Source organism: Cervus elaphus, chromosome 5 (genome assembly GCF_910594005.1).
Source record: "Cervus elaphus chromosome 5, mCerEla1.1, whole genome shotgun sequence".
In the NCBI taxonomy this organism is placed as follows: Eukaryota; Metazoa; Chordata; class Mammalia; order Artiodactyla; family Cervidae; genus Cervus; species Cervus elaphus.
This window is the reverse complement of record NC_057819.1, coordinates 85,732,842-85,838,095: the sequence shown is the minus strand read 5'-3', so window position 1 is coordinate 85,838,095 and position 105,254 is coordinate 85,732,842. Positions and strand designations below refer to the sequence as shown.

Here is a 105,254-nt window from a genome sequence, read left to right as displayed (position 1 = left end):
AGGAGCTACCTTTTCAGCCTCACCGTCAATCCTGCACCAAGTTCTGTGCTATTCCAGCACTGCATGCTCTTCGGGGCCTCTCTGCCTGGCGCGCCCTGCTGTCCTCTTTTTCTGGCCGGAAATTCCTACCCATTTTCCAGACCCAACCCAAAAGGTAATTCACACTCCAGGAAGGATGCCCCCAATCCACCCACCTTCCCGCTCTCGGGCAAGAAACTCTGAGACACAATCATTCCTCATCAAAGGAAGGGGGAAGAACTGAAAGACACTTCTGCAGCCAAGATTTTTTAATGCAATTTTTCTTTTTTTAAGGATCACAGTGAAACCCACTTGGGAGGCAGGCCCTGGTATTCTGCTGCCATAGTCAGTGGAGTGAGGACCCCACCAGGGGTGGAGAAGCCGCAGTGGCGCTGGAGAACTGAGCCAGAGCAAAGAAGGGGGGGCGGGGGGGAGAGAAGGAAGCCTGGAGCCCTGATCAGCATTCAGATGGAAGGTGAGGGCTTCCCTCCGCCGCCTCATCCTCAAGGGATGGTGGAAGTGGGGGTTCAGGAAGATAAGGGAAAGCCCCACTTTTGGCCACAGTCCCTTCCCCAGGCCAAAGGGAAGAAGGCAAGGGCAGCAGACAAAGGCCAGGGAGCCCAAGAAGGGGACCAAGAAAGAAGGAGCAGGTAAAACAATCAGGGGATACCACCTCCTCTCCCCCGACCCATTCATGGTGGAAACAAGTTGACATATAAAAACCTCAAGTTTTCTAGCCCCTGGTGGGGGTGGGGAAAGGAAGTGGAATCCAGGGGTTCAGAAATCAACACCCCCAGTCCAGGGGCAGTTGCCCAGCTGTGAGGGGGTGCAGGGAGGAGCTCCCCACAGGGCACTAGGTCACTTGCTCCGTGGGCCTCATCTGGATGTCTCCGATCTGCAGAAGGCACAAGGCTTGAGGAAGCGGGCACGCTCTCCCCACCCTCTTAAGGCCTCCCCTCTCCGCCGCTGGGCTGGCTGGGCTCCTCCAGGGGACAGACAGCCAAGGCCAGACTCACCTGGACATGTGGGGGCATGCTGAGGACATAGATGACGGCCTCGGCCACGTCCTCAGGTTTGAGACACTGGGAGCACCGGGGGAAAGGGGTGAGGTGAGGACAGAATGGATCCAAGGTCCTCCCCCTACCAGGGAGGTCCTCCCCCCACCAGGGAGGTCCTCTCCAGCATCCACGTTCCCCCACCCCACCCTCCAGGAGAGGCGACGGGCTGGCTGGAAGGGCGAGGTCTGAAGGCCAGGGCTCCTCTGCCTTCATTTAGGCAGTGGGTGGCTTCACTGGGCCCCACCTTCATGTGTTCATAGGTGGCGGCTGCCTTCTCGGGGTCCTTGTCGTGGAGTTTGAAGGCGAACTGTGTCTCCACCACTCCTGGAGAAATGCACTGTGCCAACAGAGACAGCCTGCTCAGGAGCTGAGCCCCGGCCAGAGGTCGGGCCCGGGGCGGGGGGCTGGGAGGGAAAGGACGGAAGCCACAGGGCCCCAGCCTCACAGGGACAGCCGCCCGAGGTCCAGCAGCCACCTCCGCCCTCCAAAGCTGCCACTGGGGGGTCATCAGAATGATTCCTACCAGCTACAGAGCCGTTACTAAAAGCCAGGTCAGCTTTACAAAGTGGCTTCCCTTAAACCTTCATAACCTGCTAGGTGTTCTCATCTCCATTTTACAGCTGGAAAGACTGAGGCGTGGAGAGGCTGAGCGAGCCACCCAAGCTCGGGCAGCCTTCCCGGGGAGAGCCCCAGTCCTGCTTTCCGGCCATGGCCTCCCACGGTCCCTTGTGCTCCCTCAGCCTCGCCCCTCTGCCCTGGCCCCCTCCTCCTAGGATCAAGTCAGCCCCTCTCCCGCCTCAAAGGCAGAGACACGCGGGGACTGCGCCCAGGACGGACGCCGGGCTCTCAGCGGCACACCGGGCCGCAAGTGTGTGCGGCGGGGAGGGGCCGGGGTCAGGGTGCCCCTCACCGTGGCTCGAATGTGGCTCTGGGCCTCCCGGAGCTCTTGCCTCAGCCCCTCCGTCAGCGCGGTGACGGCGTACTTGGTAGCGCTGTAGAAATGGGTCTCGGCCAGGGGTGGCACCCGGTGGCCACTCATGCTGGGCGGAGGGAGGGAAGGGGAAGGAGAGCGTGACGCCGGGCCCACTGCCCCCGCCGCGCATCCGGCTCATCCACATCAGTGGCTCCTCCGGGCCCCCTCCTCCTCCAAGGCCTCCCTCCATGGACCCCGGGATTCCCTCTTCAGTCCACGCAGGCGGTCAAAGCGCTCTGCCTTTCACCCGTGTGGTTCACTGAGAGGATCCTCATGAGAGTCTAGGGCACGGAGGCCGTGTCTCCGCGGGCGCCCCCGTGACAGACTGTAGACCCTGAGCCACATGGTGAGGTTCCTGCTGCAGCCTGAGGAACAGAGAACCCCAGTCCTGGGAGGGCCCCCAGGCCTCAGCCGCCAAGGGGCCGAGCTACCCCTTCCAGCCAACGAGGGGCTGGCGTTTGCACTCTTCTTCCCCCGCTGGAGGAGGGCATGGCAGCGCACTCCAGTTTTCTTGCTTGGAGAATCCCATGGACAGAGGAGCCTGGCAGGCTATAGTCCATGGGGTCGCGAAGAGTCAGACATGACTGAGCAACTAAACAACCACAATAACATTCTTCCCTGCTGCCCCAGTTGTGCCATCTGGGTGTTAACTGGGGGTGAAATCCCTATTCTACCACCCCGGGGACATTGAGGTCCAAAGAGGTCAAACGAGCCGCGGCAGGTCACTCCACTGGGAGGGTGGGGGCGGCCTGAGCCCCAGCCCCCGCCGCCTCACCTGTTGATGTTGATGATGTGTCCGTCATCCACCTTCCGCTCCCTCATGGACTGGAAGGCTTCCCGCGTGCAGATGCTGAGGGCCAGCACGTTCACCTGCGGGCCGGGGTGGGAGACAATGCGCATCTGCATCTCTGGGCCCGTCTGAGCAGGTGATGGAGCCCAGAGCACCCCGGGGTGGGGGGCACCCCAAACAGGGGCTGGGTCCTACCCGAGACCAAGGACAGGACAGGGCCGCGGGCCTCACGTGCCCTCCCCGTCCAGCCACCAGCCCCGGCGGACAGCAGAGGCGGCTCCCCTCGCTGGGTGATGCCCTCAAGTTCCTCAAGTGTATTCGGGAACAGACACCACCCCTCCCCAGAACCCACCCAGGACCCAGGAGCGCTCCCTGTCTTGGCTGTCTCCTCTGCCTCAGGGAATTCACCCCCTTTTCTTCCCCAAATGCCCTGCTCTTCTCTGGGACAGTCACTGGCTCTCCTCGCTCCGAAACAGCCTAAAATCCTTCCTTTAAAAATCTCTCTCCTCGGGACCGCACTCAGCCTTTCACCCCGCTGCTCTCTATGCCTTTCCCGTCCCTCCCTCTAGACTAGAGTGGACGAGAGAAGGCTGGCCCTCCGTCCTTCCACGCTGTCCTCCAACCTCCATCCCATTTACAAGACTGGGGGTGCGGTCACGTGTCACTGCGTGGCAAGGGGCCTCCCAAGGGCATGAGGGCTTCCTGCCTTCCGTGGACCCCGCCCACTCCTGCTCCTCCGGCAGAGGTGACCCCTGGACCCCAGCCTGCGGGGAATAGACGCCCAACGGAAGTGTCTCTGCTCTAAAGCGCCCGCCCAGCCCCACCGCTTAGGCTCGCCCAGGAGGACAAGCAGAGATAAAACTTTCAGCGGGCCTTCACTCTCTCCTCTGCGGAAGAGAGGAGACCAGCTGGGAGGTCAGATGTTTCTCTTTATCAGGTGTCAGCGCCAGGCATTGGGACAGAACACTCCTGGAGTGAAGCTGGCCCGGCGTTCACCGCAGGACACAGGCGGTTTCCAGCCCTGCTTTTGGTCCTCTTAACAATGTGGGTTTGTGGGGCAGAGAACTCAGCTTCTGGGGACGGAGGGATGAAGGAGGAGAAACTAGGAGAAACAGATTGCCTTGGGCCAGGGGAGCGAATCTCCTAGATCTGGGGGTCAAAGGTTCCCTCTGTGATCACTGACGTGGTTCTCTTGGGAGATGCCTCATAAGACAATCCTAAGAGAATGACATAATGTTCCAGCTGAAATGGGTCTTAGGGATTTCATATACGTGCCTCGCTTTACAGTCAGCCAAGCTGAGGTCTAGGTTTAGAGACGCCCTGACTGCAGGTGAGGTCCACAACTTGGATCTCCCAGAAGGTTCTCTGAGAGCAAGGGCAGGGCTGCATATCCCTGTTCAATGTTTCAACGTTCATTGCTCATTTCTGGGCCCAAGCACCTGTCAGGTGCTATTGTGAGCACATATGAAAAGCTCTTGGGGGGAGATAGAAACATTCCATTTACACACTGCTTTCCACTTCTCAGAATTAGTTTCACACCCTGAAGGTACTGCCCCATATTACAATCTAGAGGTTGAAAACCCATGCCCTGAAGGCTGTGCTTGGTCTACACGTGGTTTTAAAACATTCTAAAATTAATTTCCAATCTGTATTAGAAGGTTTCATTCATTTAAAAAATATCTATGGAGTGTCTGCAGGCTGAGGCTATGACAGAATAAAATAGACAAAAGTCCTTGCATTCCTGGAGCTGAGGTTTTGGTGAATGGGGTGGGTGGGGGTCTCCTTGGAAATCAATGCCCCCCGCTGCTCTCAGAGAAGTCCCACGATCTGGCCACACCGGCCCGCGCTTGCTCAGAATGCAGGAGGGGCCCCTCCATGGCCAAGTGCTTCCCCACGTGGTAGGAACCCGCCCACTCTTTGGGTTCCTACCTGGCCTCAGGGGACACTGGAATTTGTGATCCCAGACATTGAAGGCCTAGGTGCAGTTCATCCCAATTAACATGTGAGAAGACTGAAGCTCAGAGAGGGTGACACCAGCCTGAAGCCACATGGTTACTGAGGGGCTGAATGAGACATTATCTTCATCATCTCCTGCCTCTGGGGTCCTTTTCTTCCCATAATACCATGTCCCAAGCACAAAACTGACACCTGGGGACATCTGACCGAAGGCAGTTTCCTTTCCTACCAATTTCCCTTCCAACAGAAGGAAACCAGCTTATAAACACTGCCCCCAGGGGCTCAGAGGAAAGAAGAATGGAAAAGATTTGGCCATTCCTCCACTCCCTCTCCCTCTGGGGAGGAGAAGCAGGGGAGACTCAAAGTGCTCCAGGCAGAAACCTGAAGCCTCCTCTCCCTAGAAGTCTATTTTCCTGCTTTCCTCCTGGCCATAGATGTCTGTCTTCCTGCTTTCCTCCTGGCAGCTGTGACCTGCGTCCCCCCCTACAGACCCCCGCCCCCCGCCCTTACGTTGAACATTTCCTTCCAGCCGCTGGTGCTGCCTGAGAGCAGGGTGTCGGGCCGGGCCAGGCCGGCGTTGTTGATGCAGATGTCCACGCCGCTGTGCTGAGAGCGGACCGCCGAGAACATGGAGAGGATGTCCTCCTCATTCGACAGGTCACATCTGTAGGGGATCAAAGTCCCGGGGTAGCCTGCACTCTTACATTCGGCAGCCAGCTCCTATGAAACCCAACAGGGGTCTAACTGGGATGAGCTGCTCACTCCACACACAACCCACCCCGCGCCCTCAGACCCCACCTCCCGCCGCTGTCACTGCTCACAGAGCCCGCGCCTCTGGTGGCCACCTGGGCCCGTCCCCACAGCCTGACCTCTTGGGTCAAAGTCCAGAGGTGAGAGCAGTCCTGAGCGAGGGTGGGGGAGGCTGAGATCATCAGTGGAGGAACCTCCCAAATAAACTCCAGTCTTCTGTTCAAGAAGGGAGAAGTTTCTGGGGCTCTGGGGTGAGGTGGGGGGTCAGAGAAGGGGCCTGGGGATCCCGGGAATGGAGCGATGTCTCTTTTCTGACTCTTTCCCATCAGGAACACACCTCTGCTCACAGCCACACTCCATCCCATGTCTCTTCCACCAGCGCCGAGTCACCAGGACCTCGATTCGCTTCTCTCCCATCACTCTCCCAACCCCTCTCAGGAGGGCTTATATCTAAATGACCGCTGTCCCTCCACAAGCTGCAGCCAGCTGGCTCAGAACCCTCACACAGACTTCTCACTTTTCAGTTGAGCTCAATGGCCGGTTTCCCCTCGCCCTGCCTATAGAAATGGTCAGAAAGTCCCATGGGGCACCACCCTCCACCCCAGTTTCTCTGGAGACTGTGAGCCAAGTCAGGTAGCAGGTGACACTGGGCACCCCCTGGGCACTGCCAGGGCCCTCAAGACACTAAGGATCCCTGAGAGAGGAAGGCCACTGAGAGATGGCTGAGGTGAGCGGCCATTCAGAAGCAGGAAGAAAACCAGCTGTGGTCGCTTTGGAGGCCAGTGACCGGGCACCTGAGCCTCCTCAAGGTGACTATGGACATGTATGGGTGGGCCAGGGGTGCCAGGGCCAGCTTGGTCTCCTGCCCTGGAATGCCGTCCTACACCCAAACCAAGCCAGGAATAAAGGACTCGGTCAGGTGACCTAGGAAATTCTTTTCTGCTTTAACTTTCCATGAGTTTAAGCAGTACAGTCCTCTGGGACTCAGAAGTCTCCCTTCCCCCAATTTCACCTACTCAACGACCCCCTCGGGAAACAGGGCTTCTCATTGTAGGATGTCGGAAATCAAATTTTGTTTGAGTATCAGTGAATGAATCCATCAACCAATCAAGAAAAGCAGATGGCAGGCAAAACAGCCTGGAATTCTTCCCTCTCCTGGCACACAACTTCTCCATTCCTCCTCCAGACTCAAAGCCCTGCAGCAAAGCCACAATGGAGAGACTGATAATACATGTCTCTGTCGCTGTCTTCTCGTTGCCCTACCTGTCCGCATCTAGCCTCAAAAAGGACCTGAAATCCTGTCAGTCCCCTCACAGCTGAGCCATTCCCCCTCATTAAAGGAGTCCTCCTGGGGGGCGAGTGATCAGTCGGGGGCTCTCCTCGGGGTTCAGGGACCCTTTTCTTGGCTGGTTTGCGGTGGGGGTGGGAGTAGGAAGAGAAGGCAAGAGTGGCTTTAGAATCAGAGAATCACGTGGCCTAATCCCTGGTCTGATCCTCTAGGCTCCGGAGTGGAGGCGGGCCCTGAGCACCTCAGAATAGGAGAAAGGGAGGGGCAGTGCGGGCCAAAGGTATAGCCAGGTGACCTTGGAACCATCTAGGAGCCATAAAGCGTACCTTTGGTCGGCAGCAGGGGAGGGGACAGGCCTCCCTCCAGTACACCTTCCTGCTCAGCCCCACCCAAGGCCTCCTCGCCCTCTCCCTGCCCCAGGGACTTTGAGCATGGGTGGAGGTCAAGCTCAGAACCAGCCTAAACCCTGAGGGGGGTCCTGCCCGGGGTAAATCCAAAGTGCTCCTATGATGGAAACTGCTCATCCTTCTTCCCTGCTCCAACACAGCCAACTTCATTTCCTTTTTCTCTGAGCTCTTAGTGCTCACAACCCTTGGGGCTCCCAACCCACATTAAGAGGAAAACCAGGGGGTTCAGTTCCACATTGCTTTGTCCCCCAGAGCGCACAGGTTCAATGCCCTAGTTTACCTGCTCATTCCCACCTGTGACAGTGAAACTGAAAAAAAGGTCTACTTTATATATACATCCCAATTGTCCCTCATGTCCATCGAGGAGGGGTTAACCCTCACCTTCAGGGGAAGGTGGAGCTGAGCCTCTTCAGAAAAGCTCCACTCCCACTCCAACCCCACTCTCAGTCCTGGGTGAAAAATGAGCAGGATCAAGTCCTCTAGCTCCTGCTCGCTTTGACTATGTGGGCTAGGTCTGGGAACCAGAGGAAGCAATCCAGTTGCCAGCTTAGCCACTGAGGCCAGAAAGCTTTCTTCCCTTCTCCCTGGCTTCTCCTTTTCTCAGCCAACCTGAGCAGGCAGGTAGGGAAGCAAGAGAAAAGATGCCAGGGAGTCAGAGAATTGGTATACTAGAGCAGAGGCTGTCAGGAAAAAAGCTCCCTAACGGACAAGACTTTAAAAAAGCAAAGATAGAGTCCTGCCCTGAGGGATCCAAAAGCCTCCTCCACCAACTAGGCGTCCACCTCTCTGGCCCCTGAGCCCGCTGCAAGTGGCCCTGGGGTGGCGGGCAAGAGGGCAGCGTGACACCTTGGCTCCGACCGCTCCCCATCCCCCACCTGGACCCAAGCCCGGCGGAAACGACGCCACCCGGAGCCACTCGCTCCCCAGCAGGGCCTTACCTCGATGTTGCCCACGGTGCGGGCACAACCCACCACCTTCAGACCCTGCTGGACCAGGGCCCGGGCCACGGCCGCGCCGATGCCCCCCGAGGCTCCCGTCACCAGTGCCAGCCGGTCACGCCACCGCTCCATGCCGGCTCTGGCCAGGGTCCCGAGTCGCCCGCCCACCTCGCTCTGGGAGCAGAGCACTTGGATCGCCGAGCTCCGCCCTGGGTCGTAGGGGGCCGGCCGCTCTCTTGTCACCCCCGCGGCGCCCGCCGTCGACCTGCCCGCGTCAGAGGTACGCCAGGACCTGACTCCACTCTGGCCGGCCTCCGCCCCCTGCTCCACCCTCCGCTCCTCGGCGATCGGCCACATCCCGGCTAGAGGACGAGGCGGGTCGGCGGCCCCGCCCCGCCCCTGCCGCGCGGGCACGGCCCCGCCCCATCCGGCCCTCGCCCGGTCCCCGACCCCGCCCCCTCCCCTCCAGCACGACCCCGCCCCTTCCGGCCCTCGCCTGGTCCCCGCCCCGCCCCTTCCGGCCCTCGCCCTGTCCCCGCCCAGAGCAAACCGCTTCTCGCGGAACTGGGCGGAAAGATCCCGGGAGTTAGTAGTTCTGTTTCCTCCTGTGAGCTCTTAGCCTTGGAGAACGAGGCGCGGCGCGGGCTTGCACCAGGCCTGAGGACGCGCGTACTCGCCTCTTGCTCTGTCCGCCTTGCCTATCCTGACCCAAAGGCCAGGAAGAGAAATTACGGGGCACTTAAGGTGACGCTACTGCCTTCCTCAACCAGCCGGTGGCTGATGGGAACGGTTCAGCTCAGAAGGTTGAGCGTCTCAGCGGTCAACGCTGGGTGACCTTGGGACGGGCTTTCAACCCTGCCTGATCGCTTGGCGTTTCTAACCTTGGAGAACTCATGGTTAAAAATGCAAACACTCCCAAGTACACGTGTATTGGGGTGGAGGGGATTGTATCCCTAATGACCTACAATCTACAACTTCGCTAAGCCCCCCTACTCCCACTGGAGCAAATATACCACGGTGTATGCGAAATATTAAAGCAATAGCTAACATTTATTGAGCGCTTACTGTGGCGGGCATAGTAAAATATATTTTAAGCACCTCAAATATATTAATGTGCACAAGAGCCCTATGAGATAGAACCTATTAACACTGTCATTTTATAGGATATACCGAGACAGATGAGGAGCCTGGCTTGGATGGCAAGCAGTACAGTATTAGGCCAGGGTATGTGTTCTGAAACAGCCTTCACTGTGTCCTCCCTTGTCTCTCCTTAGGTTGTTGGTTCTGCTCAAAGTAGCAGTCACTTTGCTGACCACTAAAGATATTCCATCAAAACACTGAATACTGCCTCACTTCTGCATTCTTTATATAGCCAGCCTTTCAAAGAGCAAACATCTCTGCTGGAATCCCACCACTGAACCAATGGAATAAGCCATGAATGTGGCTGGTGTATTCACTCAGCAAGCACTCCCGTGTTTGGCTCCAAGGGCAAAGATTAAAACAAAACCAGCCCTTGCTTAATTTAGGAATCTCAGGAGAAAACTTCGCTGCAACAGGTGGTGGAAAGAGGATTGGGCTCAGAGCCAAGGGCTGTGGGAGAACTCTTAGTCATTTTTTTATGGATTCCAGGATGAAAGCAAACAAGGGTCAGAAAGGAATTACTCATTTTATCTCTGCCCCAGTCCCCGTACAACACTTTGATTTGAAAAGACAACTCAGGGGGTGGCTCAAAAAAATATCAACTACAAAAGTTAAAATCTCACTAAGCTTCTGCTGTTGCCCACTTGAAATCTGATTAGAAATCTGATTAAGTGGTAGAAAATCCACAAGGTTCATTCCACCCCCACTGCAGAGAGGTACTGACCATCCCACCATTTGTCTGCTGCCCACCAAGTATTATCTGCATGTAGACACAAAGCTCTAAGCACATGATTTTACTGAACTATTGACTCAACCATTTAAATGGCAGCCAAATGCTACTCCCAGGGGTATCTCACCTTCAGTACTCACAGACAGCTTGTGAAAACAGTTAAGTGTAAAGCCAGAGTGACTTTATTGTTGGAAACCAGATAAGGAACAGACACACAGACCACAGTGTGGTCAGCTCTCAGTGTAGCCTTCTGCTCCCAGTTCCCTACGCGCTGAGTAACTACTGACCAGGCAACCCCTGGTTGAAATTCTGCCAAGTTTTGCTTTCACTCTTCTAGTTCAATCTGAACCTCTGAATTTAAGGTGCTTTGTTAATGTTATCAGGGAGCATTATAAATAACAGCAGTTAAAAATCTCACAAGGAAATAGGATGCTAGTCAGTATTTAAAGGTATCACAGCAAATTTATTCTTTCAGAACAAAAGACTGGAATCTGCTTTTCTCAGCTGTCAACTCTGACGAAGGGAAGAATTTTTGTCTTCAACAACCTGTATCTCTCTCCTCATTTGCTCTTCATCCTAACATCATCACTGGTCAAGTAACAAGACCACAGGTGGCTAATTAAAATACTGCCACACATTAAGTAGAAACATGTACACCAAATTTTACTATGCGTATTAATAAATATTCTTTATTTTAAATTTTGCACATTGCGCTTTAACATTACATCCAAACATTTCGCAAGTGGATGTCTACTTTGTAAAACCATATATTCAGCTCATTGTCATTTCTGTACAGAAGTATAAGTACAACATTACTTTTTGCCACTAAGTTGCTTTTTAGTAAGTCTCACAGAAAGAGAAACATTTAATGAAAAGAGATGGCTTAAATCATATGGCAGGCCTGCGCAGCCACACAACTAAAGACACAAGCCTGAAGAAAGAACAAACTAATGAGGTTACCTCCACCGTCTCCCAAAACAAGAAAGAATCACATTGATTTAAGATAAAATTTTGCCATAAGTCACTAAAATTAAAGAGTTTTTTTGAAAGAGAAGGCGCAGTAGTCATCTTGAGTGTTTCATTGAAAGACAGAGCTATTTTATTTATTTAATTTGCTCCAGCCGTTGTCAACCAGCCACTACAAATGGGCCTCTTGTGATCATTTAAGCGGCAGTATTTATTAAATTTCTCCTTCAGATGCTGTCGGTATTGTTCTCTATTGCTGTAGAAAGACTGGTTATTAGCCATAAATGACTGTATTTCATCTTGTGAGATAAAGATTTCCTCATCTGAAGTACATTCAGACTCATCCTGCAAATTAAAGCAGTAGTTAAGATTATGACTTAAATGAAGAATGCAAAATGCTATGCTAATAGAAGACAGCTAAAAATTAAAGCAGGCTAGTTTTTAGTTTTAATTCAGTCACATAAAGCCTTTAAATAGAATGTTTACAGGATAAGCAAAATGTCATTCTGTCTTGGAAAGTACTAAGTAAGAATAAAATGCAACTCAACTTGATTTAAAACTCGATCTATAATTTGTCCTAGAAGCCTACAAGCAGACTACTAACATACCTTAGCCTTTTAAAGTGATTAGAGATGGTTATAAATAACTACCGAATTTTAAATAATCTGACTTTTCTCGGCTGGCTCTATGTTGAAACATTTATCTCCACAAGTTAGGTAAAATATAACCTTTTAAAAACTTATGAATGTACAGTATCACCAATAAACTTTACAACCATATAAAAAAGAAAAAAGCTAGTATTCTAAAGGATTTGTTTCCCTTGGAATCCTATAATGACTACAGAAAAGATGCCACCCTTTTCTTTCCTTGCCCCCCCTCCAAGTTCCACACGAACTATGCCCCAGGTTGCTTGGTATAATTCATCTAAAGTATAAAGACTGCAAATCAATTATACAAGATGCCCCAAGTTCAGTTATGCTTTTATCCTACATGACATGAAGGTTACATGAAGGAAGTAACCCAGAAAATGGGCTCTAGTTCAGATTCTATATACTTTCCTGGTCTGGAAGGTTAGCTACCATTAATTACCACTCAGAAAGGCGGCTTGCTTATAATAACCCCCACCAAGGAGTCAGACTCTTGGACTTGATGCTAACTCTCTGTGCCTCTCCCAACTAGTCTCTTCTACCTTTGAGACAAAGGAGGACAGGAAATGTGCTCCAGAACAGTTACATGGTGGAAGAGCAGGAATGCAGTCACCGAAAAATAATGAAATACTGCCCAAAAGCCTCCTCCCATTCCCAATGTTAAACCCTCAAATACTGTCTCCTCCCACATCTACCCCATGAGTAATCAGTTATCCACAAAAAGATATCATGGCTTACTTACAAGGAGTTCAACTAAACTCTTGGCACCTTTTCCAGAATCAGGACCAAACGATGTTTCTGTAGGTTCTGCAAACTGTGGTACATTTTTCCTATGCTCAAACCAAGGCAGTGGCTGCCCACCCTTTTCAGAGCTGCAACAGCTTTCAGGATGTGCATCTTTGGTCTTGTCACGGTGAAACACTGTGTGCACGGTATTTCCTGAGGTCTCTCGATTACCTGGATCTGTGATACAGCTTCCAAGCTTTTGGATCTGAAACCACAGCAAAAGTGTCTCTCAGGTAAAAAGGTATCTCTCAGGTAAGTATCTCTCAGGTAAGTATCTCTCAGGTAAAAAGGTGATAGTTTAGTTGCCAAGTCGTGTCTGACTCTTTGCGCCCCCATGGACTGTAGCCCGCCAGGCTAGCTCTGTCCGTGGGATTTCCCAGACAAGAATACTGGAGCGGGCTGCCATTTCCTTCTCCAGGGGAATCTTCCTAACGAAGGGATCGAACCCGAGTCTCTTGTTTGGCAGGCAGGTTCTTTACCACTGAGCCTAGGAAGCCCCAAGAGGCAGAGCATAATAGCAATGATTACTGTTTAAAGAAAAATAAATGCCCTGAGAGTATGTTAAGGTTTTACCAGGAACAGCAGCAGCAGCTGGCAGTTACTCGGCACTCACTGCGCAGCAAACACTCTGCTTCCAGGTGGCTCAGTGGTAAATAATCTGCCAGCCAACACAAGAAACACGGGAGCAAAGGGTTCGATCCTTCCGTGAGGAAGAGCCCCTGGAGTAGAAAATGCCAACCCACTCCAGTACTCTTGCTTGGGAAATTCCATTAACAGAGGAGCCTGGTGGGCTATAGTCCAGAGGGGTCACAAAAAGTCAGACACAACTGAGCACGCACACACAAACACTACGCTAACCCATCAATATAATCTCATTTCATCTTCACAGAATCTGATCTGACAGGGACTATTATCTCCACTTTACAGCAGGGAAAACAGATCAAGCAAACTGCTCAAGATTACAGAGATAACAGATTAAAAACTATTGTGAAAAAGTGAACTGGATTTATGTCTCACACGCACTGTTGGACAAATGACCACACATCAGACAAACATGCCTATAAAAATCACAAGATGAGCAACCAATAGAACTGCATAGGTGTTCATTCTAAAAAAAAAAAAAAAAAAAGCCTAGTGACTAAGGTGTGTAGTAACTAAGCCACTCCAAGGAAAAGAGCAAAGGTTTAAGTATGACACTTTATGACACTTACATGTTCATCACATTTCAACATCTTGCTTTTCTTTTTCTTCTTTTTATTTTTTCCTTTGGTGGTGTTCTCTTCAGAATTTGCCCAACATTCAACACAACTATCGCCATCATCCTCTTTGTCTTCACAGTGATGAACACAGGAGTCATCACCTGCAGAAATCAGTAATTTCTTATTTATGTGCTTAACTCAGCCATGTAGCAGAAATAATTGGGAAGCTTAATCTGAACCTACCGTGTTCGTCATGATTACAAATGCCTTCAGTGCAGGCAACATCTGAACCCTCCCGAGAGCCTGTTTCACTCCCTTCCATGCTAGATGAATATCCACAATCACTACCATTACAGTGTGGCGATAAGCCTGAGAACAAATCAAGTGAGTTACTATTAACATGCCAATGAATATATTGAGACAAAGGATAACCCAAATGGGGACTACATAAAAATTTCAAAACCGATGGCTTACTGAAAGTAAAAAGTACATTAAACAATGAAAATATGACTGGAGACTTATGGTTTTTTATTTTATTATTGTTTAACAAACCAAACACTGTAAGTGTTTATATGATATTCTTGGGTCTATAAAGCAGTTCCTAACCTCTAGGTTACAGGCTCTCTGAAAGCTCTTATACTTAAAAGAAAGAAAGAATAAACTTAAGAGTTTATATTTTTTAAACTATTTACTTACCTTTCTTTATTTTAGGGGACCCCAAAAGATTGCCACTGCTAGGACAGGTACAGGATGTACTTTCATTGGTAACAATTACTTCTACACAACTATTACCATCTTCAGTGCTGCCACAGGCTTTGCAGCTGTTTTCTATGAAGTCTGTTTCCTTTAGGGATCAATATTAAGAGATAGTAAAAATCTTTACCTCCATAATGGCTATATTTTAATTTCCTCAACATTAACTAATTAGATAACGATAAAAATTAAAGAAAAAAAAACTATTTTCATGAAGATCATTAATTCATTTAAAAACCAGGAATCAACTATAACCAAGTCAAGACCTTAATGGTATCAGGAAAGTCTAGGACAACTGTTCTCAAAAGTGTGGTCTGCTGGCTCCAGGGGCTCCCTAGGTCAAAACCACTTTCATCCTAGCACTAAGATGTGATTTGCCTTTTTCACTGTCTTGACACTTACACTGATGGTATAAAAGCAGTGGTGGGAAAAGCTGCTGGTGCTTTAGCACAAACCAAGACAGAAGCAACCAAAGTGTGTACCAACAGTCTCTGTATTCTTCACTTGTCAAGCATTCTCATCGGAAATAAACAGAGATAAAAGGATATTTCACTTATAAATGTCTTTCATGCAGCACTAAAAATATTCATTTTATTAAATACCAACTCATGAAGTAGAGGTCTCTTTATTAGTCTGTGAGAAATGAGAAGAATGCTTAAAGCATTTTTGATGGATACCAATGTATGACTGTCTCAAGGAGAAGTACTTGTGCAATAGTTTGAGTTGCAAACTCAAACGAGCTAGTTCTAAACTAGCTAGAACACCAACTTCACTTAAAAGAGAGGATAAGAGACAAACTATGGTTATTCGGACTTGAATATTTAAGATATTTTCTCAAAAATAAATGAAATCAGTCCAGCTCTTAAAAGAAAAAAACAGACAGTATTTGTTGTCACTAATAAAATTTAAACTTTCAAACTATAATTAGAACTTTGAAAACTTGTATATACAAGCACAATGAGATTGAAGCTTAAGACCTTTCTAATGGGATGAACAGTGGTTTTAACATGACTGTCTGATACTATGTAATGAAATGTCAATATCTGGGGAGATGTGCATAACTCAGTGAACCATTATGTTTTCAAATGACCAGTGCATAATGTTACAGAATAATGCATGGATAAAATCTATTCAAAGTGCTGATGGATTTTAATTTAAAAGTATGAAAGGTCACTTTAAGGTGTCAGGTTCCACACTATAAAAAATCTTGATGAAATTACCACCTGTCAAGTTACAATGCCAAAGAAGAATACCTACAACTATCTAAAAAAGGTTTATATTAAAATATTCCTCTCCCCTTTTCCTACTATATGAGTGAAGTCAGACTTTATTCATATGCTTTAACCAAGCAACATATGCAAACAGACTGAATGCAGAAGCAGATAATGAGAATCTATCTGATTCCTTTCAAGCCAAATATTAAAGAGATTTGTAAAAATATAAAATAAAGCCACCCTTCTCAAATTTTCCTAGAAAGCAATTCTTTTTCAAAATATGTTATTCATGTTAATATTTAATAGGCTTATTATTTTTAAAAGAATTAACAAATAACTTTAAATTTCTCCACTTTAATTTCTAATACAATAAATGCTGATAAGTATAATTCACATAAACAAAAGCTCACGGGGCACCCTAATTTTTAAGAATGCAGAGACCCTGAGACCAAAAGTTGAGAACTGCTCTAGGTCATGCATGGAGATAACTTTTCACATTTGGGCTTTGATCTAACAGAATACTAAGGTCAGGTAGTAAGATACTACTAATTATCAAACATTGCCTTTATAAAATAAATGACATTAAAGAGGTTATTATACAGACTACAGTAAGAAAAAAAGCCAACGTACAAGCCAGAGGAACTCATGTTCTGAGAAAGCACAGTGAAAGTGCTGAAATCTAGAAAAAAAGCCATATATTGTCAAGTCAATATTAAAAAATACTACCTTCTCTTGGCTTACTTCCTTTTCATCTGCTGTTTGTAAGGGAGTAGGGATATCACATACACATTTGTTTTTTCGTCTATTCTTCCGTTTCTGGCGCTTCTTTTCTTGTTTGAGTTCTCTTACTCGTTCCTCTTCTGAAAATTCTTCACAAAGTTGTTCCAATCGACTAATACCCTGTACTTTTTCCACAGTCATCTATTATAAAAACAAAGCTGAGACTGAATATTGGCTCAAACTTCCCTTTACTCTCCAAGGAAATTCTCACTTGTTAATTTTAAATGATATCACACACACAGAAACTGGCATTTCATACTGCAATTTTGTCCAGCAGTCCTCAAAAAGAATTTTAAATTTTAATACCTTAAATGATGACAGTCTTAAAATACCAGGAAATGAATGTACAACTAACTGCTATGGGAAAGGGAGACTTACACATACTCCAGTTTCAATCCAGAAATATTCTAGTTTCAAATTTCAGAATTTTAACAAAGTAAACATTCATCCTATTTCTTCATACAATGAGAACACTATTTAACCTGATTAGTTTCTGAAGACATAAATATACAAAGAGAAAAGGAATGAGAAATCTTTTCGACAAGAACGAACACACATTTCAGACTCCCCAGAACAATGTTTAAAGTCCAAGGATGGACTTTTGAAAAAGTTTATAGACCTCATACCATTCTCAAAAGGGACAGGTGACCAGTTAAACAGTTATGACCATGCCCTAGAATATAACAGAATATTCACTAGCCAAAAATTTATATTCTACAGAGCATAACTGAAAAAAGACATTACTAAATCACAAGCACAAAACCCAATACCAGCATTATGAAGAGCCTTCAGTGTGCTTCTAAAAAGTAGCTTTCATATCATGGCATTCAGACAGCATTTACTTCATACTATTGGAAAGAAGCAGGCAAACTGGGACTCATTAAATGTTTCTAATTTTTATGCTTATTTTTGGGCTGCTTTTACCTTGTCAATAGTTATGTTTCATAGCAGCTTCTCATTAAATAATCATTAATTTCAGTTCTCTACTCTGAAAATGTCTAAAAATCAAGGCTGGCAGTGTGACAGGTTTAAAAAACAAAGAAAAATCCACAAACTTTGACCAGTGGATCACAGTTCTCTAAAGCAAGATGAGAGCAGTGATGAACGTTAAGATTCAGTCCACAGTTCACGACTTCCATGGTGGTCCAGTGGATAAGGATCTGCCTGCTAATGCAGTGGACAAGGGTTTGATCCCTGGTCTGGGAAGATTCCAAACGCGGCGAGGCAGATAAGCCCATGCAGCACAACTACTGAGCCCGCGCTCTAGAGACCCAGGGACCCAACTACTGACCCTGCAGGCTGCAACTCCTGAAGCTCTAGAGACCCAGAGACCCAGCTACTGACCCTGCAGGCTGCAACTCCTGAAGCTCTAGAGACCCAGAGTCCCAACTACTGACCCTGCAGGCTGCAACTCCTGAAGCCCGTGTGCTGGAGCCTGTGCTGTGCGATGAGAAGCCATCACAGTGAGAAAGCCACACACGATCAGCCCCGCTCTCCATAACTGGAGAGAAAAGCCCATGTGTAGCAAGGAGACCCGGTACAATCAACAAAAACGGAATTTTTAAAAAAAAAAGATTCCATCTAATAACTAAGCAGTCCAGACCCTGAAGCAGTCCACTGTTCTTACCTCAAAACTCTTGCGTAAAGCATCAACACCAAGATAGAAAAGCATCTGCCATGTCTGCTCTTCTGCCCGTAGCTTTTGCCAGATTCGATGCAGTCTTTCATAAAGATGAATTCCCAAGCAGGTCAGAACTTCTTCTTGAGCTATATCTATTGTCTTAGCATGCCTTTCTCTTCTCCTATAAAGGAGAATAAATCACACATGTTTCCTGCAACTCTCAAGCTGAAACAGTAAGAGATCGATAACACCTCTCTGCAGGTTCAGGTTTTAAACATAATCTGCATATCTAGTAAACAAACTAATATCAAGACGTTTATACATTCAAACATATATATAAATACACAAGCACACATGTATATTACCAATGCAAAATACACATGCAGGTAGAACTTAGTTCTAATATTGCTAAAGAGAAGGTAATTCAGGAACTGGCCTTAAAGAGATGTTTTTGGGGACACAAAGAGGTCACATATTTAAGTGTCCAGCTCATGGCAGGCATGACAGTTCACCTTACAATGATAACAAACACCTACTTGGTTTTTGTTCTTTTTGATGGGGGACGGAGAAAGACAACGCCAAAGTGATTCAATCCTGGGCAAAAGCCCTCTAGGCTAGTCTTTACTAGAAATGATAACAAACTTCAGTGATAGAAGTGGTGTTTGTATTCTAAATGCCTAGCAAAAAATACGCACTCAAATGACAACTAATACACAAAAGGGAGGGGGGAGTGGGTTTGATGTATTCTGGGAACAATTTTTCCTGACTTTTACAACAAAGCCAGAGATAAAATTTTAGGTTCCTCTGTAATTTAATAATAACATCCACAGTTCATGAATTACATTCAGTAAAGTATTTCTTAAACCCCTGTTGCAAAGATCTCATTTCCTATGCAAAAACCAACATTATAAACAAAATTTAAACATGGAAATGCATGGATGGAGGGGAGGAAAAAAATCTCTGCTAATCATTTTCAAGTGAAAATGATAAGCTATAGTAATGAAAGCCAAAAAAAGCCTTCCTACTTCAAGCAACAACGAGCAGACAGTGGATCAATACTTTCTCCCTTTTTTTACTCAACTAAATGCATATTTTAAAGAAAGCAAAATCTGTACAGGCACACTTTAATTTACACACATATGTACTGAGGCAGAAGGATAAAATGAAGCAAAGCGCTAGATAGCCCATTCTAGCAAATTACATACTCATACCCTCCTGCGAACTCTGGCTCAGCACGACCCAGAAGATGTGCAATGAAGTCCGTCTCACAGCAAACGTGAATGTGTCGCTCATGTGGACAGCACCGCAAGCCTTCATAAAGCGCAGCACAGTAGCCCTTCTCTTTGCTGCAATCAAGCTCACCAATAAGGATATTATAGGCTCGCAGGACTTTATTTTTGCAATCAGTACAAAACCTGTTAAAAAGAAAAATTTCAAAATTAACAACTGGCGGTGTAATTATTTCATGAGGTATTTAATAGTGTACTAGACAATGACACTCCCCTCCTATACAGAGCATTAAAAAAAGCCTCCACACACTGAAGTCATACACATATAAAGTAAATACACATTTAGGGATTACACAGCTATAGCTAGTTCTACACTTGCAAATGATTATTAAACTAGAGAAACACATGGGCCTAAAAGAATGAAGCAGATAAATACCTGTTAGTTCATAAAACACATGCCCAGAAGATATCAGTTACCAAGGACTACATATCTTCGCGAGCTATCTGTGCAGGTCAGACATAAAACAACAGAGGCTACCAACCAATGGCTCTAGGATCCCTCTCCTTTCAGCCTCTGAAAATAGTTGGTATCTTCAACCAGTAAACCTTGATTCAAATGTTTACATTTTAATAAATACATCACTAGCTAAGTATTCTTGGAGCAGGCAATGGCAACCCACTCCAGTACTCTTGCATGGAAAATTCCATGGATGGAGGAGCCTGGCGGGCTGCAGTCCATGAGGTCGCTAAAAGTCGGACACGACTGAGCGACGTCACTTTCACTTTTCACTTTCATGCATTGGAGAAGGAAATGGCAACCCACTCCAGTATTCTTGCCTGGAGAATCCCAGGGACAGGGAAGCCTGGTGGGCTGCCACCTATGGGGTCGCACAGAGTCGGACACGACTGAAGCGACTTAGCAGCAGCAGCTAAGTATTAATATGTAGGGTGGGGAAGGCAAGAAGAATGGGAAAGTGGTACATGTATTTTTAGTTTACTGGTTAACTTCCAAAATGTCAAATTCTTCCCTCCACCAAAAAAAAAAAAAAAGTATGTTTCTCAACACACACATAAATAATATATACAACATATATGTAGAAATGTGGTTTCAACCTAAGTGTACATAATGTGATAAAAGTGCAGAAGAGCATGTGAAGTAGGAGGACGACATTTCCTTCTAGAAACCAAACATCATTCAATCAGAAAAGAAAAAATAGAGTCTGGTCTTTCTATTTTTGAATTCCTAAAATAAGGAAAAATTCGGTCAGGTGAAAAAGCCAGGCTCACAATATTAGTAATTGACTCTCTGAGAAGGTGAGCTGTGATGGAATGAGGAAATTTTGCTTTCTGTGATTTAAACTCATTTATCCAGGTGAGCTTATCTACTCCCAGAGCGATTCCCGTCAACATGTCAACTCCACAGCTCCGCACAAGGAAGGCCAAACCCATGCTGAAAAATGCGGGACAACACCTATGTCCAAAACCAAGGGCAACATGGTTCCCTTCCTATGTTCTCTTCCATAGGTGTTAAGAAATCACCATTCACAGTCACCCAGGATGAAACTTCAGTTAATTCCAACTCCTGCTTTTAGGGGTGGAGCCAATTGGTATCAATTCTTTCTTACACTGAGGAAGGTTACTTCTTCTTGACTCCCTCTGCCCTGTTTTAAATTGCCTAGTCAATCAAAAAAAAAAAAGCTTCCTAATAGGTGTCCCTGCTTCCACTCTTACTAGAGCTAATGAATCTCTCATACCAAAATACATTTTTAAAACATCTCATTACCTCATGCTCAGCTTAAAAACCTCCCCACCATCTACAAATAAAGTTCAAACTCGTTAAGGCCTCTGGTGCGTCCTTCTCTTATCCAACCTACTATTTCCAGACTTTTCCCCAAGACTCACCTGTCCCTTCATGGTCCCTCTACACTACCCTGCCCCCATACACACACAATATATATGTACAAATGGACTACTTTCGTTTTTCTGTAACTGAAGTATAGCTGATGTACAATGTTGTGTTAGTTTCTGGTGTATACCAGTGATTCAGATACACACACAGACACACACACAGGTTTTCCATAGTCTTTTCCATAACGGTTTGTTACAGAATGCTGAATATAGTTCCTGTGCTATATATACAGTAGGATCTTGTTGTTTATCTATTTTATACACAGCAGTGTGTGTACCTGCTAATCCCAAACTCCTAATTCATCCCTCCCCTATTTCTTCCCCCTCTGGTAACCACAAGTTTGTTTTCTATGTCTGTGAGTCCGTTTCTGTTTTGTAAGTAAGTTGATTTGTATCATATTTTAGATTCCACATGTAAGTGATATCATATGGAATTTGCCTTTGTGATTTACTTCACTTAATATGATAATCTCTGGGGTTTCCCAGGTGGCTCTGTGGTGAAGAATCCACCTGCTAAATGGAGGAGACACAAGATGTGCAGGTTTGATCCCCGGGTCGGGAAGATCCCGTGGAGGAGGAAAATGGTAACCCACTTCGGTATTTTTGCCTAGAAAATTCCACGGACAGAGGAGCCTGGCAGGCTACAGTCCAGGGAGCCACAGAGAGTCAGACACAACTGAGCAACCAAGCACACAGTACGGTCATCTCCAGGCTTCAGGTCCGTCCACGCTGCTGCAAGCGGCATGGTGTCACTCTTCTTCCTGGCTGAGTAGTATTCCACTGTGTATGTGCATGGGCACACACACCATCTTAATCCATTCATCTGTCAACAAACATTTCAGTTGCTTCTATGTACAATGGACTACTTTGTACGCAGCTGAGGCATCCCTACTACAAAGTCTTTTTTTCCTTCTGCCTCCTCCCCACTCTCCCCCACATCCTTCTCCATTTGCCTAAATCATACCCATTCTTAAAAAAGCCTCTTGCAATTCCCATAACTAGAATTCAACCTTCCTGTATTCCTATTATCTCTGACTTACACTTATCATTATAGCATTTACCCTTACAATGTCATGCAATTATTTTGTTATACACATCTTTTTGACCCAATAGCAGATAACTCTGTTTCTTGAAATGAATATTTGTTAAAACAGAAGCTCTAAGCCCACTTTGTAAACAGAAGCAATCATGTTGGCAAGTAAAGTTAAATCACTATTTCACTAATGGTTAAAAAACAGACACAGGAATATACAAAAATTAACTCAAAATGTGTTAAAGACCTAAATATTAAGACCTGAAACTGTAAAACTTTGATAGGAGAGCATGTAACAGTGGACTAGGTGATGACTTCTTGCATATGGAATCAAAAGCACAAGGAACAAAAGAAAAAATAGACAAATAAGACTACATCAAACTTAAGAACTTCTGTGCAGTAAACAATAGAGTGAAGGACAACCTATGGAACAGAGAAAGTATTTACAAACCATACACTGGATACAGGGTTAATGTCCACAATAAAGAACTCTCACAACTCAGTAACAGACAAAAAAAGAATATTATTAAAAAATGGACAAAGGACACGAATAGACACTCAAAGAAGACAGGCTAGTAAGTACATGATAAAATGCTCAACATCACTAATCATCAGGGAAATGCTAATCAAAACCACACAAAATCACCTCAAGCCCACTGTATGACCACTAATAAAAATTAGAAAAGAGAGATTTCCCTGGTGGCTCAGCAGCTAAGACTCTGCACTCCCAATGCAGGGGGGCCCAGGTTCAATCCCTGGTTTGGGAACTAGATTTCACATGCCACAACTAAGAGTTCACAGGCTCCAACTAAAGATCCCTAATGCTGCAAAGAAGACTGAAGATCCAAAAAAAAAAAAAAAAGACTGAAGATCCCAAGTGCATCAACTAAGACCTGGCACAACCAAATATATATATATATTTTAAATTAGAAAATAACAAGTGTTGGCAAGGATCTGGAGAAATTGGAACCCTTCCTTGCACTGTTGACAAGATTATAAAGTGGCTGCCAGCATGGCAAATAGTATAGCATTTCCTTAAAAAATTAAGAATAGAATTGTCATATAATCCAGCAATCCCAGTTCTGGGAACGTATACAAAAGAATTAAAAACGGGATCTCAAAGAGTTTTTGACACACACCCATGTTCACTACAGCATTATTCACAAAAGTCAAGACGTAGTAACAACCTAAATGTCCACTGATAGATGGACACAGTGTATACATACAATGGGACATTATTCATCCTTAAAAAGAGATAATTCTGTCGTATGTTAAAACATGGATAAACTTTGCGGACATTATGCTAAGTGAAATAAACTAAACACAAAAGACAAACATGGCATGATTCCACCTCTGTGATATAAAGTAACTGAACTAAAACAGAAAACAGAACGGTGTCTGGCAGGAGGTGCACGGAGGGGTACACGAGGAGTTTTTATTCAATGAGTGGGTTTAGCTTCAGCTATGAAGATGAAAAAATTCTAGAGATCCGGTGCATAACAGCTAGTAAATAGTTAACAGTACTGTACTATACACTTAAAAACTGTTAAGAGGGTAAACGCACGTTATGTATTTTTTATCACAATTTTTAAAAAGTCTTCCCCTTGGTGGGAGAAATGGTCTTAGATACAGAAATAAAAACACTTCCATATTTTGAGGCTATAAATGGTAAGTCTACATTTTTGAGTAAATAAATGGTTAAATATCATACAGTACCAATAATAAAACTTGAAATATTTTCCCTATATCTTACTGCTTTAAATCCTCAGTTTAATATGTTTGACTGTACATGATCGTTAAGTAGCATAAACATAAGCAAACAGTCATTTAAAATTTTATACGGAAGCTGTAAGAATGAAAGTGACTTTCCCTGCTTTCTAAAGTAACCTTGTACACAAATTTTAAAAAAAGAGTTTCTTAAGACAGAGGTTTCAGAGTTTCTAACACCTAATTTCTAATAATGCACTATTATAATACTTAACTGGCTAAATAGTGTGATAAAATCTTTATTATACACTGCTCAGAAAAATCTATTAAATAAAGTAGATGTGCCAAGAAGGTCCACTATTTAGACCTTTAGAAATCATTTTCAACTGACTGTATCTCAAAAACACAAACTGTACCTAAAACAAGAACTAGGTACACAGGAGTAACAAGGACTTGCAAATCTGGCATACAAATATTCACTGGTGTGCTTACTACGTACCAGATACTGTTCTAAGTAAGTCTTATTATGTATCATCAATCCTAACAAATTTAATCTTATAATAAGTTCTATAGGACTACTACTATTATTTTGTCTTAAAAAAGAAAAACACGGAAGCACAGAAAAGTAACCTGTACAAAGTTATACAGGAGAAGGAAATGGCAACCCACTGTAGTACTCTTGCCTAGAAAATTCCATGGACAGAGGAGCCTGCCAGACTACAGTCCAAGGGGTCGCAAAGAGTCAGACATGACTGATCAACTTCACAAAGTTATAATCAGTAGAACCCAGATTCACTGCCATCTTCCTTAACTGCTTCTAATCGTACTTCTTCCCCCTCATCCTTAATATATTTATAAAACGGACTCCACGTTTCCTATAAAATACTGCCCCCCAAACACAGGAAATATCTACAACGTTAGCTCTAATAACTAGTAATTTATCACCCAAAAAAGCTCTTTTGGATGGACCAATTCATACTGAATATAAGGATCAATTCATATTGAAAAAGAAAGGTATCTATGATGGACCTATACATTTGTATGTTTTACGTTTACAAAGTCCCCTTCCCAAACTCCAAATAACTGACATTCTCTATTCTTTCGGGTACAATCAACCAAAAAGACAAAAAACAAGAAAGCTTGTAATTGAAAAAAGAAAAAAACTTAATAAACTTAGTATGCAGATTAAGTCATTAGCTCACTGCCATATGAACACCAACCTTGATAATGCCAATTTTCATAACTTATGTGTTTTCTAGAAGTGTCCCCAAAGTAACTGTGTATATCTGTCCCAAAGTCAAAGAACACATAACCACAAACCCAACATGTGACAAATTTTTATTAAAACAGTACAACTCCCCCCAAGAACACCACCTCTAGATGGCTCCTTTACCAGTGTCCTTTCCTACTGCACTTTCCCTCCCTACAAATTTGCAAATGTTAATGACACTTAGAAAATTATTTGTAAAGTAGTATTCTAAAAAGAAAAATCTGAAGTTACTTTTATTTATTTATTTTCTTTGAAGTTACTTTTATAGTACACGAAGCATATCAATTCTATTTTTAGCTCTTGACAAAGAAAAAATAATTGAAAATATTACTAACTAAAAGCTGCTATTTTAACTTTAATTTTGAAAATAACATCATGAAACACTTCTATCAAAAACAAGGAATATGAGAATTTCCACAGTGATTAAGTACACCTTATTCAATTCACAGTTAGTCTGTGCTCCCTGAAAGGCTGGCCTGGGACCAAGAGGTAAAGCACAAAAAGGCCACCACTGAGCATCACGCCACAAAGGAACTTCCTGCCCTAACACCAAGCTCTGCCTGGGTCAGGTATTAACGGGAAGGCCAGAGTACTGTTACAGGAAGAAGGTGACTGACACCTAAAGCATCTTCCCACTACATCATGATGACCTTTGAACTTACCTGTGTTTTCGCAGATATGTTTCTAGTGTTTCTAAAAGACAACTAGAGTCAATTAAAACTACTTCATCCCTGCATTCTTGGGACATTAGTTCCCATACGTCCATCCAACAACCCCTGCAGAAAGAAACAAATCTTAGTGAGATGGAGGAATACATAACGGAAAAACATTTTAAAAAGCTGAGTAAAGGGTGCTTGATTTTACCTGGCTGTTCCCTGGAAAGGTCCATAATGGAAAATGATCCTACACTTGCTGTCCTTCCTGTGGTCTTCACTACTCCTCTTATCTGTACTTAACTTCTCTGAACTGACACTGCTACTGCTCCCTTCACTGTAGTACAGTACAGTACAAAGCTTAGTGACACTGAGATGATCTGAAGGAATAATCTCTACAGTCTAAATTAAGATCATGAACTCTTTAATACATTAAGATATATTAGTAGGGTAAGTTTGCAAATTTGTATATAATTACGTATTTACTTTAACCGTATTAAAATGTTATTTATACAAGAGCTCATATCTTTACACAAAAACGTGTGCTCAACTATTACGTTTACTTGATAATAATTTAACATTTACATTTATCAAGATAGTAACTGGTTAATATAGTAAGCATTTTATGAGCAAATCTACTTGGAATGTTAAAGTCAAAACAGCTGAAAAAATTATAAAATATTTTCACTTCTATACATGGATCAACCTACCACAAACTGAAAATTCTAACAAGTGTTGATCTACTTAATGTGATTTTATAGCTAGCCCATGGCAACAAAATTCTTATCTACCTTCACATTTACAAACAAGTAGCTGGGAAAGTCACAGATTAATCTAATTATAGTAAATAAAATTTTACATTTTTTAATAAAGATAGCATACTAAGATGAACACTTTACACAGCCTACATTAGTAGTACTACACAAGTAATTTTTAAAAAAACTTACTAAAAACTTCCCAGACTCTCCCTCCCCCACAGGTTTCAATGTGGCGCTGGTCACGCATTTTGCTTTGTTGCAGATGTGCATTCCAAGAGAAATGTGTTTCTATTTTCCATTCAGTGATAGTCTTCTTGACTTTTCATGATTCTGAATAACTGGCTCCTGCCTGTTCTTCTGCAGGTCTCACTAGTCCTAGAAATTCATTACCTGGGATGCTTGAGATGGAAACACTTCTGAATCTTTACTTAACCTACTCTTTATAGCTAAATAGCTATTTCTCAACCCCCTGCCCACCATATAAGGTCAGACATACAATTCAGATCCCTAGTCCCATCTCACAAGGGCTTAAGAAAGGGCAAACAGTCCTTGTTTTTGAAGCAAACACCTCAACTCCTGCTCTGCCTTGCATGTTACATCCTTCTACTCTTATCTTCCAAATTCCCAATTTTCTAATTATGCTTGAGTGATCCACATAACTCTCAAATTCTCAGTATTGATGAAAAGGGCTGGGGAATGACTATTCTACCATCAGAACATGAAAGCATTATTCTAAAATGATTTGAAAATTCTATAACTCAAATCAAAATTTCATCGGTAATCTCTCCAAACCAAATGTCTTTATACCACTTCTTCCTGTCAAGATCAAGCTTTCTTTCGAAAAAGGAAGTCTTTTCACTTCTTTGTTCTACTTCCATACTTTCCACTGACAGCTTAATCCATTAAAACCCTGCAATGCATGCATTTTCCTACACATTCTGATCTGGATTCTGATCCATTCAACCACAGATCTGCTCATCAAGATCACCAAATATCTATATCCAATGTTGCTATATCCAATGGACTCTGAGGTCCTTGAAAACTCAGCAACCTTCAAAACAGCTGTCCAAGTCCCTGCCCCCCAAAACACACTTTTCCCGTGGTCTCCTGCCTCTCCGGCCACCCTCTCAGGTTTCTTTAGACTTACTCTTTCCTACCATTAAACTGAAGTCCTCAGCATCCCTTTCTGTTACCCTACTGTTCCTACAGGTGATCTCATACAGCTGACCTCTGAACAACACGAGGCTGAATTGCGCAGTCAACTTACACATGGATTTTTTTCAATAGTAAATACCACAGCACTACACAGTCTGCAGTTACTGAATATGAGGGCACGAAGGAACCATGTATAATATATGAAGTTGCCAACTAGGAGCTACACTCAAATTTTCCATTGTGTGGAGGGTCTGTGCTCCTAATCCCTGTGCTGTTCAAGAGTCAGCGGTACATCCCTCATCAGCTACAGGCCTACAACCTGGGCCTCGACCTTTCTTTCAGACCACACGTTTACTCCCAGACAGTAACCTGGGTTTGCTTGCATGAATATGAGAATACTCTAAGAAAGACTGAACTGGATTGTTACTATTGGTTAGGCTAAAACCTAGTTAACTGTATTATACCTTCCCCTGAAGAAAATGAAAGGGGGGAACAACAGTGGAAAAATACAAAAAGTCATAGTAGCACAGAATGGCGGTGACCATCCAACGTGGAGGAGGAGCAGTCTTGGCTAAGCAGACTATACTCTCTGACCAGCTATCCACGTGGCATGGGAATAACTGAAACTACCTTAGGAGGTGTTGCTTAAGATCAACTAACTCCACTCACACTGACTACATAATTCGGCAAACAACCTTCCAAAATATTTGGCTTCCTATGTTGGTGGGGCTAGAGCTGAAGTTGGATGTGAAGCCTGCGGAGGTTTGTTTTTTATTTCTAAGCTGAAACAGGCAGACACAGCTATGTGTCAATTTAATCAAAGTAGATAATTGATGAAGCAAAGTCAAGGAGAACAAGAGAGCAGTGGAATCTAGAGCAAAAGTGGAAGGACTGGTCTTTGTAGGAAGGTAGCAATGAGCACAGATGTTTACGATGTGGGGTAGCTTTTTATTTTTTTTTTGGTGGGGTAGCTCTTGCTTTTCAGCTCCTCAGTGACAAACATTCATAATCAAGAAACAGAAGGCAGCCTTTGTATTGTATCATACTACTCTGGTTTTAGTCAACAGGCTATTCGGATAAAGGTTTCATTTAGTCTAATGAAAATCAGACTAAATTCTGCACTCGGAGAGTCAGGAATTCTTTAAAGATACTGGTAAATCAGGTATGTGAAATAATTATCCTTAGGTAACCATCTGAGGTTGTACAGAGCTTTACTGCACTTAGAGTTCTCACATTTAGAAATCATATGTGTGATTCTTAAGTAAATCTTGATTCTAACAAATCAATGTAAGAAGACACTTTCAGAGAGAGTTGGTGAAACATGAATATGAACTGGGTATTAGATTATTGTAGTTAAGCTTTTGTTAGGTGTTATAATGGCACTGTCATGAAAGAACATGTCACTGTATTAGAAATGAATGTAGTAGTAAAATAACATGATGTCTGGGACTTGCTTTAAAGTACTTCAGCAAAGGAAAAGGTGAACGAATGAAATAAACGTGGCAAATCCTGGTAACAATGGAGTCTGGGTAACAGGGTCCTTGTATAATTTCTCTACTTTTGTATGTGTTTGACAGTCTTCACGATGGAAGTTTTAAAAAGTTTTTGTTTCTAACTATGGGGGGAAAAAGAGATTATTAACATACCACCACCTCGTCATCCAGATCTTTTTACCAGGGAGGAAAATGTCAACAATACTAACGAGATGTTCAAAAAACTAACTTCTAAAATTAATTCAGTAGCACAGTTTTACATCATCCCATTCTCCCCAAAAGTTACTTCTTAGAAACTCCCTTCAAATTCCATGACTTCTCCTTACCACCCACCCCCAACCCCAAGCAATTTTGAAGGGGAAACTTGACTGAGCTGGAAGAAGGGGGCAGCCTTGGGCACTGTAGCACCTAACCAAGAAGAAAACTGCAAATTAGTTACATAAATTCACATTGCTTTAACTAACTCAAGGGTTTTTTTGTAAATCCTTGATAAATTATTAGGGAGACCTAAAGACAAGAAAAACAAGAAAAATAATTTATACATTATAACTGTTGCATAGGTTAAAAAATGATACCACTACTTTGAAAAAATTAATATTAGCTACATAAATTTACACAAAGATCTCAACCTCCCTTCTCTGAAACATATTTAATACAAGGGAAAAAAATTTTTAGAAGTCAAACTTATACTGAGACCCTATATAAACCCAATGCAAAAAGAACTAGGAGACATATTTATTTTGACCAATTATATGGTGTTCTATTTTACAGTGTAAACAATTAATGAAATAAAACTAGCATTGTTTCTTCTCTTTTTACCAAACAGGACCAACATTTATAATCTTAACACTAACAAAGTATCTTGATAATCAATTCTACTTACCCCAAAGGTTTTGGTTTGTGCGTATCTAAGGAGTGCAACTGACATCTCTTGTTCTTTTTACTTTTTGGAATAGCATCTATCATGTCATTTAGTTTGGACCTAATAAGTAAATAAGTAATAAAAAATAAATAAACCATTAAAGGTCTGATTAACATTTTTTTTCTTTAGAATTTTCAAAATCTTTATGCCCTTTAGTGAGAAGTATATTTAAAGTATTACAGACATATCACTTTGAAAAATTCTCATCAAATGAACTCTAACCCAAGAGTCTATACACTTTTATTCCTACTCCATTCCCAGACTATCAGAATGTTGAAGGAGGCCTGCTCTATTCAACATACTCTTTCCCTTAGTCTGCATCCATCTCATTCATCCCTACATCTGCATTGTATCTGGTGTGCCTGGCACGCCAATATTTTATGACTTATTGCTACCTGACACTCAGCCATACTCGCCTATCCAAACAATAGATATCTAAACCCACACTACCCTTGTGAATTCCCTGGAGGTCCAGTGGTTAGGACTCTGAGCTCTCACTACCAAGAGCCCAGGTTCAATCCCTGTTCAGGGATCTAAAATCCCACAAGCTGTGCAGTATGGCCAAAAAAAAAAAAAAAAGAGGGGGGCGGAGGTTAACTAAAAATAAAATAAACAGGGGATTCCCTGGTGGCTCAATGGTAAAGAATCTGAGTGCCAATGCAGGAGACATGGGTTCAATCCCTGTTCTGCTAAGATCCAACATGCCATGCAGCAACTAAGCCCATGAGCCACAACTATTAAGCTAGTGCTCCAGAGCCCGGGAGCTGCAACTATGAAAGCCCACAAGCCCCAGAGCCCGTGCTCCACAAGAGAAACCACTGCAATGAGAAGCCTGTGCACCACAACTAGAGAACAGCCCCACTTTCTGCAACTAGAGTAAAGCTCGAGTAGTAACGAAGACCCAGCACAGCCAAAATAAAAATAATTGTTAAAAGTCCTAACTCGTTTATCTAGTAAGTTTTAAAAAATAAAATAAACATACATTATCCTTGACAAAGAGCCTTCAACAGAAATTTTATGCAAATATAGAAATATATAATTAATGCTAAACATCCAAACCCTGAATCCAACCAATAAGCAAAGCTTGTCAACTCTTCAATATACCCAGAATTAGATCATTTCTCATCACCTCCACTGTTATGACCCTTGTCCAACTCGCCTCTCTAGCTTAGTCAATTGCAACAGTTGACCTCCCAAACGGTCGCCATGCATTTACCCTTTGCCTTTACATTCTACGTTTCACTTAGCAGCTGATCTTTTCAAGACAAAAATCATGTTGTTCTATCTCTATTCAGAAATCCTTCAAAGCTTCTTTTCTCAGGCAGAATAAAAATCCATAATCTCTACCACCACCATCAGACAGCTTCTCTTTTCCTATTTACACCACTTACCCTTTAGTGAGCACATTTCACCTCATAGGTGGGTGTGTGTGCGTGTGTGTGTGTGTGTGTGTGTGTGTATATGCACATGCTGATGACACATTTATATATATCCCTTGACCAGAACTCTCTGAACTCTACTTGCACTCCCAATTGCTACCTCAAATTAACATGCCCAAAAGTCAGCTCTGCGAAACTGCTCTTCCTAGGACTTCCAAGGTGGTCTAGTGATTAAGAATCTCCCTTTCAGTTCAGGGCACTCAGGTTCCATCCCTGGTTGGGGAACTAAAATCCCACATGCCTCAGGGCAACTTAGCCCAGGCATTGCAACTACTGGATCCAGCCATGTCTCATTATCTCTGTGGCCACTATACTGGTCACCATTCTTTCTTGCATGGATTATTGAACAACCTGTTTCTCTGCCTTCCATTTACTCGTAACACAGAGGTAAAAGGAAGCATAACTCCAAGGTAGACCATGTACGCCTCTGCTCAAAACCTTCCCAAATCTTCCCGTCTCAAGAGTTAAGATAAAAGACCTCAGCATAGCACCACGTAATTAGGCCTCTCAGTGCTCCTCTGACCTCATCTTTTATTACTGTTCCTTTCATTCATCTGCCTCCAGTTACAATGGCTTCCTTGCTGTTCCTCAAACACGCTGGGGAAACTCCAACCTCTGAACCTTTAACCTACTGCCCTTTCTCTGTCTTTACCCAAATATCTACATGGCTCACTCCCTCACTTTATTCTAGCCTATATGCAATGTCATTTTATTAGAGAGGCCTTCCGTGACCACTTTCCACGTGAATTCTACCTACTCATTCTCTATCTCCCTTACTAGTTTGTCTTTGTAACAACATTCTTGACAAAGTATGTATTTGCTTACTGCCTGTCTCTCCCTTAAGAAAACAAACTTTACAGTCAGTCACTGGCACACAGAAGTTACTCGTGTTAAATCTGTACTCAAGCTTTGCCCCAATCAAATTTAGAAATAAGCTACCACTCTCACTGAGTTTAAAAATAAAGCAAACCCATTGTTTCCTAGTTGATTATACTCACCCATGTACGTAAAATAATGTATAAAGCTTCTTTGCATCAGTCATGCAGCTTCGAGTTACAGACAGGACTCCCTTGGGCCCCACCGTCAGGGGCTCAAGGGCAGGATTTCCAGACTCCACCAGCTGGGAAAAGAGGCGTTCCACACTGCGACGACAACCCACACATGGCACAAGCTGAGAAAGTGCACTCAAGACTTCACGTGATGTCACCACCATGGCAATACTTAGATCTTGTTGCTTAAGCATACTATGTCGCTGAGAAAAAAGAAAAAGAAAAATAAAGAAGAGTTCATAAGGAAGACATAACATGACTTTCACTATTCTGATTCCTTATCCTTGTGCAGTAAGTACAACCTGGGCAGGGCCTGCCATCTACCTGCAACTGAGTCAGAAAGGCAAGACGCGCTGGCCTTATCCATGCTGCACTGAGTTTACTCCACAGCCCTCACACTGCCCTCCATGAGCCCAGTTTCAGAATCTCAAGCATAAAAAACTCTGCTTACAGACTCCCCGGTGGTCCAGCAGCTAAGACCCTGAGCTCCCCAGTGCAGGGGCCATGGGTTCACCCCTGAGTTGGGGAACTAAGATCCTGCATGCTGTACAGCACAGCTAAAACAAACGCACGCTGCTTGGGATGCCAGGGCTGTGCAGTAGGTGACCAGCACAGCCAAAGAAACCCTGCACCTGGAAATCTAGTGCTTGTTCCATGTGGGTGTTCAGCGTAGTACTCTCACTTAAAACAAGAAACTTTAAAAGAAAAAAGAATAAAAACAATACAGCTTTACTATGTCTCCTTCTCAACCTTTAACAACACACTATGTTTAGCTGCATGAGTCAAGTTAGGATGGTGATCATGTAGGGCAGCAATCCTCAACCTGGAGGCGTGAGCAGGTGTGTTATGGATCAGTGGGAGAGAACAAGGCCCACCTCATCTATGGAGGAGCCTGCAGTGAGTGAGTAAAATGCTAGTGCATATGAATGTAGGGAAATGGGCAAAAACTCCAGGAAATAACTTCTACTTGGCTGGAGCTATAGTTACACTGCAAGTAATGTAGTATAGTTCACCAATAATCCAGTTTACCAAACATAAATAAATAAATAAATAAAGGTGAGAAAGTTAACTCCCAAGAAGGATATTATCATATTTACCATTAACCTTTAATTAAGTTTTCTCCAAAAGCTGAAACAATTTAGAAATAAAGTAACCATTTATCTTCCTTTATACTGATCATATATAGTATATTTACAAAGTATCACACTGTTTAAAATTTAAATAGGACTGGGAGTTTGGGATTAGTAGCAGCAAACCATTACTTTTTTTTAAGTCTTTACTGAATTTGTTACAATATTGTTTCAGTTGTTTACATTCTGGTTTTTTGGCCATGAGGCATGCCAGATCTCAGCTCCTCATCAGAGACAGATCTCATACCACACCCTCTGCATTAGAAAGTAAAGTCTTAACCACTGGACAACCAGGGAAGTCCTGCAAACTATTACATTTAAAATGCATAAACAACAAGGTACTACTGTACAGTACAGGGAACTATAACCAATCTCCTGGGATAAACCATACAGAAAAAGAATATAAAGAATATATACATGTGTATAACTAGTCACTCTGCTGTAGAGCAAAAATTAGCATGACATTGTGTATCAACTATATTTCCATAAAAAATAAAATAAAATTTAAAAAAGAATTAAATAAAAATCAGAAAATTCACAATACAAAGTTTTTTTTTTAAGAGAACAAAACAATTACAGAAGATAACAAAGTTCTCAATGAAAAGTTGTCTGTCTTATCTTTTAAAAACAGGGAAATTAAATTTAAACTAAATTTAAAATTAAACTAGTGAAACTAAAAAAAAAAATTAAATAAAATTAAACTAGTGAAACTAAAGCCTTACAGACATGTAAAATGGTAACACACCACCACCAAATCTTTCATATCACAGGGATGTACATATAACTGGAGCAGCAGTAAAAGAAAGCAACCTCACTGAATCTTAAGACCTACAGAGCCCTAGGTAAAATAAAATTACTACTTACATCTATGACTCCTTAAAACACACATACATATGTGCATGTGCTCATGCACACACACACCATTTAAAACATTAATTTTGTTTTCATTTATTTTTATTTATTTGGCTGCATAGAATCTTAGTTGTTGCATGTGGGATCTAGTTCCCTGACCAGGGATCAAACCCAGCCCCCCTATATCAGGAGTGCAGAGTCTTAGCCACTGGACCACCAGGGAATTCCCAAAACATTAATTTTAAAAACTTACCTGAATGAACTGCTTCAGTTGTGCACCATTATTTTGATGCCCATCAAGATTTAACACATTGTCAGGAAACTCCATCACCATCTTAATATGTAAAAGAATACAAATCAGTTATTTTACCTTCTTTGAACACATTGATACAGACTATTTTATAATATCCTAGGACAGAAATAGACTCCCCTAAAGCCAGATTTGCTCCCTCCCACCTCCATCAAAAAGTTTAAAAAAAAAAATCCAAATTACAGTTTCTAAAGCCAGAATGGTATAGTCATTAGAAGCAAGGGCACTGAAGTCAGGCAGACCTGAATTCAAATGCACCTCTATTATAATTTACAATTTATGTCATAATTCTGGGCAAGTTACTTAACAAGTCTGATTTTCAGCTTCCTTATTTGTAAAATGAGATTAAGTAGTAACTTTTAATATCTCTTATAGAATGGATTGTGAGGATTAACTTGTATTTAAAAATGTGTGTTGTAGTGGCTAATGAAAGCATTTAGTAAATGAAATAACCTGTTATCTTACATTAAAAATCCTGACATTTTCAGTCATTCCTCACAGCTACAGAATACAGTAAATCTTATTAAGTAAATAACTATATATACATATGACTATATATATAATGACTTCACTTTACAAATACACACACACAGATACATACTCAGAATAATATCCAACACATAGCAAATGTTTGCTCTAATCATGAACAGAAAAAAATACACTGAAATTTTTATTCAGTTCTCAAAATTCATTGACAGAGGATGAGGGATATATAAAGCTTAAGGCTGTTTTGGGATGTCAGACAATGGAAATCAGTAATCACCACGTTTCACTGATCTGTGACACCACTAATTTTAAGAAGCACCTTAGTTGGAGAAGGACCTGGCAACCCACTCCAGTATTCTTGCCTGGAGAATCCCGTGGACCGAGGAACCTGGTAGGCTACAGTCCACGGGGTCGCAAAGAGTCCACGGGGTCGCAAAGAGTCGGACATGACTTAGCGACTTCACTTTCACTTCACTTTCACTTTATGTACCACTAGGTACCACTAGGTTATGTACCACTAGGAAAGAATCACTGTAACTAGAAGATGCCACCAAATGAAAGAAGTATCCCGATTTTAGAGATGTTAAATATGAAAAAAAGTATGCCTTCAAAACAGTGAACTAAAGTAACACATTTATATCTTAACTAAAACATTGTTAAATGTATCAAACATACTGTGCTAGGACAAACTTCTATTTCCAGGTGACAAGGTCCACAAACTCCTACACACTCAAAGAGTGAAATCAAGACAAAGAGACCATTTGAGGCAAAAACAAAAAAACTAAAAAACCCACTCAGCTGAACGTGATCTTAAAAAGACTCCTCCCTTCAGCAACCAGCATCACAAAGACCTGCTTCTTTAACCAAATGACCACTCTTTCCCCTCCACATCAGAAATGAGAACCTAAACACATGCTTATTCTAACAGTAAACAGAGAACTAAACCATTAAGGCAAGTATAAACAACAGACATAAGACCTTTTCCTGATTTGTGAAGAGGGGACTACTGAATATGGGTGTTAGAAGGGCAAGTAGATGCTAAGGATGGATGCAAACACCTATTCAACAATCCAGAGGACTTGAGTTTATTTCACAGAACCAAAAGCTCCATGTACAATATGATTCAAATTTTCATGTGTATATTTTCTTACAGAAAAAGAAAACATATAATATATCAGATGTGGCTATCTCTGGGCAGTGAAAAGATAGATGACTTTCCCAAATGTATTGTAACACACATATACCACTTATTACCAGGGAAAGAGTTGGTGTTCCTTGTTTCCAATTCTATATTCATCAAGTTCAGATATACGCTCATGCTTCCATCTCAGTAGCTTTTACTATGTTGGAAGTTTCTTCTTCCATACATATAGACTACATGTCCACAGCTCACAGTTTTAGGATCAATTACCCAATTTTTAGGCTACTCAACTTGTCACCAATTTTTTGGTGTCTTATCCCCAAAGACTGATGGCAATAATAATAAAGACATTTAACGTAGCTTTATGCATACTGGCCATTGTTCTGAGCACTGCCATATATTAACTTTGCCAATAGTACAAAATAAAATTGGTTACTAGTTTTAATAATCCTGGTATTAGAAATCCTGGCCCATAAAAACTGAAAAAAGAACAGAGCAATTAACTCACTTGTTCTCTGGAATCACCACATGGTTTAAAACACGAATAAACTTAACTCATCAAGTCATAAAAAAAGGTATAGGATAAACCACGTAGCTCACCAGAACACTGCAAGTCACTCCAATCTACCATTTAAACAGCTAATATTTTGATTTACATTTTCACTTGCTTGATACATATACACATCATTTCACCACATATTAATTGCCACCATTAAAAAAAAAAAAAAACTGAGACAATTACCTATACTATTTTAAAATCAAAGTTACTCAATTTACCAAATCAATGTCTCTCCAGTTCATAGGTGAAATCCTAAATTCTGACTCTGTATATTATTTTTATTCTGATCAACTATATTTTATTGTTTTAATAATTAAAGCAGAGGTCTGAGAGCACACCTATATATTAAAATCTACCAGCTGACCTTTAAAATATGTATGTTTATAAAATTTAATAGGGGCTTCCCTGGTGGCCAGACACAACTGAGCGACTTCACTTTCCCTGGTAGCTCAGTGATAAAGAATCCGGCTGCCGATGCAGGAGACACAGGGTTCAATCCCTGATCCAGGAGGATCAAACCTCGGGGCAACAAAGCCCATGCGCCACAACTACTGACCCCATGCTCTAGAGCCTGGGAGCTGCAACTGCTGAAGACCACGCACCCTACAGCGTGCTCCATAAGAAAGAGAAGCCGCCGCAATAAGAAGCTTGCACACTACAACAAAAACTAGTTCCAGCTTGCCACAACTAGAGAAAAGCCCATGCAGCATTGAAGACCCAGCATAGCCATAAATAAATAAATAAAATTTAATGAATAATACCTAATTCTCGAATCCTTTTTAAAAAGTCAATAAAGAACAGGGTTAAAATTTTTGAAACAAAACCCTCATTTCCAACCATTTCATTTTTACCTAACTAGTACAGACAAATGTAAAGATCAAGTATATTACTGTGTCTTTCCTGTGTTTCACTGGCTTGAATAATACTAAATTTTCTCTTGTACATACACAACTGAGCTTCTGAGCATGCATGCACACACTCACACACATATTCAATACCGACCCAATTAGAAACTCCATGCTCACACTAAATAATTATTGTCCTTGCCTTTCCCTTACAACAATGGCTTTTTACTTTGCTGTTTACTGGCCAATCACTATATGCTCTTCACTGATGACACCAAAATAAGAAAAAGGGAAAAAATAAAAAGAGGAAGATCGAGGACAGAGCAACTATTTTCCCTCATTCTGTAAAATCACTTCCCTGACTTATTCTTCAGATTCTAGGTTACCCAAAGGAAGACAGTCACGTAAAGTACTTCAGGTGTGGTTTCACAGAGGAATCATTAGTGTCTGGCTTCATGATGAGGTTGCCTATCCCTAGGCTTGCCAAAAATAGAACAAGTCACTGTCCTGCAATTACTGCTTTATAAAGTTTATTGAATCCATTACCCACTTTCACTCTTAAGTACCTGTCCTGGTTTCTCCTGACCACAAATAATCTGTTCCTAGCGCATTCTCACAAGCTCTAATCCAACAATACTGTATTTATTAAAAATCCCTGTCCCTTTAGTTTTACTTTTTTACTTCTTCATCTTCACAGCCATCTGTAACATCTATCACCTTTGGTAAATTAAAAACTTCATCAAGAATTGAAAGCAGGCGAATTTCCCTGGTGGGCCAATGGTTAAGACTCTGAGCTCCCAATGCAGGGGGCACGGGTTCGATCCCTGGTCAGGAAATTAAGATCCCCCATGGCATGACACACATGGCCTAGCCTAAGATATAAAATAAATAAATAAAGATCTAAGTCTTTTTTCTTTTTTAAGCAAACAATACTAAACTTCTAACTGATGCTAAATACCTAATCCTCAAGAGGACACATTACATTTTTCACCTTTTTAAAGTCTCAAAAACCCTTATCAGAGCTTCTAGTCCATTTAGATTGGTTTGAATTAGGAGGGTAAACTGTGTTCCACATTGTAGTAACTTGACAGTAAGTATCAAGAATTTTATAGAAGATTTTTATCCTTTGATTCAGTAATTTTCCTTCGAAAAGCCAGAAAAAATTGCTAATGCAAAATTTTATGCATTATTCATATTCTTATGAATGTTATTCATAGCAAAAACTAGAACCACCTCTATGGCCAACAAAGGAGGAATGATTACATCCCGGAATGTCATACAACAAAGTATTACAAGGCCATTAACACTGCTTAAGAATAACAAGAGAAAATGTTCTCAGTGTTACATTCAGTGAGAAGCAGCAAGATATGAAGTGTTACAGAAAATGATACATCTCAACTCTAAATCTGTATGTTTCTATGATGGGAACTACACGAAATGCTGCTCTGTAATCTCAGCTATCTCTGGGAAGCAGAGTAAAGGATAATTTGGTTTGTTTTGCAACCATTTTTCAAGATTATATTATAAGGAGTATATATTCTGACTATTAATTCCTTCTAAAAATACTTTAAAAACGGTAATCCTTCAAAGAAAGTGTGTTAGCTGCTCAGTCTTGTCCGCAACCCCATGGACTGTAGCCCACCAGGTTCCTCTGTTCATAGAATTATCTAGGCAAGAATACTGGAGTGGGGTGCCATATCCTTCTCCAGGGGATCTTCCCGACCCAGGGATCGAATCTGGGTCTCCTGCATTGCAGGCAGATTCTTTACCATCTGAGCCACTAGGGAAGCCCCAATTCTTCAAAGTGAAGTCGCTCAGTCATGTCCGACTCTTTGCAACCCCATGGACTGTAGCCCACCAGGTTCCTCCGTGCATGGGATTGTCCAGGCAAGAATACTGGAGTGGGTTGCAGTTTCCTTCTCCAGGGGATCTTCCTGACCCAGGGATGAACCCAGGTCTCCCACGTTAAAGGCAGATGCTTTACTGACTGAGCCACCGGGGAATCCCAATTCTTCAAAGATGTCTTTAAAATAAAATCTGTATTCTATCCATCTGCTATTCTATAATTCTAGTAACACCGAAAAGCATTTTGGCTACACACCATACCATTTTCCTAAATATTCCACCGATTTACTTGGGATTTTTCTCAAACACACCTGTATCAGCACTGTACTCAAGTACTCAAACCCACTAAACTGCCATGAGTCTTTCAAATGTGGCTACAACATACCACATAAAAGAGGAGGCTACTTCCTCATCTACAAGCTCGTTAATTTCATTTTACAAATCCAACTTAAAATCACTAGTTTACCTCAGGCTAGAGGTATTCGCTTCTGCAAAGGATAAACATTTGTAACTGACTGTAAACACTGTAACTAGACTTAACACCTAGAAGTTAAGGAGGGTCTAAGACTTGAAATAATCACACAATGTTTCCTCAGTGGGTTACCTATGAACCCTAGGAACAAAGACCAAACCAAATCAGGGATACAATGTCATCAACTACCAATGACCCAGTGCTGAGCATAACCCTCTGCTGCAGCCTTCCTTCCTCCCTCTTCAACAGGTGTTTGCTCTACACTCTTCCTTTAAGTAGTGTCTGGTAGAACGGTTCTGAAAGAAACTTATTTTCCTAAATATGGTGGACTCTTGACAAGATTTTACACAAACCAGCATTCAGTGACCATTTGTAAGTTCCATAACAAAGCAATGAATGAAGAGTCCCACTCATTTCCTAGTGAAAAAAAACCTTCCATAGTAAAGAAAAATAAAAAATAAGATGCTACTTAAGATACTTAAATTAAGCAAGCCTAAATTTTATTTGCCTGGGTCACAAGTCCACCATACAATAAAAGCAAAACTCCACTGCCAGGTCAGTCCAATCCCAACTTCCCCAGAGAAGTAAGTGCAATAATAGTGCAGGTTACAGTACAGGTTACATCTTTTTCTAAGGAAAATTTTGGCAATTCATTCAGAAGAGAGTATAGAAACACCCAAAAGTTGCTTATTTTAAAAAACTATTTGATGGATATATCAATGCCACGTCCATATTAAAGGTGACTCTGTGAACAAAAGGAGAGACTCATAAGTGTCTTAAATTTTTGTAAATACTCAAATCTTAGGTTGATTTCCCCTGTTTCGATAGTATACACTCAATAATAACCTTATGTCCAGATTTTTTTTTTAACTTCAAAGGTTATCTAGGACAATAAACACAAAAGGTTGATACCAAACTATATGCTCTAGAAAAGTATCTGTGTTGGAGGGAGAGAGAAGAAAGAAAATTATCAATAAATGAACTCATATTAATTTTCAAATTGAGAAATCCTTCATTTAATTTGATCAGAGTGCTAATTTAAAAAAAAAAAACACTTTTAAAAATACAAGTCCATTATACTTTTAGTGCAAAAATCATGACCAAAGCATACAAGTACACTTTCTAATGAAACACAAAGTCTATGTACCTTATGTGAGCCCAAACATTCTTTTTCCATGGGAAAAAAAAAAAAATGCACTTAAGTAATTATAGATGCTTTCACTTTAAAAGTTCTAACAAATTAAGTCATTCAATAGCTCTTCTAATGCTTTTTAAAGGTACTGCAGCTCAATCAAATCTTAATTGAGACTGGCAAACAGAAAGGCATAGTGACATCTCTACAATGACTTGCATTTTACACAAAATTTGAAAAAAAGTTCAGTAGGTATTTGCAAAAAAGAAATTCAGGAACAGAACACACCAACCACCTTTGAAAAGGAAAAAAGGCAAGGGCGGTATGATGAAGACACTTAGTTACACCTTATCAAAACGCAAACGTATAATCCAAAGCTTCAGCATCATCAAAACGCACATTTCAAGATTCTCAGAAAAGGTCCATTTCATTTCTTAAGAAATTGTGACAAGCGACTGCACTCATTTCCTGTTCAGATTCAAATTTCTGCCATTTCCTTCTAAAGGAAACACTACAGCAACCCAGGGCAGAGGGTCTGTAATGCTGTACCACCATCAACTCTAAAAAGGAAAACTACTCAGAACTGGGTTTTGACATTCAAGATGAGCCATCAGCCTTTTATAATGCCCTTACACATTCAATATTGTGGCTTCCTTAGGAAAAGCTACCGGTAAATTAAAGAATCATTAATGCCAAGAAAGCCCGTTTTGAAGAGTCATGGCCTAACAATACAATCATTTCCAACAGTTTTAATGGACTAGGCATATTGAGACTGTAGCGAAATCAGATCCTTTTAGTGGGATCTTTCCTGTACAAGAGCATGTCACCCTGCCCTTCGTAATTATGCTTTATGGAGTGAGAGCTGTAGTATTAAGCTAGAAAATAACAGGTAGCAGTGCAGCTGCGACATTTCCAGATAATTAAGCCTCCCCGAGGGTAGGTGGTTTCTGTAAGCGATAGGCCCTGGACGCGAGGTCCTTCAGCCCCTCTCCGAGGAGCGTGCTTCGGGCAAAAGCACCGTCTCCGAAAGGGAAAGGGTGAAGAAGAGAGCGGCAGAGGGGTTCTCAGTGCGGGTGGAGCGCCAGCCTAGGGGCCCGCGGACGTTACCAAACGACCCACTGCAAAGGCGAGTTTGTGGGGCCTGCCGGAGAGAAGGCCTCGCCTAGGAGTTGCAACACACTCTTTTCTCCAGTGCGCAGCGCTCGGCCTGGGGGAGGGGGAGGAGGGGAAACAGCTGCCAGGGGAGCGGCGAGCCCGGCCCGGCCCGGCCCGCTCACCGTGAGGGTGTCGTCTATGTAGAGGGGAATCTGCCTCCTCTCGAAGGGGAACTCCTCCTCCCCGTCCCTGCACACTGCCACCAGTCGCGCCATCGTCCCTGACGCTGCCGTTGCCACCGTCACCACCTCCTCCCAGCTGCTGCTGCTGCTGCTGCTGCTGCTGCCGCCGCTGCCGCCGCCGCTCCTGCCGCTGCCGCTGCCGCCTCCTCCCAGCTCCTGCCTGCAACAGCCAAACCCCGCGAGCGTAAGCACCCGCCGCCGACCAGCACATTCGCCACGGGGAGGAGGCGGGGGGAGAGGGAGAGCAGCAGGAGGGGACGGGAGAGCTGGGCTGCGTTTCCCATCACCCGATTCCACACGCGCTCAGCCAATCAGCGGCGAGCAGCGCGGGGACCCGCCCCCTCGCGCCGTTCTCCCTCCCCCCCCACCCCCCCAGCCCGTCGGCCTCCACTCAGGGTCCAAAGGAGAGGCGGAAGGGACCTGGCGGACCCGGGGCTTCCCCCAGCCCGTCAGCGGAGTCCCGGCTCTAGGACGCCACCCCCAGCTTCCGCTCCTCAGCCCACTGCCCGCCGCCCGGGAGCCCTCAGCCCACCCCCCCACACAGCTGACCCCTTCTCCCCCTTTAAGGGCGCGCCCCGCCCCATCAGTCCCCTGGGCTGCAGTTGCCCAGCGCGACCCCGCCCCTGGGAGGGGTCGACCCCGCCTCAGCTCTGCGGAGTCCGCGGGGGAGGCACAGACCCTCCCCTCCTCACCCTTCTCGGAGGAGGCCTCCCGCTTCTGACCTTCACCGCTTGCGTGGTCGCCTCCCTGACCCCCCACCTCGGCTCCCCGTTACCGGCTGACGAGGCCCGCGTTGGGGCCGGCCTGGGCGGGAGCGCGGCTCAGAATGCCGTTTCCTCTCCAGGCTCAGTCAGCCGCTCGCGCCACGGGGGAGTGGGGGAGGGAGGGCGGGGGGGACGTGGGGGAGGGTGGGGCGGGGCGTGGCCGAGCGAGCCGGGCGGGGCCCCGCCTCCTCTCGCGAGACTCCAGGCGCTCTCCCGGATCGCCCCTTTCGAAACCCTGGCGGAGGGGGCGGGGTGCTACCCCGGCGGTCTCCCGACGCGTGACCTGCGCCCTCCCCGGAGTCTAGCTACTCAAATAAACCCGAAATAGGGCTGTTAGGAGGGGTGAGTAGGCCTCCTCTCTGTCTTCCGCGGTGTGGGGCCCGGGAACCGTTCTCCCGAGGGCCGAGGGGAGAAGGGAGCGGAGCCTAGGGGACTCCGCCGAGGGTCGGGGCCCAGTGAGGACTTGGGTATGGGGCGGGGGGGGCGGAGCTGAGACTTTTCCAAACCAGTGAGAGCAAAAGGTGGGAGTCGGGGGAGGGGAGACTTGCATATTGGGGCTGAGCGACGGACTAGGCTGGGTTTCCAGGCCCTTGACGCCGCTTTCCCTGACGCCCTGGTTCTTCAGAAGCTACCGGCATCACCGCTTTCCCAGACTCATATTGAGATCCCTCCGAGAGGGGCAGAAAAAACATTAAGTGCTGACAGTTTTTTGTTGTTACACTGTGAAGATAGTGGCTTGTGTACACGTCCTGGGCAGAGAAACTTCTTGGGTCCGGTTAATATTAACCTAGAGACTCAAACAGAGCAACAGTTGCCTTGGGCAAAGTGCTGGCGCTGGCCAAAGGCCCTGCCCTCTGACCCTCTTCCGAGAATCAGAGCTGCCGTCAAGACAAATTCATGCACACTCTGCGTGCCGTCGTATACTCGGTTCTTACCTTGAAGGCGTTAGAGTCCTGTTTGTAAAGCCACTATAGTTGTCAAGAAGATTTTTTTGCCTGTGAAAAGTCTTGACGATTTTAAGACTCAATCCATCGGATGCTCTTACAACTAACTAATCCTGGTGATCTGTATTTCCTGGTAGAATAGGCTAGAGCTGTGATACTGACTTTAAAAAGTATTTTGGTCATCACATTAAGTCTTAGAGATTCGCAACAAAAAAACCCATAGTGCATGCAACCCCTTAGCCATGTTGACTTATGACATTGTGTGGTCACTGTTAGGTTAGGTGACATAATAAACTGGAAGAACCATTGTTCAGTCCCAAAGGTGTGATTATCCAGTAAGTATTTATGTCCTTAGCCATGTTGGGAGAGCAGAAGAGTGTGTGGTCTTTAGCTTAAATTAAGTAGGCATATAGGCTTGCATGTAAGTTCTGACAAGTTAGACTACATAGCCAAAATACGGACAGTTTTAGAGAATTTTGTGTTCTCTGTAAAACACCCCTAAGGAAAAAAAAGAATAAGGTGGCTCCTAAAATCTGAAAGTGCTGCTATAAAGACTATCAATTAATGTAAGTAAGTAAGTAAGTAAGTGAAGTCGCTCAGTCGTGTACGACTCTTTGTGACCCCATGGACTGTAGCCCCCAGGCTCCTCGGTCCTTGGGATTTTCCAGGCATGAATACTGGAGTGGGTTGCTATTTCCTTCTCCAATCAATTAATGTACCTATGTTATACCTTTCAAACTTTGTTTGGATGATGGTTGGTAACGGACATTGAAAATACAAGTTCAATGTATAGGTGTTAATTTTAATAACTTTCATTACTGAGTACACCCTGGGTACTAGCAAAGAAAGAGTATTCACCTTGGGGGTTTAAATCTAAGTTTAAAAAAAGGCATTAAAACCCAGATATAAAACTTAAAATGAGGAGACCACAACAGTGTCTTAACATCTGAGATTACTTCCCCTGATTTGGATTTGCCTTCTAGATCCCCTGAGCACACTGTGTAGTATCTTTGGACAATGTTTCACGTACTATTTAATATGGACTTATTATAAGGCTAAAAAGTTAATTTGCTTGATAAATTGCTGTTTCTCAGGGAGGTCCCTGGGTGCTACAAATAAGACAAAATCAACATTTGAGGGGAAAATGCTTAGCAAATTACTTCACTGCAAAGCAACTTTTTAGAATTTTTAACCTTGTATCTTCATTTTAGAGCAGGCATTCATTTTTTTCACTAGTGGTCTGCAGCTATATTTAGCTGAAGCAAATATTATATTTAGTGCTACAGCAAATGTTTCATGAGTAAGGATCTGCCTTCAGAGAGCTTATCTTTGATAAAACGATTGCATTTTTAAAAGAGCCGGTTGTTGCCTTTTTAAATTTCAATACTGGCATTGTGAAGGGCAAAGCTGAAAAATTTTAAAGGCTAAGAAAAAGCAGGCAGTTAACAACAGAAGACCTTTTGCTGGTACCTCATAAGGAACTGGTGGCTCAGAGGGTAAAGCGTCTGCCTACAATGTGGGAGACCTGGGTTCGATCCCTGGGTTTGGAAGATCCCCTGGAGAAGGAAATGGCAACCCACTCCAGTACTCTTGCCTGGAAAATCCCATGGACTGAGAAGCCTGGTAGGCTACAGTCCATGGGGTCGCAAAAAGTCGGACGCGACTGAGCGACTTCACATAATGAACAGTTGGTGTGATGGAGATGTGATATCATATCACATTCTCCATAAAAATACCATTCTTTTTCTTCTTTGGCAGGTCCACGCTGTGTGAGAAGCCAGGGGCAAAACTCAGACATGATGAGATATGACTAGTCTCCAAGCTACCTGGGTTTAAAAGCAATAAAGGATACTGATTTGTTCCTTATATTCCTGTGTTCATAGAGGAATTCCTAGGGAGCAAAGTATGTTCTTATATAATTTACACAACATATTGGACAAGGTGCCCAATAAAAATAAAACATTGTCATCTACTGAACACAAAACAATACATATGTAGTAGACATCCCCAGTTTATAATAGTGTAAAATTAAAGGCATGAGAATGAGTCACTTTCTGAAGGTCACAGATAAGTCCTAGACTAGATTATATTCTCTCTTTTCTTTGCCCCTCCCTTCTCTGTCCTCAGAAATTGATAGTTGAAGATTAAAATACCTACTGTTGTTTTCACTATGATAACCTTATTGTTTTATGTGGTAGTAAAATCAACAGCAAAATCTTATTACTTAATTTACCACAGTTGTCCAGTGAACTGGGTTTTCTTTTTTGTGGCCTAACAGTGGGAAGTTCTATTGTATCTGTCAAAAATAGGGACAGATGTTCCCCACTAAAAGAACATTTTTAAAGGAGAAATAATTTCCACAAGTTAAAACAGAAGCCCCTTGAGGGCAGGGTGTTATTTTTTGTTGTTTCCCCAGCACCTGTATCTAGCACACTGGAACTCAATATTTATTTAATGATTTCTTTCTCTTCTGTAAACTAAAATCAGATTGGTTTATTTTTTATTAATTTTTTATGAATGTAATTTCATTAACTTTCTCTTCCATGACTTTCCTAATTGGAGGTGGAAAAAACATATAGTACATTTTGTTCTTAGTTATGATTCAGTATCTATAATTGGGAGACAGACTTACTGAAAGATATTTAAGACCTGGGACAAGAAGCAGCAGACCAATTAGACACATGGTCATTAAGTCACCAAATACTTTAAGTTACTATTTTAATGAAAACAATGCGGTTAGAGCCTCTCAGCCCTCCTAAAATGCTTTGAACAGGTAAATTGTAGGATATTAGTACTGTGACACAGCAGGAAAACCAGTCACCTTTCCTAGTCATGCTTAATTTACATACTATAATCTTCTTGGTTAAATTTCAAGTCTTCCTTATTAATCAGAAATAAAATCTAATCTGACTTTTGTTTTTATAGCAACATAACTACTCAATATGTTGACTTTTTTAGGGGGTAAATTTCTTTCAATAGATTACCTCCAAATATAACTAACTGTAGTTAGCAAGGACAAAATGCTACCTAAGTACTAAATTAGTCCTCATCAACTTAAGAAATTTAAACTCATTAGTACGATGGTCATGTTTGCTGTTGACCCTCTCCCTTACTAGCATCTGACCCTCTGCTCCCTAGACACACAAACACTAACTCTTCATTCCACCCATCGACTCTAGCTCAAAAGAAAAAAAATTAACCATCCGTGGGGAAAAGTTTCTTGACTCTACTGTAAAGTCAATTCTTGATTTGACACTTTGGCAACCTATATTTCATGACTTAGCACAGTTTATAACAGTTGTTTAATGTGTTTCCCCCATTAGATTGCAAGATCCAAGGTATCAGAAACCTTTTGCTTATCATCCCTAGCAGCTGCTGCTGCTAAGTTGTTTCAGTTGTGCCTGACTCTGTGCCACCCCACAGACAGCAGCCCACCAGGCTCCCCCGTCCCTGGGATTCTCCAGGCAAGAACACTGGAGTGGGTTGCCATTTCCTTCTCCAATGCAGCAAAGTGAAAAGTGAAGTCGCTCAGTCGAGTCCGACTCTTAGTGACCCCATGGGCTGCAGCCTACCAGGCTCCTCTGTCCAAGGGGTTTTCCAGGCAAGAGTACTGGAGTGGGTTGCCATTGACAGCAGAGAGCAGGCTAAAAAAAATCTCACTGCAAAACTACTGTCTCATAATTATTAAGCTTGTAAATCACAACAAATAATTCAATCTATTTTTTAGGGCATTTGGGACTTGCCTGATGGCTCAGAAAGTAAAGAATCCACCTGCAATGCAGGTGACCAGAGTTCGATCCCCGATTCAGGCAGGTCTCCTCCAGAAGGGAATGGCTACCCACTTCAGTTATTCTTGCCTGGCAAGCTCCTGGGGTCAAAAAGAGTTGGACACCTGAGCAACTAACACATTCTTCTTTGGAGCATTTAGCTGTTTTGTGATCTTTTAAGTATTTGACTTTAAACATTTGCTTTCTTACACCGAGTCTTTTTTAAAGATTAAAATTGAGCAGTACTGCTGACAATTCCACAATTGAGATATTTTAATGTAAATATTATAAAATACACACAATAGAAAATACAGAATGGTAATAGGCGATATAAGACAAAAAGTAAAAGGGGCTTTCCTGGCAGCCCAGTGATTAATAAGACTCCCCACTTCCACTGCAGGGGGACAAAGGTGATCCCTGGTGGAGGAACTAAGATCCTTCATGCTTCTCAACGTCTCCTCCCCCCAAAAAAAGATGTAAAAAATCCTCCTTCCTACCCTCCAATCTTCCAGTGTCACAATTGTAAACACAACCGCTTCTTTAAAATAACTAAAATTTATAAGTATTCTGACAAGTCACAAGGCTTTGCTTCTTCTGACTTGTTTTACATAGTGTTGACATACATTTAAAATATCAAGCATCACTACTGTTAAAGCAGGAATGAATCTTAATTTTATAATGAAAGTTAACCCTGGATTGACAGAAGCCCATTTTCTTCACATTTTATATTTATTCTTCCTCATTAACATAAAATTGCTCAAAACATATACTACCGCTATTGATCACCAAAATTTTATTGTCTTATCTTGCAAGTGTAGCACATATATAATTAAGCAGTTGGTAAACATGTAGAGATTGAGCAGGCACAAGGCCCATGGGGTACTGCTGTGTAATGTATCTACGGAAAGGTTGACTAGACCAGTTGTTACATTTGACAGCAAGAAAAAAAGTAACTGGTTTCTGTTCATTGCTGTGATTAAACAGAGAGTAGGTTCCTTTTTTTTGGCTTCAGAGACTGTGGATTCCAGATGCTTTTTATTTGCAGTGGGTGACTGGATAAGTTTCCAAGAACATGGTACTGCTGCCTCTTTAATTACAAATTTGGCAAAACTCAAAATTATATCACCCAGTAATAAACTACTAAGAAGGATCAGGCAAGAAGCAACTATCCAAATACAAAAAGCTAAATTGGCCATCCTTCGAGATGCTACTTCTACATTTACCTGAACTATGTAAAGAGAAATGAAGAGGCCAATAGCTGTCAATAGAATACAGTATGCTGCTTTTATCCAGTCTTTGATCTGTGACCTTCTCTTAAGCACATATAACCCTGTTTGAACACCAGCCATGTGTATTGCCACGTACCCCAAGGTAGAGATGATTCCTTCTCGGTTGGCATTTAATAAACCAACCCTTGTGCCACTGCCATCAGTGCCATACAAAATTAAACTTTTCAGGGGGGTAAAATCAAGGGCTAGCTGGTATAATGCAGTAATGCTGATGGCCACAATCCAGGATTTATTTAGGGGAAACATAATCAAAAGCAGTGATGTTATCAGTTTCACAACTATTAAGGTAAAGAAAAAGTTCCAGTGAACACCATACTCAGTTAAATGTTCCTGATAGTCTATGGATTTTATAGCAACTAATCGCCCCATTCCTAGGAAAACTAATGGCCAAACAGAGTACAGTGACTTTGTAAGATAACAAAGTCTGGAGCCTTTTGTATATTTTCTCCTAACCTCTGGAGAAACCATTGCAGACCCAAAAATAAAGCCCCCTACTCCATAATCCATTGCTCCTGTCCCGTAGAGCTCGGTTTTGGCATATCTTCTGGGAAACAGTGGGAAGTCCACAGCCAAAATGGCAACAGCAGTAAAGGCACTGTTAACAACACGGAAACAGGAGATGGCTGGAATGTGTTCTGATTCTAGACTGACTTTCAAGAATTTTTCACAGATTTTGTGGAAAGGCATTCTGACATAGCAAGTTCTTCTGCAGTATATTTCATAGAGCAGTCCTGCCCCAAGGATAATTGCAACAAGATACTGGAGGAGGACAAATGAAGAGAAAATGGTCAAAGTGGTGACCAGGGGAACTATTAGGAAAGCAAAGTCAACCAAGAATCGAGTCCTCGAGTTATGTGAAGAAGAGCAGAAGTGCTGTGAGACAATGATCAGGAGCCCTCTACACAGGATACAGAGTGCAGGCAGGCACAAGCCCTCGGTGATTTCCAGCACGCTTGTTCCATTCTGGTTACTGACAAAAGCTTCCTTCATCTGCTTTTGAGACATTTTTTCTCCTTCCTATGAAAACAAGAGCAAAGGGATGCATACATGAAAAGCAACCTTTCTGTGGGACTGGCGTATAGATGCACCTGCCTGGATTTTAGTTAATTCCTGAATTTCAGAGCAGAATCCAGGACTTGAGATTCCCCCTCCAAGGATTGTTGGAAGAAGCCTAATATATGAAGATAAGGATGTCCTACTAACAGAATGAAATTACTGGTTAAAAAGCTTTAGCTGGGACTTCCCTGGTGGTCCAGTGGTTGGGAGTCCACCTTAAGAGTGCAGGGGACATGGGTTCGGTCCCAGGCCCCGTAAGATTCCACATGCCACAGGGCAACTAGCCTGAGCCACAATCACTGAAGCGGGACACGTCCTGGAGCCTGTACAGAACAAAAAGAAGCCACTGCAGTGAGAAGGCTGCGTACCCACAAGTGGAGAGTAGTCCCTACTCTCTGCAAATAGAGATAGCCCTCCCACAGCAAGGAAAACCCAGAATTGCTAAAAAATAAATACAGTACACTGTCATGAAAATACTGTAATGAAAATTAGTTTACACCTAACTAATGACTTCGAGTCCACTATGAGGGGGAAGGAGAAGAGGGACGCGGAAAGAGAAGGTGCTTAAGTACATTTTGGATTTGGGGGTCCCAGTTTCTGTCCCGAGCCTCTCTGAACCTCCTGCCTCCAGCACAAAATGCGAACCCTCTAGGGATCTCCCGAGCTCCCCAGGCTGCTTGCTCCTCACCTCCTTTACAAGGTGTTGGTAGAATGGAACGGACGCTAATCACGGAGGAGTAGGGACCGTAAAGTACACACTAGTGTTAATTGTTTTAACGGCTACAAAACGCCTCTCCACCCCACGTCCACATCTGAAAAGCGGCACACGGGAACCACACATCTGTCAAACAAGAACCATCCCGAGAATGCACGTTTGAGGGATGGCCTGTAGGGACCCAACCACGCCTCCCGAGGAGCAACCGATCCGAACCGGCTGGCCTTTAAAATAAAGCTCTTTTCCTGACAGACACGCGCGCCGGTCCTCATACCTCACGTGCTCCTGGGGTCTCGGCGCCCCGCGGCAAAGAGCCGCGTCAGTGGGCTGGAGCGCCGGGGTCCCCCGCCGCCGCGGGAAGCGCGGAACCCCGCCACTTCCGCCTCGAGAGCGGCGCTTCCGGCCGGGGCGGAGCGGCCCGCGCTCCCAGGCCCCGCCCACTGCGCGGCCCCGCCCCGGAGGGTGCCCGTTTCCCACGCCCCGCCTGTTCCCCGCGCGCCTCCCTCCGGGTCTCCGGCTCGGCCAGCCCAGGTCCTAACAACGTGGCCGCGGCCGCTGACAAGCCGGTCGGTCAGAGGCCCCCGGGCGGAAACGGCGCGTGCCGCACCCCACCACTGGCCATCAGACCCCGCGGCGAGCGTCAGGGCGCCCTGTCTCCCGGCTGGGAGACCCACAGTCCCGCGAGGGCCCCGGGGCCCCTCCGTCCCTCCCCGCTCCCTCGCACCTCACCGCGGGCTCTAAAGTACACCGTCCGGGAGCAAGCCCTCGGCTCCGGAACCCGGCGTCCAGGACGGGCCACGTGCCCCCGGCTGGCGCGCTCCCCGCCCCCGGGGAGGAGCCGGCCGGCTCCCGGCCCCTCGGCCCGAGGCCGGGCGCCCGCGGCGTTCCCGGCGCCTCCCCGGCCGGCCCCCGCCCCGCGCCCGCCCTCCGCCTTGCAGGCCCTTCCCGCCGCCTCACCCGGCCCGCCCGTCTGTCTTTCCAGTCTGGCCGGCGTTGGCCGCACGCTCGGCGGCTCGGGCCGTGGGACCGGTGAGTGGCACCCCGCAGCCGGGCCGGAAGGAACCGGGGAGGCCAGTGGGCCCCCGCGGCGCTGGAGAAGGGGGCGCCCCTCTTTTCCCCTTTCCAGAGCGCGGGCTTCACTTCTTCGCCCTTTCCCTTTTGACCCTCTCGTATCCCAGGAGGAGGAAGCCCGGCTCTCTTGTCTTTTGCTCCAGGACTAAGACCCTCCGGGGTCACGCCTCACCGTGCCGGCAGGGGGCGGCCCGGGGTGCAGGGAGGCCCCACTCCCGCTGCGCGCCTCTCCCCGCATGGGGACCTGGGAGGGGGGGCCCCAGGAGGCGTGCAGGCAGCTGCGCCCTTGGCTGGGGGTCACGTCCACCTTCCCGAGAAGGACAGACTGTCCCGGTGCCCAGTGTTTCCGGAGCGGCATCCCAGCCCTGGGCCCCGCGGCAGCTCGCCGGGAGCGGGAGTGCCCGGTTCCCGCCGGGAAGCTGCGGGCGGGGCCGGCCGGGCTCCCGGGACCCTTACCCTGCCAGTCTTGTCTGCCCGGAGGCTGGGGGAGGGGGGCGCAGTTGATAATCAGGTTGCCACTTGCCTTGCCCTGCCTAGGGGCTTTCATCTGTTCATTCCTGTCTCCCTCCTGCCCACAGTGGTCACGCCCTTTTCAGAAATTCTCGGCTGGTAATCGCGAAGCCGACACGGAGCAAGAGCTGGGGGAACCTGGAGAAAACCGCTCCATCTGACTTGATTCTGGCAAGAAGTGGGCTCCGTATCATAACCAACATTTGCCAAGCGCTCTCAAAGGTACTATCTCGTTGATCCTTAACTCGACCTTGTGAGGTCTGGATATTAGTAGTCCTTTTTGCAAAGGAAGAAATGGAATAAGGCTTAGAGAGGTCCTGTGAACTGCATTTTTGAGGGGTTGTGGGCTCTGGATTCTAACTACGCAACCTGGTGTATTCCCCTCTGATCCCCTCTCAAGATGAGCTTTCCATTGAGGGAATTTTGTTGGCCTTGAGTCTCTGGAGCCCTCTGCACAGCTGTCGCCTGGATGGGGTACAGTCAGTGTCCAGAGTGAATGTGTTCACCACAGTCTTGATGCCCTCTTCTGCCTACATTGTCCTTTTTCCAGTTTTCTTGGACGTCCCCCATTCCTGAATTCTTTCAAAGGCTCAATGTATTCAGAGTCTCAAGAAAGTTTCCTCCAAGGTCAGTGCATTACCAGCACCCCTCATCCTCATCCCTCCTTGCTGGGGAGGTGTGGGGCCTGGGAAATTCTAAAAGTCACTCACAGTTTTTCAGAGATTGGCCCAAACCCAGCCTCACAACATCCTCTTTCTCAGATGGATTCTCCTCCTCTAAAACCTTGGCCTTCTTAAAGCTGACACTGAACTGTTCCACCTGATCAGTGCTCCGAAATGGATCATCCATCCTTCTTACTAACAGTATTTCTCCTCTAAATGAATATTCAGATGTGGACTTTGTAGAGTGCTTTCACCTGATTGACGTTCACAGCTGCTCCCTGCAAAGTAGCTTTTATTATCTCCATTTTTCAGATGAGGAGGGAAGGTGAGGTGGCTGATCGGGTGAAAGACTGAGCTGTGGTTTCCATCCCACACAACCACTTTCCTGGAATATCAAGAATTGACTCCAGCCTCCCTTCCCCACTGAGGACTGGCTGTACTAAGGTGGAATATTTCTGTGTGCCCGAGAGGCTTCTCTGCCTTCCAGTGTCCTCACCCTCCATGGCACACTGACCCAGAAGATTTGCAGCCCCACCCCAAACCCTGTAGTGAAACTGGCCCTGAAGGAGCCCCAGGAGGCTCCGGAGGCTCTTGTAAAAGTTTCCTTCGTTCCCTAATTGGCAGGGGGCAGGACACTCTTCCTCTCTGCCCAGGCTCGCCCTGGGTCTCATTTTGGTTCCTGAAGCTTGGTGGGAGGAGCAGGACTGAGTCACCTTACAGAAACCCTCATCACCTGTATGGGCCCGTATCTTCTCTCTTCTACCACAGGCTCTGGGGTGGCTCGTCTCAGAGATTCCTTGAGAGCTGAGCCCTTCGCAGGACCCATGCCCCAGCCTGTGCCCCCATGACCAGGTGGATAGCATTCCTCGTGCCCACGACCCAGAATCCTGGCTGACCACACTGAAGCAGGATGCTCCAGCAGGTAAAGTCCTCACCCTAAGACAACCCAGACCCTCAAGTACCTGAGGCAGCTCCGCCTCTTTCGTTTACCCGAATGATGCTTCCGCTGCCCTGACCTGGAAGGAAGGGACAGACCCCTTTAAAGGCCTTTCTTCTTTTCTGTCTTCAGATAGTCACTTCGGTGCCTTTTGTCTGTTGCTGAGAAGCTCTTCCTGACACCTAATTTGAATCTCTCCTGTTGTGGTTTTTAGCTTTTTTCCCTGGGATGTGTAAGACAAGCTGGATGAGGGAATTCTTGGGGTGTTTTGGTGACCTTACAAGCCTGACCCTGTGAGGGAGTCCTGAGAGATGCTCCTCACAGCCTGAAATTGTAAAGACAAGTTGGAAGCCTGGGGCTTCCAAGAGGAGGTGTTCTTTAAAGCTGAGCCTTAAAGAAGTAAGAGTTGGGACTTCCTTGGCAGTCCAGTGGCTAAGACTCTGCACTCCCATCTCAAAGGGCACTGGTTCAACCCCTGATTGGGGAACTCAGATCCTGCATGCCACATGGCTCAGCCAGAAAAAAGAAAGAGTAGGAATTAGTCAAGTGGAGAAGGAAAGTAAGCAGTCCAGGCAAAGAGGCAGCCGGTGCAGAAATGTGCAAGAAGATGACCTATGTGGAAATAGATAAGAATTCTGATGAATGGATCACAGGGAACATGGGTTGCTAATGGGATGTGAAACCCACCCTTTACGGCGGGCCTCTGCCGCTAAAGGCTCCTATGGCCCCAGACCTGCAGGATTCCAAATCACCCTTCCCTGTGGAGCCCCATGTCCTACCCATATCATCCTTTACTTGCAGTTCTTGGTCCAAAGAGAATGCCAGATACTAGCTGAATTTTTTTATTTACTGAGTGTTGCCACTGGGCCATGGAGAAGGAAATGGCAACCCATTCCAGTATTCTTGCCTGGAGAATCCCACGGACAGAGGAGCCTAGTGGGCTACAGTCCATGGGGTCGCACAGAGTCGGACATGACTGAAGCGACTTAGCAGCAGCTGCAGCAGCCATTGGGCCAATGGATGTTTACGATGATTCCTGGACTAGTGAAGTCCCAGGCGAGTAAGGCAGGATAACTGAATGTGAGGTCAGCCAGCCTCAAAGGAGCCCTGGTAGACTCTACTGCCTGACCTCTTGATCCTTTGGCTCGTGAAACGGGCTTGAAGGCCAGAGAGAAGCAGGCAGAACAGCTACCTGCTCCAGGCTTTTTTTTTTTTTTTTTCTTGCAGAGGGAACTTTTTTATTGTCCATTTTTAACTTCTTTCTCATTTGAAAAACAGTAATGTTTACCAGGGCTTCCCTTGTTGGCTCAGCAGTAAAGAATCCACCCGCAATGCAGGAGATGCCAGTTCGATGCCTGGGTTGGGACGATCCCCTGGAGAAGGAAATGGCACCCCACTCCAGTATTCTTGCCTGGGAAATCCTATGAACAGAGGAGTCTGTCAGGCTGCAGTCTGTGGGGTCACAAAAGAGTCAGACATGACTTAGCAACTAAACAACCACCATGTTTATCATAACTGTACTAGCAGCTGCTCCGTGTTGCTCTCTTGCTGTGTAGTAAGCACTATACTAAGCATTTTACACATATAATTTTGTTTAGTACTTAAGAAGGATACAGTATTACATATCCAATGCCATTATATCCCCATTTTGAAGATAAGGCTCAGAGCAGTTAGGTGACTCATTGAAGGTCACGTTCATTGCAATGATGTGGGAAATACAGATAAGCAAAAAGAACATTTTAATTACCCATAATTGTACTGTCTATAGATAACTGACATTTTAAAGAATATCCTAGATTTTTCTCCCTAAAAATTTTTAAAACATTTAAAGATATCATTCTCTTGGTAACCTGCTTTATTCAATTGTAAGGAGGTACTATAATTTAAGCTACTATTTGGACACTTGGGTTTTTTTGTTTGTTTTGCGATTGTAAATGTTTCTATATACCCAGAACATTCTTATGGCCTTTACATAGTATCATGTTCTAGAGAAGAATTACAGGGTAGTTTTAAGGCCCTTGGTATGAAAAGTGAAAGAAGGTGAAGTCACTCAGTTGTGTCCAACTCTTTGCAACCCATGGACTGTAGCCTACCAAGTTCCTCCGTCCATGGGATTTTTCAGGTAAGAATACTGGAGTGGGTTGCCATTTCCTTTTCCAGGAGATCTTCCTGACCCAGAGATTGAACCCAGGTCTCCCGCACTATAGGCAGACGCTTTACCATCTGAGCCACCAGTATATTATTGCCTAATTAGAAGAGCAACTTTTTAACAGAATAATAATAGCAAACTTTTGGTGGCAGAAACCAGATGTTTTTTCTAAATACTTTATGTGCTTGTTAGTATCTATGAGATCTACCACTACTACCACCATCCCTATTTTACAGATGAGGAACATTGAGGTGCAAAGAGACTAAGAAACTTACATAAGATTCTGTAACTAGGACATGGTGGAATCAGGATTCAAACCCAGGCAATCTAGCTTTCAAGTCCAACTCAGGAACCATGATACTCAGCTGCCTGTCTGGTTGGATCAGATCTGTTCATAAATTATGGCTGGGTGTGAGTGATTTCCTTTTTCCACTAGGGTAGAGGGATTTACATGCACACAGTCACGCTCTGACCTCAGCAGTTAATCCTGAAGATGAGAGTCTGCCTTGTGCATGCATTGTGGTGGGCCTAAGTTCAGAGAGCAGGCAGCATCTTTGGAAGGAAACTTATCACTGGGTCTCTCAAATGACACTTGCCACTTTTGCTGGAGATTTTTGAACTGTAAGGTTCACTGGTCTCATTAGAAAGCCGCACATAGAAACTTCCATGGTGGTCCAGTGGTTAAGAATCCACCTGCAGGGGACATGGGTTTGATCCCTGGTCCAGGAAGATCCCATATTGCCGCAGGCGACTAAGCTCTTGAGCTGCAGCCATTCAGCTCTTGAGCTGAAGAACGTTTGCCCTAGAGCCCATGCTCGGCAACAAGAGAAGCCCCTGAAAGGAGAAGCCTGCGCACCCCAACTAGAGAGTAGCCCCTGCTCGCCGAAACTAGAGAAAGCCCACGCACAGCAGTGAAGACCCAGCACAGCCAAATAAATAAATAAAAATTTCAAAAAAAGAAACCAACACATGTTATATCACAGACCCCTTCCTTTGAAAGCAGATTTCAGCCAGGTTCCTGCCTACTCCGCACACCTTCCCTGCAGCTCCCTGGGAGAAGGGAGAAATGGGATCACAGGAGGAAAGTGGGGAGAACTTATATAAAGCGTTGGTATCAGGGATGGGCAAGGGAGAGGCAGAAGTGGCCTCTTCCCCCTGGTGCTTGTTCTTTTTTTTTTTTTCCATTTATTTTTATTAGTTGGAGGCTAATTACTTTACAAATTGAAATGGGTTTTGCCATACATTGACATGAATCAGCCATGGAGTTACATGTATTCTCGATCCTGATCCCCCCTCCCACCTCCCACTCCACCCGATTCCTCTGGGTCTTCCCAGTGCACCAGGCCCGAGCACTTGTCTCATGCATCCAACCTGGGCTGGTGATCTGTTTCACTATAGATAATATACGTGTTTCGATGCTGTTCTTTTGAAACAACCCACCCTCGCCTTCTCCCAGAGTCCAAAAGTCTGTTCTGTACATCTGTGTCTCTTTTTCTGTTTTGCATATAGGGTTATCATTACCATCTTTCTAAATTGTTCTTGACCTCATCTGACTCCTAAGCCAGGCCTGCTCTCAAGTAGACCAGGGCAGCAGGAGCTAATTAATTAGCCAGGCTAAATTCAGTCCCAAGGGGCAGGTGATGAAGGCATGGTACTACCTCACAGCTGATTTTTCACCTCAAGCTGATATCGTCTCTTTCAAAAAAGGCCCAAACCCTGGCTCTTTCCCTTCACAGTACCCCCCACCTCGGGCCTTAGCCCCGCCGGCTCAGTAAGGCCGGGCACTGACTCTTCTGAAAGCTGAAGCACAAGGCAAAGGAGAAGGGATCGCATTTATTGATTTCCTGAGTACATGCTTCCCTGATGGCTCAGCGGGTAAAGAAGGCGCCTGCAGTGCTGGTGACACAGGGAACGAGAGTTCGACCCCTAGGTCGGGAAGATCCCCTGGAGGAGGGCATGGCACCCCACTCCAGTACTCTTGCCTGGAGAACCCCATGGACAGAGGAGCCTGGCGGGCTACAGTCCACGGGGTCACAAAGGGTCGGACACAACTGAAACGACTAACACTTCCACTTTGAGTACATTCTCTGTGCCAGGCACCAAGAACTTTGGTTTTTCCCCCCAATATTCATTTATTTGGCTGCATCAGGTCTTAGTTGCTGCTCTCAGGGTGTCCATTGTGTCTTCAGGTATCTTTCCTTGCGGCCCGGAATCTCTGGTTGTGGCGCACTGCGTCCAGAGCACACAGGCTCAGTAGTTGCGGCACGCAGGCCTAGTTGCTCCGCAGCAACGTGGGATCTTAGTTCCCCGACCAGGACTCGAACTTGCATCCCCAGCGTTGCAAGGCAGATTCTTAACCACGGCTTCACCAGGGAGGTCCCCAACTAAGTGCTTTCCATATCTCTTTCTTGTTTTTCTTCCAAACAACCCTATGAGTTGATTCTATTTTCCTTTGTTGACAAATAAAGAAGCCACTGCTTAACCTCAGAGAGGTCAAGAAGCTTATGTAGCCTCACAGGTCTAGTAAATGGCGGAGGTACAATTTGAACCACCAGACTGTGATCCCAGAGGCCGGTCTTCTGTCTCCTGTACAAGCCCTCCCCCTGACGGAGCTGCCTGAGGTCTGAGTCCTGGTGCTTCTGGTCCTGTTTTTCCCTCCCAGATTAATGGCCACGGTTCAGGCTCTGATGCCCACGGCGGGGAGACCCTCAGGGAAGACCTGCAGGAGTTCCTGGGCGGGGAGGCCCCTCTGCAGCAGCTTGATGACCTCACCAAGGTGAATCCTGTGACGCTGGAGACAGGTATGTGTCCCCCGCCAACCCCACCCCAGAGGGGTGCACCTTCTCCCAGAGGGTATTCAGCTCTGCTGCCTCGGGCCAGACCAGACTATGGACAGCCAGGTGGGCTGCTCCAGCCTGGCGGCTGCCCCCAGGCCCCCAAACACAAGCTTTGCTTCAGATGTGGGGTTCATCTTAATTAGATCTTTCTTGTACCTGCTCATCAGGGAGCGGCTGGGATCTCATGGCTCTTGGCTAATTGCAGAGGGAACTCTGGTAGGTGGGGTGTTGGTCTGTACGTGCAACTCTGTCTCCATCTGAGCCAGGGTTTGCTAACAGCACCCCTGCCTCAGTCCTGAGGTGTCTGCAGGCCCGGTACACGGCCGACACGTTCTACACCAACGCCGGCTGCACCCTGGTGGCGCTGAACCCCTTCAAGCCTGTCCCTCAGCTCTACTCGCCAGAGCTGATGCGAGAGTACCACGCTGCTTCTCAGCCCCAGGTGAGGCCCCCCGCTTCCCAGGGAATCAGGGCTCCCCCTCCTGCCCGAGGGCCCCTGGCAGCTTCCCTGTCCTTATCCGTGTCTTCATCAGCTGTGGTGTCATTCAGAGCCTACTGGGGCCGTGACCTGCCCACCAGAAGCTCACAGAAGTTTGCCAGGAGGTGCAAAATGAGAGACAAAGCACTATTTGCTTATTTTAGAACCTAAATAAGTAGGTTGGAGCCTAAATCAGTATTTACTGATTTTGGAACCTAAAATAGGGACATGGACAGATTTTTTTTTTCTCTTATTTGTGAATTTATTAGTAGGAAAGAATTTCCAAGGGCACATTTGTGTATTTAAAAACCACTTTTGGGGGAAAAGAGTAAAATTACATGTGGTAAGGATTGCCTTAGAAAATTCAGCACATGTTCATCTCCACCGATTGGGATGAAGGGTAACTTCTTAACACAAGTGGGGATGAAGCTGGTATAGGCAGGGAACAGACCAGTTGATGTTGACGTCTGTACCACAGCTGAGAGAATCCACAGAGCTGCTTCAGCAGGGTGGGAGTGGGGCTGTGAACGGAGCCCGCCGTGGGGATGAAGTTGGGGGAGTTTAGGAAGGTGAGACCAGTGGCTGAATAGTTGGAGGCTTTGTAATGGTCCAGGTGAGAAGTGGGTGGGGTGAGGGCCTAGAGAGAGATTGTTGGTTCTGACAGCATCCAGAACGACGCCCTCTCCCTTCAGGAAGCTGTAGGCAAGCGATCATTGCGGGTCAGGCAGAGCCGCACCGGGTCTGCACGGACTAACCCGACTCATCCAGGGTTCGTGTCCGAACGGGAAGCCAGGGAGGTCTGGCCTGAGAGCCCATCTTAGCGACTGCCTCCTCAAAGGCAAAGCCACATGAAGGTCCCCACTGTGTCCTCAATGCCCGGCTTGATGCCCAGCACACTGAGGACAATTAATCCTTGTTGATGGAAAGGAGAACAGTGACATTGGAATCCAAATCACACAGATGCCTTTCCTCAGTGGCCTTGGGAAGGTTATTTAACCCACATGAACCTCAGATTTCTCATCTATAAAATAGGGTTAGCTCTCCAACTAAGGCACAGACTTCTTAAGCAATAACTGGTAAGAAAGTTCTTGCAAATTGCAATAACATAAAAAAAAAGTAGCAGAATAAAACTACTGACAAGATAAGATGGGAGGATAGACTGGTCAAGGCCAGCACTGCTTCCAAACTGAGAGAAGATGAATGAGTCACGCCCGCAGCTGGGCCTCACGTTGTTACTGCCAGGAAGTTTTTCTAGAGGAAGCCTCTACCGCTGCTGTGGGCAGGCTCCCCATCGGAGCCATCGCTGCATCAACCACTCCCTGTAGACAGGGGTTTGCTCCCGTGACCTTTCACCCATTGATGTTTCAGACACTGAGACCCCACATCTTCACAGTGGGTGAACAGACCTACAGGAATGTCAGGAGCCTGATCGAGCCAGTCAACCAGTCTATTGTTGTCAGTGGAGAGAGTGGTGCTGGAAAGGTAGGCGGGCCGCTTTCCTATCCTGCCAACTTCGTGACTGGCTGGACGGGCAGAGAGGCTGGGGTGGGGTTCCGGGGAATGTCACTCGTGGAGTCGGCATGCAGTGCTGGGTGGGACCTGGGCAGGAAGTCGGGAGCCAGGGGTTCTAGGCCGGCTCTTGCACCAGCTCTGCCCTGACCCGAGGTGAGAATCTTTTCCCGTCTGCGCCTTCATGTCCTCATCGGAGGACTCTCCCAGCTCTGACAGCCTTTGGAAACAAAAGTCAGCAGTTGAGGGTTCCAGCATAGCGTTGAAGAGCACATCGGAACAGTATTTAGCTCTTGCTAAATACTCAGTTCTTTTTTTTTTTTTTTTTTTGATGCAAAAACAGTGAGGAACTTTATTACAAGCTTGAGCAGGGACTCTCTTCACACAACAGCGAAGGAGCCCCAAGTGAAAGCGGCGAATCTTTTTTATACTGTATAGCAGGGGAAGCGGGAAGGGAAGCTTAAGGGGATTGGTTAATTCTTCAACTAAGGATGTCTTGTTAGCTCCTGATTGGTGGGTTAGAGTAAGGTGGGTGAGGGACTTTCCTGTCCTCCCCTGATGGGCTCGTTGAGTTTCTTTCTCTCCTCGGGAGGGGGTTTTACTCAAAATGGCGGTGCTATCCTAAAATGGAGTCGTGTGGGTTTCACATTTCACATTTCCCCCTCTTCTAGTTCCTATGGAAAGCCCAATCATGGGTCTTCTATAGAGTCAACTATATCATTTGTGGAGACAGTCGAATATTGAGATCTGAGTAACATTAGGTGGGCGGACAGGCAGTGTCTCTTCTCTTCTCGACCTTTCCTGAACTCCTCCGGTTGGTGGTGGCTTATTAGTTCCGTATTCCTTATCAGGATCTCCTGTCATAAAACAACTCATGCAAATGGTTACTATGGTGCCTGGCCAGGGTGGGCGGTTTCAATCAGTGTGCTTCCCCTAACAACTCCCCCCTGAGAGACTTCATACTCAGATGCTCTGGGAATTGGGGCGGAGGTCTCTTCTGTAACTTCCTGCTGTGCCTGGGCGTAGGCCTGCCTAGCAGAGCAGAAGTCTCTCTATACCTGACCTCAGTTGGGGTGTTATCTGAAACCAGCTTTTACTCTTGTAATAACAGCAATTTAGTTTGAAACTGTTGGCGCCTTTCAGAGATAAAATAGACAGGGGCCAAACAGGAGACCTAACAGGATGGTCATCACTGGTCCCCAGAAACAGGAGGCAACATTTGGGGTGAGGGTTTGTGACTTTTTTTTTTTTTTTTTGATTGGCTGGTGGTCAAGCAACAGAGCTGTGCTCCAGGAATCTTGTGTTTAGTCTGAAGTTACCATCCTCCACCTGGGTGGGGGCTCCAGTTCTGTAGAAGAACTCAAAAGACATTGCTATGCATATTTCTTTGAGTAGGAACCAGGACTGTCTCAAAGCTGTACCACCATTTGATTGTTTCCCCTCTGTTTCTGTATTCCCTCCCTTCCCTGATTAGCAATTGTTTGAATCCACCCTTTGGAACTCAGGGAAGGTCAAGGAGGCTGAATGAAGCCTATATCCTACAGATAAGAAATGGAGAACACACAGCAGATCTGTACTCCAGAGTCGCCACCTCACAGAGTCCTGCTCAGTTTTAATTTAGGGAACAGGGCAACTATGACTGTGATAACTTCCTGTCAAAATGGGGCATAGGAGAAGAGACACTGAATTGGAAGTATTCTTGAGTTCTAAGTCCTAGATCTGAGCCTTGTATGATTAAAATCTCAATCCCTTGGTCTGCCATTTTGTTGTAACATACCCAATTAGTAGTAGCTGGAGGAGGGATAACTGGAGTTTTAATAGACAAAATAAATCTCTTTCTTTTAGAAGAATAGGCCTGAAACCCAGTCTGGACCTGGCACTTCAGGGAGACTTGTAGCCAGGTGGCCAGTTGCCTAGTTTTATAAAAAGTAAGGTAGGAATGCCATCTGTTTCTTCATGGAATACAGTTCCTTGGATCATTCACCCAGGAAAGAACAGAGGCTCTGGGAATAAGCAGAGTTGCAGGGTATCAGGGTTTCTAACTCACAGTTTCTGATCCTAAAGGATAGATTCCATATGGGCTCAGTACAGGAATTCATTGGTACATTAGTGCATTCTCTCATGGACTTGTTTTGTAAAGAATGTTTGTTTCCTTTATAGAAGCACTATGTACCATAGGCTTTATTGGGTTGTTAGCTACACAAAATATTCTAAGGACCTATTGATAGACTGGGTTGGGAAAGTGTCTCCACCTTGGAGACCTGAGGTTTGAGTCATGGTATGTTCCTTGCTAATTGTATGACTTTTAGAAATATATTTTCTGACTTTTCTTATGTGCAAAATGTGAACAATGCTTTAACCTTCCCAGTATATTGTCAGGATCACGAAAGGAGTTAAGGGCGGGTGGCCAGGGGGACTAAAAAAAAAAAAACAGAAAAAAAGAAAAAGTAAGGTAGAAGTTACTAGCTTCCAGCAGACATTGTTTTGAGAATGGTGGCATCTAAGCCTGACACGACTCAGAAAACTCAAGTGTTTAGCAATACAATGTCTGATCTGAAATTACACCCATAGTAACACCTGGTTATTTCTCAGGATGTCTGAACCATAGCCGAGTACTCTATTTTGACTTTTAATTGTAAAATTTTCCTTAATAGCCAAAGCAGATGTCACTATTAATGATGTTAGTGTTTCTCTAGGTATAAGAAGATGCAAGAATTGGGACTCATAAAATCTCCTGAAAAGATCTAACTATCTGAAGGCCTGTTCTGCCAGTTTTTGTCAGAGCACCGAGTGCCTCATTCCTGATTTTCACCCTGAACTCCTTTCAGGGCCGTTGAAAGTCAGCTGTTGCAGTGGTCATGATTTAATATCTGTAGATGTAGATGGCAAGTGTCAATCTTCAGTTGGCAGAGCCCCTTTTTGCTCATAACCTTGACCGTGATTTTGAGGGGGGCATTTCATGACCATTTTATCCCACGGTGCTGAGAATGTCCATTCTCAGGTTTGGCAAAGATTTTGTTGACAGGCCACTCAATGTGCTGTTTACTGGACTAGGCCATAAAACAGTATCCAAAATTCTCTGGACCTCCTGTCTTACTAGCCTCTTGGTCCAGGAAAACATTCCCTTTGTTGCTTTTTCTCGTATCTAGAGTTACACTGTTATCATCATCGATCTCATAGGGAACTATATATTATTCCATCAGAGGCCTCAGTCACACATTTGGCAGTGTAAGAAACAGCAGTTTTGTAAAACAGGTGAAATATAAAGAACATAGCCAGCAGTATTAGTAAAGTCACAAGTAAGACTTAAATTAAGAGCTTCCATTAGATGTAGCCCAGTATATCTCAGGTCGTCTGACTTAGTCTACTCTGTACGAATCTTTATCTTTCAGGGAAATTATACATTGGCACCACCGTCTATAAGGCACATAGCCCAGTTTTCTAGTGTTACTAGACTGATTATCCTTAGTATGATTTAATTGTTTTCAACACAGAGGAGACTTTAAACCTAAATTACCATAGCCTGGTGTTATCTGTATAAATCCATCTCATAATTGTGGGAGATTTCTTTTTCCTCTGCTAAAACTTTTCTTGTTGCTCTGATTGAGCTTGAGGAATAGAAAAAGGCTCAAATTTATGGCCAGAGTCAGAGTAGGCATTATTAATTGGCCCAGTGAGGGGATCCCATCTGGTAGTATCACAGTGACCTGAATATGACTATAATTTTTTTTTCTTAAGTAAATTTCCTCAGGGCCAACCAGTTAGAGTCTTGTAGTAGAGAAATTGACCAAGGTAACCCAGAACTAGATACAGGTAATTGGCCACAAACCCAACAATTGGATTGATTTCTAAAACTAGCATAGGATCAGGCCTATGATAGAAAAGCATTTGATTTATATGCAAAGGTCTAAGAAGTCAAGAAAACATTATAAATGATCATACGAAGCAGATCCAGCATCTTGGGCAAGCTGTCTACCTCTGATGTTGTTGTCTTCTCATCCTGGTGTAGTGTAGTTTTTCCTGTTTGAGCATCATTTTAAGGTGAGATCAGGTCAGCTGTCTTCTCTATAGACCAATCCAGTGTAGGGGCCTTTGCAAGTGGGAATTAATCTAAGAGTTAATTTCCCTTCAGTTTCAATGTGCATGAGCTAGTTAAGAGTAGCTGATAAAAAGTCCTTCCATCAAGGTTGGAGACAGTGTCTTAAATTATGTCTTTTTCCAGTCCTGGTTGCAGGTCATGAGGCATCTTCATGATCTTCATCCAAAGATAGATTACTGAGATAAGCTTCAGAAACAAACTTAGGGTGTTCTGTAAGAATTCAATTAAATTTCACATTAATATCACATAACAACAAAGAACTATCCGAGAAATGAGTCTTACTACATGCAAACCTCCATTAACAAACTGGGATTTAACATTTTTTTGAAATATCTTTTTCTCCCTAAAGTTACCCTCATTTTTATCAAATACAACCAAATTAAGGCTACTTTGTTTGCAAAATAGGTCTGTTCTCACAAATTTTGGTCTGATGATTTATATAACCATAATTGATTATAGACTTTTTATTTTGTTAAAACATTTATAGAATCTCAGACTGAACTTTTAATATAAAACAGGGCTGGGAAACTCACACCAAAGGCTTATCACAGATTTTGCCTAACAAATCTAGGTGAACTCTTCCCTTTTTAAGGTCTCAATAATTCCTTGAGATTTTTGTACCTGTTAGTGAGATAACCTTCCTAGCTCATTTGATAAACTTACTGGAAACCTAAGAGTTTCAAATTTCTGGAGGAGTCAGATAGAAAATATAATTGTTTTGTTTATAACGTGTAATTTTACCAAATTATTTTCATAATTAGTTTGAGAGGAAGGTTTTCCCTACTCCCGGAAAACACAAGATTCAAACCTGTAATTTCTCAGATAGAAACCATAAAAGTTATAAACATATTCGCTGGTTCATTCAGTCCTTTGTTAACTTTTGTGAAGTCATCAGGTTTCTCATTAGAATACCAAGACATATCAAAATGTTAAGAACTCCATATTATTTTTAGGATATCTGTATTAGTAATTTTCCATACATTATAACATGAGCGGATTTATTACTCATTTGATAATCTTTTTCATGTAATTTAACCAACCAAATAAACACAGTTTAATATCTCTATTTGGGATGTCTCAGGGGCCCTCTGAAACACCCCAAAGTTAGCTAGATGTCAAAGGACCTTCAAAAGAATTCGATTTAGGAAGTTTTATCCAAAAGATCAATTAAAAGCATTTAGAACATTTGGTCAGATTTAGTCAATGTTGATGGGTGTATCATTTAGCTTGTTGATATGTCACAATGGGCGCAAATACCAAGGCTCAAGGTCCAGTGAAAGTCAGCTCCGCCATCTTGGACCTAATTGGCTCTAACCAGTTTTCTTATGACCTGTCATTCTTAACAAAATCCATTTATCTAACTAATTGTAATCCAATTTTAGAAAATCCTGATTGTGCATAACTCTTTTTAGTATCTTTTCATACCTTTTTTTTTTTTTTTTTTACTGAAAGCACACTTCCTGCTTTCCTTTAGCAACCAAGAGCTAACTTTTACATTAGCATTTTATAGATTGGTGAGCATAAATACCAGTGATAACTTCTAAAATCCTTGCTTTCTTAAAACATTTTAGGATGGCATCAAACATTATTCATTTATAGTCCCAAATCTCTTTAGTTTTTCTGTGAAAGGAAATCAGTGTTTAGTAGCAAATGTTTCAAAATCTTATTTAATTTGGAAATGACCTATTTATTTAATAGACTTCTAATACTTAGTTTAGCACACCCCTTAAAAATTCAAGTTATGCTAATCTGGGGAGACTATTGTAGACAGATATTCTCAATAATTATTCTTACTAGAGTTTATATACAAACTCATACCTCATTTACATTTTTTAGGAGTTTTTTTTCACTCGAGGTAATTTCCTTGTTGACAAACTTGTAACAGGTATAATATTTAACTTATATTAAATCTAAATACAATGAAAATATTCTACTTGATGTTAATTACTCTAAGACATGTCTATATTAGATAGGTCAACAAACAAACATTAATATCAGGTATTTAATACTGAATATTTCCCAGTTCATCTGAACCTGGAATTTATTGTTTAATTTAGAATTATTTGATTTGTAAGCACTTACCTTTTTTTAAGCCAATTAAATAGAGCTCATTTACAAATTAACCTAAAAAATATTACCCAGAGACAAAGACATACCAAAACATATTTAGACAGACACAGTGCAAGATCTAGCTTCATTTTCTAAGTTTGGTCATGAATTAGATATTACAATATAAAATTTAAATAAATAACATTTTTAAAGGCTTTTTTCCTTTTTCTCTCAGTCTCAGGAGTTAGAGATGGTCTAGATAAGTGTTCCTGAGAGCCCTGGTCTCAAGGCACAGGGAAAGAAAATCAAGTTCTAACAAAATGGCGGCAGGTCTAAATGGTGGCCAGACAAAGCAAAATGGCCATCACAAATCACAACACAGAACAGAGTTAAAACACACACATATAAACCTGGCAGTCCTCATCAGACACTCCCTTAAATACAAGAATACAGTCTCTCAGAAAACTTTCTATAGAGACACAAAACTTCAGATGTCTTCAAAGATTTCAAAAGGAGGAAAGGAAGCCAGGTTGAAAGAAGGAGGAGGAGGAGGCGGGAAAGGTGGGCAAAAGGGGTGGCCTTACAGACGTCTCCTGCCACCTGCAGACACCCAGGCATTACGGGACTTTCCCCTGGGCTTCCAGAAAAGGGAGGACTGGAACTCAGCCCTACCAGAAACCAGACCAGAAAATTCGAGTTCTCTGCCAAGAGGAGGTGATCAGTCTCCAATCCTCAGCTCAAGCTGAGGCCCTTCGACCAGATTCCTGCGTCCAGCACCGGGGGACTAGAAAAACGGGAAGGATAGGAAGGGCTAAGGAGAGGAAAGAGAGAGAATATGGTGGAGGTGTGATAAGGAGATCAAGAAGAGTCGAATCTTCCTGTAAAACAGGGGCAGAGGGGGCAGCCGGAGGCTTTTTCTTTTCTTCAGCAACTAGGATCTCCGTGGCTGCTGCTGCCTGTGGAGGTAAAAAGGGTTGGATCCAAGGGGTTGGGCTGACTATTAAATCTTCCCAAACTAGGATACATGGGACCTGGTCTGGATATCCGCTTCGAGGTCTGAGGATGATTTCTCGGACTCTCTGGACAGTCCTTAAGTCGAAAGTCCCTTCAGGAGGCCAGCCTACATTAAAGCTGGGCCATTCAGCACTGCAAAAGATAACCATCCGAGATTTTTTTTAATTTCTGCACTCAGATTATGAGCTCGAGCTCTAACTTCTGTGAAATGGTCAGTTATTAAGGTCAGCGGAGAGCATCCAGATTGGGTCTGTCCCATCGTCGGTCAGTCACCAATGAACAAACAAGACGACACACCAGACAAATAACAGCGCGCAATTCCGAGAACAAAAGGTGCAGAGTATATCAGCTGTGTATATATATATATACGGGACTACTGAGTGGGAGCTGGAAGACGTCTCTTCCTGCTCCCTGCTGGAGACCGGATCGGCGCGTCCGCCGAGGTCTAAGTCCAGCTGCAGAGTGGGGCCCCCTACAGATACAGGTGCAGCTGCTGCTACTGCTTGCCGGCCGTTCGTCCTCCGAAGCGCGGGTCCTGGAGGGTCCGGGGGATCCCGGACGAGCCCCCAAAATGCTGTACCCAGATCGTGGAATCCCACCAAACACCACAGGAGCTGCGGATCAATGCAAAAACAGTGAGGAACTTTATTACAAGCTCGAGCAGGGACTCTCTTCACACAACGGCGAAGAAGCCTACTCAGTTCTTTGACTTGTAAAATGGCAAGGCAGGAAGGATGGGCCCGTAACTCACGGGGCCTTCTGTGCACATGAGGCACTGGCATGCTCGGCTCATGGCAGCACTCCTCCCAAGTCGTGGGGGTTCCAGTAAGGAAGCAGCCCGCCTGCATCTCTGGGTCGCCCTTGACGCAAGGGCGGTGCGTGGGGCTGGCTGCGGGGAAGGACAGTCTCCTGTGTGGTCGTGTGGTCCCCAGGTGGCACAGTCCGTCCAGGTGACACAGAACATCGTGCACGGATGGGTGAGGAGTCGTGCGGCCGTCAGAGGCCTGCTGGCCCGGGCCTCACCCTCTTCTTGTCAAGCCTCACCAGCCACCCCACCCTTCCCTCCACATTACCTTCTCAAGGGATTCTTTGGACCGTAAACCCTTTCCGTCTACAGTCACCCATGAAAGCATTGCCAAGCACTGAGGCAGGTTCTAGGCCCTAGGCTAGCCAGTGAGGAGTGGCAAGGGGAGGAACAGAGAGGAAAAATGCAGCATCTGGTTTTTGGGGCGGGGCAGGGGGGTGGGGGCTTCCCTGAAAGCTCAGTTGGTAAAGAGTCCACCTGCAATGCAGGAGACCCCATTTTGATTCCTGGGTCGGGAAGATCCGCTGGAGAAGGGATAGGCTACCCACTCCAGTATTCTTGGGCTTCTCCTGTGGTTCAGCTGGTAAGGAATCTGCCTGCAATGCAGCAGACCTGGGTTCGATCCCTGGGTTGGAAGATCTCCTGGAAAAGAGAAAGGCTACCCACTCCAGTATTCTGGCCTAGAGAATTCCACGGACTGTATAGTCCATGGGGTCACAAGGAGTCAGACACGACTTAGCAACTTTCACAACGCTTGGCCCAGTGGGAAAGACAGACAAGGAAGCAGGTGAAGACTGCATGCTCTAGGGATGAGGCTAGGACTTGAGTGCAGAGGGGATCTTTGAGAGCTGTGCCAAGGCTTCTGGTGGGGTGGTGATGCTCAGCTTCTGGATGAAGCCCATTATCCTCCAGAATTGCTCTGGGGAGCTGAGGCCGGACCTGGCCCTAGACCCATGCAACCAGAGCTCAGAAACCCTTTATTGATTAGCTGCTGTGGTCATGGGCTAGGCCCGGTATCTTTTTAAATTTTTATTTATTTTTAATAACTACCAATATAGTTACAGAGTTCAAAAATCAAGCAATACTATAGGGCTTACAAAGAAAAGTAGTGACCCTGCCTCGTGTCTCTCAACCCTGTTCCCTGTCTCCAGAGGCAGCTGCCTTCCCATCTTAGCAGTTTGTTTGGGTATGGCCATCCATGTTTCTAAACAACGTGCTTATGTAATTAATTACTGATTTTTCCCTTTTGAACCTTCTCTGTTCACTTCCTACTTTGATGACAGTTTAGCCCAGTTACCCTGCCCCCAAATGCATGTGTAATTGTCTTATGATTTCTAAGGAGGTTAACATATATAGTGCTCATTTACAGCTACGTACGTATTGTTCTCAGCCAAGCACTGTAATATACTATGGCTATGTTTCCTGTCTTGTATGATTTTTACTTTCTCTCTACTTAATAACTGTCCCCCATATTTTCAGTTGTATAGTTTCTATATACCTATTCTTTATTATCAAACTTGTCACCAGAACCGGGAAACACCTGTCCAACTGGCAGGTACGTCAGGCGCTTTATCCCCAGCTGATGCCCTCGCTAGGGCTCTCACGCCTCCTACTCCCATCCGGACGGGTGGCTGCCAAGGGCTCCTGGGGAGCCATTCCCCGGGAGCTGTCTGTCTCACTCTGGGAATCCAGACTGCCGTCTGTCCTGTGATAAATCCCCTGCTGTCGGAGCCCAGTGGCTTCCTCTTCTTGCTTTCCTGCCTTGTTCTAGTGGAGCATTTTCTTTAGTAGCTTCTCCACAAAGGTCACATGAAGGGCATATTTTGAGTTGTTGCACATCTGCAAATGTTTATTGAGCCTTAATTTGACATGTTGGCTGGATATTCTGATCTCAAGTTGGAAATCATTTTCTTTCTGAATTTAGAAGTTATTTCTTTATATATTCTTTGAGTGTTGTTAAAAGTCCCAGTCCATAAGTGGCAGTTTGTGTTTTCTTCCCAAAAGTTTTTAGGGTCATCTTTTCTATCCATAGGTGTTGAAATTCACAGTGATGTGTCTTTTCTCACTTGCTCTGCTGGATATTTTGCGTAGGTCTTTTTAACCTTGCGACTCATGTCCTTTAGTTTGGGAAAATGCTGTATCTAATAATTTAATAATTTACACCCCTTGTTTTCTCCTTATGGAATTCATATTAGTAGGGAGTTTGATAAATTGTCTAATATCCTATTTTTCTTACATATTCTTCTATCTCTTAATATTTGTCCTGTCTTCTGGGAGATACTCTCTAATTTACCCTTCAGTCTTTTTAATTTTGAATTTTTATTAAGCATTTTAATTCTAAGAGTTCTTTCTTATTCTCTGAGTATTATTTTCCCCCCAGCATCTTGGTCTTATTTCTTCTCTCCTCTTTGAGGATCTTTCATGATTTTTACTTGGCTCCTGCCCTTTTCATTTCTATTTCCTTCTAGTTCCTTTTCCTCTTTTGTTGTGATATTTGCCATTCATGTAAAAGAAGCTTACCAAGGAGTTGATAATCTTTGAATTTCTGTTCATACTTAAGAGTAAAGCCTTAAGCAACTGATTAGAATCTCTTATGTTTGTGGACAGGATTCCATAAACATAAGAGATTATGAATAGAGTTTAGAAAGCTGTCTCACCAGGGGTAGCTTTCTAAACCTGTGGGACCCTGAATGCCCATAACTTTTCTCATGAGCTTGTTAGTATCTCCAGAAAAGATTTCATCCAATCTCTTTCCTGAGAGATGGAAACTACAGTTAAATGGAAGTGATAAAAATTAAAAACATGAACAACTCCTTTATGCTTATCAGCAGATTAGACATGCATAAGAATACATCAGTGAACTTGAGAGTGGGTCAATAAAAATCAAAAAACAAAGAGGAAATTGAGAAACAAAGAGAAAATGCGTTCAGGAGCTTTGGTGCAATATCAGATGGTTTACATACTTGTAATTGGTGTCCCAGGTGAAGGGAGAATGTGGGTCAGAAGTATTAGTAATATCCTAAGAAAATTACCAAAAGGGGGCAACCACAGATCCTTGTTCTTAAATGCAATTGAAAGGAGAAATAAAATTAATAGTTTGAGATTTGTACATTCAAGTACACGTGGAATTGATATGGACTCTCTTCTGAACCTACTAGGACTTCCCTAGTAGCTCAGACAGTAAAGCGTCTGCCTACAATGCGAGAGACCCGGGTTCAATCCCTGGGTCGGGAAGATCCCTCTGGAGAAGGAAATGGCACCCCACTCCAGTACTCTTGCCTGGAAAATCCCGTGGACAGAGGAGCATGGTAGGCTACAGTCCATGGGTTTGCAAAGAGTTGGACACGACTGAGCGACATCACTTTCACTTTCTCTTCTGAGCCATAAAACAAATCTCAATTTGAAAAGATTAAAATATAAACTGTGTTCTAAATATCTTTTGGGTCAAAGAAGTAATCACAATGGATGTTAGAAAACACTTTGAACTGAATGAAAAGGAAAGCACAACATATCAAAATCTGTGCTTTAAAAAAGAAGGCAGCGCCTGGAGGGAAATTTGTTGTAGCTTGTGTTAGAGAACATGAGAAGCCTGCGCACCACACCTGGAGGGGAGCCCCACTTGCCACACCTAGAGAAAAGCCCACACAGCCACCAAGATCCAGCACAGCCAAAAATAAATCAATTGTCGCTGTTCAATCGCTAAGTCATGTCCAACTCTCTAACCCCACGGACCGCGGCACACCAGGTGTCCCTGTCCTTCGCTATCTTCTGGGGCTTGCTCAAACTCATGTCCATCGAGTCGGTGATGCCATCCAACCATCTCATCCTCTGTCGTCCCCTTCTCCTCCTGTCCTCAATCTTTCCCAGCTTCAGGGTCTTTTCCAGTGAATCTGCTCTTTGCATCAGGTGATCAAAGTATTGGAGCTTCAGCTTCAGCATCGGTCCTTCCAATGAATCTTCAGGGTTGATTTCCTTTAGGATGGACTGGTTTGATCTCCTTGTAGTCCAAGGGACTCTCAAGGGTCTTCTCCAGCCCCACAATTTGAAAGCATCAGTTCTTTGGCTTGATCCAAGACTCACCTCTGTACACGACTACTGGGAAAACCATAGCTTTGACTATATGGACCTTTGTCAGCAAAATGGTGTCCATAGTTCTTAAATAAATAAATATTTTTTAAAAAAACACTAAAGTAGAAACAGAAAAAAATAATGAAGTAAATGAAATCAATGGCTGTTTTTTCTAAAGATCAATAAGATCAATAACCCTCTAGTCAGACTTTTTATTGGCCGTGAGGCCCAGCTTGTAGGGTCTTAGTTCCCCCACCTGAACCCCCTGCAGTGTCAGCATGGAGTCCTAACGACTGGACCGCCAGGGAAGCCCCCCTCTAGCCGGACTTACAGAGAGAAAATGACAAATTACACATGTCAGAAATGAAAGAATAGGCATAACTAAAGATTCCACAGATGAAATTTTTTCATTAACTTTATTTCAGTAAATTCTCCAGTTTAATGAAATGAGAGAGTATTTTGAAATACGCAGACGGCTGCAGCTCACACAAGAAGAAATATATAACCTGAATATCTAAATTTCTGAGACAAATTTAAATCATAGTTAAAAATCTTTCCTCATAGAAAGCCCCAGGCTCAGGCGGCTTCACTTTGTGGATTCTTCCAAGTGTTTAAGACCCTGATGCTGGGGAAGATTGAGGGCAGGAGGAGAAGGGGACAACAGAGGATGAGATGGTTGGATGGCATCACTGACTCAAAGGACATGAGTTTGACCAAAGTCTGGGAGATAGCGAAGGACAGGGAAGCCTGGCGTGCTGCAGTCCCTGGAGTCATGAAGAGTCGGACACAACTCAGCCAACTGAACAACAATTACAACCAAGTATTTCAGAAATTAATGTTACCAGTTCTGTACAGATTCTTCTAGAAAACAGTAGAGAGGGAACACTTCCCACCTCAGAGCGAGACCTAAAAAAATATATATACTAAAAGAGCAACCAAAAAAAAATCCAAAACAAAGCTACAACTAAAAACTTACAGTGAGGTATAGAGCAGGGATCCAGAGTCAGTATACAGAAATTTCTTGTGGTTCTCTGTCCTAGCAGTGAACAAATGGAAATTAAAATGTAAATAGACCTCATCTCAGCTGATTATAAAAACAGTGGGAATTTTATAATTCGATTGCCTGAGTATAAATCAGAGCCCTATCATTTATTGAATATGTCATCTTTGATAAAATTTAGGTTTCTTTGATGCCCGAGATTCATCAGTTTGAAAGCAGGTAGTATATAATTGCACCTGCATCTGTAGGGTTGGTGAACAAATACATGGCTCAGTAGCCTGCTCAGGTCAGTGTAGGTTGTCTTCCTCTGTCCCAGTGCCCGTCATTTCTTTTTTTCATTTTGCAGAGCCAGGTCTCCATTGCAGCTCGCAGGCTTTCTCTAGTTGTGTCATGCGGGCTTCTCTTGTTGAGGAACGCAGGCTCTAGAACACACAGGCTCAGTAGTTGCCACTTACCGGCTTCTCTGTTTGCGGCTCTTGGGCTTAGCTGCCCCACGGCACATGGGATCTTAGCTCCTCAACCAGGAATCGAACCTGTATCCCCTGCCTTGGAAGGCAGATTCTTAACCGCTGGACCACCGGAGAGGTTCCTCTCCACCGCCCCCCAATCCTTAAATGCATCCTCAGGAGCTAGGAAAGGCAGAAGTAAGTGTCCCCATCACACAGGTGAGGGACACAGTTGAATTCCGCTTTCAACCCTTTGATCAGCAACATGGATGGCGGACAAGAGGGCAGTCATGGGCCCCTGTCCCCGGCAGGCTCACATGTGGACGGGAACATGGGCACAGTTCCCACAGGGCTGTTTCTGCCACAGACATGGACATCCCGCTGCCTGATGAAGTTCTACGCCGTTGTGGCTGCCTCACCCACGTCCTGGGAAAGCCACAAGGTTGCCGAGAGGATCGAACAGCGCATCTTGAACTCCAACCCCATCATGGAAGCTTTTGGTAAGCCCAGTGTCCTCCGCACAGCACCTCCGCCCTGTCTCCTGTGGAATTTACCACCTTCTGGGCAGGGGAGCCGTGCCTTGAGACCCTCTCTTTGCGGGATGGAGAATGACTTATCGTTCACCGCCTTGGATCCCCAACCACGCCTCCCGGCTACCCTTAGCCTCCTTCCAGCAGTGGTAGCATCACTCTGTCGTCCTCTCCGTCTCACCCAGGCAGATGGAGCAGAGGTGCGGGAGAGGCTCACCCAGCCCATGTCCCATCCTTCTGAACAGCTTCCTGATGGTTCAGAGAAGGGGACATGTCTCGGGATGCACAGCAATCAGTGTCTGCGTTGGCACTCTAGATGTTGCGCCTTACTGTCCGCCTCAATAGTAGCCACTTGTTTTTTTTGAGGGGGGTGGTGGGGCATACTGGGTCTTTGCTGCTGTAGGTGGGCCTCCTCTCATCGCGGCACGTGCAGGCTACTCTCCAGCTGCAATGCACAGGCTTCTCATTGCAGTGACTTCTCTTCTTGAGGAGCACAGGCTCTAGGCGAGCAGGCTTCGGTAGTTGTGGCACATGGGCTTAGCTGCCCCGAGACACATGGAATCTTCCCGGACCAGGGATCAAAAACCTGTGTCTTAACCACTGGACCACCAGGGAAGTCCTGACATCTTGTTTTTGATCCTTTCCCTTCAAACAAAAGTCCCTGACTGCTTAGATTGGCTCTTCCCCCTTTGCCAGGAAGCTGTAACACGACTGAATCACACTTGCTCACAGCCCAAGTGCCCAGTCCCTAGCCCTGTCACCTGTGACCCGGAAACCAGTAGAGGGGCGTGTAGGTGACTTGAGGATAGCGACATGGCCCCTGTAGGCCTGTGGGGACTCTGTGGGGCCTCTGTGAACAGAAGCTGTGGTCCGCAGGGAACGCGTGCACATTGAGGAACAACAACAGCAGCCGCTTCGGGAAGTTCATCCAGCTCCAGCTGAACGGGTAATCTCTGCGGCCGCCCTGGCTGCTGGGGGGCCGGGGGGTGGGGGGCCAGTGCCCAGCCTGGGCCACCGCTGTGGGCAGAAGCCAGCTGCTCCTGGCACATTCGTATGTGGGATGAGTGAACCTGCGTGTACACTTTGAACCTGGGGAACTCTAGCTGCTCCAGCCCGAGGGACTCAGGGACAGCATTCCTGTCCTGACACGTGTGTTCTGGCATCTCCCCTTCGCAGAGACTTCTAGTTAAACCTGTCACCTCTCAGCTGCATCTCTGAGCCTGAGGCTGGGGCTTCTGTTCCCGCCTTGGGCTGGGGCAAAATGAGGCACCAAGGCCTGGGCCCTGTCCCTGAGCTGGTTGGAGGGGACTGTCCCGGCCCTTCCCCTTCCCGCCCCCAGGACCTGCTGAGTGGTCCTCCCGAGTCCTCATGACCCCCATTGCTTAAGTGGAAAAGCCGGGGTGAGGCTGCAGCCTGGCACACCATAAGTACCCAATAAATGGCTCTGGCATGAACAGGCCACTAACGGGCTCCAACCTGCTTGTGCCCAGGGCCCAGCAGATGACGGGAGCTGCAGTTCAGACCTACCTCCTGGAGAAAACTCGAGTGGCCTGCCAGGCCCCCAGCGAGAGGAACTTCCACATCTTCTACCAGGTCGGTCCCAGGCGGGGCCCACAGCTGCCCAGGTGCAGGGCAGAGAAGGGTCTGTGCCCTCTAAACCTACCCGCCCCCCCACCCCCCCTTGCTTCCTGCCTCCTCTTCGCCCGGCTTTCAGCGCTGCTGCCCCACTTACTCCCACAAACCTCACGTCACACTGACGCCTCACCCTGGCCCTCGGCTCCCGGGGCAGCCTCGGCCTGGCAGAGGGCCCTTGAGGCTGGGCCTGTCTCCACACGGGAAATGCTCACCTTCAAACGGAGGGCTGTCCTGGAACGACAGCTGCCTCCACCAACCGAACAAGGCCTTCCCTAAACCGTGCCCCCTCCATCAGACCGGGGATCCCCCGAGGCGTGGACAGTGTCTCCCTGCTCTCAGATCGGGCCCGGGGGCTCCCCAGGCGGGGTTAGGCTTTCCTCCCCACACCACAGGCCCCCTCGGTGAGTGGGGTTTTTTTGCACCGAGTGAAGACGCCCAGAGCTGCTTGCCGCTGCTTTTGCGCCCCCGCCAGCCCATGGCTCCCCGCAGGGGCCTCTCGGTCTTGTGGTGTGGCTGCCGCTCCTCTCTGCCTGCCCAAGCCCATGCAGGCCTGGGCGTCCCAGGACCCCCGGCTCAGCCGCCCGCCCCCACTCCCACAGATCTACAAAGGAGCCCGCGCCGAGGAGAGGGTCCAGTGGCGCCTCCCCGAGGGAGCCGCCTTCTCCTGGCTGCCCCACCCAGAGAGGACCTTGGAAGGTAGGGGGAGCCTTGCCCAGCGCCCTGGGCCGGCCCAGCAGCACCCACGCATCCCCCCACGACCCGTCGCCCACACTGACCTCGGGTCCTGATGTGGGGCTGTGACTCGGATTCCTTTTCAGAAGATTGTTTCGAGGTGACCAGGGAGGCCATGCTTCATTTGGGCATTGATGCCCCCACCCAGAACAACATCTTTCAGGTCAGAGGAAAAGCCACACCACTCACGTGTGGCAGCGGTGATGGGCAGCCCCCTTCGTAGGGCCCTTCTCTCAACTCGCGAGTCTCTTCCCCTGAGGATCTAGAACTCTAGGCCCCGACGGCACGATGGCCAAGGAGGCGACCACCTCTCTGCGCAGTGGAGCCTGGAGACAGGGTGTCAGGTTGGACGGGGGCAGAGCAGAGTGCTGCAGAAGAGACCAGCACAGTGATCCCGGAGGTCAGAGGGACAGTGCCTGGTTCAGGTGTTGCTCTGTTAAATCAGAGCAGAGAAAACAATGCTGCTACATGCTTATCCAGCATGTTAAAACTTTTAAATCGTCACTCTTAGCTCACTTGTTTTTTTCAGCAGTTCCATGGGTATGGAGGTTATTCCCATTCCATGGTTGAGACCTGCCCAAAGCCAGACAGCACTCAGTGGTACAAATAGTTTGTTGGAGAAGTGCTGGTTCCAACTTCCCACCTCCTTCTCCTTCCTCCTGGGACTCAGTGCTGGCCCAGGCGAGCCGGGCCCAGTCACCCCCACTGGCAGCCTCCGTCTGCAGGTGGTGACCCCCCTGCAGAGCAGTGGGGTGAAGTGTGGCCTCCTTCTCTATGTGGGGGCTGCTGAGGCAAGGGAGAGGAATCACAGCCAGTACGGGCAGCTTGGCCAGAGGGACAGCACGGGGGTCAAGCCCAGGACGAGAGGACCACCCTAGGAGTATGGCCAGGAGCGTGAGCTTGAGGGCAGCGTGAGCCCCGGCCTGTCCACAATGCCCATTAACATGGCAGTCTCCTCCTGCGGTGCTTGTGGCCTGGAAGCCGGTAGCATGTGGAGCCACCCTTTCTGGGACCAGACTGGGATCGGGGGAGAGGCCCCGCTCTACTGGTGCCCGGTCCAAAGGTTTCCAAATTGCTGGACCTGGCGGTCCTCTTCCTTCAGCCCCCGGGGGCTCCCCCGAGTGGACCACTGAGTGCAAAGGCAAGGGAGCACCCACCGTACAGAGACCAAGATCACAGCTCCTTCCCTGGCTGGGCTGGGCTTCGGAGCCCAGCAGTGTTGGGAAAGGGGCGAAGGGCTCCAGAGCCAAGCCCCTAGCAACCACACAGAAGTGGTCCGGGCCACAGGGAACAGCGGGAGGCAGAGGGACAGACGGGGTGACCTGGTGCTCCCACTGGCTACCCCGAGAGGGATTGGAAGCCAGACTGCCTGGATTCTCATGCTGGCTTCCTTCTTTACCAAGTGCAGGCTTTAACCTCTCCTCGTCTCGTGTCTGTCATGGGCATCACCATAGCACGTGCCTCACTGGTTATACGAGACGATCCCTATCACCTGTGTAGAGTCCTGCCTGGCCGGGAGTAAGTGGGCAGTAAATGAGAGCTGTTGTTACTCTGCTATCGTGATTCTGTTCAGCAGGAAAGAGCCCGCCCCTTCCTGGGCTGGGCTCCAGCCCTTGAAAAGGTACTCACCAGGTGTCCTCTCCTGCCCCCTCAGGCCCTGGCTGGACTGCTGCACCTCGGCAACACCCGGTTTGCTGACTCGGGGAACGAAGCCCAGCCCTGCCCGCTGGTGAACGATGCTCAGTGTGAGGGTGAGGACGGGGGACCTTGGTCACACCGCCCAGGAGTGAGGCAGGCCCCACCCGGAGGAGGGCCAGTGTGGTGGGATCAGGTGCAAGGAGGCCAGAAGGTGCAGTTTGGGATCTGTGCCCCTGAAGCCGTCAGCTGTAGGGCCCTGCCCTGGAGAGGTTCCTCCTCACCCCATCTCTGCTATGGCAGACAGCTTCCTCTGCATCTTACAGAAAACGAGAGCTGGGGCGGGTGGGGGTGGGTGGGTTATGCAGTGCTTTATCCCACTCCTGGCCGTGTGGACTGGGACACAGCAGTTCTGGCCTCAAGTCCTGCCCCTGCCCCTGCTGAGTCTCTTCCCCCCGTTCCTGAGTTTGCTCTGCCCCACTGAGGGGGTCACGGCCCCACCATGCTGACTTCAGGGGGCCTTGTGCAGAGGGCTGTTTGGACGAAGGGTGTCTGTGCCTCCCAGGCTCTGTCAGGACGTCGGCCTTGCTGCTGGGGCTCCCGGAAGATCATCTGCTAGAGACACTGCGGATTCGAACCATCCGGGCGGGCAGGGACCAGCAGGTGTTCCGGAAGCCCTGCTCCCAGGCGGAGTGCGACACCCGCAGAGACTGTCTGGCCAAACTGGTTTATGCACGGTGAGTGCTCTGGGCCCTGCCCTCCTCCCAGATGCCCCCAGTCTGGAGTTGGACCAGACGGTGAGCGCTGCCAGGGGGAAGCAGACGGGTTCCCTGCCCCGTTCCCCAGCCCCGGGGGGACAGCAGGGAGTGGCTCCTGGGCTTCCCCAAGCAAAGCCCTTGGCTGGATTCTGGAGGGCTCTGCGTGGGGAAGTGGCCACAGCCTGGCCTAGATCCAGCATGTGGTTCAGAGACAGGAGCCTGCCTCACTTTGGCGGTGGGCAGGGAAGGCCCGCCTGGCTGTCCGCTGGCAGGGCCGGCCCAGGGGTGAAGTGAGGCCTCCCAGGTCCAGGCGAAGACCTGTGGGTGCATGGGCTCCTGGGTCCCTGCCCTGGTCCTCTCTGTGGTCACCTGGGGATTCGATAGCTGCTAGTAGAGCCGGGAGTTTAGCCCACGGCCTCGAGCAACCCTGCAGGGAGTGGAGCCCAGAACCCGGAAGGCGGCGGCCTTGGCCTTTCCCTGTTGTATCTGTGGGCATCTCCACCCTCCAGCCGTGCGCTTGGGGGCATTTCTCACCCTGGGCTCTCAGGCCCTTCAGGATGCCCCTGAAGGCAGGATTCTCGGAAATTATGGGATGGAACACGTGTGTGTGTGTGTGTGTGTGTGTGTGTGTGTGTGTGTGTGTGTGTGTGTGTGTGTGTGTGTGTGTGTGTGTGTGTGTGTGTGTGTGTGTGTGTGTGTGTGTGTGTGTGTGTGTGTGTGTGTGTGTGTGTGTGTGTGTGTGTGTGTGTGTGTGTGTGTGTGTGTGTGTGTAACTGCACCGCTGAGGGAGTCAGAACCTCTGAGGGAAAGTGGCCCAGGGCCCCTGGGCCCAGACTGAACTCCGTTTAGCAAGGGACTCCGTTCTCACTCCCTTGAAGCAAATTTCAGGTCAGAATTTCAGGACAAAGATTTTTAAAGGTTTTGTGTCAGATCACTGCAAAATGGGTAGATAAAGTGGTCACAGACACAGTGAACCTCTAACCATGGATCATTTTACACACAGCAAACAGGTCCTTGTATCACTAGGTCTCTTGTTTTTACTACCTCACATGGATATTTGAAGCCCTTATTGCAAAAAAATAGAAACCGTTTAAAAGTTTGCAGAGCAATTACTTAAATCGTAAGGAAGAAAACCCTTGTATCATGTCGTATGTGTCACCACATTGTACGGCAACCATTCCATCATCTCAGGGGTGATGGTTGCAGAGCGCAGGGTGTCACTGTCTAGCTGGGGTGACGGGGTGCCCTCACACAGGACAGAGTAGGGGGATGTCCTGGGGCCTTGAGCTCTGGCCTCCACTGGCTGAGGTTTGCAGGGGAGTCCAGTGAACTCTCCTTTATAATCCCACTCAGGCCTGACCCGCCACCCCTTGTCAAGATGGCAGCTGGGTGTCAGGCCAGTGACTGAGGCTCACCCACACCCTGTCTAGCCCCAGCGTTCCACAGCAGACCTCAGCGATGTAGTCACTTCCAGATCACGGCATTAAAGCAAGTCACACAAATTTATTGGTTTCTTGGTACATAGATAAGATGTATTTATACTACATGGTAGTCTATTAAGTGTGCAGTAGCTTTATGTCTAAAAGAGCAATGTATAATAATTTTAAAATAGCACTGTTGGAAAAGTGGCACAATCGGCTTGTTCGATGTCGGGTTGGCACAGTTTCAGTCTGTAAAACAGGCAGTAAAGAGAAGCTTACTGTGATGTGCCTGCAACTGGTCCCCTGCTCACTCTTGGCAGTGGAGAAGCCAGGCCTTCGTGTCGGCACACACGTGACCCCAGCCTGCAGGTGTAGTGGGCTGGGACAGGATGGGCGTGAAACCAGCGGAGCAGGTTTAGCCCTTGACCTTTCAGGCTCAGAGGATAGGCCCTCCATCCAAGGGGTGTACCCAGGCTGGAAGGGCAGTTCTGCCACCATTCCAGCTCAGCCGGACCCCTCTCACCCGAGCCCACTCCCCCCCGCACACACCAACAGGCTGTTTGACTGGCTGGTCTCGGTGATCAACAGCAGCATCTGTGCCACCCCCGACTCCTGGACCACTTTCATAGGTAGGTCGGGGGGCCTCCAGGCAGCTCTTGCACCCATCCCCTCCCACTCCACCAGTGTGGGGTGAGGTCCCTCTCTCTGGTGCCCGTATCTGGCTGTCCCTAGCTCTCCAGGCAGGCTCAGCTGGTGCCCAGGCCACGAGGGCCCCTTCAGCCCCTGGAGACCCAGCTCCTGTCTCAGGAGAGTAGAACGGACTCGAAGGGCCTGTGGGGGGCGGGGCGGGATTTGAGAACGTCTTTGGAACCTGGGTGGGACAGTCAGGTAGGGGAGGAAGCAAAGCTCAGAGGCATCGGTGACGTCTGCTCACAGAACGGCGAGCACCCACTGAGCGGCCGAGGCCCAGGCCATCCAGACTAGGTGGGACCCGGGGTCCCTGGGGCCTGGTTCCCTCACCTCCTTTGGCCTCTTCCTGCTGAGTTCTGAGGGGCAGGAGGTGGCGAGGGGAACCCCTCCCTTGGGGTGGGGTAGAGTGCCCACTCGGCTTCATCCTCAGGCTGCCGAGGGTGAAGCTTCCCCCCAGGCCCCTGTAACCCCACAGTAACCCCCAACGGGTCCCCTGCCCTGGCTCCCCAGGCCTGCTGGACGTGTACGGGTTTGAGTCGTTCCCCAACAACAGCCTGGAGCAGCTCTGCATCAACTACGCCAACGAGAAGCTGCAGCAGCACTTCGTGGCTCACTACCTCCGGGCCCAGCAGGTGCGCGGTGGGGCGGCCGGTGTCCTCACCCCCTCCCCAGCCCCAGCCCCAGCCCCGTCTCACTACCTCAGGGCCCAGCGGGTGCGCGGTGGGGCGGCCCGCGTCCTCACCCTCTCCCTGGCCCCAGCCCTATCCCGGGTGCGGCTGGGCGCCTCAGGTCCCTCGGGCAACGTGCTGCCAAGGCCAGCAGAGGGTGCCCCACCATCCTCCAGCTCAGACCATGACTGCCCTCTGCCCCCAGGAGGAGTACGCAGTGGAGGGCCTGGCGTGGTCGTTTGTCAGCTACCAGGACAACCAGCCCTGCTTGGACCTCATCGAGGGGAGCCCCGTCAGCATCTGCTCCCTCTTAAACGAGGTGGGGGGGTCACCGGCGAGCCCAGCCCCTCGGGGCCCGGGGCTTTTCCCGGGACCTCGAGGCCCACCCTGTGCCTCTTTCTCTGTGTCTGCTTAGTGGGTTCGCCTGCCCGCTGAGCCCTCCGTCGCAGGGTCTCCGTGGTGCTCCCATGGGTGGGTTCCCGCGCCCCTCAGCCTCGCGGCTGACGGCCCGCCCCACGCAGGAGTGCCGCCTTAACCGGCCAAGCAGCGCCGCCCAGCTCCAGACGCGCATCGAGAGCGCCCTGACCGGCCGCCCCCGCCTGGGCCGCGACAGGCTGAGCCCGGAGCCCAGCTTCATTGTGCTGCATTATGCAGGGCCTGTGCGGTACCGCACCGCGGGCCTGGTGGAGAAGAACAAGGTGAGGGGCGGGCGGTGGCCAGTGTCACCGGTGAGTCCAGACGCGGAGGCGTCGCCGCACGTGTGCGGAAGCATCTGCTGTGCTCCCTGCCCGCCTGCACATCCTCTCGGGGTCCAGGGTCACCTCTCAGACCCACCTTTATGAGGTCTCTGCTACTCCGGCACAACCTGCCGGTAAACAACCCTCCTCACACCGCGTCTCCGGGCCTCTAGGCTCAGACGTGGGCCGGCCCTCCTCCTGGGGCACCATGGAGCAGGGCCGGCAGCTCTCCCCATCCCCCCGCCATCACCCGCCGCCTTGTCCTTTCCCATAGGACCCCGTCCCCCCGGAACTGACCAGGCTCCTGCAGCAGTCCCAGGACCCCCTGCTCAAGGTGCTGTTTCCTGCTGACCCTGAAGAGAAGTCCCAGGAAGAGCCCTCCGGCCAGAACCGGGCCCCCGTGTTGACCGTGGTGTCCAAGTTCAAGGTGGGTCGGGCGGCGTTGACACCACGTGCTTGCTCATGAGTGTCCAACATTTACCGAGCACCTCCTGGGATCGGGCTGAGCTTCTGGAGCACGGAGGCGGCCAGTAGCCGTGGTCCCCATCTGTGGGAGACCGGAACCTGACAGATGGACTGGGGGTCCGTAGTCATGACAGGAAGCCTCCGCCGGTGGGCGGCAGTGTGCCCTCTCGCCCACCGCGGATAGAGTGATCACAGAAGCGCAGTGGCTGCTGAACCTCCGTGGGAGCTCGCTGCTTCCGGGCAGGCCCTGTCCTTGGCGGAGCAGGCTTGTCCCCTCCTCGGCGCCGTGTGCGTCTCAGCCCCTCGTCTCCTGCTCCCTGCCTCATCCCACCCTGCTGCCCCTCCTAGCTTACGCCTTGTCCTGCTTCCCACCACGGCCTTCTCATCACCTCCGGGGGAGGCCACCAGGGCAGCCTGGGTCAGGGAAACACCTCTCCGTCCAGCCTCAGACACGCCGCTGAGGGCCCGCCCTGCGTCTGCAAGGCCCTGCTCTGTGCGATGACGGTGGCCAGCTGTGCCGTAGCCCCAGCACACAGGACGGGCTTAGTCATGACAGGAGTCGCCTGAATGAAAGGCAGGGTTTCTGAGACGGTTCTCTTCTGGGAAGATTGCCCTGGTTGGTGTGGGGGAAGCCTGAGATCAAATGCAGGCAGACAGACCAGGTAGAGGGTCACAGGTCAAGGAGGTTCCCTGGGGGCATGCTCTGGGTATACCCAGTGAGGGCCACCTGGAGTCACCCCAGGGCATGTGAGGGTCCTGGTCTCGGGGTGCCCAGCCGATGCCCCCCTGCAGCCTGAGCCGCAGTCTCCCCTCTGCAGGCCTCCCTGGAGCAGCTCCTGCAGGTCCTACACGGCACCACACCCCACTACATTCGCTGCATCAAGCCCAACAGCCAGGCCCAGGCGCAGATATTCCACCGAGAGGAGGTAACACACTGGGCTGGCACTGCATCGCGGAGGGTCCCATTGTGCCAGGACGCTGGAGGGGTGAGAGATGGGACATCTGCTCCAAACGGAGTGGCGTGAGGAAGGGCTTCTCTCCCCTGCTCTGGCAGGACAGTCGTGTACGGTTGTGTGGTCTGTGCACTGCACAGTGGTCCAGCCACAGGAGGCCAGTAGGGGCTACAGGGCATCTTGCTCTCTGCTCACCAAGCCACATGCCCTAACAAGGACAGGCAGCCCAGAGGAATGGGTGTCTTTCATGATTAGCTGAGAGTCTGCATCACCTTACAGACCAGGCACAGGGCTGGTTCTGATGAGGGTGTCGTTCCTAAAATCTGCTCAGAAGCACTCTGTGGCCAGCAGCTGGCCTTTGCCCTATGGAGGGACGTGGGTGAGGTGTGAGAGCTGGACTGTGCTGGAGTGGGTCCTACAGTCACATGGTTGATGTGGCCTTAGAGTCCATGGCCAGGATCACTGCTTTATGGTAAAGACGTGGGGTGGGTCCTGGGAGCGTCTTCACAGTATAGCTTCCCCCGCCTCTCAGCTGTGACGCACTGTGTTGTCTGCAAAATATAAATTAAATAAAAACTAGGAACTGGATTGGGCTGCGTTGTGAGGCACAGTTGGAAGTGGTGAGACGGCCAGCACCGGCCTCGGCTGTACCAGAATCCAGGCTTCACATAAGGGATCTGGGGCCACCGGGACCCCTTCTAGCAGGGATAGCCTCTCCAGGTCCCTCGATTGCTCGCTGCCCCGAAGAGTGTCCGCCCTCAGGGAAGCCCGCAGGTCCCTGCCAGCGGGGCCACTGAGGGCGTGGCGTCTGGGGCCTGTGGTCCCTGCGGCCCACGCCTCTCCCCTCCCCGCAGGTCCTGAGCCAGCTGGAGGCCTGTGGCCTCGTGGAGACCATCCACATCAGTGCCGCCGGCTTCCCCATCCGGTGAGTGGGTCTGTCGGTCTGTCGGTCATGGGGGCGGGGCGGAGCCGGGCGCGGGGGCGGGGCCAGAGCCGGAGTGGCCCTGGGCCGCGCGTCAGCGGGACCCACAGAAGTCGGCCTGGAGCTCGAGGGCTGCGCTCACTTGCTGTGCCCTGTTTTGTGGAGGCTCCGGGTCTGCCCTAGAGTCAGGAGAGAAGGGAGGACGTGAGTGGGAGGCCGTTACAGATCCTCCAGGCGCGAGGATGGCCTAGTGAAAGACAGAAGGGGATAAAAATGGACCATGGCGTGGCTGTGGGAATGGGACGCGGGCTGATGGACGGTGGGTCACTGGGGAGGGGAGCGGCCGGCTTCCAGCCACAGAAGCACCTTCCAGCTTCCGTCTGAGGCAAATGGGTGAATCGGGACAGTTCCCAACACAGGGTGACCTGGGGGGGCGCCCGGGGGTGGGGAGTCAGGTTTGAAACGTTGGGGCATGTGAGGAGCTATTCTCGGTGACTTCTAACACCACGAGCAAGAAAGAGACCCCGGGGGAGGCGGGAAGTGTGAGGCCACTCCCTGAGGGATGAGAAGCCAGCAGCAGCCTGGAGGGAGTGGGGATGAGCGAGGAAGCCGGGCTGCGGGTGTCCTGGAGGCTGAGAGCAAGTGAGCTCAGTGAAGGCCTTGCCTAGAAAAGCAAGGCTCCGTCTGGGAAAGATCAAGCCTGGCTTCCCACCGAGGGAGCCCAGTGACCTCATCCACTCAGCGGGCAGTCAGGGCAGCGTCTCACAGGTGGTTGAGCAGCGTAAACAGTGATGCCGACTCACCGCTGGCCACTCTATTTCTCCTTCCACCTGCCTCGGCTTCAGGGTCTCTCACCGGAACTTCCTGGAGCGGTACAAGTTACTGAGAAGGCTCCGTCCAGCCACAACCCCCGGCCCCCATGGCCTGTGTCTAGATGGAGGGCACTCAGGTGAGGGCACCCACTGGCCAGTCATCTGTTCACCCAGTTCCCTGAGCACCTACTTGGACCATCTCAGGGCAAGGGCCTGGGGCTTCAGAGATGAGTAACGACAGTCCTGCCCTCATGGGGCTCTTGGTCCAGTGGGAGAAAGAGACTAAAAGAAGGCAGTTAAGCAGTGAGGAAAGTGGCGAGGCAGAAACAGGATGCTTTGGGTGGTCTACGAGGTATGAACCAGGAAGGCTTCCTGGAGGAGGTGGCATCTCAGGTGAGGTAGGACTAGCCAGGTGAAGGCACTCCATGGACAGGAGACAGCACCATGTGTGTGAGGAGCTCTGGGCGGTTGAAGGTTGCTGGCTCCTGGGGATAGAGGACAGTGGGAGGCGAGGCTGGGGGCAGGCAGTCCCAGTCCCAGAAGCCGGACATTCTCCAGATAGATGGGAGGCACTTCCAGGAAGGGAGGGGGTGATACCAGCCTGGGGCTTTCCAGAGGTCACTGCCGGTGGGACCCTGGGTGGCCAGAGGGGAGAGAGGCTGTAGATGTGGGCACAGTTGGGAAATGTTGGAAAGAAATTGGTCAGACTTGGCGAGCATTGGATTCGATGTAGGGAGGAAAGGATTAGCCAGGCCCAGCCAGCGGGGAAGAGAGGTCGGAAAAGGGCTTTCTTTCTGGGGCAGCTGCCAGGCCAGGCCCGGCCGGGAGGATGTCGAGAGAGGCCTGCTCTACGGGGGGGTGTCTGTCGCACATGGCATCACTGAGACAGTGAGAGCCGGTGTGAAGACCCTGGGCAAAGGCCAAGGATGGGGCGAGTCCCCCCAGTACACGCACTCCCACAGCCCACCCCCAGGGCCCTGCACCCGCAGGCACAGTTTTGCTTCGCATCTCCCATCTCTCGGGCAGTTTTCCCACTCTCCTTTCATCCTTTCTCCCCACCTCTCCCCGCTTCTCCCTGTGGTGCTCTCCTGTTCTGTCTCTTGCCCAAAGCCCCCCGAGCCCCTGGTCGACTTTGCTGCTGTTTCTCATCTGCGGCGTCTCCTCTGGCCACCGCTGTCTCCAGAGAGGCCCTGGGCAGCTAAAGGTGGTCAGAGCCCTCAGGTAAACCCTCTGTCTGCAGGAGCTGCCCTGCCAGGTGTGGGGGGCAGGCAGGGCCCCCGCTGGGGTCTGGGGTCTGTTCTCCACTTTCCATCCATGGCGGGAGGGCTCAGGGGTAGAGGGGGAGGCCGGGCTGCCCTGTGCGGCCCTCAGCATGTTTGGGGCCTTGGAAACAGGCTGGTAAAGCAGCAAGGGTGTCTAGGTGCCAAGTGCCCCCTGCCCTAGGGGACCTCCGGGGTGGGGGCTGCCAGCCAGTGCAGGGCACAGCCTCCAGGGGGACCCCGAGATCCCTCGGGACAGCCTGGGGGACGATGAGAAGAGGCCCACTCCAGCCTCCTCCCCAAAAGGAAGGAAGGGATGTTGAGACACTTGTGCAGCGGGAAGGAAGCCTGTGGCACGTCGGGGACACTGAGGGGATGGTGATGCGCTGACGGGCCCTGTCTCCATCTCAGAGTGGCCTCCATGCACTGAGCCGGCCATGCTGCAGGGCCTCCTCCAGGACATCCTCCACGTGCTGCCAGCCCCGCTGCACTGCGGCAGGACCAAGGTGTTCATGACTGACTCCACGGTAAGTGGGGCTGGGGTGAGGAGCTGGTGGCCACGGGCCCGGGTGGAGGACGGGGAGCACGGGAGGCCGAGGACCTCAGCGGACACCCTTCCCCCAGCTGGAGCTCCTGGAGCGCAGGCGTGCCCAGGTGCTGGAGCAGTGTGCCCGCCACATCCAGCGTGGCTGGAGGAGACACCGGTGCCGCACGCAGGCCAGGCAGAGGCGGGCGGCTGTGCTCATCCAGGCAGGTAGGAGCGGGGCCCGGGGCACACGGCCCTCAGTCACGGCCAGCAGGTGGGCCTGGGGGCGGCTGTCTCTGCACCTGCACACGATCCCACGGGACACCTGTGTCCCTTGAGACGTTGCTTCTAGAGCCCCCACAGACCAAAGCGGACTGTGTCCCAGCCTCTAGATGTTAACTGCATGTCCCCCATGGTATGCTGGGCCTCGAATTCCCTGTCCAGCTCACCCAGAGCACCCCCAGTTCAGTGCAGACCACGTCCCACCCAAAGTAAGGGTGCTCTATAGGTGGCAGAGGCTCAGAAGTTGCCTTAATTCCCACCCACCCCAATCCTAGCTAGCTATATTTGTATTTTTCCCCTTGATGACAACTCTCATCATCACCTGGGTTCCTGGGCTTATTGAGCTTAAGAAGGTAAAAACCAATAAGATCTGATCAAACAAGGAAGCAATGTATGAACCACGACACAGCCTCACTTTGAAAAGCAAAAATACTAGAAACCCAATATCTGACAGACGGTGGAGTCATGGCTACGTTATGGACCCATCCTTGTGATCCACCTAAGAAGTGTTTTTGAAGAATATTTTTAGTTTCATGGAAACCCCACTTCCAATATGATGCTTAAACCTGGATGATGAGCCACACAGCAAGGTGATGCCACCTTCCTAAGGTGTGTTTGGGCCTGAAAAATATTAAGGATACTGCAAAACTATCTGGGTTGATGAGATAACTGGTGACTTTCAAATGACTTTACCAAATAGCCCTTTTTCTGAATGACTGTACCCAAAAATCAGAAAATGTGTATTTCAAAAGGAGAAAATTAAAAATTCCCCATGATCAGTCTCACATCCAGTAGCTATGACCTTCACCAGCTGTGGGTGTGTGGTGGTGTCCTTCATGGGTTCATACAGCGAGCGAGCAAATTCAAACAAGGGCTTCCAAAAAGAGGTCGTTTTAAAAGATGCAGATAGTTCAGACCCCTCGTGTTCCCTGGGCGTTGCCCAAGGTGGGAGGTGGCAGCTTCCCCTTGGCTGTAGGCACCTGCCTCCAGGTCTGAGCGCTGTTTTTCAGAGCCAGGTCCACATCACGCTCACTCAGCCTCTGACCTCCCGCGGCTGCCGCCGTTCATTCCCGTGTTTACAGCAGCTCTGGCGTTGACGTGGCCTGGTTAACCAAGAGCTCTAACCAGCATGTCACTCTTGTTTCCTGTTTCTGGACAAAACCCTCAGCCGTCCGTTCCTGGCTGACTCGGAAGCACGTCCAGCGGCTGCATGCGGCTGCCACAGTCATCAAGCGTGCGTGGCGGGAGTGGAGGGTGAGTGCTGAGCCGGAGGTCAGAGCGGGCCGGGCGCTGGCCCTTCTCGCGGGGCAGGCGGCCTCACGAGTGATGTGGGCCCCGCACCAGCCACACAGCAGGACGGCTGTGACACAGAGGGGCCCGAGCCACCCCGGGGACACACTAGGACTCATAGAGCCTTACGCTTTAAAAGCACGAATTTTACAGTGTATCAATTAGATCTCAATAAGGAGGGTATTTTTTTTTTTTGAGGTTAATTTGTGCTTTTATTTGCCAGTATAATTAACCACAATGGTCTGCAGGCTTCTTTGATCTAAAAAAAAATACATTTTATTTCACAATCCAACAAACACACACATATATAATATGTATACATACATAAAAGTGAAACAAGTTTTGCCGAAAATGTCTACCCTGAGTGTTAAATTTTTTTTTTTGGAGATCTTTTTCTTTTTTAAAGCAGTTTTAGGTTTACAATAAAACTTGACAGGAACGTACAGAAATTCCTCATATTCTCCCTCCCCTCACATGAACAGCCATTATCAACAGAACAGTACCTCTTCTTTCTTTCTTTTTAGACCAAGGATGACTGCATTGACACATAATCAAAACATCCCCAGTTGACCTTAGGGTTCACTTTAATGAGCAGAGCAGTGTTGCATATTCTATGGGTTTGGACAAAAGTATGACCACATATATCCATCACTGTAATGTCACTCAGAGCACTTTCACTGCTCATGAAAACTTCTGTGCTCTGTACATTCCTCTCTGCAAACTCCTGACAACCACTCATCTTTTTACTGTCTCCAGAGTTTTGCCTTTTGCAGAATCGCATACAGTTGGAATCTCTCTTTCTCCCTGAAATGAGAGGTTCAGAGCGTTTATGAGACCACCCCTGGCCCACCCAGGCATGGACCGGACAGGCTCCGGGGGCAAGCTCCCCCAGCACGTGCTGCGGCCCTCCTTCCAGCACTGGCCCCGCCAGCAGCCACATGGAGGTGCAGGGGACACGAGCCGGGTTTCTGCTCACAGGAAGGCCACACGTTTGTGCCCCGCGTCACACTGAACCCAGGTTCCTGTCGGGTGTGTTATAAACAGCCATTTCTTCAGGCCCCCTGCTCTGAGCACACCCCAAAGGCTGTTATTTTTTAACAGTATGTGCAGCCTCAGCACAGTCGCCCTGGGTACAGGCTTGTGCCGCATCCAGCCAGGCGCCCTTCAGCTCACCTTGTTCAGGGCGAATCACTGAAGAGACTTTCGGGTTCTGTTTTCCATTAAGAGAAAGCTATGATGTGGTGTTCTTTTTTAAGATCAGAATGGCCTTCCTTGCTTCTGAAGAACTGGATGGTGTGGAAGAAAAACACTCATCTCAAACTTCCTGCTCCCCAAGCTCCAGCCCACTGCCCCCGGCTCAGACCAGGCTCCAGGGCGCAATAACCCGGCTCTGGCCCCTGGGACTGGCCCTGGCCAATGCGGCGGTGGGCATGCATGGCTTTCAGAGGAAGCTGGTGGTCTTCGCCTGCCTCCAGCTCCCCGTGGGCAGCCCCAGGAGCTGCGCTGTCCAGACGGCCCAAGAACAAGCCGGAGTCCTGTCCATCCGAGCACTGCCTCAGGTGGGCCATGCGATGGGGGCGGCATCCTGACCGCCCCACTGTGGGGTGGGGGGCAGAGCCCAGGGGTCACAGCAGGAGCAGGACTGTGGCTGAGATGAAGGCCTCCGAACCCCTGCGCATCCCAGCTGGCAGCAGTCGGGTCGTTCCCATCATTACAATTAGGGTTTTCCAAAGCCCTTTCACTTTTAAAAAGCTGCCTCTAAGTGTTCTAGCATCTCTTCTGAGTCATCTTTAATTTAGTCCTACTTCCAAAAAAATTGGTCATGGTAACAGCAGCTTTTTCCCCTCCAATGGCGCTGGATTTAGCACCACGCTTCCCCTACTTGGGCTTCCCTGGCAGCTCTGACGGTAAAGAATCCCCTGCAATACAGGAAACCCCGGCTCATTCCCTGGGTTGGGATCCCCTGGAGGAGGAAGTGGCACCCCACTCCACTATTCTTGCCTAGAAAATCCCAGGGACAGAGGAGCCTGGCAGGCTACAGTCCATGGGGTGGCAAAGAGCTGGACACGACTGGGCGAGACTAACACACACTCTCCCCTCGCTTGTATTCTTTGGTTTATCCTATTCCTGACAAGCACGTGAGTCAGTGGTCCAAGATTTTATATCGTGGGCAGCCGCCAGGGGAAGAGGCAGCGAGCACAGACAAGGGCCTGCCTTTTACAAGGATTAAGTGACACAAGGCATAAGGAAAGAAACACTGCATTTCCTACCAGAGGAATTCCTATAGGACATAATCTGGATAAAATCGCCATGACAACACACAGGCCCGCCAGAGTGTAAACAGAAGTGCAGCTCTTTGATCTTCCAGCTTTAAGCAGTCCTAAGACTGAGACAGGTGATATTCTTAGCAGGGGAGAGCTCCCTCCTAGCATTTCCTCATCTATCTCACGCTGAGTGGATGTGACACTTTGTCTTTAATACTGTTTTGGGCTTTGCTACCGTTTTAAAATAAGGGGAAAAGCACACTAAGTCAGTCCTGCCTCTGCTGTGACTCCCTCGGGTCCTCGGGTGTCCCCACCTCCCTGCACTCCCAGCCTCGCTCGAGAGGTCCCTTCAACCTCCCGGGAGCTGGGGCTGAGCCGCGTCTCTCTCCCCAGGGCTCGATCAGGTTTCACTGCAGAAAGTCTCCGCTGCGTTATGCTGACACCTGCCCTGGACCCTCGCCCGACAGCGTTACTGGCTTCAATCAGATCCTGCTGGAAAGACACAGGCTGGGCCACGTGTGACCTCTTCTGCCCTCTCAGCCTCACCCGGCCGGGCCACCCCCTATGCCTGTTTCCACAAGGCCTTTTCCTGCCAGCGGCCTCGCCAGGGACATGTAATCAACACCCGGCTGCCAGATGACTCCCACAGAGACCCCGAGCGCACTCGGGGAGCTGTGGCTCCAGCCTGCAGGTGGGCCAGCGGCTGCACCAGTGGCCTGGGGCGGCAGTGTACGCACCCCCTGACCCTGACGGGTGTCAGGGTTGGCAGCAACCAAACCAGGATTAGGAAACGTCAGGGCCGTCACCACCTTCACACAGCCAACTCAGCAGTGCTGGCCATCACTACAGCGGGCACCCCACCCTTCCAACCCCACAGGCAAAGTCAGCTTGAAATCAGCTCTAAAATTGCAGCTGGGGGAATCTCTGCCTTGAGTTCCTTTAAAAGGAACAACACCTTACTATTTAAATATTTGATTATAATTTAATTTCAAGCAACTAGATTATAAATCAAGAATGATCAATGCAATATACCAAAGAACCACCACACTGTAATTTTATTTAGAGACACTGAGCAAGTTTTCACTCAAATGGGTGTGGAAACTCAGTAAATATTTATGTCTTTAACTGTATCAAAAATAAAACACTTAAAAACCACCATTTGAACGTCGAGTTTTCTGTCCATACGGGTCTGCCACCGTGAGTACCTCCACCTGCCTGCACCCCAGCCCGCAGTGCTGGAGGGGGCTGGGGGGCCCTCCTGAGTCCTGGCCGCGCCGCCCACATGTGATGGCCTCCCGGGAGGAGCAGGCAGCACAGTCATCCACCTTAAGGATCCTCGTTCTGAGACGGCTCCACGATCCTCAAGCAGCAGTCAGCGAACTCCACAAACAAGGGCTCCTGCATGCAGGCTCGCATAAGCTTGGCCTTGTCATCTGCCCGATCGAGCTCGACCATCAGCTGTCTGAGGTGCGGGTTGAGCAGTAAGCTCCTCAGCGCTGCAGACTCCCCTTAAAATGAACAGTGAGGAGAGCCAAGCTGAGCTCTAGGGGATGCAGGCAGAGACAGCTGAAAGCCAAAGGTTCCAAACCTAATAAACAGCAAGCATGCTGCACCCCCTCACCCAGCATTTCACATGAGGTGAGGCTTCCCAGGTGCCGACAGTGGTAAAGAATCCACCGGCCGACACAGGAGACATGAGATGTGGGTTCAGTCCCTGGGTCAGGAAGGTCGCCTGGAGAAGGGAATGGCAACCCACTCCAGTATTCTTGCCTGGAAAAGTCCACGGACAGAGGAACTTGGTGGGCTACAGTTCAGGGGGTCGCAAAGAATCAGATATGACTGAGCACACATGTTCAAATAAGGTGAGGTCAGCATATCAGATGGTTTCCACGTTAAATGCTGTCAGGACCTTATTCTTTTTTACCTCTGTAAACATCTTAATGCCATTCACCTAAGCAAAAGTTATTTTACCTGCACAGACTTAGCTAAAAAATTGTCTTACTTGCAGACTTACCTAAGTTCTTTAAATTCTGCAAAGACACTCTGTCCTCTTCCTCGTCACTATTGAGAAAATCAGCCACAGAGTCGTCGTCATCATCTAAGGAACATAACACAGCCACCTGATTATGACCAGAAAGGAAAGCTGGGTGCCAGAGTTTAACAACTCCAGTAAATAAAAAATGTGTGTGCACACACACAAGAATAGAGATAATGCAAGTGGGCACAGACAAAACCACCTCCTCTCAGGAATTTGTGACTATACCAACACTTATTTTAGGAAAGTGAAGACCTGGTGACTTTAACAAATGCATCCTAGTGTTCACACACTTAAACTATGTTTGGGATTAGGGCCTTATTTTCCAATTCTTCCTACCCCACCTCTGCTCACTATGGCTCCAGCCCTGTCTGTAAAAACCCACGGACAGGACTCCCCTGTGCTTTCGGCATGGGCGGAAACTTCTGAACCCAATAAGGAAGTTTCTCAAAGGGCAGAAGTGGGCCATCCCCTCGCTCTGACTGCTCAATACCTTTTCGGTGGCACCGGGAGGGGCTATCTTCAGAGTCCAGCATGATACAAGGTGCGCAGGAGGAGTTAAAGAAAGGGTACGTGGGGCTTGCCTGGTGGCCCAGTGGTTAAGAATCTGCCTTGCAATGCAAGGAACACAGGTTCAATCCCTGGGCCAGGAAGATCCCGTACGCTGCGCCACAACTACAGAGCCTGCGCTCTGGAGCCCAAGAGCCGTAACCACTGAAGCCTGATCACCCAACAGCCTGTGCTCCACGAGCGAGGCCACCGCTCTCTGCAACTAGAGAAAGCCTGCACACAGCAACCAAGACTCAATACCGGAAAAAATATAGTTTTCTTTTTAAAAAAAGAAAACGCTAGATGAATGGGGAGGACGGCAGCACACTCGCGCTGCAAGCTCTGAGGGCCGCCAGGAGTAGTAGCAAGGTCAAAGGCAGCACGCCATGCAGGTCCAGGTCAGGTGAATCCCCGCCAGGCCCAGGGAGGGAGACCCGAAGCCGTGACTGGAGGCGGCTCCTGCCAGCAGGGTCCACCGCTCACCCCAAACCACAGCTGTGGCCTTTCCCCCTGCTCCCCGTCCTTCTCCTGAATCTTCAGGCGACCCCACATCACCACCCGTGCCGACCTGTGCTCCTGGCCCCGGTGCACAGGGCTGAGGAAGCTGCTGCTCCTGATGAACCTGACGCCTGGCCCCAGCCCATGAGTCCCGTCTCCTCTTTCCACATATCCTATTTGAAACCCTTTACTCGGTTTGTGTGTTTGCAGTCAACCAACCCACCTTCATTTTCCACAGGCTTTTTAGTTTTTGCAGTAAGAGCTGATCTTATTTTTTTCTCGACAGGACCAGTTGCAGGCTTGCACTGCTCTGAAAAGACACGAAACTCAGGTGTACATCACCTCCGTGTGAGTGACAAGGCTGCACCACTCCCCCAAGCCAGCATCCAGCATCCAGCATCCATGGGGAAGCCTATGTAGGGGGTAAGGGCCTGGGTGGGGGATGAAGGAGAGGAAGTGAGAGATTCCGTCAAGGGGCCTGCCTCACGCTCCCCTGGGGCCTGTCTCCATCCTCCCTGTCCTGCCTAATCCCACAGAGACTTCACCATGACTCAGTAACACACTGACTTCAGTTAGCCGCAAACTGTGTTCTCAGCAGTTTCAGATACCGAATGTGCAGGTACCACGTGCCACTGGGAGTCCGCACATGAAACTCACCAGGCCCACCTGGGAGGGGTTCCGCCTCACACAGGACAGAGAGATGGACGAGATAAGGAGAGTCTGATCCAAGTCACCCAAGAGGGAGGGGAGACGAGACGGGGAGGTGCTGCCAGCTGGAAAGAGCATTCCGGGCAGAAGGAAAGGCCCGTGGCTGCAGCCGACCCTTGAGTGATCAGCGTCAGGTGCAAGGAGGTGGTGATGAGCAACTGGCAGCTGATGGGCAAAGCAGGCCTGGCAGGACGATGGGGCACAAGAGGAGGAAGCCGCCTCCAAGACGCAAGTCTGTCTCATACCATACCACCTTTATGTGGACTCTAAAATGACACAAATGAACCTACCTATGAAACAGCAACACACTCCTGGACATAGAGAACAGACCGGTAGTTGCCGAGGGGGCGGGGGCTGGGGGAAGGATTAAGCGGGAGGTTTGGGTTAGCAGATGCAAACTATCAGAGGGAGAATGGATGAACAAGAAGGTCCTACTAAATAGCACAGGGAACTAGAGTCAGTATCCTATGATAAACCACAAGAGAAAAGAACATAAAGAAAAAAGAGTGCTATGTATGTGCATGACTGAGTCACTCTGCCGTACAGAGATTAATAACACTGTAAATCAACTATACTTCAATTAAAAAAGACCACCAGACATTATGCGCCATCTATAGTTGTGCCTAAGACCAGCTGTAGTTTTGCCAGAGACTGACCCTGAGCTCTGATCCAGTGTCTAATCTGTCAGTTTTTAAGAAATAGAGGACTGAGGAGTATGCCTAACTGCAGCATGAGTTTGCAATCAGCAAAACCCAGACCGTGGGGAATTCTACAAGTCAAATGGCTTGAATTCTTCCACAGAGAAATTGTTTAAAAAAAAAAAAAAGATAATAACAAAGGATGGAGGAGCAATTTACAAATTAAAAGAGACTTAAAAAAATATCACATTTTGGGGGAATTCCCTGGCAGTCCAGTGGTTGGGACTCGGTGCTTTTGGTTAGGTTAGGTTAGGTTAGGTTATGTTCAATCCCTGGTCAGGGAATTAAGAAGCCAAGGAAACAATACTCTTTCAGGATACATACTTGCATAATAAAACTGGAAAAGCAAAGACGTGATTGCTATAAAGGTCAATAGAGGGGTCATTTATAGGAAGTGAGAGCAGTGGGTCAGGGCAGGGCATGTGGAGGAGTTTCTGGAGTGAATGGCAAAGTTCTATTTTCTTTTTAAAAAACTTTTTTATCTTTGGATGTGCTGGGTCTTTCTTGCTCCAAGGGCTTATCTCTCCTTGCACCAAGTGGGGGCTACTCTCCTGCTGCAAAGCACAGGCTCTAGGGCACACAGGCTTCAGTGGGCTCAGTTGCCCCGAGGTATATGGAAACTTCAGAGACCAGGGGTGGCACACACTGCCCCTGCACTGATAGGCATTTTTTTTTATATTTTTAAAAATATATACATTATTTATTTTTATTTTATTTTGGTTGCACTCGGTCTTTATTGCTACACATGGACTTTCTCTAGTTGCAACAGGCAGGGGCTACTCTTTCAATGCACGGGCTTCTCATTGCAGTGGCTTCTCTTGTTGCAGAGCAGAGCTTCCACAATGTGGGCTCAGGAGTTGTCGTGCATGGGCTTAGAAGCTCCAAGGGGTAGAACCTGTGTCCCCTGCATTCACTGGCAGCTTCTTATCCACGGAACCACCAGGAAGTCCAAGTTTTACTTTCTTGACCCGGGTGGTGTTCGCCTTATAATAATTCAGTAAGCCAAAAAAAAAAAAAAAGAATCTACAAATAATAAATGCTGCAGAGTATATGGAAAAAAGGAAACCCTCCTACACAGTTGGTGGGAATGTAAATTGGTGTAGCCACTATGGAAAACAGTATGAAGAGTCTCCAAAAAACTAAAAATAGTTACCATAGCCCTCAATCCCATTCCTGGGCATATATCCAGAAAACCTCGAATTTGAAAAGATACATGCACCCCAATGTTCATAGCAGCACTATTTATAATAGTCAAGACATGGAAGCAACCTAAATGTGCATCAACAGAGAAATGAGTAAGGAAGATGTGGTGTATACATACATGGCAGAATACTACTCAGCCATAAAGATGAAATGTCGTCATTGCAGCAACATACATGGACCTAGAGATTATGATACCTAGTGAAGTTAAGTCAGAGAAAGACAAATCATCATGATATCACTTATACATAGAATCTTAAAAAATGATACAAATGAATTTATTTACAAAACAGAAACAGACTTCAGACACAGAAAACAAATTTCCAAAGGTCCAAAGGAGAAGGGGTGAGGAGGGATAAATTAGGAATATGGGATTAACAGAAACACACTACTATGTATAAAATAGATAAACAACATGGGCCTAAGGTATATTATTGTTTCATTTAGTTGCTAAGTGGTAGCTGACTCTTGCGACCCCATGGACTGTAGCCCGCCAGGCTTCTCTGTCCATGGGATGTCCCAGGCAAGAATACTGGAGTGGGTTGCCATTTCCTTCTCCAGCAGATCTTCCCAACTCAGGGAATTAACCCATGTCTCCTGCATTGGCAGGCAGATTCTTTACCACTGAACCACCAAGGAAAGTATATCATAGGGAACTATATTCATTACCTTGTAATAACTTATAATAAAAAAAAAAAAACAAAAAAGGATACAGATCACTGAATCACTTTGCTGTATACCTGAAACACTGTAAATCAACTATACTTCAATTAAAAAAATTTTTTTAAATAAGAACAAAGCAAGCAGGGTTTCCCTGTGGTCCAGTGGTTAAGAATCCGCCTTCTAATGCAGGGGACACCAGTTCAATCCCTGGTCTGAGAAGATGCCACATGCCATAGGGCAATGAAGCCTGTGGGCCGCAATTACTGAGCCCATGTACCCTAGAGCGGGTGCCCCGCCAATAAGAGAAGCCACTGCGATGCTAAGCCCAAGCACTGCAACTAAAGAGCAAACACCGTCACAGCAACTAGAGAAAGCCCCTTAGCAGCAAACAAGAACCAACGCAGCATTCCCCTCGCCCCCCCGCCAAAAAACATACTAACATAGAGGCTGGAGTTTTCAACACAGGAGTGAACTGCTCAAATCTGTGTATCAGAAAAATTACCCAGATTGCCCTAGGGGGTCTCGGAGGGGCCTCACAGGGCTGCAGGACCAGAGAAGCATTCCAGACACAGCTCCCAAACTATTCCAGAAAGCAGTTCTACTTCTTTCCTATTTTGAGAGGAAAGGGTTTTTTTTTTTTTTTTTTTTGAAAGTGCTCCGGAGACATTAGGGTTAAAAAAAAAAAAAGCTGGAGCGGGACGGTGGTGCTGTAAAATCAGAGCCTGGAGGGGCTAAAACTAGAGGCAAACCACCAATGAAGAACTTTAACAGAAAAGTCACTGAGAGAGGGGGGGCTAGGGGAAGGGCCCCTGAAGACTGAGAAGAGGCGCCGGAGAGAGAAAAACTTAAAATGTAGACTTGACAACAGTGAGCCAGGGACGTTGCTCCTTACCGTTAACTGGTGTCCCTCCCCGTTTCTATCAAGACATCACTTAAAATTAAGAAAGAAAACGTCGTTAACCTCAACCAGAGCAGCTTCTGCCAAACGACGCGGAGCTGAACACTACGAGGAAGGCACAGCTAGGGGAGGCTTTGGGGGCAAAAGCCAAAGACTTTAAAAAAAAAAACAAAAACAGATGGGACGCAGAAGGGAAAGTGGGGCAGAGGAAAGGTTTTTGATTGTCCATCAAGTGGAGGCGCACTCGTAGGAAGAGGTATCCGCCTGCCCACGGTGGGTGGGAGGCGGTCCCCAGGGTCGGGCGTTGCAAGGCTGATGACAGGGTGATAGCCGGGCCCGGGGCCCACGTCCCCGAGGCCGCAGCGGGAGAGGGCGCTGCGGCCCACGAAGAAGGGGGCCTTACCTTTGTGCTTCCGGAAGCAGGGCAAGGAACAGCTGCAAAAACAAAGGCACAGGCCGCGTCAGCTCCGAACGCGGAGCGGACGCTCCCGCCGCCCCGCGCCCGTCCCCTGCCCCGCGACCCCCGGCACTCACTAGGGCACGCGGCAGGCGGGGCAGCGGTATTTGGGCTTCTCCAAACAGACAACGCAGACGGCAGTACCGCAGCTGAGCGACGCCATGGTCTCTCCCGGGACGCGTTCCCCCGCCAGCCCCGGGCCCCCTCGCCCCACGTGCACGCCCTTTCTTCCGTTTCCTCAACCAGGACCAATCAGCGTGCAGCACTTACTGGCCGACAAAAGCAATCGATTAATCCCGCTCCTCGTTCCAGGCCTGAGAAGTAGAAAGTCGATGCACTCGATACGCATCCAGAGCCCATTGTCAGGGGTACTCCCTGTTTAGGGCTTCCCTTGAGGCTCAGTTGGTAAACAATCCGCCCGTAATGCGGGAGACCTGGGTTCGATCCCTGGGTTGGGAAGCTCCCCTGGAGAAGGGAACGGCTACCCACTCCAATATTCTGGCCTGGAGAATTTCATGGACTGTATATAGTCCATCGGATCGCAAAGAGTGGGACACAACTGAGTGGCTTTCACTCCCTGATTAGGTCACGTCTTGGAAGAACTTGTTATATAGCCCTGTGCCTGTCCCTACGCCGCTACGTGACTTTCAGCAAGTCATTGTCACTCTCCAGCCCTGTTGCTCTGCATGTACCTAAAAAGAATAGGTGGGACTAAATGCCCTTTATCTCCTACTTTGGACTTTCTCAGTATTGCATGGGTATTGGGTTCTCCCCACACATCTCATTTGGGCTTCCCTGGTGGCTCAGCTGGAAAAGAATCCGCCTGCAATGCGGGAGACCTGGGTTCCATCCCTGGGTTGGGAAGATCCCCTGGAGAAGGGAAAGGGTACCCACCCCAGTATTCTGGCCTGGAGAATCCCCATGGACAGAGGAGCCTGGCAGGCCACAGTCCATGGCATGGTAAAGAGTCAGGCACGACTGAGCAACTAAGCACAGCAAATGAGAATTCCACACTCTGGCCAAACCAGACTCAGCTAGACCATGTGACACACATGTGCCCTTCCCGACCATTTTTCTCACAGGAAAGGAAGACAAGCCTTGGCCACTGACAAATGTTTATTGAGCTCTATGAGCCCTGTGCTTCCCAGATGCTGGGCTGGGAACACCCAGGGATTAGCAGGCATTGTCTCTGGGAGCTTAAGGCTTAGAGTGAAGGCAGGAGGGAGAATCCCTGGGTGGGACTGATTGGCCAGGGAACAGATAAGTGACCTCTGGCCCAAAGGTGCAGATCCTGGTCCAGAAAAGGGCTTGAATGCCACCTTGGGCTTTAGGAATAGACAAAGTCACATTTTATTGGGAGCCTTGCTCCTCTTCAAAGCCCTGAGCACTGTCCAGCTTTACCAGGCTTCCCACTCCACACGTGCAGTGCTGTCTTGGGGTCATAAGTCACCCTCACCGCCTAATCCTAACCCTAACCCCTTTGCATTGATCCATCAGCCCTCAGGATCTCCTTACTACAAGGGCCCCACTCCACTGTCACAGTCTGTAGGGATGAATCTGCTACATCCCCAAGCAGCCATTCAAGTCTCAGCTCAGACCCCTCACTGTCTGTGTGACTTGGAGAGACTGGCTACCCTATCTGAGCTCCCTCGTCTGTTAGAGTAGATGTTCCTACTTTCCCGAGCTATTGCAAGGCAGAGAGGTGACTGTAAAAAGATTTGTGATCTGAAGTGCTACAAAGGGTTATTTATGTGATTTCTAGAGTCTATAACTCTTTTGGAGCTCTGGTCCCAACCCCATAAGCCCAGGTTCCAGGCTCTGAGTCCCTGGAGGCTGAGGTCTTGGAGCTCAGGCCTCTCTAAAAGGGTTCCACTGCCAGCCTCAGTGAGCCGCACTGGGGTTGGGCTGGAATGACTAGCCGTCACTCCTTCGGCTTTGCCAGGCTGTCGAGGCTGCTGTCCAGTCCTTGGTGCTGAAGTGGCATTGCCCCTCTGGTTGCCTACCTGCCCCAGCATGCAGCTGCCCCCGCTTCCAGCCTCCTAACAGAACTCACACCAAAATCCAATGTTTTCCCACTGATCCAATACTCTGACGCATTCCTTGTATCCCTCAACAGTTGTGACCGCTGCTGGTTTGAATCGAAGTCTCCCAGAAAGTCCGCGCTTAACAAGGAAGGACAGAGGTCAGTGACTTGAATCCCCTGCTCTCTGGCATCAGTACTAATTCCCCTGCTATGGACATCACCATCGCCCACCCAGACTTTTCCTGTGAGCTGTGTTTGGAGGCTGAGGCCATGGAGAGTTTCCACAATTTTCAGGGGCTCAACCTGAGCCCATCCACACCCACACCCACACCATGCTGACTCCCCTACCTTCCGGTTCAGAGATGGTGACTCCAGCAAAAAGAAACTTCCTGGAATTCCTCTCATGCACATTGCATTCAGTAGAAATACCTCTTCTACTCTGGGTGACCCCTATCTTCCATGGACCCCTCACACTCCAATATCCAGGAAAGGAGGTGTCTCAACTGTAATGGTGGGGAGGTTGGGGAACATCCAGAAGCAGCGACAGAAGCCTGGTACAGCTCCTCTGGGCAGTGGCTAGTTCAGAGCAGAAAGACAGGTATGACTCTGGGCCCAACAAATAGACGCCCACAGATTTGCCCTGGCTCTCCATGGTTCCCCCATCACGCCCTCCTAGCAGCTAAAGCTGTCTCACGTCTCCTCAGCGTCAGCTTGAGGCGCAGAGCAGAACCTGGAGAGAGGAGAGGTAATAATCAAGGCAGAATGGTTTCCAGAGCCCCGCTGCCTGGCAGGCGCTGTCCAGCACATTCCAGGCAGGTCCAGCCCGACGCCGACGCCGACGACTGGAGACGGCGTCTTCAACGTGGAGGCCCAGGTCCGGCACCGAGCACCGCCAGAGGGCACCCCAGATCGAGATTGGTCCTGGCGCGGCCAGCGCCAGAGCAGGTCTGCAGCGCCTCTGACACCCGACGTTGCACCTTGCGTGGGAGGCAACACGTACCACGCAGGGAAAAGCAAACCCAGGCCTGGCCTGCGCAAGAAAGAGGGTCAAGAGTGCCGAGTTGAAGCCGACGACCGGATGGGCAGCAGTGACTCTTCCATGAAAGCAAGGCCCACGCCAGGCCAGCCGAGAGCTCCAAATGTGCCTGGCTGTCCAGGGAGAGTTCCCGAGGTTGCCCCCCGACCCGCGCCTCTTGGCAACCCCTGGGGCAGAGATCCAGCTGGAAGCTGGCCACCCCATGTTAGCTTGATGAAAGCTTAATAGTACTTCTGGAACTTTCAGATTACTAACTAGGGCGCACCCAGTGCCCTGCGTCTTTCCTGATGCCATGATAGGGTGGGCATATAGGCTGCATGATGGCCGTATCCGAGGCCAGAGGTTGATAAAACTGGGCTCCCTGTGGAGCTGTGCTAAATCCCAGCTTCTTTCTGCAGTCCTAATACCTCTAACCCTCCACCCTCTTGGTTGCACCAAGAGAAGTGTCTACGGTGGTGTGTTTAGGGAACCTATACCAGCTGGTTTCATCTCCTACCCTTCCACTTACTCTCTGGTATCTGAGAGAGTGCTTCAGAAGTTAAAAGGGGTGAGGTTGTTGGTATGAATCAAATAAAGACAGCCTGAGGTTCTGGTGGAGTGGCTTCCAAGTCATCTGATTTCAACTCTCTGCATGTTATTTTATCTTGCAATGGCATTGATTCCCCAGCTCAAGACAATGACAGTCTGACCTTCCATTAGACTTCAAGGAGAACTTCCAAACAACAAAAGACATAAGGGCTTCCCTCCTGGGCCAGTTGTCAACAATCTGCCTTGTGATGCAGGGACGTGGCTTTCGATCCCTGGTCAGGGAACTAAGATCCCACGTGCTGTGAATCAATTAAGCTCCTGCACTGCAACTAGAGAGTCTGTGTGCTGCAACCAACAAGACTGTGTTATGAACTATGACCCGACACAGTCAAAAATATAATTTTTAAATTTTTTTTTAAAAGAGAGAGAGAGAGAAAAAAAAAGAGAGAAAAAAAAAAAAGAGAGAGAGAATAATTGCATTATCTCAGCAGAACTGGTAGAAGAGCACAGACCTTCAAGGTCACTACCACCCAAACCCCACACTTTCATTTTCTCACACCTTCTTCCACTTGCAAGTCAACATACATACATCTCTCACCATACATTCCCTAGAACAGAGATCAAAGGAATCACATAAAAATAAAAGCTCTGAGACTCCTTCATCAGCAGATCTGCACAGGAAAGTCATTCAGGCGATAGGAAAATTATATCAGATGCAAATTAAAATCACAATATAATACCATAAACGTACCAGAGTAACTAAAATTACAAAGATTGGCAATACCAAGTGTTGGCAAGGAGTCTGCTATGAATTGGACATTTGCACCCCCTCAAAATTCATTTGCTGAAATCCCAGCCCCCAATGTGATAGTATTAAGAGGTGGGTGGGGCCTTTGATAGGTGATAAGCTCATGAGGATGGAGCACTGGTGAATGGTGTTAGTGCCCTTATGAATGACACCCCAGAGGGTTCTCCTGCCCTCTCTGTGAATAACAGTCTGTGAAGCAGGCACCGAGTCTGGTGGCACCTTGATGTTGGACTTCCCAGCCTCCAGAATTGTGAGGATAAAAGGCTGATGGGACTTCCTTGGTGGGTGAGTTCAATGCCCGATCAGAGAACTAAGAGCCCACGTGCTGTGGGCCAGCTGAGCCCAGCACTACAAGGAAGAGCCCGAGCACAGTGATGAAAAACCCCACGTGCCTCATGTGTACGTGCTGCAACTAAGACCCAACGCAAATAAACATCTTCCTAGACATTTGCTGTTCAAGCCACCCGTTTTATAGTATTTTTATTATAGCAGCCCAAATGGTTTAAGACAGAAATTGGTACCAGGAACCTAAAAATGTGAAAACAGCTTTGGAACCTAGTAATGGTAGAGACCAGAAGAGTTTTGAGATGCAGCCTTGAAAAAGCCTACACTGCCATGCAGGGACCTTCAAAGGCAATTTGAGTGTGGCCTCAGAAGAGGAGGAGA

The 105,254-nt window shown here is 47.5% G+C and overlaps 6 protein-coding genes and 1 pseudogene across 21 annotated transcripts; 2 read left to right on the top strand and 5 right to left on the bottom strand.

Moving 5' to 3' along the window:
- Window positions 1-272: 272 nt before the first annotated feature.
- On the bottom strand, window positions 273-8,590 carry DHRS11 (dehydrogenase/reductase 11). Its single transcript, XM_043902942.1, has 7 exons — window positions 8,179-8,590; window positions 5,306-5,515; window positions 2,825-2,919; window positions 1,987-2,116; window positions 1,321-1,413; window positions 1,035-1,100; window positions 273-913 (listed from the first exon to the last, which is right to left on the bottom strand). Exons 1-7 carry the CDS (start codon window positions 8,533-8,535, stop codon window positions 872-874), a joined length of 993 nt encoding a protein of 330 aa, XP_043758877.1. The 5' UTR covers window positions 8,536-8,590; the 3' UTR covers window positions 273-871.
- A 2,119-nt stretch (window positions 8,591-10,709) lies between these two features.
- Window positions 10,710-43,616, bottom strand: GGNBP2 (gametogenetin binding protein 2). 6 transcript variants are annotated; one of them, XM_043902922.1, is made up of 15 exons: window positions 43,432-43,608; window positions 42,680-42,899; window positions 34,866-34,946; window positions 32,580-32,833; window positions 30,104-30,202; window positions 26,026-26,151; window positions 25,824-25,937; window positions 19,220-19,429; window positions 18,021-18,195; window positions 16,340-16,534; window positions 14,343-14,490; window positions 13,890-14,015; window positions 13,659-13,807; window positions 12,404-12,652; window positions 10,710-11,359 (listed from the first exon to the last, which is right to left on the bottom strand). In XM_043902922.1, exons 2-15 carry the CDS (start codon window positions 42,770-42,772, stop codon window positions 11,156-11,158), a joined length of 2,223 nt encoding a protein of 740 aa, XP_043758857.1. In that variant the 5' UTR covers window positions 42,773-42,899; window positions 43,432-43,608; the 3' UTR covers window positions 10,710-11,155. The 6 variants fall into 6 exon arrangements, with proteins under 6 accessions (XP_043758857.1, XP_043758859.1, XP_043758858.1 ...); XM_043902924.1 differs by having other exon boundaries at window positions 16,355-16,534; XM_043902923.1 differs by having other exon boundaries at window positions 19,226-19,429.
- Window positions 43,617-43,712: 96 nt separating this feature from the next.
- Window positions 43,713-93,643, top strand: MYO19 (myosin XIX). 6 transcript variants are annotated; one of them, XM_043902917.1, is made up of 28 exons: window positions 52,179-52,303; window positions 52,924-53,077; window positions 53,256-53,482; window positions 53,830-53,961; window positions 54,286-54,439; window positions 59,266-59,404; window positions 59,734-59,882; window positions 61,287-61,400; window positions 75,276-75,408; window positions 76,315-76,384; window positions 76,929-77,031; window positions 77,673-77,769; window positions 77,892-77,968; window positions 79,460-79,556; window positions 80,006-80,177; window positions 82,175-82,248; window positions 82,820-82,941; window positions 83,183-83,296; window positions 83,499-83,675; window positions 83,989-84,141; window positions 84,998-85,105; window positions 85,987-86,057; window positions 86,900-87,003; window positions 88,537-88,652; window positions 88,750-88,879; window positions 90,102-90,187; window positions 91,480-91,782; window positions 92,881-93,643. In XM_043902917.1, the coding sequence occupies exons 5-28, from the start codon at window positions 54,428-54,430 to the stop codon at window positions 93,007-93,009; spliced, it is 2,850 nt and encodes a 949-aa protein (XP_043758852.1). In that variant the 5' UTR covers window positions 52,179-52,303; window positions 52,924-53,077; window positions 53,256-53,482; window positions 53,830-53,961; window positions 54,286-54,427; the 3' UTR covers window positions 93,010-93,643. The 6 variants fall into 6 exon arrangements, with proteins under 6 accessions (XP_043758851.1, XP_043758855.1, XP_043758852.1 ...); XM_043902916.1 differs by lacking the exons at window positions 52,179-52,303; window positions 53,256-53,482; window positions 53,830-53,961 and adding an exon at window positions 43,713-43,845; XM_043902915.1 differs by lacking the exons at window positions 53,256-53,482; window positions 53,830-53,961.
- Window positions 48,464-52,095, bottom strand: PIGW (phosphatidylinositol glycan anchor biosynthesis class W). Of its 6 annotated transcripts, none has more exons than XM_043902935.1 (4): window positions 51,999-52,095; window positions 51,248-51,400; window positions 50,748-50,882; window positions 48,464-50,520 (listed from the first exon to the last, which is right to left on the bottom strand). In XM_043902935.1, exon 4 carries the CDS (start codon window positions 50,506-50,508, stop codon window positions 48,997-48,999), a length of 1,512 nt encoding a protein of 503 aa, XP_043758870.1. In that variant the 5' UTR covers window positions 50,509-50,520; window positions 50,748-50,882; window positions 51,248-51,400; window positions 51,999-52,095; the 3' UTR covers window positions 48,464-48,996. The 6 variants fall into 6 exon arrangements, with proteins under 6 accessions (XP_043758870.1, XP_043758867.1, XP_043758868.1 ...); XM_043902932.1 differs by lacking the exon at window positions 51,999-52,095 and adding an exon at window positions 51,549-51,812; XM_043902933.1 differs by lacking the exons at window positions 50,748-50,882; window positions 51,999-52,095 and adding an exon at window positions 51,549-51,812.
- On the top strand, window positions 51,083-52,958 carry LOC122693198 (translation initiation factor IF-2-like). Its single transcript, XM_043900762.1, has 4 exons — window positions 51,083-51,119; window positions 51,527-52,303; window positions 52,529-52,813; window positions 52,924-52,958. Exons 1-4 carry the CDS (start codon window positions 51,083-51,085, stop codon window positions 52,956-52,958), a joined length of 1,134 nt encoding a protein of 377 aa, XP_043756697.1.
- LOC122695935 lies at window positions 91,179-91,302 on the bottom strand (annotated as a pseudogene).
- On the bottom strand, window positions 93,517-100,431 carry ZNHIT3 (zinc finger HIT-type containing 3). Its single transcript, XM_043902949.1, has 5 exons — window positions 100,271-100,431; window positions 100,140-100,171; window positions 95,793-95,879; window positions 94,502-94,585; window positions 93,517-93,995 (listed from the first exon to the last, which is right to left on the bottom strand). The coding sequence occupies exons 1-5, from the start codon at window positions 100,354-100,356 to the stop codon at window positions 93,814-93,816; spliced, it is 471 nt and encodes a 156-aa protein (XP_043758884.1). The 5' UTR covers window positions 100,357-100,431; the 3' UTR covers window positions 93,517-93,813.
- Between the last annotated feature and the right edge of the window lie 4,823 nt (window positions 100,432-105,254).

What these genes read in the sequence shown, in the direction of transcription:
- MYO19 (XM_043902916.1), top strand. An exon ending in ACTTCCACATCTTCTACCAG is followed by an intron (nt 77,032 to 77,672) that starts GTCGGTCCCAGG and finishes CCACTCCCACAG; the next exon opens with ATCTACAAAGGAGCCCGCGC. An exon ending in CCATCCGAGCACTGCCTCAG is followed by an intron (nt 91,783 to 92,880) that starts GTGGGCCATGCG and finishes CTCTCTCCCCAG; the next exon opens with GGCTCGATCAGGTTTCACTG.
- ZNHIT3 (XM_043902949.1), bottom strand. Translation starts at nt 100,356, where the DNA reads ATGGCGTCGCTCAGCTGCGGTACTGCCGTCTGCGTTGTCTGTTTGGAG. An exon ending in CCCGCCTGCCGCGTGCCCTA is followed by an intron (nt 100,172 to 100,270) that starts GTGAGTGCCGGG and finishes TTGTTTTTGCAG; the next exon opens with CTGTTCCTTGCCCTGCTTCC. An exon ending in GCAGAATTTAAAGAACTTAG is followed by an intron (nt 93,996 to 94,501) that starts GTAAGTCTGCAA and finishes GTTCATTTTAAG; the next exon opens with GGGAGTCTGCAGCGCTGAGG.
- LOC122693198 (XM_043900762.1), top strand. Translation starts at nt 51,083, where the DNA reads ATGAGGGGGAAGGAGAAGAGGGACGCGGAAAGAGAAG. An exon ending in CGGCTCGGGCCGTGGGACCG is followed by an intron (nt 52,304 to 52,528) that starts GTGAGTGGCACC and finishes CCGTGCCGGCAG; the next exon opens with GGGGCGGCCCGGGGTGCAGG. An exon ending in ACCCTTACCCTGCCAGTCTT is followed by an intron (nt 52,814 to 52,923) that starts GTCTGCCCGGAG and finishes TCCTGCCCACAG; the next exon opens with TGGTCACGCCCTTTTCAGAA.
- GGNBP2 (XM_043902922.1), bottom strand. Translation starts at nt 42,772, where the DNA reads ATGGCGCGACTGGTGGCAGTGTGCAGGGACGGGGAGGAGGAGTTCCCC. An exon ending in ACATTATTTTACGTACATGG is followed by an intron (nt 30,203 to 32,579) that starts GTGAGTATAATC and finishes TTTACTTATTAG; the next exon opens with GTCCAAACTAAATGACATGA. An exon ending in CCTTTCCAGGGAACAGCCAG is followed by an intron (nt 25,938 to 26,025) that starts GTAAAATCAAGC and finishes TTCTTTCTGCAG; the next exon opens with GGGTTGTTGGATGGACGTAT.
- PIGW (XM_043902935.1), bottom strand. Translation starts at nt 50,508, where the DNA reads ATGTCTCAAAAGCAGATGAAGGAAGCTTTTGTCAGTAACCAGAATGGA.
- DHRS11 (XM_043902942.1), bottom strand. Translation starts at nt 8,535, where the DNA reads ATGTGGCCGATCGCCGAGGAGCGGAGGGTGGAGCAGGGGGCGGAGGCC. An exon ending in GCTGGAAGGAAATGTTCAAC is followed by an intron (nt 2,920 to 5,305) that starts GTAAGGGCGGGG and finishes CCCGGCCCGCAG; the next exon opens with GTGAACGTGCTGGCCCTCAG. An exon ending in AGAGCCACATTCGAGCCACG is followed by an intron (nt 1,414 to 1,986) that starts GTGAGGGGCACC and finishes CTGTTGGCACAG; the next exon opens with TGCATTTCTCCAGGAGTGGT.